At 52.3% G+C, this 114,078-nt stretch overlaps 2 protein-coding genes and 2 non-coding genes across 10 annotated transcripts; 2 read left to right on the top strand and 2 right to left on the bottom strand.

Moving 5' to 3' along the window:
* The first annotated feature begins 8,228 nt into the window (after nucleotides 1-8,228).
* On the top strand, nucleotides 8,229-87,552 carry NSD2 (nuclear receptor binding SET domain protein 2). 7 transcript variants are annotated; one of them, XM_068543577.1, is made up of 22 exons: nucleotides 8,229-8,318; nucleotides 31,606-32,231; nucleotides 34,690-34,849; nucleotides 41,991-42,157; nucleotides 42,657-43,139; nucleotides 51,340-51,484; nucleotides 53,826-53,944; nucleotides 56,203-56,284; nucleotides 57,448-57,572; nucleotides 67,569-67,700; nucleotides 67,855-67,978; nucleotides 68,259-68,459; nucleotides 69,280-69,459; nucleotides 69,841-69,997; nucleotides 70,129-70,334; nucleotides 71,247-71,350; nucleotides 72,721-72,990; nucleotides 73,882-73,998; nucleotides 81,741-81,882; nucleotides 82,171-82,277; nucleotides 83,108-83,312; nucleotides 84,016-87,552. In XM_068543577.1, exons 2-22 carry the CDS (start codon nucleotides 31,635-31,637, stop codon nucleotides 84,267-84,269), a joined length of 4,077 nt encoding a protein of 1,358 aa, XP_068399678.1. In that variant the 5' UTR covers nucleotides 8,229-8,318; nucleotides 31,606-31,634; the 3' UTR covers nucleotides 84,270-87,552. The 7 variants fall into 7 exon arrangements, with proteins under 7 accessions (XP_068399678.1, XP_068399684.1, XP_068399683.1 ...); XM_068543582.1 differs by having other exon boundaries at nucleotides 8,238-8,318; nucleotides 31,677-32,231; XM_068543580.1 differs by lacking the exon at nucleotides 8,229-8,318 and adding an exon at nucleotides 8,580-8,914.
* On the top strand, nucleotides 81,508-81,634 carry LOC137764486 (small Cajal body-specific RNA 23). The gene has a single exon (XR_011073991.1). It is a non-coding gene; the product is annotated as a small Cajal body-specific RNA 23 (non-coding RNA).
* A 543-nt stretch (nucleotides 87,553-88,095) lies between the features above and the next one.
* Nucleotides 88,096-112,129, bottom strand: NELFA (negative elongation factor complex member A). The gene is made up of 11 exons (XM_068543575.1): nucleotides 111,821-112,129; nucleotides 96,054-96,225; nucleotides 94,637-94,798; nucleotides 93,138-93,227; nucleotides 91,519-91,649; nucleotides 91,360-91,429; nucleotides 91,099-91,187; nucleotides 90,160-90,271; nucleotides 89,117-89,400; nucleotides 88,920-89,019; nucleotides 88,096-88,809 (listed from the first exon to the last, which is right to left on the bottom strand). Exons 1-11 carry the CDS (start codon nucleotides 112,028-112,030, stop codon nucleotides 88,625-88,627), a joined length of 1,605 nt encoding a protein of 534 aa, XP_068399676.1. The 5' UTR covers nucleotides 112,031-112,129; the 3' UTR covers nucleotides 88,096-88,624.
* LOC137764507 (U6 spliceosomal RNA) lies at nucleotides 110,058-110,164 on the bottom strand. Its single transcript, XR_011074009.1, has one exon. It is a non-coding gene; the product is annotated as a U6 spliceosomal RNA (small nuclear RNA).
* Nucleotides 112,130-114,078: the final 1,949 nt, after the last annotated feature.

Here is a 114,078-nt window from a genome sequence, read left to right as displayed (position 1 = left end):
ATGTTAAACCCTTTAATATTGTTTGCCAAGTGCCTGAGACTGTTTATTTTCTTCAACGTTTTCGTCTCTGATCGGCTAATTTCTTCTTCAGATGGGATAATTACTGGGACTTCCCTGGTGGCACAGCGGTTAAGAATCCACCTGCCAATGCAGGGGACACAGGTTCGTTCCCCGGTCCGGGAAGATCCCACATGCCGCGGGGCAACTAAGCCTGTGCGCCACAACTATTGAGCCAGTGTGCCATGACTACTGAAGCCCACGTGCCACGTGCCAAAAAAAGATTGGATAATTACTATTGGTCTGTCTTTTTTTAAATATTTATTCACTTGTTTATTTTTGGCTGCGTTGGGTCTTTGTTGCTGAGTGCAGGCTTTTCTCTAGTAGCGGCGAGCAGGGGCTACTCTTCATTGCGGTGCACGGGCTTCTCATCGCGGTGGCTTCTCTTGTTGCAGAGCACAGGCTCTAGGCACGCGGGCTTCAGTAGTCGTGGCACATGGGCTCAGTAGTTGTGGCTCACGGGCTCTAGAGCGCAGGCTCAGTAGTTGTAGCACACGGGCCTAGTTGCTCCGCGGCATGTGGGATCTTCCCGGATCAGGGCTCGAACTCATGTCCCCTGCATTAGCAGGCAGACAGATTCTTAACTACTGCGCCACCAGGGAAGTCCTATTGGTGTGTCTTTAAATTCACTGACTCTTTCTTCTGTCACCTTCAATCTTCTGTCAAGCCCATCCAGTGATTTTGTCATTTCATTTATGTACTTTTCATTTCTAGAACTTTCATTTGTTTTTTTTTAACAGCTTCCATTTTTTCTATTGAGATAGATTCCTTTTCACTCACTAGACCTTTTCACTCACTCACTAATTTTCTTTAAATTATTGAATATCTCAAAACAATGACTTTGAAGTCTCTATCTGTCAAATCTAATAACACTGGGCTCAGGGGTGGTTTCTATTGACTGCTTTTTTCCTTTGATTTTGGCCACATTCTCTCTTTTCTTTGCATGCCTAGAGACTTTTTATTGTATTTTGGTTGTTGTGGATGATATGTTACAGTCTCTAGATTCTGTTATCTTTCTCTGAAAATGAAAACATGTGCTTTCCAAGGCCAGATCACCAGAGACTGAAGCTTCTGCCTTCCTCCCCTTTGGATTCCTGCTCTGGGGGAGGCCAGCCCCCATGTTAGGAGGACACTCGAGCAGTCCCTGGAGAGGTCCAAGTGGGAAAGAACTGAGGCCTCCTGCCAATGACCAGCACCACCTGAGTAAAGCATCTCAGCAGCCCATCCACAGCCCCAGTGAAACCGTTATTTTTTTTTTATTTTTTTGGCCTCACCGCGCGGCATGCGGGATCCTAGTTCCCCAACCAGGAATCGAACCCGCAGCCCCTGCAGTGGAAGCGTGGAGTCCTAACCACTGGACTGCCAGGGAAGTCCCCCCAGTCAAGCCTTTAGATGATGGAAGCCCTGGGTGACATCTTGTCTGCAACCTCATGGGAGACCTTGAGCCTTGAGCCAGAACCTTCCAGCTCCCCCACTCCCGAATTCCTGACAAAGCAATTGCATGCGATAATCAGTGTTCACTGGCGTTTTGAACCACTGGGTTTTGGGGTCATGTGATATGCAGCAGTAGGTAGTGAGACAGGGTGAGACTGGAGGATGTCTTGCTCCCAGGTGCAACCCCGGTTCCCAGGGCATGGATCCTGGTATCTCAGCTGCTCAGCCAGGGACGTTCACAGGGCTTGATGAGGCCCCCACTCGGGCCAGGCCAGAGCTCCCACAGCCGTTGTTTTCTGGTCCGTCCGGGGTCCTCACCCCAGCCAAGGGCAGCGGAACATCTTAGACCCCCCTCTACACACTGGCCTCTCCTCCAGTGTCCTCCCCACAGATTCCAGCCGCGTCACTGGCCCTCGGCTCAGTGGTACGGGCTGCCCCACTTGAACGCTGTCCCTCTGTGCCAGGACGGGTAGAGAGCTGGGTGGGCGGGCAGGGGGCGGTCAAGGCGTGCCTCATAAAGTTCTCTTCCCTGGGGAGCGCAGTCCTGCTCTTCCCTTCCCCCACCACCTGAAAATGTTTGCCTCATCTCTTTTGTCCATGTTATGGTTGTTTACAGTGGGAGGTGCAGTCAGGTCGCAGCTTCTCTGTTATAACCCACAGCAGAAGTCTCAATCAGATTTGCTTTTTAAGAGAGTCTTCTACATTTGTGGGAAAACTGGTGAGCTCTGACTCAAGTCTGGGATTTAGTTAACGGTAATGACCAATTTTGGTGTCTTAGTTTTGACAAAGCCGTGGAAATGTAAGGTGTTGACACTAGGGGAAGCAGGTGGGGGGGACTCTATACTACATCTGCCTCTTTTCTGTAAATGTAAAATTGTTCCAATAAAATAAATAAAAAGGACCTGTCTGGCTGGGCGGCAGGGGAAGGAGAGTGGCTCCTAGTGGCCATTCCTGCTGTTCCTGGTCAGTCCCCAACTCAGGCTGGTGAAGCCCCTCATCTGTCCACAACAGAAGCGGTCCAAAGCGCTCCGCAAGCTGTTACCAGCGCTTATATCTCTCGCCGCAGGCCCAGGACTTAGGAAGAACTTTTATTTTCTCCTTTCTGCTGTTCTGGGTTTTAATTTCATGCAATTTTCACAATTAGAAAAAGAAGCGCTGCTTTAGCACAAAACAATGTTTCTTTAGCCAAAGCCTGAGCGAGTGGTGAGCGCTGGCGGAGGGCCCTGCCCTGGCTGGTCCTGGATCTGGGCAGCCCCGTGGAGAATGGGGGTGCAGGGGCCACAGGCGGGGTGTGGGGCAAGGTGGAGGTCACCCGTCTTCTCACCATCGCTCTCCGTTCTCAGGTGTCCTTTCCTTCCCTCCGAGAGACCCGGAACTGCAAAAACCGAGCAGTTCGCCTGGCCGCCGGGTGGAGTGCAGTCGGGGTCGGTCGGGGGCGGCGGGCGTGGCTTCGCGGCGTGTGGCCAATGCGGGAGCGGGACTGCGGGGGGCGGGGCCAGGGCGGAGGGAGCCCTGCGGCCGGCCCGCGACCCCGCAGGTTCCTAACTCTATAGCGCCAGCCGCTGCCCCGCCCGGCTCCCACTGTCCCCACCCTGCGGGTTCCGGAGGAGGGCAGCCTGGCAGGTGCGAGCTCGCGCCCTCCGGGGAGGCGGGCTCTGACCCGGCGCAGCCATTCCTGCCTAGCAGCCTCTCCCAAAGGGGACACTGCCCTATTAGTGTCACCATTTCACACACACACACACACACCCAGGCCTTACAACCTGCCCAAGGTCATGCAACTAGGAAGAGAAGGGCTGTGGGTTGAACTGTGTCCCCCCAAAAGGTGTGTTCATAAACTTCCGCCCTGCGAATGTGACCTTATTTGGAAACAGGGTCTTTGCAGATGTCATCAAGTTAAGACGGGGTCATCAGGTGGGCCCTAATCCAATCACTGGTGACCTTACAAGAAGAGAAAACAGAGACCAGTGGACACAGGGAGAAGGCCCTGTGAAGATAGAGCCTGGGAGTGGAGTGATGCTGACTCAAACCAAAGAACACCAAGGACTGTGGCATCACGAGCAGCTAGGGACAGGCAAGGAGAGATTCTTCCAGAGAGCCTTTGGAGGGAGTGTGACCGTGCATTCACCTTGGTTTCAGGCTTCTGGCGTCCAGAACTGTGAGAGAACAACTTTGTGTTGTTTTGTGGTACTTTGCCAGCAGTCCTCAGGTACCAGCACGGGGAACCAGGACCGGAGGCAGGGCAGTCCATCCCAGGCAGCACTGGCGCCTGGAGATAAACATGGGCTGTGTGTACCCCCAGGGGACTCAGCCAGCCTGAGAGGGGACCAGGGAAGGCTTCTGGAGAAAGTAGCATCCCCGCTGAGACCTGGCATGGGGATGAGAAGGGGAGAAGTTCAGTTTGGTAACTGTCCAGGGGTGGGTACATGTGGCTGTCCAAGGGGACACATCCAGTGAGGAGTCAACTTCATTGGCCGGGAGCTCTGGGGAGAGGGCTGGGCTGGAGAGGCAGAGCTGGATGGCCTCCGCATTCCTGAAAGCGGGATGCGAGTCTCACTGAGGAGTGGGCTTGGTGTGAGGGGCGCTGGGGAGCCATAGCAGAATATTAAGCAGGTGGGTGACATGGTCAATTTTGGTTTAGAAAAATTCCCCTGGCTGGATGTGGAGAATGAACTAAAGGGGGAGAAAGCAGGCGGGGAATCAGTGAGTCGAAAACTTCCTCTTTTTTAAAAAAAATTAATTAATTAATTAATTAATTTATTTATTTATTGTTGGCTGCATTGGGTCTTCGTCGCTGCACGTGGGCTTTCTCTAGTTGTGGCGAGTGGGGGCTACTCTTCGTTGTGGTGCGCGGGCTTCTCATTGTGGTGGCTTCTCTTGTTGCGGAGCACAGGCTCTAGGCACGCGGGCTTCAGTAGTCGTGGCACGCGGGCTCAGTAGTTGCGGCACACGGACTCTGGAGCGCAGGCTCGGTAGTTGTGGCGCACGGGCTTAGTTGCTCCGCGGCATGTGGGATCTTCCCGGACCAGGGCTCGAACCCGTGTCCCCTGCATTGGCAGGCGGATTCTTAACGCCTGCTCCACCAGGGAAGCCCCTGAAAACTGCCTCTTATTTCCAAATAAGAAGCTGAACTAAGGCCCTGGTCGGGGACGGTGGGGGGGGACAGGCAGAGTGACAGGGGAGGAGAGGCTGGCTTAGAGGAGGGTTTAGAAAGTGGAATCCTGAGGAGGGGTGAGCCCTAGGCTGGCTTGGGTGGAATCTCCAGGAAGCAGCCTTTGGTGGGGGCGGGGGAGGTGGGGAAGATGGTCCTGAGGTTGCCCTCAGGACCCGACCATGGTCCTGGGCTGTGGTTTGTTCCTGGAGGTGACCACCGGGACTGATGACAGACACCTCAGGCCTCTCAGGGGCTCCTGTAGGTCAGCCCCAAGGCGGATGGAGAGAGGGGTGGGCAGAGAAGGCGGGGAGGCCTCCTGCTCAGGCCTCCCAGCCAGGACTTGGATGGGGGGCTTCTCAGCAGGGCTTCAGTCTCCAGGTCTCTCTCCCAGCCTGACAGGGAGCCCTGCTCAGTGGAGGGTTGGCCCATGTGACCCGAGGGGCCTTACAGCCTGCTGGCTCCTGTGGGCTGGCCCGGTGAACTGCAGTGGTCCTTGGGCTCGGCAGGAGCTGAGGCAGAGCTGGGCCTTTAGAAAGGCAAGTTTCCAGCCTGGGGAACAGAGCGGTCTGGGCTGGGAAGGGGCTGCCGAGAAGGTCTGGGGGTGGGAGGCCCCTGCCACTGCTAGGCCTGGCTCTGGGCCTGTCCTGGGCTGAGAAGGGGGGCCTCTCTCCTCCCCCCCTTGGAGAGAGGGGCCACCTGGGGCACGGGAGGAGGGGCAGCTTGAGACTGCTGGTTTCCACTTGGAAGCCCTCTTTATTTGGTCAGGGATGGAGAAAGGCTGGGGTCAGAGTGCATACATCCCCATGGAAACAGCAATGAGCCTGGCCCCTGGGGGACCCCGGCCCTGGCGGGGGATGCGGAGGCCAAGCTGGCGCTCGGGGGCTCCTTTGGCTAAGGGGCCTGGGTTTTGCCTTGGCAGCAGCTCTTACAGGGAGGTCTGGGCGAGGAGCTGCAGGACCTGTGTCAATGGGGAGCAGGGCGGCAGAGTGGGCTCCAGCCTGGGCCACACAGACATCATGGAGTGGGCAGTGCCTCCTAGAGCCGTATGCCCCGTGGGTGGTAACAGACGGCAGGCAGCCAGAGGTGGCATGGCTGCAGACCTTGCGGCCAGGGGACTCCCAGCTCCGCTTGACCCCTTGATCTGCGGCTGCCGGGCTGGTCCTCAAGCTAGCAGGCAGGCCTGGGATACCCTGGTCCTAAATGCCTTGCCCAGTCCAGCCTCGGCCTGAGAGGCTGGGTGGGGGGCAGCAGGGGGGAGCTGAGATGGAGGGCAGCTGAACCCCAGCAGGCTGCCCTTGCCCCCTGAAACGCCTCTCCTCTGCGCTCGCTACTTTATACCGCGAGTAGACGCCCAGTCCCTTGGTCTTCTGCAGTCTCTCCTCTCTGAGTGCAGAGTTTCATTTAGAGAAGTGATGAGACCCTCAAAGAGACGGAAACAAGATTCAGCCCCAGCTGCTGACGTCTTTGAGTGCCCCACGGCCCTCTGGGCCCACCGGACTTGGGGCTTCCACTCCCATTGCCCTCCCCAACCTGCAAGGGGCGCAAACGTGCAGATGAGGGCCTCCCCACCCAGGAATCTACATGCCCAGGACTTCCTTCAGTCCTGTGAGGGCCTCTTTTTCCTATGCACTGAGGGAGACCCAATCATCGGAAATCCACTCTCCGTGGGAGAGGCCCCCCGTGTGTGCAGGACTGGGGCTGTCCAGCCGGCCGACTCGATGAAAAGGGCTTAGGACCCCACAAGACAGCAGGGCTGGGCCCAGGGAGGCCTGCACTGGGCGGGAAAAGATCAGCCTGCCCCAAATAACTTTCTTCAAGAAACTCCAAACATACACTTTCATGTTTTGAATAAATTTACATGTTGATTGCACTATTCTAAATGCAGATTTTTTTGTTTTTGAAGAGGAGCCCTAATTCCAAATCTGTGAAATCAAATGAGATATGGTGGTATTTGTCTTGCACTGCAGGGATTTAAAGGTACTGGGGAGGTAGGCAATTTTCAGGCTTGTGCCCCAGAGGGATCCCGGGCCCAGAGAGGGCACCTGTTCTCCTCCCCACAGCCAAGAGATATGGCAAAATGCAAATGTGAATGGGCCAGCACCCAGCTAGACACCTTCCAGGGGCTCCTGGTGGCCAGAGGTGAGTCCTGGCAGTGAACGATGGGGAAAGGGTGTCTCTTCTGGTTGCTCAGGCTCCCCAGAATGCTGCAAGGGTGCAGCACACAGTAGGACTTCACCGTATAGCTTTTGGATGGAAGGGTGAAAAATTCTGTAATCCCTTTCAGCTGGACATGGGGGAGGGCCTCCCTCTGGCTCTAGTGTCCTCTAGGCCACCCCCTGCTCTGGTGGGAAGCAGCTGAACCTTGCAGCTGCTGGCACTCTTGGGCCTGCCCTGTCCCTCTTCCCCACCCCAGTCTCACTAGAATGGCACAAGCCCCAGCAGTTTCAGGGCCTGGGAGTCCTGTCTCTGACCACGGTTTCCCCACTGCTCCCAGATCCAGGCCAGACCCGAGCCTGGGAGGTGGGGGGAACGGCTGAATCCTCGCCCTGCAGATGTTCTGCAGAAGACGCCCCCCACTCCCCGCCCGCACCGCGCCGGCCAGTCTCTCTCCAGCCTGCAATCCCCGCTCCCTGTCGTCGTTTGTGACCATCTATGCCAAGTTTGTAATGTGCGTTCCAGGAGCACAGATACGGCGGGGACCTCTGCACCCTGCTCGGCAGTCCCTGGAGCTCCCTCCACAGTGCTCCCCTGCGAGTTCCAGCTGGGCCTCGCGTGCAGGGCCAGTTCAACCTGACCTCCGCCTTCCCGGATCCCAGCGGCTCGACCAGGCCCCGCGCAGAACGCCTCCTGACCCGGGAGCCTTCTCTCCGCCCCGAGGCAGGGGCGTGGGTGTCCACTTGGGTGAGGGCCCTGCGGCCAGCGCGGGCTGACCCTGCGCGTGGTGCTACGGACGCAGGGCCCGCGGGGTGGCCGGGAGGGAGCCGCCTCCCACGTCCCGGCTCCAGGGCCGCGCGGCCCGCGCTGGGGCCGCGATCGCGCGGGGCGGCCTCGCCGGCGGCGATTGGGCGCGCGGCCGTGACGTCACCACGCGCGCGCGCTCCGGCCTCTGGCTCCAGGCTCCGGGCTTTCGGTTGAGCCGCCGCCTGACGCGCGCCCGGCCGAGTAGCGGGAGCGGGGCGCGCGCCCGGCGCCGGTCTGAGGCGGCTCGCAGGGTCCCGCGCCCCCGGCCCCGGCCCGTGCCCTCGATCACCGGCCGCGGCCCGCGCCCCCGACTCCCAGCCTCCGTCCCACGCCCGCGCCCCGGACCCGCCACCACCGCCCCGCCCCGCCCCGCGCGGATTTGAAAAGGCCGGCCGCAGCCCCGCGAGCGCGGCAGCCAATCAGCGGCGCGCACTTTCCCGCGGCTTCTGCGAGGCGGCGGCGGCCCGGCGGCGGCGGCGGCGGGCGGGAGGCGCGGGGGCGGGGTCGGCGCCGCGCGCGGAGAGCCTCGGCCTGGCCGCGCTGCGCCCGCCGCCGCCGCCGCCGCCGCCGCCGCCGCCGCCGCCGCCCCCTCCCCTCCCTCGGCCCTCCCTCCCTCCCTCCCCCGCGGCCCCGGCCCCGGCCCCCTCCCCGGCCGCCGCCGCCGGAGCCGCCGCACCGGAGAGCCGCCGCCGCCGGAGGATGCGCCGCACAACAGGTCACTGGCGCCGCCGGCCCAACCGCCGCGGGCCTGAGGGGCGGAGGGCTGAGGGGCTGAGGGGCCGGGCGGGCGGGCGGGCTAACGGGGCCGGGCGGGCGGGCGGGCGCGGCCATGTTGGGCCCGGCGGCCGGCGGCTGCACCTGTGCCGGCCCGCGGGCCGGCGGCCTTTGTTCGCTGCGGCGCCCAGCGGGCCGGGCCGGCCTTTGTGAGGCGCTGGCCGGGGCCGGGGCCGGGCGGCGGTGGGAGGGGCGGCCGGGGCCGGGGAGGCGCTTTTTGTCTGAGGAGGGTCCGGGTGACACTCGGACGCCGGCCGTTGGTCAGCGCGGGCGCCCGGAGCCCCGGGCCTTGGCAGGTGGAGGCGCGGGGACCCCGCCCGGGGCTGCCGGCCCTCGGCCCCCGGCGCTCGGCCAGACGGCGGCCCCGAGGCCCCGGACGCGCAGCGAAGCGGCCCGGCCGCACGGCCGCCTCTGCTCCACACGCCAGAAGGGCGGTTTAAAATCTCGGCGTTTAAGAGATGCTGGTCTCGAGTCCGGGCAGAAGGCGCAGGACCCGGTGCAGCCTTAGTTTTTTCTCCCTCTCGCCGGTGCCGGGACGTGAGTGGTCACAGGTTTGACATGCGGGGGGAAACTTGGTCTCACTGGGACGTTAATCATTCTTAGGCAGGTAATTAGGGCTCCGGGGTGTGTGCGCGTGTGCGCGTGTAGCAGAACGGGGGACCCATTCGGTTAGGGTGACTTCAGAGCGAGGTTAGGGAAGTTCTTCAGGACTGACAGCCCGCGCTCAGACTTTCAAGGCCTTGACTTTTAAATGACTTAAACGCCAAGATGTGTGTTCCTTAATCACTAAACAACTTAAAAACCTCACGTTGCTACCACGCGTCGATTATACCGACTCTTACTTTATGTATTTTAAAATGAGATTATCAAGATGGAAAATAAGTTAGCCATCTCATGTATGAAGCTGGGAATTTAACTCTTTTATTTTCCCAAATGTTTTAAATATCCTCGTTACATATTTAAATGTGACGAGAGCACCATTAAAAAAGCACAACTCTAATCAGTACCACGAAGGAAACAAGTCCTGGGAGCACAGCCCTTTGCTGGTGTGCTTGGTGTGTGCTCCTGTGCCTCGCCACCGACCGTAGTTCAAATCTAAACTGCCGACTGGAAGTGAAGAGGACTCATGCCTTAAGCACGATTACTTTGAGTCATTTCCTTTTCTTTTCTTCCATTTTCTCAGACGCCCAGCAGCCTTCATTTTTGGGCCGGTGGTTGGTAAAGTGAGGACTTTGTGCAGGGTTGTGAGTTTGCGTAAGCTTTTGTGAAGAACTGTGATCTATGTAGTACAAAAATCCTCCCCTCCTTATGGCATGACTACAGATCAGGCTGGCCTGGGATTCCAGTAGTAAACATTCCAATTTAAGAATATTAGAAAAATAACTTTCTGAGTTTCAAAAAGTGATGCGCATGGGACTTCCCTGGCGGTCTAGTGGTTAAGACTCTGTGCTTCCAGTGCAGGGGGCACGGGTTCGATCCCTGGTCGGGGAACTAAGATCCCGCACGCGGTGTGGCACGGCCAAAAAAGTAAATAAATAAAAAATAAACAGTGATGGGCAGTTTATTATTCTGTGTGCACTTTTATGATATATTCATATGTAACGTCTAAACTAACATAATTTGAAATTTGTGGAGACACAGAACAGTAAGGTAAACAGGCTACCATGTGTGGCTACTAGGCTTATGGTTTTTATTCAGCCGATTTAAACAGGGCCGTTAAAATAGTACCTGCTCAAATGTGAGGAATCAAATGGAAGAATAAGTCAGAATTGTGAGAATTAGAAGTTAGGAATTAGAGACCCTGTGGCCTAGTTATGGAAGAGTGGGTCAAGCCTTCCATTTATTCGGATGACTTCTCCTCCTACAAGTAGTACAATTTTAAAAAGTTTACTCATATGGCAGAATGTAAACTAATTAGTTACTTTTTTACGGTTTGACGCTTCAGTGTAAAACATGTAAAAATAGATGGAATTATACTTACTAAGAAGTGCTGGTGAGAGGATAGAAAACACTAATAAAATGTGTGCTATATGAGATATAGGATTGCCACTGAGCACACACAAACGGATGTGCTAAGATGATGCTGAAGTTCCAAATTTATTTTACCCTTTTTAATCTACACAAATAACCTTTCTAAGTAAACGCTTTAATTAATCAGCGGGAACTGAGAATATAAGGCTTTTTACATGCATATTCTAGTATCCGGTTTTTGGTTGGTTGGACTGCTTGGCTGTGGAAGGTACGCAGATTTGGATGAGCGTCTTAGTCTTCTGCGCTTCACTCTTCTCTCTGCTGGACTGCGCTAAGTGTGTCCTTGCTCTCCAAATATGTGGTGCCCTCTCCTGACCCAGGCCTCTGCATGGACTGTTGTTGGGTGTGGACCACTGCTTGTCCTCCCTTTTGAGCACAGAGGACCCAGCCCTTCAATGGCCATATGTGACTTTTCTCCCCTGTTGGAGAGCTCTTGAGGTAGGACTCTTATAGCCTTGGGCAGCCTGGCCTCTGCCGGTGCCTTCTCATGGCAGGCACTCAGTGAACGCTGAATAAATGGGCATTTGACTTGGGATAAACAACCCATTTTAATGCCAGCATGTGGCCTGTTTGCCTCTCTTCTTTGTAAGTCATGTTGGAGCAGAAAGGGACCCTCTGGAAGAAGCTGAGTATGGAAAGTAAGGGGCTGGCCTAAGGTCACCCTACTTTAATTGGGGAGCTAAGACACTGTTTGCTAGGCAGGGCTGTTTCTTTTCCTTTTCTCATCATAAGTAACTCAGATGTTAAATAAAAATTAACTATGAAATATTGCAAACAAATAATAGAGTAGACCTGTATCCACCACCAGGATGAATCAAGCAGTGATGTTTCTACTGTACTTCTCTGTATCCCTGGGCAAAGTAAAAAGAATATAAAGTACACAAAAGCAAGAGATGACATGGAAATTCCCCAGGATTATGCTTATACTTTACAAACTGCCTTTATGTGATTTGTTAATTTCATTTTTTAGGAAATGTTATTTACATAAAACATATTTCTTTTGGGGAGAAAAAGACTTAGATTAGTTACCCCAGGGACTTGTCAGCATTTTGCATTTGTCTGTTGGTTGCAATATAGCTTTTGAAGGAACTGATTGATGAGATTTGGTTTGCTACTTAAAAAATTCAAGCTGTCTTGAAGTAGTTTTGTTCTTGAGTCTGTCTTCCAGAAAACAAACGGCCAAAGATGAGTTTTCAAAGCATCTTAATGTCTGTAATACCTAATAGTTTCAACAAGACATACAAGGATGGAAACTGCCAAGTAGTGGTTGAGCTGAGTGCTGGCCTGCAGCTCAGAAGCCCCAGTAGTGAGACTTCCCTAGTGGGTGTGTAGAGAAACAGTGTTTTATCTTACTGGAGGAGTTGGGAGCTCAATTTTTTTTTAAAGATTTATTTATTATTTATTTATTTTTGGCTGCCTCAGGTCTTAGTTGTGGCACATGGGATCCTCGCTAGGCATGCGGGATCTTTCGTTGTGGCACGCGGGTTTTCTCTTCTCTAGTTTTGGTGTGCAGGATCCAGGGCGTGCGGGCTCCAGAGCGCGTGGGTTCTGTAGTTTGTGGCTCGCGAGCTCTGTAGTTGAGGCGCGCGAGCTCAGTAGTTGTGGCACGTGGGCTCAGTTGCCCTGCGGCACGTGGGGTCTTAGTTCCCTGACCAGGGATCGAACCCACGTCCCTGCATTGTAAGGTGGATTCTTTACCACTGGACCACAGGGAAGTCCTGGGAGCTCAATTTTTAAGTTGACTGGGTTGTCATAGAAAGAATTGATGATCTGGATGAAGTGTGTCATGCTGTTAAGGGTATATTTATGTCAGCCGTTTTCACATCTTGGTGAGTTTTTCCCTTGGGCTGTGCTGCTGGTTATGTAGGCGGACAGATCAGAAAGCGTGTCTCTGACTCCAGTTGTGCCACCCTCGCTCAGCTCTCCACACCCTGCCTAGTCTGTCTAAAACGCACGTGTGATCATGTGAGGCCCCTCCTCCAGGAGCTCCAGTGCCCTTTGGGGTTCAAGACCAATCTCTCACTGGGTTTTCTGCCTCTCACTGCACTTCTTTTTTTTTTTCTGGCCATGCATGCTGCGCATCTTGCGGCATCTCAGTTTTCCGACCAGGGGTTGAACCTGGGTCCTCGGCAGTGAAAGCGCGGAATCTTAACCACTGGACGACGGTGGGAATTCCCTCACTGCACTTCTTTTCTTTTTTTTTTTAAGATTAGGGTTTTTAAAAAAATTTTATTTTTTATTTTTGGCTGTGTTGGGTCTTCGTTGTTGCGCGCGGGCTTTCTCTAGTTGCGGTGAGCAGGGGCTGCTCTTCATTGCAGTGTGTGGGCTTCTCATTGCGGTGGCTTCTCTTGTTGCAGAGCACAGGCTCTAGGGTGCACAGGCTTCAGTAGTTGTGGCTCGCAGACTCTAGAGCACAGGCTCAGTAGTTGTGGTGCCCGGGCTTAGTTGCTCTGCAGCATGTGAGATCGAACCCCTGTCCCCCGCGTTGGCAGGCAGATTCTTAACCACTGCACCACGAGGGAAGTCCCCTGCACTTCTTATTTTGATCTCACCTGACCTCTTCAGTCCATCTGTTGCTGCCATGCTTTTTCCTTGGGCCTTTGCATGGTCAGTTTTTGCCCCTGCTCTCCCCTGTGACCCCCATACACACACTTACACACACTTCAGTGCATGTGTGGGCACAGCTGGCTTTTCGTATTAATTCCTTCTCATTCAGCTCTCAGCTTGCACCTCACTCCTAGAAAGCGACCCCAGACTCCCTGCCAGTCTTGGGAGCCCTTGTGGCTATGTCTTGAACACTTTGTGCTTTGCTCCCCTTCACGCACTGCATTCTCACTCTGCTCCAGCCATTCTGGCCGCTGGCCTGCCTCAAGTACCGCAGCCATGCTGCTGTACCTGCTATTCCTTCTACTTGGACACCTGCCTGGCTTCCTCTTTACCTGCCTTTAAGTCTTCGCTCAAACTTCCCCTTCTCAGGCACCATCCCTGACCACTGATTTAAGATACCCTTTTGCTGTCTGGCTCTGCCCGTCTGCCTTAGCTTCTTTTCCATAACTCTTATCCTCTGACATTCTGGGTGTTTTCCTTATTTGTCTGCCTGCCTGACTGCATCAAGATGTCTGTAAGGGTGGATATTTTTCTCCTTTTGGCTTTAATTACTGTGATACCCGCAGTGCCTAGGACAGTACCCGAATGACTGTCAGACATTCAGTGACTGCTTGCATGAACAGACTCTCAGCCCCTTGTGTGTTGGCTCACGTATAAGAAGTGGTGTGGATAAAGGGGAGCAGCGTAGGCGTGCTTGCCCTAGTGTGAGGTTGGCAAGGTGGAGGGCCATGGGCAGGTGAGAGAGGTCAGAGAGGAGGCTCGTAGGCCAGTGCTAGAGAACAGTGGCCTTACCCAGGCACAGGAGTGGGGTAGGAAGAGTGGACAGATGCAAGAGAGAGGGCTGTAGCAGCACTGATGGGCTGGGGTACAGCACGGGGGCTCAGAATAAGAGGGGAGGGTTGGGGACTTCCTGTTGGCGCAGTGGTTAGGAATCCTCCTGCCAATGCAGGACACATGGGTTCGAGCCCTGGTCCAGGAAGATCCCACATGCCAAGGAGCAACTAAGCCTGTGCGCCACAACTGCTGAGCCTGTGCTCTAGAGCTCGAGAGCCACAACTACTGAGCCCACGTGCCCCAACTACTTAAGCCTGCGCGCCTAGAGCCCGTGCTCCGCAACAGGAGAAGCCACCACAATGAGAAGCCCGTGCGCAGCAAGGAAGACCCAACACCTCCAAAAAATAAATAAATAAAATAAAATAAAAAAAGAGGGGAGGGTTGGCCCAGGTGATCCTAGTATTCACAATTTGAAAGATTGGGTGGAGAGGGCACCATTTTTATCTCCCTGTGAACTAGTGAAACCGAAGGTGGGCCTCGTTTCTGATCTACCTTGGTTCCTTCCAAAAAGAAACTGATGTCACCTACCAGCTGAAAATGTGTCTCTGGTGCCTTCCTGTTCACCCAGAAGAGGAAGCCTTAGGTCTTGAGCGTGGCGTGTGGCCCCTTTGTGTTTTCTAGCATCTGTGCTGCCTGACCCCTTGTAGCTGCTCTGAGATCTCATCACCATGCTGCTGCCCCCCTGGGATGAGCTGCGTTCCACCTCACGGTCCTTGCATGGCTGTGGCTCCTTCCTAAGGCGTCCCAGTTGGCCTTGCTGAGCTGCTCTTACAACTCCACCATCATTTGTCTCCTCCAGTGTAGCCGATGCTGCGCCCATGGCACTAGGTGTGTTTGGTTTTCTGTTCCCAGGTTGGTTGTTCCTCTGAGCACCGGGCCCTGTCATGGCAGCATGTTGCACATAAGACTGTCTGTGCTGTCTCTATACAAATAGGAGGGTGGGCCAGTGTATTTTGTTAGTTAGTATGGCAGTGTACTTCTGGCGACATTTCTTCATTCACTGAGAATTAAGAAATTAGCTGTGTTCCAGTGATGAGCCAAAACACCCATGTCCTTGGTCTCATGGACTTGACAGACCTGTGAGAGGGATGAAACAGGAGAGACGGTGGACAAAAGATTACATCTTTGAAAAACCTGTAACAGGGGACATAGGTTCGATCCCTGGTCTGGGAAGATCCCACATGCTGCAGAGCAGCTAAGCCCGTGCTCCACCAAAATGAGAAGCCTGCTCACCAAAACGAAGACTAGCCCCGCTCGCCGCAAGTGGAAAAAGCCCGTGCGCAGCAACGAAGACCCAACACAGCCAAAAATAAATAAATAAATAAATTTATTAAAAAAAATAATAAAAAGAAAAAAAGAAAAACCTGTGAAATAGTCTTGCTAAATAACTGAACCTGAAACTGATCAGGCCTTTACCTCCCACAAGCAATTAACAGGAAATACAGGGTAGGGAAAGGAACACATTAAACTACACTGTGGGATTGCCACTGGCGGAACTCAGAACGTGGGAACCTGCAGGACCAGTGACCAGGTCTCTTTCACAAGGAAAAAGAAGGGGGATGTGGATAAGAGGCTGATTGCACTACAGAGGGCTTATGTGCATCCAAGATGGGCCAGTTAGTTAGAGATGGGACTAAACACTGTTTATGATATTTGGGACAATTAGAAATTGGAACACTGACTCAATTTGTCATTAAGGAATTCTTATTTTTTTTTAGCTGCCATAGTGGTTTGATTTTGTTTAAGAAAAGAATTTGTACCTTGTAGACATGCATACAGAATTTATCAAAGAAATGATCCACCGTCTGCGATTTGCTTCACAGTTCTGTGGAAAGGGAGCTGTGAGGGTGTGGCTGGATCAGGGCTGGTGTGGGGTGATGGTGGTGCGGTACATGGGCCCTGCTTGTTCTCTCTACCTTTAGGTGTATTCAGAATTCTCCATAATGAAGGAAGAAAAGTCACGAAGGAGAGGTTGGGTACATTTAGTACATCTATAAGGAGATTATGCCTAACTGTGGGTTGGGTGTCAGGAAGGACTTCCTGACAGGACTGAGGCTGGAGCAGAGAGCAGAAGAGGCCTTGGTAGAGAGGGTGGGCTTGGTAAGGGTGGTGTGACTGTTCTAGATGAGGGAGCAGGCAGTGCAGAGAGGCTGTGACGGGAGTGGACAGAAGGCTGACGAGGCTGGAGCAGAGGGTGAGGGAGCGATGTGTAGACCCACGCTGCCAGGGTGGGGCAGGGCGGGCTCCCTGAGGCTGCAGTGAGGCTTTTCATCCAGAGAGCAGTGTGAGGCCCTGGAGGGTTTTAAGCCGTGTGTGTGTGTGTGTGTGTGTGTGTGTGTGTGTGTGTGTGTGTGTGTGTGTGAGAGAGAGAGAGAGAGAGAGAGAGAGAGAGACAGACTGACACGAATCTATTTGCTTTGGAAAGTGCGTTTCTCAGAGTCCTCTGTAAGTTGGTGGTGGGAGGATTCGGGAGAGGGAAGAGGGTGCAGGAGACTGGCCTGTGCTCATTGTGTGTTCGGGTTAGAATCTTTCCAGCTGCCCCTGCTTTGGGTGCCTTGTAGGACTGAACAGCTCTGCCCCCTTGAAATTTGGTGTGGCCATGTGATTTGCTTTGGACAATGAAAAGTGACGCGTCATCTCTGACTGGGCGCTCTAGGAGTCGTGTGCTTTCTTGATGTTCCCTTTTTCCTTCTCATTGTGGAAGCGCATAGATACGCACTATGAGCAAGAGGGAAACCTCTGGGTTGAGCCAGGTTACGGCCCCATAACCTAGTCCGGTGGTTCTCAATGGTCCCCAGACTGACAGCGTCTGTCACCTGGGAACTTCTTAGAAACGCGTATTCGGGCCACCCTAGACCTACTGAGTCCTAAGCTCTGGGGTGGGGCCGGTGGCCTCCGATGCCGCGGCGTGGAGCACTGCTGCCTCGGGTCTGCTGGTTGGTCAGCCAGCTCGGGGCCTGTGGTGCTGGTGAAAGGTGGAGGTGGCCCGCCAGCGATGGGCTTCTGGCTGTGACGAGGAGGAGCCAGCCTCGTCAGCCGGCGGGGAAGTGCTCTGCAGGAAAAGGACTGAAGCCTGTGGGTTGGGGTGGGAGGGACTGCGTAGGGAGGGTGTCGGTGACGGCCCTGAGTTTTGTCTGACGAAAGCAGACAGGTAGAAGCGCTACTCACTGTCTAGACAATATTTTTGTAAGCGTTACATTTACTTGGGTTTCGAGGTTCGGGAGCAAGGAAAAGCCTATTGAGGAATTTAAAAAATTTTCATTGAGTCCTTGATGCACATATCAGTTTCTCACGTTGATCGCCCCACTTGTCACTGTGCCCTTTCTGCTCTCCTGACCCCCTGTCTTGCTGTCCCCCACCTGCCCCCCACTCGAGTGGAAGCTCTTGCTCCTGGCGGTGGCCCCAGGACTGCGCGACGCCTGCCCGCGCTCCGCCACCTGGACTGGCCCGCGTGTTGGCACCGCGGCCGCCCCTGTGCCGTGTCGGGGAGCAGGCAGCTTGCTCCAGGCCTGCGGGTGGCGCGGAGGGGTGTGCGGTCCGTCCTTGTGACCCGGGGACTGGGCCCTGCCCCAGGCCCCTGGCTTCTCAGCTGCTGGATTCCTTCTGGGGCAGGGGGAGGCGGGAGCTGGCCTGAGCGTGGGGGGGAGCTGGCAGGCTTCAGGCTGCTTCCTCTTCCTCAGGTGTGGAGGGAAGGCTTGTTTTGGGGGAGCGGCACCGCCCAGAAGGAGAGCTGCAGGGGAGGCATGGAGGACGGTGCGTGTTCGGGTTTTCTCCCTTTTGTGCTGCATCTGAAATTGTGTACCTTATTGAGCATCACGTTAACGGCTTATTGGATTCTTTTCTGTTGAGTTCTGAAATCTGTATAAAAAAGTATTTATTTCTTAAAATTCAACTTCTTATAACTTCTTTGAAAAAAATATTGGTGGTTCTTGTTTGTCCAATGTGGAGGCTAAGCTTGTGTGCATTTCTCAGATACCAGTGTGCTCTTGGCTGCTTTAGGGATTTCTGTGAATTAGCAGTTATATCAGCAAAGGGTCAGAACACATCATAGGTAATTACCCTCTCTACTTCCTTTGGATAGGGGCCCTGTTCATTTTTGTAGGTTGATAGACCTCTGAGATAGAGGAAATCTGTGTCTTGATGGCCCACTAGGAATGAAACGTGTTTTCATAGGACCTTGCCCTGGCTTTACAGCTCTTCCTCTCGAGGACTCCAAGGTAACTCCTTGGGGCCGGGCACAGCACCCTGGGTGTTTGGGTGGAGCCTGGTCCCTGTTCTTGGGTTTGCCCTCTTTGTGGGCTGTCCTTGTCTCCTAGAAGCCATTGCTGCTTCCCTGGGTCTGTACCAACTGCTTCTCTTGTTCTCTGCTATTGGCTGGAGGTCTCAGAGCTGGTTCTTCAGCTGGTGCCCAGATCCTGGCACCTTCTCACCTCTCTCCTCCCTTTGTGAGTTCCCAGCACGGGAATGATGTAGTAGAAACTGAGTTGTGAATTCCAGCCTAGAGTTTATAGAAATCTTATTTTCAAGGATGTGCAGTTTCTTGATACATCATCAAGGCAAAATAGAAAGCTTAATTATTATTAATTTTATAATCAGAAAGTACATTTTATGGAAAATCTGTAATAACTACAGTCTTACCAACCAAATGTTTAGGTGTATTTCCAGTTTACCTTTTCATTCATCAGACTGATCCAGGTGCCCTAAAGACAGTTTCCTCTGTGAGGGTCATAACAAAAGGTAACAGTTTAGGTAACTATTCCAAGGAGACAACTGCCCTATTCTTTCAGCTGTTTCTTGTGGTATCTATCTGTACTTAAAAAAAATAACTTTCTAATTTTGCTGAGTTGAGAACTTTGAGGTTTATATGTTATGTGTTAAGTTCTATCTACAGGAGATAAGGATTTAGCTTTCTTTCCCCCTGGCCTCCCACTTCCCCTTCCCCAGTTCTTCCCAATATTGTGGTGTCTGGGTTATCTATTCCTCCGTGATAAGCTATTCCAGAACTTAGTGGTTGAAAGCACAACAACATTTATTTGTTTACAGTTTTGCAGTTTGGACATCGTATGCCAGGGTTAGCTTGTTTCTGCTCTTGTGGTGTCAGTTTGTTTCATTCCTGTGGCTGTGTGTTGGAATTGGCTGTTGGCCATGGTCCACCGTTCTCCCCAACATAGGCCTCCCGTGAGGCTGCTTGGGCCCCCTCATAGCATGGTGGCTGCTTCCTGAAGGAGGAAGTGAAGCTACCAGTCGTTTTATTTTTTTCTTATTTTTATTTTTTTACTTTTAGGCCGCACCGCGCAGCTTGTGGGATCTCAGCTCCCCGACCAGGGATTGAACCTGGGCCATGGCAGTGAAAGCCCGGAATCCTAACCACTAGGCCATCAGGGAACTCCCTGTCTGCCAGTCCTTTTAAAGGCGAGGCTGGCTCTGGTCTGGCATCACTTTCGCCATATTCAGTTGGTGGGAGCAGTCACAGGCCCAGGCCAGAATCAAGAATGTGGAGAAATAGATTTTATCTCTTGGTGGGGGAATTACAAAGAATTTTTGGCCACTTTTATTTTATTTTTTTATTTTTTAGAATTTCCAGTTGCTTTTCTTCTTGCAACATCTTTTTTTTTTTTTTAATATTTATTTATTTTGCTGCGTCCGGTCTTCGTTGCGGCATGCGAGATCTTTTTGTTGCGGCATGTGGGCTCAGTAGTTGTGGCTTTCAGGCTCTAGAGCACAGGCTCAATAGTTGTGGTGCATGGGCTTAGTTGCCCTGCGACATGTGGGATCTTAGTTCCCCAACCAGGGATTGAACCCACGTCCCCTGCATTGGAAGGTGGGTTGTTAACCACTAGACACCAGGGAAGTCCCTGCTTTTAAATTCTTATCTCTCATGGTAAGTTTTCCTCACACGTCTGATGGCCTTCGACTGCAGGCCCACTGTTGAGACGGAGGTCTGGGAGCTGACGGCAGGTCCTGGGTGGAGGTTTCACTGAGGGCCGATTGGTCAGGACCCACCGTCAGTATCAGCAGGTGTTTTCCCTGCATCTTGGCAAGTGTCCTCTTGCTGGCTGTGTCTTGTAGTTCACTGCCTTGAGCACCCCCTCCGGTGTGCCCTGTCCTTAGACTACACTCCAGTTCTTCTCCCGCTGGGGTGGGGCTGGTTGCCAGGCCGTGGGGGGGGGGGTGGGTCGGGGACTGCGCATTATGTGGACTTTGATCCAGTTCTTTTGACTTAGGGTTCCCAGTGTTTGCAGCACATGCCCCTGCTATGTGCAGTGACTTATCGTTATGCGTTAGGCATGTGTTAGAGTTAAAATAGGAAAATACCTTACAGACATGTGAATGATACAACTTAATATGTTTAATACCTTTCCTATTCAACAGAAGATTTGATAGGTTACAAACGGAGATAAGATTAACATAAAATTCATCAGTTAAACTATTTTAAAGTATATAATTCATTGGTTTTGTAGTACATTCTCAGTGTTACTGCAACCATCACCACTATCCAATTCCCGAATATTTTCGTCATTTCAGTAAGAAGCCTGGTACCTATTGGGCAGTCACTCCCCATTTCCCCTTGTCCCCCAGCCCCTGGCAACCACCATTCTACTTTGTCTCTGGATTTGCCTATTCTAGACATTTTATATGAATAGAATCATGTAGTATGTGGCCTTTTGTGACTGGCTTTTTTCTCTCAGCACAGTGTTCTCAAGGTTCATCCGTGTCGTATCATGTCTCCATACTTCATTCATTTTTAAAATTTTTTTTTATTTTTTGCTACATTGGGTCTTCGTTGGTATGCACAGGCTTTCTCTAGTTGCAGCAAGCGGGGGCTACTCTTTGTTGTGGTGCGTGGGCTTCTCATTGCAGTGTCTTCTCTTGTTGCGGAGCACGGGCTCTAGGCACGCGGGCTCAGTAGTTGTGGCACACGGGCTCTAGAGCACAGGCTCAGTAGTTGCGGTGCACGGGCTTAGTTGCTCCGAGGCATGTGGGATCTTCCCGGACGAGGGCTCGAACCCGTGTCCCCTGCATTGGCAGGCGGATTCTTAACCACTGCGCCACCAGGGGAGCCCATTTCATTCATTTTTATGACTTAATATCCCATTGTATGGATAGATCACACTTCTTTTTTTTCTTTTTTTCCCTGCCGCGTGGCACGCGGCATCTTAGTTCCCCAACCAGGGATTGAACCTGGGCCCCCTGGCGGTAGAAGTGAGGAGTCCTAACCACTGGACCACCAGGGAAGTCCAGATCACTTCTTCTTCTTTTATCTGTTTATCAGTTGTTGGACATTGGGTTGTTTTTTGCTTTTTTGAATAATTTTGTGAAAATTCTTGTACAAGTTTTTGTGTGAACATGTTTTCAATTCTGTCTTGGGTAGATCCTAGGAGTGGAATTGCTGGGTCACATGGCAGCTAAGGAACTTCTTGATTGTTTCCCGCTGCAGCTGCACCACTTTCCATACCCACTGCAGTGTGTGAGGGGTCCAAAGATTTGCCATATTACACTGAGAAGATAGAGAGAACAGACAGGCATGGAGCCAGGGAAGATACCAACTCACGCATCGTCATAAGGTTAAGGTTGGGGCCACGGGGAGAGAGCCACACAGGTCGTGGGCCCGAGGCTGACCTTGAGCTTGTCTGTGGTTCCAGGCTTCTTTGCAGTGAAAACAAAACAAAACAAGGAACAGGTCAGTTATAGTCTTTACTGTCATAGGTGCATTTCTGCAGAAGAAGCAAGACTTCTGCTGTGAGTCAATTCTAAATTCCATAAAATAAAGCTTCTCAGTAGAGAGTTCTTATGGAGTAATGGAGCCGTCGCTGCCCTCAGCCCCTGTTCTGTTGCAGACTCTGTACTGATCTCATTGTTCTTCACAGAGAGCTCTTTGCTGTAAGACTGGAGGTCCTGTCATCATTCAGTGAAGGTGGGACCAAGATCTATTCCAGGTAGATTAGTGTGAAATGTTGGAAACAAAGGGAATGTTAGGGAATGTATGTGTGTGTTTTTGTGTGTGTGTGTGTGTGTGTGTTTTAACCATACTTGCAAACTTGACTTTTCCATCTAAGTCTCTCTTCTGCCTCCGGAAGAAGGACTGGAGCTTGGTCCCTGTCCTGGCTGGGCTCTGGGGGACATCCTGAAGCCCTTCCTGCTGTCCCAGCATTGAGACTTCTCCCTGGTGACTCTGCTCAGATTCACAGAATGGACTCGGTGGGCTGCAGCTGGATTTCTGAGCAGCCGAGAGAGTGGGGCCTCGTGTGCCCGAGGTTGGAGCCCTGGGGAAAGGAGTTTGGGGGTTGCTCCAGTGACTCTTCCTGCCACTTTTCCATCCTCCACCCCATCTTTCTCCTTCCTCTTTCCCTAATGTTATATCTGTATTTTAAAATCTCTGTCTCTCCCCTCTGGGATATTAGCTCTACAAGAATAAGGTACATGCTTTGTTTACTGCTCTGTCTCCAAATGTTGGGACAGGACCTGTGCTCATTGACTAGTTTTCAGTGTTGAGTGTTGTCATTCAGGTCACCTTTCCCTTCTTTTGAGAGTGGTGCCTTTCCCTTTATTGGAGACCCCTCCTCTGTTCCATGCGGCCCTGCAGGGGCTGCCTAGCCTCCCCAGCCACTTACTGTGTCAGCTCATGTTGTAGGAGGGCTGTGAAATGTAAGGGATTAATTATATAGTTCTTAAAGCTTATTACAGGAAGCAGCAAGATGATGCTCGGCTCTCCCCACCCTGTCCCTGCTCCCCTTGGAAAACCACTGATAACTCTGAGCTGTTACTTTCTGTTTTAACTTCCACATTTTCATTTTTCACTTTAAGTGTGTCAGTGTTTTCTTTCCTTTTCAACAATGATTGTATGTTACATTTTGTTATATTTATTTATTTTTAAAAAATCAATTAATTAATATATTCATTTTTGGCTGCTTTGGGTCTTTGTTGCTGCGCACAGGCTTTCTCTAGTTGTGGCGAGCGGGGGCTACTCTTCGTTGCGGTGTGCGGCGGGTTTCCCATTGCGGTGGCTTCTCTTGTTGCGGAGCACGGGCTCTAGGCGCATGGGCTTCAGTAGTTGTGGCACACGGGCTCCGTAGTTGTGGCTCGCGGGCTCTAGAGCGCAGGCTCAGTAGTTGTGGCGCACGGGCTTAGTTGCTCCGCGGCATGTGGGATCTTCCGGACCAGGGCTCGAACCTGCGTCCCCTGCACTGGCAGGCGGACTCTTAACCTCTGCGCCACCAGGGAAGCCCCACCTTTAGTTTTTAGAAAAAATTTATTTATTTATTTATTTATCTTTGGCTGCATTGGGTCTTTTTAAAAAAATTTATCTATTTTTGGCTGTGTTGGGTCTTCGTTGCTGTGCGTGGGTTTTCTCTGGTTGCGTCAAGCGGGGGCTACTCTTTGTTGCTGTGCGCGGGCTTCTCATTACGGTGGCTTCTCTTGTTGCAGAGCACGGGCTCTAGGCGCATGGGCTTCAGTAGTTGTGGCACGCGGGCTCAGTAGTTGCGGCTCGCGGGCTCTAGCGCGCAGGCTCAGTATTTGTGGCACACGGGCTTAGTTGCTCCACGGCATGTGGGATCTTCCTGGACCAGAGCTCGAACCCGTGTTCCCTGCATTGGCAGGTGGATTCTTAACCCCTGAGCCACCAGGGAAGCCCCCACCTTTTGTTATTTTAGACATTTTAAAAGGGAAAGGCTTTGTGGACAAGAGGAGCCCTGAGCCGCGGGCCTTACTCCTGCAGCAGCGTGCCTCTCGCTGAGGGACTCTTCCCAGTCAGCTTCCCCACGGTTGGCGTTTGGCGTCTCTAACTCATTCCTCTGTTGTCTTTGTCCTTGCGGGTTTACCCTTCCTTTGAAATTCCTTACTGTCATTTTAATTGGGGTTTCTGCACGGAGTGTAGGTAAATGTGAGAGAGGAGGCCTCACATTCTTTTTAAATATAAAAATTCTTTTAGAATTACCACTCTCCCCTTATTTTTTGCATCATGTTCTCCTTCTGGGTTTATATTTTTGCTCTAGTACCTCTTTTAGCACTTCATTTGTGAAAGGGATATGTATATTAAACTCCCTTAGTTTTTGCATGTCTGAAAATACATTTTGCCTCATGTTCAGTGATAATTTAGATGAGAAATTATTTTTTCCCTTAACACTTTAGAGAGGCTCTGTCATCTACTCCTATCTGTTGAGGCTGCACAAAGGTCTGTGTTTCTGTTTCCTTTCTCATGCTGAAGTCTGTGAATTAACTTATTTTTTATGGGTACTTAGGTTTTAAGATTTTCTTTTTATCCTTCATGTTATGTGGTTTCAGAAATGGTGTGTCTAGGTATTGATTTGCTTTTATTTATCTTGCTCAGAACCCTGGGTACCCTTTTAAATCTGAATACTTGAGTTTCCTTTCATCTCTGGAAAATGTCCATTATTACCCCTTTGAAAATTGCCTTTTCCCCATCCTCCCTAGTTTCTCCTGGAACTCCTTTGGAATGTAAACTCCCTGAGGGCAGGGTATTCTTTGTGTGTGTGTGTATGTGTGATAACATATACATAAAAATGGTCACGATGGTGATTTTTCGTTAAGTGTATAGTTCAGTGGCATTAAGTACGTTCACATTATTGTGCAGCCGTCACCACCATCCACTCCAGAATTTTTTCATCTTGTGAAACTGAAACTCCCCATTAAACACTAACTCTTCATCCTCTCCTCCCCATTCCCTTGCAGCTACCTTTCTACTTTCTGTCTCTATGAATTTGATTACTCTTGGGATCTCATATAAGTGGAATCAGGGAGTTCCCTGGCGGTCCAGTGGTTAGGACTCCACACTTTCACTACCGAGGGCGTGGGTTCAACCCCGGGTCAGGGAACCAGGGTCCCGCATGCCATGTGGCAAGGCCAAAAAGAAAAAAATTGGAATGATACACATTTGTTCTTTTGTGACCAGATTCTTTTACTTAGCATAATGTATTCAGAGTTCATCCATGTTGTAGTATGTTTCAATACTTCATTCCTTTTTAAGGCTGAAAAATATTCCATTATCTGGAGGTACCACAGTTTATCAGTTCATTCATCTGCTCAAGGACAGCTTGGTTGCTTCCAAGTTTTGGCAATTATGAATGAAACTGCTATAAACCTCTGTGTGCAGGTTTTTGTGTGGACATAAGTTTTCAGCTTCCTTGGGTAAGTACCAAGGAGTGGGATTGCTGAATCGTATGGTGAGAGTTTGTTTAGTTTTGTGAGAAGCCACCAACCTGTCTTCCAGCGTGGCTGCAGCATTCTGCGTTCCCAGCGGCAGTGATGCGAGTTCCTGCTGCTCCGCATCCTCGCCAGCACGTGGCGCTGTCAGCGTTGTGGATTCTGGCTGTTCTGACAGGTGTGGAGTGACTGCCTTAATGACCGTACCTTCACAGTAGGTCTTGCAGGAGGGCTCTGGGTTGTAGAACCACCCCCTGAGCAGTTTCCCAGTTGCCTTTGCAGGGCTCTACCGGCGTCACTCATTCTAGACCCATTTTTACGTATGTTTCTTGGCTCAGGATTTGGGGCACCACAGCCTCCGAGGCAGAGTTCTAGAGGGTGATTCTGTCTCCCCAGTGGTCTCTGGTGAGTGTTTGCTGAGGGCCCAGCCCTGGGCTGGCTGGAGGTGCGGCTCAGGTGACAGCACTGTCACAGCTGACACTCTGGTCTGCTTTGGGTGATGCCTGTGAGCTGGGGTGTGGGTGAGAGGGTGTGGTCATTTGCCACAGTTGGTAAGTGGTAGGGCCAGATTCCAGCCCTAGCAGTGGCCTCCACACTCTGTGCTCGGGACCCTTCAGCTCTCCACGCCCTCCGACCCGCTGCAGCTGCGCGGGAGCCCAGGCAGGCCAGGCCCTGGCTTTGCCTCAGCTCTGCATTCTGGCTGCCAGGCCCAGCTCTTGAGGCTTGTCGTCCTGTCCCGTGCAGCCCATGCCCTGTAAGGCTGATTGCTCTTCCCTCTTCATCTCTGGACCTGGAGATTGCCCTCTCCTGTTTTGAATTAAGTGATGTAGCTAAATTTTTTTGTTAAAAAAATAATAATTTGGCTACCTTCACCAGAAATCTTCTGAAATGTGTTAAAATGGTGACGGAATGTTAATAGAGTCCCTAATGTTGAATCATCATTTTTGGATACACCCTCTTTAGCTGTGATATCTTATTTTAATATGGTAATGACTGGGTTTGATTTATTTCTATTTTGTAATTTTTTTTTTGCAATCATACTCTACTGATCTTGGTCTGTAGTTCTTTTCTGTACTCATTTTTCTGGATTTGGTGTGAGAGTTATGCCAGCCTTATATAATGTTTGGGAAACTCTCCATCATTTTCCATGTTCTGGAATAATTTAAACAATAGGAATGCTGTATTTATGTGATGAATAATACATAGCAGTTGGAAAGACTGAGCTACACTTGTTTATATCAACATGGGGGAATCAAGCTGTGTTGATTGATGAAATCGCAGAGCACAAGTGCAGTATGGTAGCATTGCTGCTTGGCATGCAGACCCCATACAGCAGTTCTCTGTTCCTGGGTACATCCCATAGACTGGAAGGATGTGTAGTCAACTGGCGATGGGGAGAGTAAGTGGAACTTAGGGTTCCTGAAAGGCAGACGTCATCTTTGTTTTACTCATTCACCCTGAGCAAGGCTTGCGGGAGGTGGGAGCTGCAGCAGGAGCTTGTGTTTGGCTTCTCGCTGTTGGACTTGGGGCTCCCGGTGGGTGCTGTGGGCGTGGAGAACCAGAATCCCGGGATGCTGCTGTGGGCGTGTGGTGGGCGGTGGGCGGCCTGTGGGGGTGAGCCTGGCTTCTCCCGTCTGGGGGCCCTCGGGTGCCGTGCACCCGCCCTGCCTGCCCGTCCTCGGCTCGTGCATCTGCAGTTGCCATTGTCCAGAGGTCTTCTTTTTTTCATGTCAAAAAGGCATGAAGCAAATGTGGCAACATGCTGAAAACTGTCATTTTGGAGTGGTGAGTATACAAGTGTGTCCTGTTGTTCTTTGCACTTTTCTGCTTTTGAAACTTGCCTCCCCGCTACCCAGTATAAGAACGATTGGCCGTTGAGGGATCATCACATGAGCCTACTGAAGCTCTCTGGGCCTTTCTTTTATGGTTATTGTGGGCTCTGTAGGTTTTCGACCTCTTGGTTAGGTTTTATATTTTTCTTGAACTGCTAGACAAAGTGAAAGATTTTCTAATTTATTGGTATAACCTTGATTAAAAAAACCAAAAACTCCTAGAAAGATCAAATTAATGGTCAGTGACGTGCAGTGCTGTGTTGGAAGTCAAGGTGGACCCTCTCTGCGGGGCCCCTGCCTTCAAGGGTTGTCCCAGGTGGAATCCTGGAAAGTAAGCAGCCCACAGTCAGATTAAGAGGGGAAAAAAGACCAAACGCCCAAAGAAACAGGTACCATGAATGAAAATAAAAGCAACAGCAGTAGACACAGGCCTGCGAAGACCAGATATTTTTTATTTTTTAAGAATTTTTTTTTAAATTTTTATTTATTTATTTATTTATTTATGGCTGTGTTGGGTCTTCGTTTCTGTGCGAGGGCTTTCTCTAGTTGCGGCAAGCGGGGGCCACTCTTCATCGCGGTGCGCGGCCTCTCACCACCGCAGCCTCTCTTGTTGCGGAGCACAGGCTCCAGACGCGCAGGCTCAGCAGCTGTGGCTCACGGGCCCAGTTGCTCCGCGGCATGTGGGATCCTCCCAGACCAGGGCTCGAACCCGTGTCCCCTGCATTGGCAGGCAGATTCTCAACCACTGCACCACCAGGGAAGCCCAGAGACCAGATATTTAAAACAGTTATGTTTAATATATTCAAAGATTTGAAAGAAACCTGAAAATTCCAACAGGAACAAGCAGTCTTGAAAATGTGGTTCACGTACAGGTCATGATTACCACGGACCTAGGCCTAGAGTTAGATCCTAACCCCATGACCCTGGATATGTTTTAAGAGAAGCCAGAAATCTGAATTTTTGTGTAAAATGTCCCAAACTTTAATTGTTGGCAACTAAAACGTCTTGTTTATCTGTCTACTGGCTCTACTTCTTAATATTATTTTCTTAGCTGTTGCTCTAACTAGGGCTGCGGTTTGCATCCTTAACTCATCACAGGCTACTTAGAGTTAATATACCACTGGGTATAAAATACAAGAATCTTGCAACTGTCTGGATTGATTTACTCCCTTCCCCATGCTACAGTTGTCATATGTATCATATCTATTAAGTTATAACTCCAGTGTTATATATTTTGCTTTAATTATTTGAATTTTAAAGAAACTAAGAGGAACAAATAGTCTTTTATATTTACTCATATATTCACCATTTCTGGTGCCCTTCATTTCTTCCTAAAGATCCCAGTTTCAGTCTGGTGTCATTTCTCTTCAACCTGAAGAACTTCCTTTAGCATTTCTCATAGTGAAGATCTGATGGCAACAATTTCTTAGTTTGTATTTCTCTTAAAATGTATTTTGTCATCACTTCTGAAGGATATTTTTTCTGGATATCAAATTCCGGTTGGACAGTTGGTTTTTTTTCCCCATTACTCAAATCATATCTGGCTTCTGTTTCCCATGAGAAGTAAATGATCATCCACATCATTGTTTTGTATGTAATGGGTCTTTTTTCCCTCTGACTGCTTTCCAGGGTTTCTCTTTATCTTGGTTTTTAGGCATTTCAACTGATGTGCACCTGGGTGTAGATTCTTTTATATATATCCTGCTTGAGATTTGCTGAGCTTCTTGAATCTGTAAATTGATGTCTCACTGAATTTGGGAAGTTTTTCTGGTTATTTTTTCCCAAATATTTTTTCTTTTTTTCTTTTAAATGACTAACTTTAAAAATAATATTTATTTTATTTATTTTTTATATTATTTTTGGCTGCATTGGGTCTTAGTTGTGGCATGTGGGATCTTTTGTTGCAGCACGCAGGCTTCTCTCTGGTTGCGGCGCGTGGGCTCCAGAGTACGTGGGCTCTGTAGTAGCGGCGGGCGGGCTTAGTTGCTCCGTGGCATGTGGGATCTTAGTTTCCCGACCAGGGCTTGAACCTGCGCCCCCTGCATTGGCAGGTGGATTCTTAAGCACTGCACCACCAAGGAAGCCCCCCAGATATTTTTTCTGTGTCATTGTTTCTCTCCTTCTGGGTGGGAGTGGGAACCCAGACCTTTTGATGCTGGTCTGTAGATCATTGAGGCTCAGTTTCTTTTCTTTCCTTTTATTTTTAATAATTTTTACTCTCTTTTTTAGATAATTTTTACTGATCTGTTTTCAAGTTTCCTGACTCATATCTAATACGCTTTTAAGGCCATCCAATGATTTTTTTTTTTAATTTCAGATACAGAATTTCCATTTGACTCTTTTTCATAGTTTTTGTTTCTCTGTTGCCATTTCCGATTTATTATTTTATGAGTATATTTTCCTTTATGTCCTTGAGCATGGTTATAATAGATGCTTTGAAATCCTGCTGAATTTCAATATTTGGGCCATCTCGGGGTTGGTTTCTGTTGTTTCCCTGTTTCATCATATATTTAGTAATTTCTTTCCTGGATAATGTGAATGATGTGCTGTAGACACTCTTTATTCCGTTGTGTTCTTAAGAGTGGTCTTTTATTTTCAATTGTGTTAAAATACACATAACATTTACCATCTTAACCGTGTTTAGGTGTGAAGTTCAGTAGTTTTAAGTGCATGCACGCTGTTGCAGCCATCACCAGAACTCTTTTCGTCTTGCGAATCCGGAACGTTGCCCCCATTAAAACAGCACCTCCCTGTTCTCCCCTCCCCCAGATCCTGGTGCCCACCATGCTACTTTCTGTCTTTATGGATTTGACTACTCATAAAAGTGCAGTCTTACCGTATCTTGTGACTGGCTTATTGCACTCGCTGTAACGTCCTCAGGGTTCATCCATGTCATAGCAGGTGTCAGAATCTCCTTCCTTTTTAAGGCTGAATCGTATTCCACTGTGTGGATTCCACCTTTTGCCTGTTGTGAACGTGCTGCTGTGAACATTGGGTACAGATACCTCTGTGAGTCCCTGCTTTCAGTTCTTTGGGGTGTGTATCCAGAGTGGAATTGCTGGGTCCTTTTGATTCTTTGGGGAACCCCCCCCCCCCCCGCTATTTTCCAGCAGCCACACCATTTTACATTCCCACCCACGTGCACGAAGTTTCCAATTTCTCCACATCCTCGCCAACCCGTTTTCTGTTTTTTTGTAGTAGGTAGCCATCCTCAGGGGTGTGTGTGAGGTGGCATTTCGTTGTGGTTTTGACACTTTTTTTTTTTTTTTTTGGCCTTGCCGTGGGGCTTGCGGGATCTTAGTTCCCGGACCAGGGGTTGAACCCAGGCCCGGCAGTAAGAGCGCGGAGTCCTAACCGCTGGCCGGCCCCGGAAGTCCGCTTCTCATCCTCAGAGTGGTGTTGCGGTTTGTTTCTGTCTCGCTTCAGCTGTCTTGTAAGCTGGGCTGCGTGGACTCCAGGATTTGGCAGGGAGTCTGCGGGGCGCGGGGGCCCGCCTCGAAGGCTCTGCTTTCCCTGTTCACCCGGTGCCCGGCCTGCTCGGTGCTTTCCCGAGCCGCCCCCGCGCCCCCCTCTCTGGGCTCTCTCCAGTGCCTTTAGGTCATTGTCTTCTCTTTTTGTCCATTTGGTCTGATGCGAGCGGGACTGGGAACCCACTGTGATTTACCTGAAAAAAACACCGTGTGGGGCACACTGAATGCTCTGGTGTGTGCCCGGTGCTCCAGGTGTCCGGGGCCACCCCTCCACCACTGCCTGGCGCCCACCCTGGCCTGGCGTCGTCGGAGACTGGGCCCTTTCCACCGAGGCTCTCGTGGGAGGGCTGTCCCAGGCTGCATCCTTGGCCCCTCCCCAGGGGGTGTAGCCAGCGGCCCCCAGGCGGTGACAGTGGCTGAGCACCTATGTCCTCGGGCTCCTGGTCCTGGCGCCCCACTTCTCCCCGGTCTCTCACCATTGGCCCCCTCGGGGCCGTGGTGCACTCTTGGGACGTCTTCCCAGCGGAGTGGGTACCTGCCCGTTCCCTGTTCCGAGCCGCCTTCACGGGGCGTCCCCAACGAGGCGCTGCGGCTGTGCGGGGAGGAGACCCCTCTGCACGCGGACCTCGGGCGGCCGTCCCGTGGAGGGCGCTGTGGGTGGTGCGCTATGGCCCGGCCCTGCTGCCCGACTAGCGCGGTCCCGGAGAGCTGACTCCACTTGATGATGCCGCCCTGCTGCTTGTCGCCGGCAGTTAACTTGGGCCTGGGTGGGGAGGGGCGGGGGGGCGGTAGGGGTCCAGCTCTCACCTTCCCCGGCCGTCTGGGCTGAAGCTTTGCCTACAGGTAATCGCGGGTGTGTCCCGAGCCCCTGCCCGGAGTCCTCTTCAGCTGTGTCTCAAGTGCTTCCCTTTTGTCCTTTGCCCGGGCCTAGCTTTGTGCTGGCCACCTCGGGCGCTGCCCTGGCGGCCGGGGGCAGGGGGCGACCTCCGCTTCCGAGGGCTGAGGTTGAGGGGGGCACGGCCACACAGCTTATTAGTGGCGGTCCCTGCTTGACTCTTGTGTTCTCTCGTTAGAAACTAGTCCTGTTCCTTTCACTTTATCACTTTGTGATTCCTGTCATTTTTGTGATATTAGAACTGCCTCCTGTGACCTAAATCATTATAGGAAACATCATAAATTGCCTCAAAATCCCCCCCAAACTCTACAAACTGATAGAGAGCTTCATTGGCATACTCATCTTAGGTTTGAAATGTAATACCTTTCTTTTCTTTCTCTTTTTCTAATGCTGCAGCGTTCTAAGAACAGAGGCATCTAGGCTGAATGGAATTCAGCATCAAAAAAAGTCCTCTTTCTGTTCCGAAGGTTGTAAAGTGCGTGAAGATGAAGCAGGCACCGGAAATCCTTGGCAACACGAATGGAAAGACTCCGAACTGTGAAGTGAGTCGTGAGTGCTCCGTGTTCCTGAGCAAAGCCCAGCTCTCCGCCGGTCTGCAGGAGGGAGTTGTGCAGAAGTTCAATGGCCATGACGCGCTTCCTTTTATCCCAGCCGAGAGGCTGAAAGACCTCACCTCCCGCGTCTTTAATGGAGACCCCGGTGCTCATGATGCCAAATTGCGTTTGGAGTCCCAGGAAATGAAGGGACTTGGGACACCACCTGACACTACCCCTGTCAAAAATGGCTCTCCAGAGATCAAGCTGAAAATCACCAAAACATACATGAACGGGAAACCTCTCTTTGAATCTTCCATATGTGGCGATGGTGCTGCTGCTGTGTCCCAGTCGGAAGAAAATGGACAAAAACCAGAAAATAAAGTGAGGAGGAGCAGGAAGAGAAGCATAAAGTATGACTCCTTACTGGAGCAGGGCCTTGTTGAGGCAGCCCTGGTGTCCAGGATCTCGAGTCCCTCGGATAAAAAGGTATTTGTGAGTGAGGAGTCCTGGCTGGGCGGGGTAGAGTGCAGCCCCAGCTCCCAGGCACAGGAGGGCCACGAAGGACACGTGGTGTGCGAGGGGGCGGGAGGAGGTGGGCTCAGCTCCCCGAGGCCTGCTCTCCAGCTCGGGCCCCTGGCTGTGACAACGGTAGACACTCACAGCAGCCTGCTGAGCAGTGCTGAGGCCTAGAGATTAAACATAAAGATTAAACACGGGGACTTCCCTGGTGGTCCAGTGGTCAAGACTTTGCCTTCCAATGCCGGGGGTTCGGGGTCGATCCCTGGTTGGGGAGCTAAGATCCCATATGCCTCAGGGCTGAAAAACCAAAACATAAAAAAAAGTCAGAAGCAGTAGTGTAACAAATTCAATAAAGACTTCAGAAAATGGTCCACATCCAAAAACAAAAACTTTAATTAAAAAAAAGATTAAATGAGTGTCTGACCCCAGGCCTGGCCCGTTCCAGAGCCCTTGACCTTCAGGCTGTCCTGTTTTCACGGATCTCCTGTCCAGAGATGCCCTTTAGCCTGAATCTGGTCAGTGGAGGAGCGTGGGGATCTAGTGGGGGCCTCCTCAGTCTGTGCTGCCCGAGGAGGGGAGCAAGGCTGCGCTGTGCAGGTGTGCTCCTACCTTCCTGCCCCACGGTTCACCGTCCACTCCCAGGTCTCCTCCCCCGGTGGTCCTGCAGATGGGCCGCTGCCTTGAGGGTTGGGGCTGTGCCTCGGGCCTTCACGTTCTTGGTTCCAGGGCAGAGCCCATCACTTGGGTGCGCGTGAATGAGTGTTCACTCACCAAAGGCTGGGGTGGAGACCCCCTAACGTAGGACGACAAACGTGGTGGTTTATGACACCAAGTCTTAAATGACACTCGGGAACCTAGACCTTGGCAGAAGGAACTGGGGAGGGCTCTGTAGCTGCCCTTGTTCACCGAGGGGGCTGATGGTCTAGATTAACAGGGTCTGGGACACGTCCTGTGCTCACTGGTCAGCCAAAGCTCCTGGCCCACTTGCAGGAGTGGGGAGAGGGAACTCGAGACCAGTTTGGGTTGTATCATCACTAAGGTTGGAATAATTAGTGTAACATTATAGTTGAGGAATCTTGGTTACAATCCCACAGGTAGGAAGGGAAAGGACCAAAATTTCCCTGAAATAGTTAAAATAACGAAGAACTTTGAGGGTTCAAAAAAATGTCTTTTGACTGCTCAAGGGCTCTAATGTAATCATAATGGTGAATTGTTTAAAAGCCTAGTTGAGTGACCTGGGCTGATACAGTGGTTTTTCTGAAGCACCCATGGTGTGGGGAACCTCACTCTTTTATGGGGGAAGAGGCTGGTGCAAGTTATCCCTAGCTCTCTGCCACTTGGTTTTGGTAAAACTTGGGTAAATCACCTGATTTGGACTCTCAGAGTCTCATTTGACTCTTCAGAGTGGGGACGATAATATTATACTTGTCCTGATAGGGTTGTCACGTGGCTTTGATGACACCGTCAGTGTAAACCTGGGATGTTGTGGAATAACATGAGAGCCAGCATTTTTTCAAAAGCATGTAATGAGTGCTCGCTTTGGCAGCACATATACAAAAGCGTGTAATGTGACAGCTCTGTGTCAGCCCTCACCACCTGATGTGTGTAACAACCGGGGTTCTCCTCGGTTTACAGATGCGGAAACTGAGGCCCAAAGAAGTTCAGCGACTTGCCCAAGTAGGTGGCGCTCTTAGGGGGAGGCCTGGGGCCGTGCTGACTGGGCTCGTCCTCCCGGAGAGGGGGTTGTTCTTGCCGGCCTTCAGCCTCCTAATTGGCCTGGGCTCTAAGATGGAGCGACCGAGATGCCAGGAGCCCCAGGCCTTGGATGGTGGGTGCTGGGGCTGAGACTTGCTGCCAGGCCCCCGTGTCCTCGCCACCCCGGGTCCTCTCTCCAGCAGGTTAACTGTCAGACGAGGGCTCAGAAGGGGCGGGAGGGTCAGGGTATGAATTCCATGCCAGTTCTTCTCCGACCTGCGAATAAGCTCCACTAAAGATCACCCACCAGGCCAAGGAAATAGATTTATGTGGAGATCTTTGTAATGTTGTGCACCTACAGTGTGCTAGGTACTTGCTAGGACTTTTTAGTTGAGGGCAAGAGACAAACGATTTTGATGAAGTGATATCAGGGCTGTTACCTGAAAAACAGTGAGGGAAAGCATGTTTCTTTTTAGGAGGGGGGTGGGTGTGTGTGTGTGTGTGTGTGTGTGTGTGTGTGTGTGTGTGTGTGTGTGTGTGTGTGTGTGTGTGTGTGTGTCTTTTTAGGGGTGTGTGTGTGTGTGTGTCTTTTTAGGGGTGTGTGTGTGTGTGTGTGTGTGTGTGTGTGTGTGTGGAATCTCTTGTCTGACTAATCCTTGGTCTTCTATGGACAGGAGGCTGGATTTAGGGGTAGGTACTAGATGTATCTTTTGTTGTTATTCATTTTCAGATTCCAGCTAAGAAAGAATCCTGTCCAAATAGCAGAGACAAAGACCAGCTGTTGAAGTACAATGTCGGGGATTTGGTGTGGTCCAAGGTGTCCGGTTACCCCTGGTGGCCATGCATGGTCTCCGACGATCCACTCCTGCACAGCTGCACCAAACTGAAAGGTATTGTGTTTTGGGGGCTGTGTTTCCATCTTTATCTTCTGCACTTAATTGTTTTCATCTCCAAACTTCTTTATTCCTCTTCCTTAAGCAGCCCTGCTGTGGTTCTTTTTTGCTTTTTTTTTATTGTGTTAAAATCCACAAACACAAAACGTACCATCTTAACCATTTCTAAGTGCACAGTTCAGTGGTATGAAATACATTCCCATTGTTGTGCAGCCGTCACCACCATACATCCCCAGAATTCTTTTCATCCTGTGAATCTGAAACTCTGTCCCTGTTAAGTAACAGGTCCTCAGTGCCCCCTCTCCAGCTCCTGGCAGCCACCGCTCTACTTTCTGTCTGCTGCCTGTGGCTTTGACTTGCATTTCCCTAGTGATCAGTGATGTTGAGCATCTTTTCATGTGCTTAGTGGCCATTCATACAACAAGGTTTGAATCGGCTTGGAGGTGGGGGTGGGGTGGGTTGTTGTTAATTTTTTTGTGGTTCATTTTGCAGCTTTGCCTAAAGTTAGTGATTCACACGTGACACATTGCCTTTTCTTTTTATATCCAAATTAGATACGTACTTTATCTGATTGAATTAGTTTTAAAAGAGAAGCAGTCTTTGCCTTGTATTGCTTTTCAGGTTTTATGATAAATAATTTATTACTTAGATATACAGTGACTGCTTCAGCATGATTTTCAGAATTAGTATTTTATACTAAGTTTTAGTTTAAAAAAAAGTCCCAGTTTATTTTATTAGGTCTGTGGGAAGAAGGAAAAAAACTAGAAATGATCATCTTTGGTGTAATGAAACTTGGGAATATAAATCAGTACACAGAACAGTTAAGAACATATTAAGAATGTAGTATGTTATTGATACACATTAGAGCGGATGCTAATTTAAGTAATAATTGGACAGTTCATGAAGCACATAAAAACTCATGTGTTTTTGGAGGGAAAAAACCCCCGAAATCAGGTGGTTTGAGATTTTCCTGAAGAGTTGCTCTGAAGTTTGAATTTGGTCTGAGGGAGGTGAGAGGTGGTGACACAGAGCTGGAGGTGACCAAGTTGGTCCCCAAGTGACCTGTGACCCCCAGAAGCGCGGGCGGCTGGAGCTGTGGGCTGGCCTTGCATGGCCTCAGCGTGAGTGCGTGGCCTCTCTTGGCCTCTGGATGGAGGCCTGAGCTCTCGCTGGGGCAGCGCTGCTGGGAGTGGGGTACACTGGTGGCTCCCTGGCAAACAGGCTTGAGGGGGTGCAGGTTTGAGATGAAAAGGACCTCTCCTCAGCCCCAGGTGCAGGCCTCCCGCCCCCTGGGTGGTTGGACCCTGCCCCGAGGCCCAGGCCTGCGCATGCACTCTGCACGACGGTGGTGGCTGGAGAGGAGCCTGTGGGCTGGCTTTGGCTCTGACTCGGTGGAGGACATTTAGCATCCTCAGCTTGCCAGCATCAGGGAGTCCCTGCCAGAGGGCTTCAGGGGTCCCAGGGTGCACCCCTGCTCTTGTGTTCCCCCTGAGGCTGAATCAGGGTGCCCCTCCCAGCCTCTGCGGTCTCGAGCAGCACCCGCCGCCCAGCCCCACTCTCTTAGGCTGCTCTGGCCTCGTGATCAGACTCAGGGCGCAGGGCCAGGCAGGAGTTGTTGTGGGAAGGTGCCCAGACTTAGAAGGAGGGGTGCAGCCCAATGGTGTGCTTCTCTAGGAATGGTTTTGGGTTGCCTGGAGGCACAGCCTCTGTAATCACAGATCAACTTCTGAAGACTGATGATGTGCATTTGAAAAGCAGCTCAGTAGGGAGAGAGCCAGGATGCAAGCCTTGCAGCTGGAAGGGGATTCAGATGACCTTTGAAAAGCAAAGGGTCAGAGGAACCCGTGGGAACCTGGGGGTGGCGGAAGGACACGTGCAGCCGGCGCCCGCCCGGGAGGTGGTGGCCAAGAGCTTTCCAGTGGGAAGGCACGGCCCTGCTTGTCATTGGTGAATGATCAGTGGCCATGCTTGGGACCGGGCTCCCTGACAGCCTTGCTTGCTCTGTGGTTTTAATCCTCCCTGAGGATCCATCGGCTTATTGAATGGTAGCTCTTCATTTTTACCATGCGTTTCATGGTTAAGGAGCTGGCGTTTTTCTGTGAAGGTGAGCTCCCTCCTAAAAAATTACTTATGTATTACAGTCTTCACTGTTTTTAATGCGCAAATCGTCCCAGATTTGGCCGGTGGGAGCCCATGAAGTCCCTTTCAGCCGTGTCCTTCTGACACGTCTCCATCCGTCTTGGAGCACTTCCTACGTGTCGCCCAACTAAATACACTCCGGGCTCATTTTGAACTTTCTTTGCCCCAGTCCTGGAACCAGCTGTTTCTGAGAAGAAACCTGGGTCCTTTTAGTAGAGAGTGGTGTATGGAAGCTCGGGTCTGGGCTCTGGGTGTGTCCAAGGCCACGGGAGACAGAGGGGCACCGGGGTGTGAGGCAGGTCTCCTGGCAGTGCTGAGCCCAGCTCCCTGTGCAGCACCCTGTGCTGGGCGTGCCTGAGGGGTTAGGCGTCCTTGCTGGGGAAGTACGGAGCTATGGCGGAGGGACGGCTTCTGGCATGGGGCTGGCTGAGCAGGGGGTCTTGGGAAGCAGGAACTTTTTTTTCCCTGTAAGATGGAACTCCCTCCCCCTCCCCCTGATTCCCACCCCCGATTTTCTTTTTTTCTTTTTGCGTATGTGTACTTCTTTTTATTTATCATACTTGGGATTACAGGTGTGCTTGAATCTGGATCGGTAGTAATGCACTTAAGCTTTAAAAACTGAAGTATAATGTACATGCAGAAGAGAGCACAGCTCTTTGGAGAGTTCAGGTTTCCTTTGAAAATCTAATAGCATTTTCGTGATTTGTAGCAGCAGAACTTGTCTTGGTGACCGTCTCCCAGGGCATCTAGATGGATTAACCAGCAGCTTTGAGGCCTAACCCCTTAAGCTGGAAACAAGATAAATGTGTGTTTTGGGTGTTATACTGTGAAGAAGACTGGATTCTTTTGCAGCTGGGAACGTCGCCTGGTGCGTCTGGATCCTACTCGTCTTCTCTTTAGGTACCAGGGTATCGAGTCAAATTATCTTCTGTTGTGGAGATTTTTGTTTTCACCTTTTCTGTGTTATGGAAAGGAACCCTCATTGCTTTTTTTCTAAATTCCAGCATTTTCTAAAAATATTATAGGTACTCTGACTTCCTCATGTTCTGGGTTATTAGACACTGTAATATGATTTTTTCCTTTTTGCTTGTTCTGTCGGCTACGAAGAAGAGAGGTGTGTTAAGATCTCCCACTGTGATAATGGATGTGCCTTTTTCAACTTGAAATTTTGTCAGTTTCTGCTTTACCTATTTTGGGGGCTCTGGACCCCCAGGGACTGAACCAGGGAACTCAGGCGGTGATCCTTGTTCTTTGTTTCCTGTGGGATTCTGTGGCCTTTTGTCCTTGTGATTCTGTCCCTTGCTTCTGTAGACACCTGGCCTTGTCTGCATTGCTGTGGCTTTTCTTCCTCTCTGTACCTGCAGCGCTGAGGCAGCCGTATCTCCTTGTGGGGTCCATTCTGCATGCATGAATGGCTGTTGTCAACTCAAAGGCCCCACAGAATCTGGACAGAGACTCTGGCTCAGTCTAGCCCAGGGGGTCAGGGGTCACCTTGCGTCTAATGTGCCGTGATGGGGAGGGAACGAACATAGTACAAAATTAGGTTCCTGGGCTATTGGTGGAGGCCACGTTCTCTTAGAAGGGAGTGTGGGTGGGGCATCAATGATAAATGTTTTCATACCGACCGTGATTGATGAACATCAGAAGTCACAGGAAGGAAGGGTTACTAATAAATGGTGCTGGGACAATTGGTTAATTACGGTGGTAAAAATGAGTAATTCACCTGTCAATTTTGGACCAAAAGAAAATTCATATGGATTAGAAAAAAAAACTTAAAAACACAAGAAAGTTGGGTTACATTTGTTACCAAATTTCCAGGCAGGAAAGAACTTCAGAAACGTTTAATTAATTTTATAAACTTAGGATCAGCCTATCATGTTCTCCTCTGCTTTTTTTTCCAGCTGACATGTAAGGAGCATTTTTTCTGTGTCATTAACTATTTATTTTAAAAAATGATGTGCATTCATATTATTTCATCATATGTACTGTAATAGATTTTTCTTCATTATGCAAATGCTATGACATATATTTATATTCATTTTTATGACCAAGGGAAGTTCTTTCAAAGTATTAAAATAATTGAAGCAGACACAAATCTCTTGACATGTTTTTGAATCTTAGCTGTTTTAAAATCAAAGAAGTATACACACTTACAAACAAGTCAAATTGTACTGAGAGGTTAATAGTGAAAAATAGTCCCCTTCCCTCCCAAGAAGTAATTATTTTTAACTCTAAACATTTTCTTCCAGTTTGAACTATTTTTTGATTTATCATTTAGATGTTTTCTGTTGACTTTCTGTTATGGAAAATGAAGATTGATCTCTTCAATCATTTCCTGTTTCTTTCCCTTTCATCCTCCCCATATAATTAACTCACTGTTTTTATTACATCAAACGTAGTTGTTCTCATAATTTTGACTATGTAAGTATCATTCAGTGAAAAACTGAGCTGTGTTCTTTAATTGCATTTTCTTTCTTACAACCTTTTGTTTTTCCTGGAGTTAATTATTGCCTTTCTTTTGAAATTGTATACTTTGCTGTCCATACAGCTTTAATTTTTTTCAAGTATTTATTTCTCTGTCCTTAAAACTCATCCTATTATGTAGTTAGTTTTTCTGATTGGGGGAGAAAATGAAAACCTATGTTTGATTCCCATTTTCCTTTTCTGCTTCTTGGATCTCATTTTTTAACCTTTTTCCTTGCTGCCAAGATTTTCTTTCAGTGTGGAAGAATTCTTTCCTCTCATCTTTTCTTCCCTTGGAGCTCTCTCCTAGAATCTCCCTTTCTCTTACCTAACTCTGTATTACTGGCACTCTGTCTTTTGCATAGTAGTAATCTTAGACTTTCTTTAAGATGCTTTACTGAGTTACATGCATTGTTTTCCATGGTGCCACATTGTACTCTTCTTTGGTCAGTTTTCCTTTTTTGTTGGAGTACATTTTTGGCATCCTAAGAAAGTGTAAATGGCGGGTATTGATAAATTTGAGTTCCTGTGGTTTGGGGGATGCTACTTTGCTATCCTCACACTCAATTAATGATTTGGCTAGGTGTAGAATTTTATGTTGAAAATAATTCTTCTCGGAATTTTGAAGGTATTACTCCATTTCCTTCTAGCATCCAGAGTTGCTCTTGAAGTACCTTGCCATTCTATTTCTCATTTCATGAACATGGAAGCTGTTCTCTTCCCCTCCCCCAATAGCTTGAATGTCCCAAAGATGTGCCCTGATGTGGGTCACCTATTGGATGAGGCACTTGGGGGGGGGTTTAGTTCTGAGACGTGCTCTTGTGTTGTTAATTCTCTGATGAGTTTCTCTGTTTCTCTCTCCAGAAGGCCAGTTATTTGGGTATCATACCTCCTGGATTGATCCTGTGGGTTTCTTATGAGAGTAGATTTTTTCATTTTAATCTCTTTCTTCTTTCTGGGAGATTTCTTAACTTTTTTTTTTTTTTTTTTTGAATTTTATTTTATTCTTAACTTTCCATCCAAGCTTTCTTCTTTTTTCCCCTTAATTAATTAATTAATTAATTAATTAATTAATTAATTTTTGGCTGTGTTGGGTCTTTGTTGCTGTGCATGGCTTTCTCTAGTTGGGGCAAGCAGGGGCTACTCTTCGTTGCAGTGCATGGGCTCTAGAGCTCAGGCTCAGTAGTTGTGGTGCACGGGCTCAGTAGTTGTGGCTTGTGGGCTCTAGAGCGCAGGCTCAGTAGCTGTGGCGCATGGGCTTAGTTGCTCCGCGGCAGGTGGGATCTTCCCGGCCCAGGGCTTGAACCCGTGTCCCCTGCGTTGGCAGGCAGATTCTTAACCACTGCGCCACCAGGGAAGCCCCAAGCTTTCTTCTTGAGTTTTATTTTCATGACTGTAATTTAAAATTTCTCATAGCGCTTTCTTTTTCTTTGTTCTCTTCTCGTAGCAAACTAGAGTTCTTCTTTGTCAGGTGTCATCTCTTCCTGGCATAGTGTCTGTGGTCCTGCAGAGACTGTTTATTTCTGTATGTTTTGGAATCATTCATGTTAGAGGCTTCTCTGGGTCCTGCGGGGGCAGACCTTGGTGCTGCGCTTGTGTCTGAGAGGGCTGCACTCAGCTGCCTGCAGCCCCTGTGTAGGGAGACTGTTAGCTTACCTTACAGGGTCTGCCTGGCTGGTGGTCGCTTAGTTGGGGGAATCTCCAACTTTCGGAGAAAAGACACAGTGGAGAGGTTTTTCCTCTGGTGCGCTGGTTCTCTAGGGAGTGTCCTGTGATATTTTGTGGCCTGTGCTCTGTGTGAGGGAACAGGGACTGGCATTTCCCCGATGGAGATCTGCCTTTCTTCCCCAACTTGGCACAGAGATCTGACCTTTGAACCAGCTGTTTTCAATCTCACTCCACCCCAGCCGAATCTGGCACTCCTCCTTTTGAGTTTGGGGACCAGGTAGACACTTTCCTTGCTCAGGTTCCTTCTGTCTGCACTGAGGATGTGGCTTCTTCCTGCTAAGAGTAACAGCGGTGCACATATGAGGGGTTACTCCGTGGCCTCATGGCTGCCCTGGGAGGTCATCGGTACCCTTATTCCCCCTCTGAACGCTGTGAGTGAGTGGCAGGCCCAGGGCCACCCGGCTGGTATGTGGGAGGGCTGGGATTTGAAGCCAGGCTGTGAACAGTAGCCTGTGTCCCCTCACTGCTGCCTGGTCCCCTTTTGCTGTTGTCCTCTCTCGTCTTACCTGTTTGGGGTCTTCTTCAGTGGCTCTTGGAAGGGAGGGGATGAGGAGTGAATCTGGTCAGCATTCTTCCCCAGTCGGTTTTGAACCTCATCTAAGTCTCGTAAATGTGTTTCCCCTTTTGGGGTGGAGTGTGGTGGGGAGAAAAAGAGCAGGATTTATTTTGAGGTTAACGGATTCCAACAGCACCCAATAAAACAACTTCAAAGCAGCTCCTAACTTTATATCAGTAATTATTAATAGATTTGCCTAATTTCATCCCAAATTCCAACTTTCAAGTTCTAACATTTTATTTTAAAAACTAGGTCAGAAAAAGAGTGCACGCCAGTATCACGTACAGTTCTTTGGTGATGCCCCAGAAAGAGCTTGGATATTTGAGAAGAGCCTTGTAGCTTTTGAAGGAGAAGGACAGTTTGAAAAATTATGCCAGGAAAGTGCCAAGCAGGCACCCACGAAAGCTGAGAAAATTAAGGTGATAGATGTTCCTTAAGTATAATTTTAGACCAAAACTTTTATTTTTATTCTTAATTATTTATCTTGTTTTGAACTTGTGGTTGGTTGAAATGTTGTAACGGCTTCTTATGTCTGTCACTGTTTACTTTTGCCAAGCGTGCTGTGTCATACAATATGGCAGGTTTCTTTGGAGACACAGGTTATCCTTTTTACTCCTTTGATGACTCCCAGAGATAATTTGTTTTATAATTTTTGTTTTCCTTTATATATATCTATATATAAACATGTATATAATATTATATGTGAGTGTTAGTTAAATGTAATTGGAATTGATTTCTAGTTTAAAGAAACAGTAGAGTTTTACTGGTCTGAACTCTGTCAAAAACCTTCGAGTTAATGGGTTTTTGTAGTTTTTGATTTCTATATTTATCTGAAATTCTAAAAGTATTCTTCTTTAAAGTGGGTTAACTTTTATGTTTATATAATGAAACTTACAATGTCTTATGTTCTCTTTTCAGCTGTTGAAACCTATTTCAGGGAAATTGAGGGCCCAGTGGGCAATGGGCATCGTTCAGGCAGAAGCAGCTGCAAGCATGTCAGTAGAGGAGAGGAAAGCCAAGTTCACCTTCCTTTACGTGGGGGACCAGCTCCATCTCAACCCCCACGTGGCCAAGGAGTCAGGCGTTGCTGTGGAGTCTCTGGGAGAAATGGTAGGGTCCTCAGGAGTCAGGGAAGAAGCTGCTGACAGCCCCAAGTCCACAAGGGAAGAGGGCGTTCCCGTCAAGAGGAGACGGAGAGCCCAGCTGTCCTGCTCTGCTGAGAACCAAGACAGTGACCCGGGGACAGGAAAGACCACTCCTCAAAAGACGGCAGAGGCCGAGCCCAAGCGAGGAGTGGGGTCTCCTCCAGGGAGGAAGAAGGCCGTGGCCTCCACTCCGAGAAGCAGGAAGGGCGATGCGGCGTCCCAGTTTCTGGTCTTCTGTCAAAAGCACAGGGACGAGGTTGGTGTTGTGATGGCTTCTAAGTTGTTGTGTTTTCATTCTGGGGAGTTTCTGCATTTGAGGGACATCCCTTGCAGTGCAGAATCACCTGTTTCTCAGCATTATCAGCACAGTCTGTAGCGAGCCTTCTGTAGATTTTAGATCTAATAAGTAAGTGTTGTTAGGGAACGGCCATTTCAACTCTTGGGAGCAAAGATATTTGCCTTTGTACTCCGGGTTACTAAAATATTCCCACAGGGACGATGGGAGGTGGGCTGCTCTTTGCTACAAGCTCGGCCTTATCCTGAACATCTGGTCCTGGGTTAGCGTCTTCTCCAGGAGGTGGTTACAGAACCTAACGCAGCCAGTGGCGCCATGGTGTTCGAAGGGCAGTACTATGTCAATGACTAAAACATTTGACTAGTGTTCTTAATCATTTTTATAGAATAAACCGTCTCTTCGGACATGGTCCGGGCTTGATTCCATTGTAAAGAACTAAAGGGATTAGGCCGCCATCTTTGGTTCTTCACTATTACTTGAAGTGAATGGGTTGGTGGGACTTTTCTCAGGAATGTAAGGCAGGTGTAATGTTAGAAAATCTGTTATTGTGATTTGCTGTCGCACATTAAATGATCATTTCAGTAGGTGGAGAAAAGGCATTTGGTAAAAGTCATTGCTTTTTTTGCCGTGACACGCAACTTGTGGGATCTTAGTTCCGCAACCAGGGATTGAACCTGGGCCGTTGGCAGTGAGAGTGCAGAGTCCTAACCACTGGACCACCAGGGAATTCCCCAGAAGTCATTGTTTGTTTGTTTGTTTTTATTTATTTATTTTTGGCTGCATTGGGTCTTTGTTGCTGCGCGCAGGCTTTCTCTAGTTGCGGCGAGCGGGGGCTACCCTTCGTTGCGGTGCATGTGCTTCTCATTGTGGTGGCTTCTGTTGCGGAGCACAGGCTCTAGAGCGCGGGCTCAGTAGTTGTGGCGCACAGGCTTAGTTGCTCCGTGGCATGTGGGATCTTCCCGGACCAGGGCTCGAACCCGTGTCCCCTGCATTGGCAGGCGGATTCTTAACCAGTGCGCCACCAGGGAAGTCCCAAGTCATTGCTTTTTGATACAAAGCAAGCCAGGATTAGAAGGGAACTTCCTTTAATCTGCTGAAGGGTGATTATCAGAAACTTTAAGCATCACACGTATCGAAGGAACTGTAGAAGCATTCTCTCTCTAATCATGAACAAGGCAGGATGCCCTTCTGTCACCACTGACATTAAATGTTGTAGTGAAAGTACTGGCAGTACAGTAAGAGGAGAAAAAAATAGAGAGGCCTGACTGTAAAGAGGGTGGTCCATGTGGAGACTCAAGGGAGTGTACAGGAAACCTTGAGACTCAGGAAGAGTTCCCAGCACCGGGAGAGATGAGAGCAACACACAGAAGAAGTGGAACGCCAAAAATGTAGTGTCTGTGATAGTAACAAAGTGAGGTACCAAGGGATAAAGATGACAAAATATGTATAACTTTGGAGAAAAATGGCTGATATTTTAGCAGACCTAACCAGAGATAAATAGGAGGCAGCACAGTGTTCAGAACAGTATTCTGAAGTTGAAGTTGTCATCTCTCCTCTGTTAAGCTGTAAATCCAGTATCATCCTGGGAGAACTCCCAACAGGAATTTCTTTGCCTTTTTAAGTAGATGCTAGCGTAGCCACGTTTGAAGAGAAGCTCAGCCGGAGGACTTGCCCTACACAGAGGAAGTTCTGTTACTGAAAACTGCACAGAGCAGAACCCAGAAGCAGACTCGCAAGCGTGTGGAGGCAGATGGGAGAGGACTGCTGGCCAGCTGAGTGGGCTGGCTGCTCAGGACGGGCACTGGGACCCCACTGGTGAGGTCAGAACTCGGCCGCCACGGGAGAAGAGCTTTGTCTCTTTGCGGGGGAGGGTTTCTTAAGGCAGACTGATGATAAAGGAGCTGCGTTAAAATGAGATGAAAGCTACATGTGCAGAGCTCAAGCGACCCTGAAGGACAGAGTGGAAAGGCTTTGAGAAGGACAGTTTACAGAAGAGCCTGGATGGCCAGTGAGTTCACAAAGAGAGGCTGCTGAGCCCGGGAACAGCCGGGAACCACGTGTCACGGTCACAGTGAGGCGAGTGGACACAAGCCCAGCGCCTCTGTGGTCAAGGAGATGAAGCCGCGGTGGGAATCCCCATGCAGGGCTGGCAGAGGATCATTCCTTACACCTAGTTTCAAGAGAAATTTGGCAATATCTAGTGCAATTGAAGATGCACATTCTCTGTCTTGTGATTTCACCGCAAGGTATTTACCCTTGAGGAGTTTTGCCCTCGTGCCCAAGGAGGCAGCACAATGTTCAGAACCGTAAGATGCTGTGGAAGGAATGACAGATGGTGGCATGTTCTGCCGCGTAACTCTAGACTTACTGCACGTCCAGGAGGAGAGTAAGTTGCTGAAGGATGTGCAGATCCCGTCACCGAAAGTGTGAAAAGTGCAACATGCCCACTGTTTTGTTTTGCCTACCTGCCTACCTGCATCCATGCAGAGTCCGGGTGTAACTCCAGGTCTGTGTCTCTGTCCAGGTGCTGACACCTGGTGGGGAACTGTGGGTGTGGACCAGCCGGAGCACAGAGCAGTGTGCACTTACCACGCCGGGCCTGCTGTGGGTGAGGTGCGAGCTGTAAGCTCAGGCTGTGCGACGCCCGTGTTTGAAGCTGGACCCCCATCACACCTTGGGAGGAGCCCCTGCTCTCAGACGCCGGGAGCAGGGCATGGCTGTGACAGCTCAGCACTGCCAGCCAGCCGCACTCCGGCCTCTTCCTAGTCCATACGTATCTCCGTGGAAGCTCCACTCGTTTGAAAGTGTGAAAGAGAATTCAGACCACTTTCCAAAGACCACCCTTCTTACTTTTGCGGAACCAACTTGCTCTCCATCCACCCTTGCAGCACTGCGACACGTACCAAGAACAGACAGCAGTTTATCGCTGCGGAGATTGCTGATGAGCTGTAGGCCAGAGGCGGCAGCGTGGGGCTGTGCTGTGCACCCTGACCCCCTGCAGCTCACAGCACAGCCTCTGTGCCTCCGAGCACCCCTCCAGAGCCCGTTCTGCCCAGCTCTGCTGTGGGCGGCGTGCTCGGTGCAGACGCCAAACTCAAGGTGCACAGTTACGGCGCCGGTCTGCTGCCTGTCCCTGGTCTTTGTGGGGGGTCAGCCCCACGAGCCCTTCCCCTCCTGTCCGGGTTTGGGTGCTGGTGGGCTTTGATAATTCCACGTTGTCAGAAAAGTGATGGCTACTAGGAGATTCTTTACCTGTTACTAACAAGTGTGTTTGTGCTGGTTCTGTGATGAGTAATTCTGGACTTGAATCGAGGAAGCTGCGCCCTGATTCCATCCTGTAGAATAGTCTGGGTCTTTCTAGGGGCTTCTTTCTTTTTGGAGAGTGGCGGTGCACCCAAGGATGGTTTTCGTTTGGTTGTTGATCGCTTCATCAGTGGCCAGCCCTTGAGGGACAAGAGTGGATGGAGCCTCCTTTTCTGGGCTCACTAGACAGAAGACTGTGACTGTCAAGGACATTTGGTTGCCACCTGCTGACTTTCTTTTGCTGCGCATTTCCAGCTTGCTTCTTGCAAATGAAGAAAAGCATCATGCTTCTTGAAACGGGTTGAGCTCTTTGTTGACATGTCTTGATCGTCCGTCTTCGTCCAGCAGGCTCAGCGTGGGCGTGCAGCTCCCTCTGCTCCTGAACCCCGCTCCAGGGGCTGGAGGTGGGGGAGAGGCGTGTGCTGGGAGACGGGTCCGTGGCCCGTGAGGAGCTGGCGGGGCTGGTGGACAGCTGCCAGCAGCTGTGCCGTGCCCGTGTGTGGTTTGCACACGAGGCGAGAGCGGCTGGGTGAAGCCTCCCGCGAGGGGAGAGAGTTTACTAAGGCACCGGTGTTGGTAGCAGTTTTATCAGCAGATGCCTTTTCGCCTCAGTTTCCGATTTCTGAAGCCTCTTCCCACTTTCTCTGACCCTGATTTTTACAGCTTCATTAGAGTTGCACCACTGTTTTAGGTCTCAGCTCTGCATGAACATTTGTATTAGGTGTCTATTGCCGCGTAACAAGTCACCGCAAAGCTTAGTGCCTTAAGACAACACGCATTGCTTGTCTTGGTGTCTCTGGGTCGGGAGTTCGGGAGCAGCTCAGCTGGGTGGTGCTGCCTCAGGGTCTCTCATGAGGTCGCAGTTAGGGTGTCAGCTGGGGCTGCAGCCTCATCTGAAGGCCGGAGTGGGCTAGAGGACCTTCCTGCAAGGTGCCGCACTCCACTCGGAGGCCAGTTGTGCCCCCAGCAGGTGGTCACAGGGGGCAGGGTGGAGGCCTTCTACGCCCTAGACTTGGAAGTCCTGTGTGGCCATGACTGCACCGTCCAGTGCCTCTGCCGGACAGCAGGAGAGAGGCCTGAGGACTAGGAGGCAAGGCTCACGGGGCGCTCTCGGAAGCCGTGTGAGGAGGCCGGGGGGGTAGGGAGAGCAACCTCTGAGGAGCCCGTGGAGTCTCAGGTTGTGCTGGTGACATTTCAGCTGTGTGGGTTTGTGGGTATTTGGTTTTCCATATTTTTTTTTCCAAGGAGTGGAAAGGCTTTTAATGAACATTACAAAGGGACCGGGTGATGGGGACACAAACCCTAAATCCAGCCTTTGTTGCCCATTTCAGTGGCTGAGGAGGAGGGGGGGGCTCCACTCTGCTTAGCTGTTCCCAGACCCAGAGGCGGCTGGAGGGCGGTCCCTGCGAGTCTCCCCTCCCCGCGGAGGGGCTGAGTGCTGCCGGAGCGGGGAGGCCTGAGGCAGCCAGCCGACCTCTGAGGTCAGGGGAGGCCCAGGATCAGGCAGGGGCGTCAGAGGTTGGAAGGGTAGATGGACTGAACAGGAGGGGCAGCTCTTGGGTCCCCAAAGAGCATTGTCACAGAGGGGCCAGGGCCTGCTGGCTCCAGGGACCGAGACCCTCGCAAAGGAACAGCCCCCCTCCCCCTGTTCAGCAATGGGTCAGGAGAAGGTCTGAGGGACAAGAGAGGACAGGGGCCTGGGTGGGCAGAGGAGGCTGAGAGGGAGCCAAGGAAGAGCAGCGGGCGCGGGCACGGTGGGACGGGGCCTCCGGCTGCTGCCCTGCGGCTCCTGCTGGCGATGAGGTGGCGGTGGGGCTGGTGGTGCCCCCTGTCAGGGTCCAGGACTCGTCGGAGCGGGTGCACCCGTCGCAGTCGGTGTTCAGGTTCCGGGCGAGCTTGTGAGCAGCCTTCGGTCCCCGAGTCTGTCGGCCTGTGGTTGAGCTCTTCCTGAGGCGTCTTCCGGGAGCTGCTCTTGCTCTCGGCCAGGCTGTGCTCGGACACCTGCCTGCAGAAGTGTTCCAGCAGCACAGCCGCCGCCTTCCCAGCCGCGCGCGGGCGTCTCACCGCCTCGCTCCACGCAGGGCCTGCTTCCTCCGACCCGCTCCTCCCCGCGGGGCGGCGGGGCGCCGGGCCTGGGCTGGGGGCTGCCAGGCGGCTCCTCCCCACGCCAGCCGTACTGACGGCTGCCTGTCCATTCTGTCGTGTGTCAGAAACACAGCGGTGGCCGCGGTGGAGCGCTCCACGTGTCGGAGACCTTGCCAGTACGCTGTCGCGAGGAACCGTTCGGTTCTCGCGACAGCACAGCGAGCCTTGTCTCCTGGCTGAGCGCGAGGAGGTGAAGCCACCCCTCCGCAGTGAAGTGACACAGGTGGGAAGCAGACCGGGACCCGGCCCCGACTGTGCCCGCGTGCAGAGCCTGTAGCGGTTGTCCTCATGAGACCTGTGCGTTGGGCTGAGCGGTCGTGGCCCTCGTGGGCCCAGCAGAGGTGAGGGTGAAAACGCCCAGGCACTCCCAGGAGGCGGGCACCACGGGCTGGCGGCGGCTGTGGCCGGCGCATCTCCTGTCCTGGCGGAGCGCTGCTTGCATGGGTGCGAGCGGGCAGCGCCGGGCTGAGAGCTGACAGGACGCCTGCAGCTGGCCTGCGGAGGGGGAGGTCTCCGGGAGCGTGGCCCCGTGCAGTCAGGGGGTCCAGCCTGCGGGGGGCCGTCCGGCGTGTGGCTCAGGCGCACGGGTGCGGACTGGCGGGAGTGGGCGCACCTCTGCCTGGCTGACGCGCAGTGGCAGGAGCCCCACCCGCGGCGGCCCGGGCCGGGGGCCCTCTGGGTGCAGGAAGGAGGCCCTCTGGGATGGAGTGTCAGCAGTGAGCAGACAGGATGGAGAGCCAGGAAGGGTGGGCGGGCACAGGACGTGCCGGAGGGGAGCTGGCCAGCCTGGCACGGGCTTAGGTGCGAGGGGAAGGGTGACCTCCGGGGCTTCGGGAGTCCTGTTTGGGGAAGCAGCTGCGAGCACTTACGTTACCCTTCATTCTGATCGGGGATGCTGTGGCCTGGGCTGGGCGACAGCCCCGCAGACGCATGTGCTGTGCTCCAGGAGTCTTGGATCTGCAGCTCTGCACGGAAGCCTTTGCCGCGAGGGTCTCAGATCCTTGACGCTTGAAGTGTTGGGGGCCGCGGGTGGAGTGGCAGGCAGGCTGGGTGGGAGGGGAGGGTGCCCCAAGTTGAGAGGAGGGAGCAGGCGTGTGTGGGGCTGGAGACACCCAGGCAGGCGCAGATGGGAACAGGGACGCCGAGGAGCCCCCGGGGGAGCGCGGGAGCCGGAGCCGGGCTTCGACGTGCAGAGTTGGTGGGGTGCTGGTGTCCGGCAGGGCCAAGGTGGACGTGGTGAGGCGCGGGGACCCTGGAGGCCATACGAAGCCATCTGTGGGGCGGAGTTGTGGATTGGGGCTTGCTTTTGGGGGCAGAGGTTGCCGTGTTGGCTGGGCAAGTAGTAGGTCCAGGTGGTGACAGGAACCCACTGATGAAGTGTCACGGTAAGTCCATCACAGAGGGCAGTGGAGACACACCTTCCCTTACCCAAGTTACTTCTCAAAGCTGTGGCGGACGAGCCACATTGAACCTGGGGTCTGGCCCGCAAGCCAGCAGCCAGTGCTCTGACTCAGTCGGCAGAGCTTTCTTGGAGGGGCCTGGGCGCAGAGGTCTGTGTCGCGCTTCCTCAGCTCTGCCGTCGTAGCTTGAAAACGGCCACGGAGGACTTGGGAGTTCATGCCGGCAGCCGAGTTCAGAGAAAATTGTACTGTGGACACTGATGTCGAATTTCCTCTAATTATTATGTGCTATGAAATGTTTTTCCTCTGATTTTTTTTTTTTTTTTTTTTGGCCACGCCGTGTGGCTTGCGGGATCTTAGTTCCCTGACCAGGGATTGAACCCGCGCCCTCAGCAGTGAAAGCGCTGAGTCCTAACCACTGGACCATCAGGGGATTCCCCGAGTTTTTTCAACATTTAAAAATGTAAACTCAACTCTTAGTTCATAGGCCGTGCGAAAACAGGAAGGTGGGTCAGATCTGCTCTGTGGCTGTGGTTTATGGACCTCGCACCCTGCTATTGGTGGTCCTCAAAGTCGGGGCACATTAGAAACGCATGGGAAACCTTTAAAATAGCAGAACTGGGCCCGCTGGGTTGGAGCCACCTTGGCAGGGACCGGAGCACCATAGTTTTACGCCCTTCCCCACCCTCCCCCCGGATTATCACAGTGCACAGCCCGGACCCACTCCTCACAGCCCAGTGACGGGGCTCTTCTGGAGACCTTGTGAAGATGCGCGTCCCCGGGGTGGGGCCTGAGGATCTGCATTTCCCGTGTGCTGCAGGGCCGGGGAGCTCTGTGTCCCGGCTGTGAGGAGTGGCTGTCTCGGGGCGCAGCGGGGCGGGGCTCCTCGGCCACGTCTACGCCCTCCCGAGCGCAGACCCGAAAGGAGGAGGGTTGGTGCTACAGCCGGCGAGAAAGCCAGCCAAGGGCTTGCCCCTGTACCCAGAGGTTGTGTTTCCTCCTGCTGGCTTCTCAAGGGTGCCTAGGAAATTGCAAGTTACCAACAGTTTAGTGATTTTGGAAAAGTGTACTTTTTCTCTTACCACTTATCGTTTCCTGCATTTACACAAATACAGCTGGAATCGTTTCCACCAGCGCTGTTTTCAATGAGTTACAACATCAGTTAAACACTATTTTTTCTTTGAAGCCTTTATGGGACGTAGTTCCATGACATGGGAGTGAGAGCGCCACGTGCTGAGTCGCCAGGGGCCGCGTGCCGCGTTGTGTGAGTTCGGGCGTCCAGCCTTCCTATCGCACCTTTCCTGTGTCCGCAGGTTGTCGCTGAGCACCCGGACGCCTCCGCTGAGGAGATTGAAGAGCTGCTTGGATCCCAGTGGAATATGCTCAACGAGAAACAGAAAGCACGCTATCACACCAAGTTTGCCCTCGTGGCCCCGTCCCCGTCCGAAGAAGACTCTGGTAACCATAGCTCTGTGCTCGTGTCCTCTGCGTAGCCGTGGTGTGTGTCGTGTGGCAGCCTGTGCTCCGGCTCTGACCCGAGTGCAGCGGTCACAGTAAAGCAACCTCTGCTGCCTGGTCTCCTTGCTCGTTGTCGCCAGAGCTGTTCCGTGGGATCCTCTGTGGCCCTGCAGGCCCCTCGCTCTCTTGCCCGTGCAGCCAGTGGCGGGGGAGGTGCGGTGAGGGAGCAGAAGGGAGGCACGGAGTCCAGGCGGCCTCCAGGGCCGGAGGCTCGCGTGACGGGCCGGGGTCAGACCTCAGGCCTTGGTCCTGCCGTGAGGCTGCCGTCCTGGCTGGGGCTGCGCCTGCACCTCATGGGGGGCGTCCCACCGAGGGCAGGGGCTCTGGCCCTGGGGCCGGCCGTTCATGGCCTGTTGGCCTGAGAGCTCGCAGGGTGAGGAGGGTGACCGTGGACTGATGTTGAGTGTGGGTAGCCTCTGGTTCTTCTTAGGCCTTCAGGGCGAAAAAACAAAAAGTGCCGCTTTGCCCTGGGCTGTGGTAAGAGAAGGGAGGCTTAATGCTGTGAGCTCTGGGGAAGACAGGTCACCACGGTTGGGTGTGTCCTCTGTGCCTGTGGGAGACTGACACCTGTAATGGGAAGATAAGTGTGACGTGTTTGGGTATCAGTTTGAAATACAAAAGAATTCTGCATCTCTCAAGGCTCGTCATTGAAGAGTTATGGAGAGGCCTCCAGACTCGCCTGACAGGGTGCTTCGTGGGCACGAGCTTCGTGGGCATGAGCTCGGTCAGCACCGAGGTGGCCTACATCCGTGTTGCCTTCCTGTTCTGTTCACACGTGTTCCCATCTTGATTTTAGGGCTTTCTAGAACGCCACAGCAACCATCTAATGATATCAATAGTGAATTTCATTCAAGTTGTTCAGGGTTTGTTGCGAATACTACAATTTAGAATAGGGAGGATGTTTAGGATTTGTGTATTTTCTTTAAAAGGCAAAAGTTTATCAGACTCTTCATCAGTACGCTAAATCTAGAAAAGTGTCCCTTTTCAGTGGCTGCTGATTTAAGAATAGTCAGGTTTTATTGAAGCCAGATTCAGCTTACCCTTGAAGAGTGAGTGTGACTTTGATTGTGCGTCCTGCTTTGTCACTGTCCTGAGTACTTGGCAGACGGGAGCATGGGTGGTCCCTGCCCCCAGTGTGTGTCAGGTGTGTGTTTGCTCTGCAGGCCTCGAGCCCTCCCTCTCAGGGACCCCAAGATGACGGGAAAGGCCATGGTGTCAGCTGTCCCATCCTTTCAGTGTTAGGAATTCAGACAGATGCCCATCTTGCTCATCTCTGTAACAAACGACCACTGCCTCCTCCTGGCACAGGGGAGGTCCTTACGTTGAGGGCGAAGGGCTGCACCCTCCCCTCCCCTGGGAGCTGTACCTAGTGCACACGTGCCGAGGAGGGGCTGGCAGGTCCGTGGACCCACAGCCGCCGCTCCACAGGCCTCTCCTGGTGTTCCCTTGAGGCCGGCCCAGAGCTTAGTGAAGGGCACTCTCAGGCCGGCTTATGCCAGTCTGGTACTGGCAGCTGGTGAGGCCAGCGCTCCGGTTCTGCTCTTCTCTTGCAATGTTGGGCCTGGACCTGAGGCGGAGCCCCAGGCCCGTGTCAGCCCAGGGCTGCTGCACGCAGGGACCTGAGCCTCCTGGCCGGTGTTCTCCGCCCCCCTCCGTAGGGTTTGAGGACAACACTGCCCTCCCAGGAGATGTTTGGTGAACAGTCCAGGAGCAAACCCTGAACCTCTGTAAAGCAGTCCTGCAAATGGAGACACTGGATTTGTATTAAATAAACCTTGGCGTGTTCAAATTAGTTCTCTCTCTAGAATCTGCATTCTTACTTTACGTCTTGTTTTTCTGTCAGTACTGTTCGGACACCTTAAGTCTCAGATTAGGTGGTCTCCCTGCGGACACCTAGCAGGTGGCACAGTTAAGCAAACATGTAGAAGGTGCTTAGTTTGCAAATGCACGTGGATTGTTTCACTTAAGATGCTTCTTTAAGGAAACGTGTTAAAGGACTTTGTAAAAATACTGGGTTATATTTAGATTTAATGCTATAGTACATTAAAATGTAACAGGTACCAATATAATAATCCCTAGATGAGATAAGGATTTTCTACTTGCCATTTGGAAAGTGCAGAGAGATTTGACCTGTGGTACTTAGGCCCTGGAAATGAACAGGGTTTCAGGAGGCCCATCACTGCTGGATCTACACGCTGAAGGCGCTGGGCAGCTGCTCAGTGCTCTAGAGGACAGCTTGTGCAGGGTTTTTCATGTAAGTTTCCCCCATCCCCATTCCAAGGTAACTTAAACGGGAAAAAAAGAAACCACACGAAGAGGACACAGGACCCTATAGAAGATGCTGAAGTTGAGGACGCTCCCAGGAAGAGACTCAGGACCGACAGGCACAGTCTTCGGAAGGTAATTACGTCCTGGGTGGGCCTGGCTGCAGGAACCAGTTCCCCTGGGCCGCAGGCGGGATGCGGGGAGGCGTCCTCTGCAGGCGTCAGCTGGAGGCCGGGGCTGGCTTTCCCCTTGGAGCTTCTTTGAGAAGGCCGCTGAGGAGAGCGAGTTTTTATCTGCCAGGGAATTTAACACATCCCAACACTGAATAATTCTTGATGTTTAGATTCAACAAAATTGTATACTTAAAATGACTCTTGAATGTAGGGCATATTATTCAGTGTGTAAATAATGAGTTGACAGGAGAACATCAAAATCCACTATATGTTATTCTTCATAAGAAGTTTAAAAATCCATTAAAGGCATTGAAATAGGTTTTATGAACTCATTCCATTTATTAGTAATTCATATTATTATTTACTTAATGTGAATACTAAGCAGGCTATGTAGGCCTGTTTGATACAACAAAAAAGTATTGATGTAAAGGCCCAGCTTTTGTAAAGGCAACCACAGGACCTCACAGCTCTAGCCGGTGCCAGCCAGTGTCAAGGGGCAGAGCTTGCCTGGTACCTGGAGGAGCATGAAACTGACCAAGGGTCAGACATTCAGAGGACCTGTATTGTTGTGTCTGGCATGCGTGCTCGTGCGTGTAGAGAACGTGGGCTCTGCCAGTGCGCTCTGCGATTTAGATGCCCGGTTAACGTCTTCATGAACTGAGAGGTTAGACTTTGTACCTTACATTTGAGTTTGTGTTTATTTAATAGTAGTTCTGGCAGAGTAGCTGTACTCTGATTTATGATTTTGATTATAACTTCAAACTCTTCCCTTTTTTTTTTTTTTTTTTTTTTTTTTGGCTGCTTGTGGGATCCTAGTTTCCCCAACCAGGGATCGAACCCGGGCCCTTGGCAGTGAAAGTGTGGAGTCCTAACTACTCGACAGCCAGGGAATTCCCCGAACTATCTTTTACTGATCTAAATTGAGAAGTTGTTCTTTTTATTGTTTTATTTCAAAGAATGGAAAATAAATCTCACATATTGCTCAAGCATAAATATGTGGCCATCATGTCATCTGTCTTATTTCTTTAAAGGTGTATTTGCAGTTCAGGAGAGCAGGCAGGCCCTGCCCCATTTTCCTGGACAGGAGAGCATTCTCCCGGGGCACCTGTCAGGTGTCCAGCAATGAGCTAGGTAATGAGCTAGGTAACACTGACGTGTGCAGTTACCTGGGAACACATATTCAGTTTCTCCTCTGGCCTCCTGCTGTTGAAGTGGTCCTTTACTGACAGTCATGCTGACACTGGTTGCTTTGAAATATTTGTATAAGGGATTTACCTAAAAAAAAAAAAAAAAAAAAAAAAAAGTGTGTGACCCTGGACATTTGAAATATCAAAATTCACATTAAGTAGCTAGACAGAAATTTTACTAACTAGTAGCTCAGGAAATAACAGATGATTTTTAAAGAGAGTAGTGTTAGGTTTGGTTTTTATAAACCTAAGTTTATAAGCCATATCGGGTATAATTCCTAATATGCTTTGAGCACTTGGATGGGCCAGGTAGCATTCCCAGTGCTGGGCACCTGTTACTTTGTCCCCGGTCCTGTGACCATCCCTGCTGGAGTCCGGGGCAAACTTGGCCTCCTGGGCGGCAGGGTGGCTGTGAGGCAGTGGTGCCCCAGTGCTGTCCAGACTACGTTATTTGAATTCTGAGCGCTAGACCAGTGTGGATGATATTTTTGTGTGTGTGCTATTTTTCTGTTGTGAAATGTGCTTTCGGATGATCTTTGTTTGTGAGCTTTGTCTGGGCCTTATCTCAGGACTGGAAATGGTCCGCCTGGTGGGCTGGAGTGAGCCAGGCGCACCTTGCATGGACTGGGCTCGCCTAGGGTAGAAGTGGCGCTCCCTCCCGCTCACTGCGCGCTGAACCCAGAGGACGGTTGGTAGCTGACTGAGGAGTCTCATTTGAGGTTCTCAGAGTGACCGGTTAGGCCAGGTTTGGCCCGGCACCTGCCCCTCCCTCCCAGCAGTCGTCAGAGTGGGGTGGGGTGGGGTGGGCAGGGGAGAGTCGGCCCGGTTACGGAGAGGGTGTCAGTTGGGCAGCCACAGCCGCTGACCGTCTGTGCAGAGCACGCTTCCGCAGGAAGACGTTTCTGTCACACGGCTTTTCAGCAGCCTGTGTTAGTTCACATTGGAGACTTTTCTCCTTTCTTTCCTTTTTCGTTTTCTTTGTTCTCCCTTCCTTCTTTCCTCCCTCCGCACCCCCCCCCCCTTTTTATAACAGAGAGAGACGTTCACAGACAAAACATCCCGCACAGGCTCTTGCAAGGCCATCGAGGCAGCCTCCTCGCTCAAGAGCCAGGCAGGTAATGTGGTCAGCGCTCCTTCCAGGTCCCCTGGGCTGGCGGTGGGCGGCCGGCCTGGTCCTGTCCTCGGGGAGCCCCCGCTGGGGGCGGGGGGGTGGAGCCAGGGGTGAGCGTGTGAGCAGGAAGCTGGAGCCTAGAGGGCGAGGTGGGGAGGAGGTTCCCATGCAGTTAAAGGTGAGCCGCTTTATGTGCGGTTGACGGTCAGCTGAGTGTCACTGAAGTCACTCTTCTGCTGACTTGTACTTGGCTTTACTGTTTTCAGTTTAAATTAGGTTAGAGAAGGGATTCGAATCAGAAATGTCCAGGTTTCTGACTTGATGGTACCAGTTGTTGCTGTAAATTCCACTATTTTTAGTACCCAGTTCTCCGTGTATATTAGCTAAAAAGTAAAAGTAATGACTGGTTATTTCTGTTTTACATGTTGAAGAAACTAGCTTAAAATGTTTGTGAAAAATAACTGTCAAAACAATGAAGGGGGAATCAGGTCACTTTTTACCTTTTCATTATCTTTTTGATGTATCTGTCTGGTAGTTCATTAAAGAAAGCTTACCATCTCCAAATTGTAATAAGAAAGGAAAATAAAATACAGAGTAAGTGAAGATTGGAAATGGCTCTGTTTCCCTTATTTTGCATAAAGAGCTGTACTGGTTTTTAAAAATTAATTGAACAGACTGTTTCAAAAAAACAGACGTTTGTGAACAGTTTGAACACTGAGTGGACATTTGATGATAGAAAGGGTTGTTACTTTTAAGTGTGATAGTGCTGTTGTGGCCACATTCAAACCTTACGTGCAGAGGTGCTCTAGCTTCCCATGGGTAAAATGACATGTCTGGGATTTGCTGCAGAAGAACCGGCAGGGGGACATGGCACCAGGCGTGGGTGGACTGGTGTGGCCCAGGTGGCGGGTTGGGGGCCAGGCAGGGGGACCTGACATCAGGCTTGGGTGGGACTGGTGTGGCCCAGGCGGGGCTTTTGGGGCTGGGCAGGGGGACGTGGGAGTTCACGGCCTAGCTCGTCAGCCCTGATTTTTCCACAACAAAAAGTTAAGCCCAGAAAATGCATCTTTAGAAACTTCGTGTATTAGCGGGGTACTTTTAAAGCAGGAAAGAGATTGAGGGTTTAAGGTTTCAAACTTTACTTTATAAACCAAACCTATCTTACAGCCACAAAACATCTGTCTGACGCCTGCAAGCCCCTGAAGAAGCGGCACCGGGCCCCCGCAGCGGCGTCTGCGTCGCTCGCCTTTAGCAAAAGCTCTTCTCCTTCTGCATCCTTGACTGAGAATGAGGTAAAATCATAATAATAGTGATCATCACGCACTCACACAAAGGCCGTTTAGTTACCCACATTGAAGTGTGATAAAGGTCAGACTTAATCAGCGTGACCCGGGTGTTCTCCACAGTCGCAGGGAGGTTAGGTGCTCTGAGCCGTGTCTGTTTCAGAGAGAAATACACACGCACACGGTGTGTGCGTAAATGTACGTGGCTGTACTTCAGTATTGATGCTTTTAATTGTGCTTGAAATCTGTCTTCAAGATGTTGGTCCTGTGATTTTTCACCCGGTCCTAACCTGACACAGCGTCAGCGGGGCTGCCTGCGGGGCTGGTGTGCTCACGCAGCGGGATGGCGGGGCCCACATGCTGTGCACATGCCTTGTGCATTCCGTGACTTTGGGTCCACAGCTTTGGTCCTTTAAATTCTGGCATGTTTTTAGGTCCCTGAGTGTCGAGGTGAGTCAGGACTGCCGTGGTAATGTGACTCCTCTTTTCTGGACTCGGGAAGTATCCGCTAGTGAAATTGTAGCTGTTTGAGGCTCTCACACTGTATCATGACATCTAGAGCATCGTCAAATCTGAAGTCTTTGCCGTTAATAAAAACAAAATGAAAAACAGCCTCAGCATGTAGGTATGACCCTTTTTTGTCCAGAGGGAGTCTGGGATTCCCAGCTTCAGAGACTACCCAAGGAGCTTATTGTCGAGTCTTAATTTCTTGTTATTTTGTTCCCTGTGATTCTTTTTCTCATTGTAGACGTGAGTCCTGTTTTTAGACTATCTGTGAAGAGATGCTCACCTTGGGCTTTTTCGGAACAGGGTAGTGAGGCAGGGAGTGGGTCAGAAGGTGGCACTTCTGACGTGGTCTCCACTGTGGTCCGTGGTGGGGACGGGGTGTCCCCTGCTCTCTCAGCATCAGGTGCTTATGCCCATTAGAGGGGGCCGGGCCTTCGGGGGTAGGCATCTGCTCTCGCAGGCGTGCAGGGGCCTCGGGGCGGTGTGGGGTGGAGCCCTCGGCCAGTCTTAGTGGGTGTAGGTAACTGAACATTTCTTACATTTGGGCACGGTCAAGACAACGCAGGAAGAATTCTTCGCTGAGCTCCTGGGAGCTTACTGAAACATGAAAAGGCAAATTCTATACAAAACATTTTTCCTATTTTTCTTGTCCAAGTTCAGATTAGTATCCTAAAAAGTTAAATAAAAGGTGGTCTGCAATTCTAAAGAAGAGGAATACTAAAAGTTTCAGTTCTATAGACCCTTTCACTTAAGGCAGTTTGTTTAAAACACTTTTTAATGAGATTTTCTGGCATCATATTTTGGCCCACTTATTTGGTGGAGTTTTTACTTCCACTGTTGTCAGATACCATCAAAAGAGAAACACGGAGGCCGCTGAGATCTTGTCTGTTGTTCCTGGTCACGAGTCGTGTGGGTTAGAGGCGTGGGTCTAGAGCAGCTCACCACGGGGCCAGGATGGCGGGTAGAGGGTAAAACGTGTTTGTCAGACACACCTGATGGTCTGACATTGGTTTTGACCAGGATGAGTTTCATCCTTCTGGCTTAGACATTTGTTCTGAACTTCGGAAGACTTAGATGAAGCATTTTACAATCATTAGGCTTAATTGATTTTTAATTCTTTAGAACTTCAGAAATAGATTATTAAATACATTTATATTATATATTAAATACATTAAAATCATACACCTTTTTGCATTTTGAAGGTGATACATAGATTCCATAGTGTGCATTCTGTTCCTTACATGAAAAACATTTAAATTACTAGGCTTTTTCTATCAGGCCACTTTTGTGCGACTTATATAAATCTCACATTAGAGTTCATTTTTATTAAAACCGCTTCAGGTGAACAAGAAGGCTTGTCTGTTTGTGTTAACACTACTGAACTACAGTGCACATTTACGACGTCTGCCAGGCTAAGTGCCTTTTAGCATGAGAGACAAAGCGCAGTGTTATAAAGAAACATTCTAGAAGCCGCTAGGTCCGGTTCTGGTGGGCACTGGGCGACCATGGGGCTGCTGTTTGCAGGGCTCAGACTGGCCCCTTATTCGGGGTGAGTCACATGCCCTTTGCATGTTTATATTCTCTCCTTTCAATACCATTGATTAAAATAAGGAATTTTCATAGGGTTGGTGTTTCAAGACATTTTAGGTCATGTTGTGGTCTAAATTCCTCTCAAACAAGGTATATGTGATCAATGAAACCTTACGTTAGAACAGTTATTCCATAGTAGTACTGCATCCCCTAATGAGGAGGACGGATTACAATCACACACTTGCATGACAAAGGCCTGGGAAGTAATTAATGTGATTTAAGTGTTTTGTAATTTCATTTCTTATTCCCTTAGTAGAGCAAATTCTTATTTTTTTCGCCTTCACTGGTAACAGCTTTTATGGGAGCCCACATCAGCCAAGTTGGATTTGAACTCAGCTGCTCTGTACTGCACTTAAAATGGTGTAATTTTCCAAGATGTCTGCTGCAGGCGGCGTGTCATCGTGCACACTCAGTGGCATTCCTTTCACAATCAGTTATGGAAGATGTGTGATAATCTGTTTTTACTGGTATTAATAACACATACAATGAAGAAAACAGATAACAAATTTTAAGACCAAGGTAAGATACCTAATCAAGGCCATTTAACCAATCACATTCATCTCATAACAGAAACACATTCATATTCCAGTGGTCAATGTAGATTTCAAGTTGAAAGGATGCCCTCGATCAGGGGCTGTCCTGGGCGGTGACAAGGACAGCACACTGTAGAGGTTCATCCTGTTAGAGGTCGTTTTTCTCCTCTAGTTCATAACTTACTGAATTTTTATTGAAAAAAATGTCAGCACCTGTACCTTCAAAAACAAAGAACAAACAGCACACATTAAAAAGAGTCCTCGTCGACTGTTCTCATTGCTAATGGAATGTATTCAATCCTGTAGATAGTAAACTAATTTCCGACATAAAAGGCAGGAAGACTTTTGATTCTGTCTTTTTTTACTAAACAGTTTTACTATGATACTAGCTATAGTAAATTTGTAGGAAAAGAAATGTCATTTACAGTATCATTGTGAACCATTTAACTCTTTTGATTCAATAACCCTTATCTAGGGGGGGGTCCTATAATCAGGTTATTTACACCAACCTCTTCATTGGTTGCTTTTATAGAACATGAGCCATTATATTAAATGTCTCAATCTTGGGTGACCACCTGGTGTGCCCCAGGGTGTCCGCATGTTTGCATGGTGAGGAAAGGCCTCCGTGCCCTTCAGGTCATAGAGGCGGGAGGGCTCTTCACGTTACCAGGCCGGTAGCACTCGGTTCATTCCGAGCGGACTCTTCAGGTGTGTTTTTCCTTTAATGAGAGTTTCTCACTAAATACTTGTGTTCTAAACCATTAAGTAGTGTAACGCATGTAAAACACTTGGGGTGCCTGGCGCCTTGCAAGGACTTAGTGGTTCGCTATTGTGACAATAATGGTTATAACAATAAAAATAATAAAATCACCATCATTCCATTTTTATCCAAAAGTATAAATTTTGCTTTGGCACGAAAAGCAATCCTCTTGAGTGCACTGTGCGCGTGGGGGTAAAGTAACCCTAGAAGCGGCCCACGCTGGGCTTGACTGACGCTTCCGGGTACTGGACTGTGGCTGGGGGCGCGACTCTGCTCAAACTCAGTGGACACGGGGCCCCCAGGACGGCCTCAGTCACGCTGTCCCTAAGGGACGTGGAGGAGCTCAGGACTGATGTAGGATTCTCAAAACACCAGTCACTAAATTTTAAAATGTGAAAAAACGGTGGTGTAAAAATGACCCTAGTTCAAGAAGCCATTACCCAAAGTAAAGACTCGAGCCTGGAAGGCCTTTGACAAGGATTAAGAGACTTGTTTGAAATTATGGCATGATGGATTTTGAGTTGGTAGCCAGCCAGCGACCGACACGTGATGGGTGCGTTAGGAGCCAGCAGAGAAAGGGGCGCCTTCCTTTTTGACGGGGATGACTCGATGCTGTGTCCACAGGAGCAGCGTAGACTTAGCCTCAGCTGAGTAAACAGGGGTGCGTGCAGGAGAGGGGGAGGGGCGACGCAGTGTTTCTCAGCGCGAGGTGGGGGGACCTCGTCCCACGGGAGGCGGGAAGGTGCCGGCAGGCAGAGGCAGATGCAGTCAGCGCGGGGTGGGGGGACCTCGTCCCACGGGAGGCGGGAAGGTGCCGGCAGGCAGAGGCAGATGCAGTCAGCGCGGGGTGGGGGGACCTCGTCCCACGGGAGGCGGGAAGGTGCCGGCAGGCAGAGGCAGATGCAGTCAGCATTGTTGTGGCCTCGCTGAGGGACGCTGGTGGGGGGCAGAGTTCCCGAGAGGGCCTGCCCACAGCTTCCTGAAGGAGGGCAGTGGAAGGGGCTCCAGTTCTGAAAGAGCTGAGGGTCGGGCAGTAGTTTGTCTGCAGGAGCACAGACCCACTATGCTGCTACTTATAGCGGAATGGCTTCCTTTCCTAAGGTCAAAGTAATGCCGATTCACCCTGGTCTTTAGTCATTTGAGCTGACAGTTGTTGAGGTGACTTTGGCTATGCCATGCACAGAGTCACTGCCGTGACCGCTCCTTCCACGTGCCACACTTGGGCCTGGTGGGGAGGTGGCTGCGAGGAGGGCCTCTGGAACAAAACGGGAGGCCACAGGTGGACACTTGTCTGAGTGTACAGAAGCTGAGATGGTAGCTGTTCCAGAGATGAAGGTAGCCCGCGGTAACGGAGCGGCCCCCCCCGGGCCCATGCCGTGTCGGGTGGAGCTGCTCCCACTGCCGCCCACAGACTCCTGTCTCCTTGTGCACCTTTCCCAGAGTCTTCAGCCGTGGGGGACTTAGGTGAGGTTGCCTCTCAGTCCTCTCTTTAGTATCTCGCACATTTATACCTCCCAACTGAAAGTAACCTCACTGTTTTAAAGAGGACATTCCTAAAAACCGACAAGAAACCTAAGTGAAGTTTCACAAGGAAGCAAAGTTTCAGAAACATAAGGCAAAGGGTGGCTCTTTGCCGTGTGTGAGTGTGGGAGGGTTAGCCTGCTCCCAGGGTGGTCTCTGTGAGGCCCCCGTCCCAGCGTTAGCTGTGCCTGATGCCGTGGTTTTCGTGGGAAGTCCACGCAGAACCACAGGAACGTTTCAAGTGGAGCACTCAGGGCCGGGGCGTGGGACGGCGGGGGCGGGGGTGGGGGTTGGCCATTTCAAGAGGTTGCCGTGGTAGGGGACGGGAGCAGCTGAACACACCGGAGGAGAGGACAGCGGAAAGGCGAGGTTTGCTGCCCCTCTCGGTCTCCTGGGCCCTGGTCTGCTCGCCCAGGGTTAGGTCCGGGGTGTGTGAGCGTGGCCAGGCTGGGGGCGACTCTCATAGCTATCGAGTCTGTCTTAGAAATGTTCTAATGAAAAGTCAGACTGTAAATTAGCATCTACTTCCGAAAAGCATAAAAGGTGCCCACGTGTGGGCTTAAAATTAGGGTTCTCCACCAAAAGCCTGGACTTTGGGCCCGCTGTGGCAGATGAAGAGCTGAGGTTTTGTTCACCATTTCAGTAGCAGTGTAAGTGTTTTAAATAAAGGAGCGTCCTCCGTCCATTTGATGAGTCCAGTAGAAGGAGCGGTGCTTGCTTGGCGGGTGGCTCTTGGCTGGCTTGGGCGAGGCCTCGTGCGGGCCCAGGTGGGCGAGAAGGCACCCTCCCCCAGGCCCCCAGCAGGGACTCCTGTCTGAAAGGGGAGCTGGAGAGTACGGTCACTGCGACTTTGGCAAGTGTGTCTGATCCCTTTGCCGTTTGGTTGTTTCTAACTCAACTCGTTTCTGAAGCGCGTCTGGCTCCTTTCAGTTATTAATTCACGTTTCAGGTTGTTCTGGTCAGATAGTCGTTTGTATGTGGACCGAGTGAGAGCTGCCTTGACTTAGTGTGAAACTAGCATTTGTGCTTTTAAAATCAATAGCTTCATCACCTCAGCTTTTAGAAATCTATGAACAGAAGTAGTAATTGTTGAGGACTCAGTTTTATCTTTTAGATTATGAATCTAAATTATAGTCTTTTGCTGAAAGAACCGAAATATCGCTATCTTATTAGAAAAGGTTTCTCAGAATGCTCTCAAATCTATGATTGGCTTTCAATTTTTTTTTTTTTTTTTAAGAAATATGCTGACTCCTGTATATTTTAGGATTTTTGGTCAGTGAAATTGATTTTCATCCTTTTAAGTACTGTTTTTGCTGTTTTACCTAGAATATTAGAAATTAGTACTGATTTACTTGCCAGTGATGGAAAGTTGGGTGTCCTTTGCAGGTAACAAACACATGCCTTGCGTCCCTCCATCTTGTTGCTTGTACTGCCGGGGTCAGGGGCCACTCGCTTTGGGCATTTCCACCGGCGAGGACACCCTGAGGGGACCCTCCCGCCTGCTCAGTGTCTGTTTAGGAACCAGACAGGCCTCATCTTGTGAGATGCCTTTGTAGCTACATGGTTACCTGGTAGATCCACATTTACAGTTTTTTCTGGCCTGAATGTAGGTGTTGGGTTTTTGCATATAATTCTTTGGCATGTGTTTTGAAGCATGTGCTAACCGTTCGGGGCATATTGCACCTTCCAGAAGCGGCTGAGGTGGGGGAGGGCAGCCCGGCCCATCAGTGGGGGTGGGGTGGGTCACTCAGCGCTGCGCCTGCAGCCACTGGCCAGGCCCCTCCCCAGCTCCCCGCTCTAGCCCACTCTCTGTGGGACAGCCCCCGCTGGGGACACAGTTGGGACAACGTTGGGTTGATAGGACGTTTTAGAGACTCATTTTATCTGTGATGAGGGCTGGCCTTGCGTCTGGAACAGCAGCCCCACGGCCTGCCTGGCCACCATGTGGTTCTCCCTGGCACCTTCTGGGGCTGTTGGTTCTCACAGGAGCTGCCTGGTTAGAAGGTGGGTGTGAGGATAGTGCCAGGGTGTGTTCCCACGACTCAGACCTGGACTTCAGGGGCAGCTAGGAAGGGTCGAGCTGTGTCATCTAGAGGGGTTGCTTTAATACAAATTCAATAACTTTTGTTTGAATTGTAGTATTTCAGGTGATGAATGACTAATTTACAAATTACTTTAATTCCACCCTAATATTTCACTGTGATATTAACTTGGAAGACCTGTTTGAGATTAGTCTTTTGACTTTAAACTCATTAAATCTCCTGGGCACAGGATTCGTATCATTTGTCAATCCAAAATCCTATGTGAACACACTTCTAGTTACCTATTTCTTCCTTTACAAAAGCGTAACTTAAACATAAAAGTAATGTTGGTTTATAGAAATATCTGTTGTTCAAGGTCTGTAATTGTATTTTAAAAATGATGTAGTGTTCAACTTGTGAAGGGATGTGTTTTGTTAAAAGATTTGAACCTCACTGTAACTCTGTCCGAGGCGTAGGGGACTGCTCTCCAGCCCCGGCAGGGAGGGACCTGCCTGGGATTCACATAAGTCGCTTCTCGAAGTTGGTTTAAATGTGTTCACTAGGTCACATTATGTTCGTTAATATCATCCGGAAAAATCCCTGTAATGATCACGGAGACCACATTCTCTGCCCGTAGAGGAGTGTATTTCTGAGGCCAACGGGCAGTTCCGTGCTGTCGCATACTGAGTAGAGTAGAGTGTTTTCAGACTGGAGGAAACTGGAAAGTCAGGAGCGAAGTTGCTGGCCGAGCAGCCGCAGGCGTGGCTCTGGTGGACTCGGGCGCGGCGGGGAGTGCCCAGCAGTCCGCGCCCGTCCACTCGGTCACTGCGGTTCTCTCTTTCCGAATGCACCCTACCTATTGGATATGGAATAGACCGTAGAGGTCGTAGCCTGAGATTTGGGACTGTGTTGGGACCGTGCAGGTGAATGTGTCGCTTTCACAAACGCATCTCCGAGTAAGTGCCGGCCCCTGGTGCCCGTGGAGGTGGAGCCTGCAGCCGGAGCCAGGTGCCCGCCCGCTCTGCCCTCAGACCCCCGGCCGGCCGTGTGCTAGGGGTCCGCTGAGTCGCGGGGAAGGGGTGCGGTGGGATGGAAGCTGGACCCTCCCGCCCCCGTCACGGACTGTGCTGTTGTAAGGTCTGATGCTGTGTGTGTATCTTAGACCCATCAGGACATGCGCCTCGTGTGTGTCGTGAACATTTATACTTCCATTCAAAGTATGTATTCAGTGTTTATTTCCTCAAACCAGACTTTGTTAATTTAGGAAATATCTCCAAGTGGAAACGTGCTCACTTTTTCTGTAAATCTTAAATAAAAGGTGCTGTTCCTTCCTTTGACCCAGGACTGGTCTGTGTTTTCTGTCTTTCTCTCCGTGCATTTTTTCTTTTTCTTTTTTCTTTTTTTTTCTTTTTTCTTTTTCTTTTTTTTTTTTTAGCTTTTAGATTTGTTGCAGCCATGTTGAGGGAAGAACCTGGGTTGGTGGGTTGGGCACCGGGCTCTTCCCTGGAGCCCATGTGAAGGCCCTTTCTTTGGGCCTCGGTTCTCAGGCGGCCTAGTGGGACCGGGGCCAGCGGGGCTGCTTCCCTTCCTGGTGCCCCGGCTGCCCCAGCACCTGCTGCAGACTCGCCTCAGGTGCTCGCCCCCATCTGTGACCCTGCATCTGACGGACACGTTGAACTGGGGTTTGAACTCGGAGCATTCTTCCAGTTGACTGCCTTCTTTTGGGTGTCAGTGTGGAGGGTTAGGAGGTGAGCCGTAGGGGAGGGCTTCACTGGGCAGCCTCGCAGCAGCGGGCTGACACCTGTGCTTTAGTGCTGTTCACGCTGTCAAGCCTAGGCGGGCGTCCAGGCTGGCACGGTGGCCCACACACCCGTCACCCTGCCACCGGTGCCAGTCAGCCAACACATCCCTCGAAAAAGTCAGCCCACTTCAACACCAGGTTTTAAGTCAGCAAAACCCCTCTGTTTACCAGGGGCTCTTCCTTCCGCCCCCTGTAATTTCAGGGAGGTGAATCTGGGAGAATTTCACTGGTGAGGCTGCAGAATCAGGTGAATGGCCTGCTGGGGTTTCTTTTGTTTTTTGGTGTTTTTTTTTAAAAAACAGTGTGGCCCGATTCAATTTCTAGCTTTGTGTTCACTGGCAAGCAGCAAGCCTAGATCATAATTACTGGTTGCTGTGATTATTGAGGTGTACAGGAAATGTAGCTTACACGTTTGCTCTGTTGAAAAATTCAGTTTTCAACATTTATTTGGTAAACATCAGATAAATACCAAATGTGTTTTTAGGCTTTAAAACAAACCTGAATTTGATATATGAGAAAGTTTTCTGACTAAAGATTTATTGATTTCTATTTAAAGATTTGCTATTGCTGGTCAAGTGAGGGAAAAAGCTGTGTACAGTGATGAGGGGAGGCTGTAGCCCGGCCTCACTCATCGCTGGTAAATGAAGGCGAGACGGATGGAACACGGCCCGTGAGTCACTGCATTTGCTCCGAGTCCCCGTCTCTCCGCCTGTCGCGCGGACTGCCGTGGGCACAGGCGGCAGCTTGTGCCCCCTCCCCACCTGGCCCCGTGGGGGGAGGCGAACGGGCGGGGCGGTCAGTTACGGGTGCGATGAGTCTGGAAGACCGGCTCCTGACCTCGGTGAGCACGCGCTTCCCGACCGTCCGACCACGGCCGGAGTGACACGATCGCGCCACCAAGGCCTGCACTTGACACAAAAGCGTGTTGGGGGTTAACTTGTTTCCCTTCCCTTAAGGTAGTTGAACCTTTAGCAGATCGGGTAAGAAAAGCCAAGATTCTGGGTCCCCAAGCCCATCTTAGGTCACCTACTAGACCAAATTGGGTTTTCATAAAAGTTACTTCACTTTTAAGGAATGGGGAGAGGCTGTTAAGCCTTGTGCCCCTTGTGCACATTGTGTACCAAAAATCAAGCGGGTTGGAGCCCGTTTCCGAATTTGTACACAGCTTATCGGCAAGTGTGTCGTCACGGACACCGGTGGTGCCGCGTGTGAGGGGAGCTGGCGGGGCTGCTGGCGGCCACTATGAACTGTCGTCCGCCTCCTTCCTCCCAGGTCTCGGATGGCCCCGGAGACGAGCCCCCGGAGTCCCCAGACGAGAGTGCGGACGAAACCCAGACCGAAGTGTCCGTCTCGTCTAAAAGGTCTGAGCGAGGAGCGACCGCCAAGAAGGAGCACGTGTGTCAGGTGAGGGGCGGGCGGCCTCCGATGCAGCCGTTCGGGAGCCTGGCCTCGTCGGCCCTCCTCCCTCCCCTCGGCCGGGGCCCCAGAGCCCCGGGGGTCGGGGGATCGTGTGGAGTTTGGTTTCTCACACCTGGTCTCACACCCCTGTCGCCCGCAGCTGTGCGAGAAGCCGGGCAGCCTGGTGCTGTGCGAGGGCCCCTGCTGCGGCGCCTTCCACCTGGCCTGCCTGGGCCTCTCCCGGAGGCCGGAGGGGAGGTTCACGTGCAGCGAGTGCACCTCAGGTACGCCCCGCCCCGCCCCGCCCCGCCCCGCCCCACCGTGCGCTCCGGCTCTCGGCCGAGGCCGCCGCCCACCTCCAGTCCCCTGGCCGGACTCTTCAGAACTGGTGCCTTGTCGGGAGGACACCCGGAGCCTCCCCGGGAGCCCCCAGGGCTGGCCGTGGGGCACCTCCGCAGTTGGTTTGCCCGGCGGGGTTGGAGGAGGAGCCGGTGCTCCAGCCACGAGGAGCTGCAGCTCAAGTCCTGTTCTGTGCCCCTCTCTCCGCCCCTCTGACCCCGTCAGGGATTCACTCGTGTTTCGTGTGTAAGGAGAGCAAGACCGACGTCAAGCGCTGCGTCGTGTCGCAGTGCGGGAAGTTCTACCATGAGGCCTGCGTGCGCAAGTTCCCGCTGACGGTGTTCGAGAGCCGGGGCTTCCGCTGCCCTCTGCACAGCTGCTTGAGCTGCCATGCTTCCAACCCCTCGAACCCAAGGCCGTCGAAAGGTACAGACATGAGCGAGAGCCTCCGTGCCGGTTTGACACGGTCCCGGGCGCGTAGAGGGCAGGCAGGGGCTGTCAGGCTTGTCACCACAGAGCTTCACCCCTGATGTGGATTTGGAGGAACGGTTGGTGGTTCTTCTGTCACTGACTCCACACGGGGTGGGGATGGGGGGGTTAGGGTCTTTCTTGATGTTCTCCTTCCTTCCTGCCCTAAATGTCGTCTTAAAGATCCCTGACTTTAGGGGTGGGAGGCCTTTGAGCCATTTTGATAGATTCTATTTGTTCTGGCTTTAATGGTCCTTCACGTGCGAGAAAAATATTTTAAAATCCCGCCAGGTCTACGTTATGTCACGTTAGGTGTGTGGGATTGGGGGTGGCGGGTTACCTCTGCTTCCTGACGCCAGCGGTTCTCAGCCAGCCCTCCAGGGGACACATGGCCGTGTCTGGAGATGCTGCGGGGGGATGTGCTGGCGCCCAGCGGGTGGAGGCCGGGGTGCTGCTAAACACTGTCCCGTGCACAGGACACCCCGCGGGTCCCCGCTGGGCCAGCAGTGCCCAGGCCGAGAAACCCTGGTTGACCTCATTTTAGAAAACAGCGTTTTAAATGCCTGACGGTTTTCTGACATCGTTTTGAAGCACCGTCGCCTTAAGGAAATGTGTTTTCATGACGTCTAATAAATATCCTTACCCTCCCACTCTAGTTATTTTTTTCATCAACTGCTTCAGGTGTATTTCCGCAGCAGCCCTGCAAACCTGTGGAGGCTTGGTTCCTTGGAGTGCCCTGCTCAGTGCCTTGGGCTCTGGGGTGTCTCTCCTTCTCCAGGTAAAATGATGCGGTGTGTCCGATGCCCGGTCGCCTACCATGGCGGGGACGCGTGTCTGGCGGCGGGCTGCTCAGTGATCGCGTCCAACAGCGTCATCTGCACGAATCACTTCACCGCCCGGAAGGGCAAGAGGCATCACGCCCATGTCAACGTGAGCTGGTGCTTCGTGTGCTCCAAAGGTGAGGAGCGCCCCCGCGTCCAGCCCTGCGATTCCATCGGGGCCGTCCGGACGGTCAGAGTGCTGCTCCTCCGGGCGCTCCCAGGGCCGAGGGTGGGGGGCCGGCTGCAGCGCCTTTCAGGCTCTGGCTCTCTACCCTCCTGCCGCCCCCCACCCCCGTGCTTGCACGTGTAGTCGCATACGTGGTATCTCTGAGTTAACCGTGACCGTTTCACAGGCTTATGGGACACCGTTAGTGGTGAAAACAAAACGTGCTTTGTGTTTACATGCAGGTGACTCTTTTTTTAAGCTACTGTCTGAGGGTCAGAGGGTAAGAGCTGTAGACTGGGAAGGCCGTCGGGCTGAGCCGGGCGGGTGGGGCTGAACGGCGCCCTCTGTGCAGGGGGAAGCCTGCTGTGCTGCGAGTCCTGCCCGGCGGCCTTCCACCCCGACTGCCTGAACATCGAGATGCCCGACGGCAGCTGGTTCTGCAACGACTGCAGGGCCGGGAAGAAGCTGCACTTCCAGGACATCATCTGGGTGAAGCTGGGGAACTACAGGTGTGGGAGGAGGCGCCTGCCCCTCTTTCCTTGTTCAAATGTCTTCTTTTACTTTACAGAACTTAACGCATTGAAATTACTGTCACTCTCTCTGAAGAGTCTGTGAATCCTGTTTTTAATATTTATAATAGATGGTGGCCGGCAGAAGTTTGCCATCCCAAAAATGTTCCCCCAAATATTCAGAAAATGAAGCACGAGATTGGAGAATTCCCTGTGTTTTTCTTTGGGTCTAAAGATTATTACTGGACGCATCAGGCGCGAGTGTTCCCGTACATGGAGGGGGACCGGGGCAGCCGCTACCAGGGGGTCAGAGGGATCGGAAGAGTCTTCAAAAACGGTACGGAGGTTGGTTCCCAGGTGGTTGGAAACAGCGTGCTCGGGTGCCTTTGCTCATCCTGATTTCTGCTTCCAAGTGTTTGACCTCTGTAGAAAATGCTGGACTCAGCATTCTAGCTGTACCTTACATTTGAAAAAAGTAGGTCTGTAGACTGGTTTGTTGAAGCAGAGGGTAAGAGGTAATGTTTAACGACTTTTCTAACATTGGTCTGTGGTGACTTTCACTAACACGCATTAAAACTACTTTTAAGAAATTATCTGCGTACTAATTTCCAGGAATTCCTTACCGCTTGCCTTTACGTGAGATGGCGGCGTGCAGGAAACTGGCCTGCGGTCCGGGCCTTGCGCACCGGCTTGCGGGCTCCCTTTGCCCATGAGCAGACACTCAGGTGCCCCGAGGGGCAGGTGTGGGCAGGTCGACAGGACGCCCTGCACCCGACTCCACAGCCTGGGTGGGGACAGAGAAGACGGCGCGCAGGTCTCGTTCAGGCGACCAGAGGGAACGGGACGGGCGGCAAGTGAGGACGGCGGGGAAGTGGGGCCTGTGCCCTCGCCCCCTCCGGGGAGGTGGCCGCAGGCCCTCTGCTCACCTGGGGCCTCCGCACAGCTGACCCATCAGCTTTCTCAAGGATTGTTACAAAAGAGAGGTCACCGGACGTGGACGCGTGGGGGCTTAGGGTCGGCTGGCAGGTGCGGAGGCGGGATGCGCTGCGCTCCCCTCGCTGAGAGGCCGCACCGAGCTGCCCCCGGGTTCTCTAGCCGGCGGGCGTCCCCGAGCACCTGTCTTAAGGAAACCGCAGACAACACTTAGCAGTGAGATGGAAGTTTAGACTAAACCGTTAAAATACAGAGCGTAAAGGGTGGACGTGTTTATTTGCTAAAATCTTTCACTCACACTTTGTTGACTTTTTAGCACTGCAAGAAGCCGAAGCTCGTTTCCGTGAAATCAAACTTCAAAGGGAAGCCCGAGAAACGCAGGAGAGCGCGCGCAGGCCCCCGCCCTACAAGCACATCAAGGTGACCATCCTGGCGGGGCTGGGGCAGGGGGTGGGGGTGAGTCGCTCTCAGGCCCGCGGACTCTTCCTCCCCAGGCCGGGCTCAGCGGCCAGGAGGCTGGCCACAAGCGAGGGTCTGTGCCCGGGGCAGCTGCACGAGGTGTCCTAGGCGGGGAGGAGATGCCGTCGCCACCCGGCGTGTCCTTTGCCACGCGGGGGGACGGAGTGTGGGCAGGGGTTTCTGCCCAGGGGGTCTCTGCTTTGCCTTGGGGTGAGGCTCAGCCTGCTGGTCAGCGGGGGCTAGAACTACGGTCCTGGCCAGGCTGCCTGGAGTGGGAGGGGCAGAGGGACAGGCCGACCCCCCGGACCACGCACGCCATCACCAAGTGCCGCAGATGGGCTCAGATGAGAGGTGGCCCCCCCAGGCCAGTGCGCGGCTGGAGCCCCTGACAGAGTGCTCTTCCGCCTCGGGGAGTGTGGGGAGCGCAGGAGGGCGGGCAGGGGCCGTGTTCCCCAGTGCGTGGGCCTGGAGCCCCGCAGGAAGCGCCAGCACCTGGCGCCCCGCAGCCGACCGCGCTCGGCAAGCCGGTGCACCCGCACCCTGTCGCCCAGGGCCCCGTGGCCTCTCGACACGTGCTGGCCACCTTCAGGCAGCTCAAGGGCTCAGTCTTTGCTCCTAAAATCTGGACTGCGGTCAACGTCTGTGTGAAGGAAGCATTCCCTGTACTAATGTGTGTTTAGTCTTTTCTTTGGGATGAGTTCCCAGCAGTGCAATTACTGGGTCAGAGAGTATGAAACTGGGATTCCTGAGGCCTATTCCAGATTTTCCCCCAACGCGCTGGCATCACTGCAGTTTCTCCCTCAGCAGGGGAAGAGGGCGCCTCTCACCACGGTTTCCCTAGAGCTACTCATTTCTGCTTTAGTGTCTTTTCAATTCTCTTCTGCTTTATCCTTTGCTCTGGTTTCTTAACAAGGAGCTGTGAGTTGACGAGGGCGGGGCTGCCGTGTGCCCTCCTCCTTGGGCGCCTTTGTGTGCTGGGTGAGGGGGTCTGCGAGGGGATCAGGTCTCGTGGCGTTGGCTGGGTGCCCCGTGTCACTGAGCGGCCCCACGCGGTTCTCTCTCCTGTGACCATGGCCTGGCTCTTGGATGAACGAAGAACACAGCGCTAAGATGAGCCAGCGCGGGGGGTTGGGGGGACTGCCCTGCAGCCCACCTTGCGAAGCTCCCAGGGCAGGGCTGGGCCCGCCTCCGCCTGCCTCCCCGCCGTGTCCCCACTTGGCCTGAGTCTGAAAGGCCACCAGGAGGCTTGGGTGGGTGGGGCAGGCACGGCAGCCGGGACTCTGGAAGCTCTCATGGGTGAGTAGGCTGAGGTGGCCGGCTCTCGCCTGCAGGTGAACAAGCCTTATGGGAAAGTGCAGATCCACACGGCGGACATCTCCGAGATCCCCAAGTGCAACTGCAAGCCCACCGACGAGAACCCCTGTGGCTCCGACTCGGAGTGTCTGAACCGCATGCTGATGTTTGAGTGCCACCCGCAGGTGTGCCCCGCGGGCGAGTTCTGCCAGAACCAGTGCTTCACCAAACGCCAGTACCCCGAGACCAAGATCATCAAGACAGATGGCAAAGGCTGGGGCCTGGTGGCCAAGAGGGACATCAGGAAGGTGTGTGTGTGTGTGTGTGTGTGTGTGTGTGTGTCCCCAGGGCTCGCTCGCCACTTCCTCGGACTTGGCTTTGCTCGTGGTGCTTTTGCACTCATGTGAGAACAGTATTTCAAAAATGGTTTTTGAGTTGTTACAATTGAAGATTGTAAAACATTACATGAAAGATATCTATCAGAGTAAAACCCTTAAATTCCTTGAAACGTGCCTTCAGTCAGAATTCTGACGGCTGCTGTTGGGAAGGGAAAGGTTTGCTTAGAAGGGCAGCCGGGAGGGTCGCCAAGCAGAGCGTCGTGGACGCAGCTCCCGTGGGGCCGTCCTGGGATGGTGCGGGACCAGGTTGTTGGGAGGTGACAGGGACCACGCACAGCCTGTCTCCGCTTGCAGGCTGAATGGCGGAACTGCGTGCTTGCTGCAGCGAGCGCGGGCAGCCTCAGACCCAGGGCTGTTCTCGGCTGATCCCCAGCAGCGTCGAGAAGCCTGCTTTGAAAGAGCAAAGCCCCAGCAGCCCTGTGCCTGCACCTGCCTTGCCTGCTGGTTCATCCAGGCTCTTGCAGGAGAGCTTGTGGGAGTGTTTCTACCCCTGCTCTGTCTCCGCTGGGGAGGTCGAGCGGTGAGGGTGGGTTCTGTGGGAGCTGGGGGCTGACGGTTACAGCGCCCCCGAGACACAGGAGTGCTGGGAAGCAAGGGTTAGCGCCGCTGCTTCCAGAAGAAGGCTCAGGTACAGGCTTCACTGACAGCCTTCACGAAACACGCAATCGCCCGACTTGGCCGTAATGTCCAGGGACTTGGCGAGCCCCTGCCCGACGCCTGCTCCTGGCGTGGGCTCTGGGCCCCGGTGCTGAGGCTCGGCCGGGCCGTTGGCCGTCAGCAGCGCACCCTTCTGGTTTCCAGGGAGAGTTTGTGAATGAGTACGTGGGGGAGCTGATCGACGAGGAGGAATGCATGGCGAGAATCAGGCGCGCTCACGAGAACGACATCACCCACTTCTACATGCTCACCATAGACAAGGTAACGCGTGCGCCTTCTCCCACTTCTACACGCTCACCATAGACAAGGTAACGCGTGCGCCTTATCCCACTTCTACACGCTCACCATAGACAAGGTAACGCGTGCGCCTTCACCCACTTCTACACGCTCACCATAGACAAGGTAACGCGTGCGCCTTCTCCCACTTCTACACGCTCACCGTAGACAAGGTAACGCGTGCGCCTTCACGCACTTCTACACGCTCACCGTAGACAAGGTAACACGTGCGCCTTCACCCGCTTCTACACGCTCACCATGTAGACAAGGTAACGCGAGCGCCTTCACCCGCTTCTACACGCTCACCGTAGACAAGGTAACGCGTGCGCCTTCACCCGCTTCTACGTGCTCACCGTAGACAAGGTAACGCGTGCGCCTTCACCCGCTTCTACGTGCTCACCGTAGACAAGGTAACGCAGTGCGCCTTCAGGGTCCGTGTCTGTCCGCACGGGGCTTTCTGGGGCGTCGGACTGCGCGCCGGGCGATGCTGTCATGTCACCTGCGTAGGTGTGTTTCAGGCACCTGTGCTCGTCTCCTCAAGCGCAGTGTCTTCTGGCCACCGCCTGAGGGCCAGGGTGACCGGCCCTCGGCGTGGGGCTTCCTGGAGCGTCACGTGTCCCTCTGATGCGTGACGGGCACACAGAACAGTCTTTCCCAGGGTCAGAGAAGAGCAAGATCAGGGGAATTGCACATCCTTCCAGGTACATAGTGGAGTCTTCTGGGGTGCCTGTTAGGTGTCTGAAGCCCAGGTTTGTGAACATTTGTCTGCTGCAGGGGTCAGCATTCTCAGCAGGTGGGTAAGACGATTTGTCACGAGTGCGGGTGGAGAAGAGTGGGCACATCCGGGACACCGGGTGCCCAGCTGACAGGCCCCTTCTGGTCGCTCCAAGGAGACACAACCCCAGGAGGTGGCAAGTTTACGTACCCTCTGCCATCCCCCCTCCTTTCTGGGGGGGGGGTGGTGGTGAGGGGGTGGTGGGGGGATTAGAAATGGGAACCCTAGGCCTGTGCCTTCCTGTGTTTAGGCGTCTAAATTTGAACTACTTACATGTTGTGAAAAATGCCAGGTTGATCACTTAACATACAAGTTAGTCCCTGAAATGATAATTCACCGAGGGCACCTGGCTGAAGCCAAGATAAAGTCCATGACGCATGAGACGTTGAAACAATTCATACCTCATCCATTTCCTGCAAGACTAAAAGATAAGCCATACCTCCCTAAACGTGTACAAACGCAACAGAACAAGATCTCCGTAAGCAGACCCTCACATAGAAGGCTTAGCTTTTGGTGAGAATCTGAGGGAATAAGATTAAATCTGAAAGAAAGGATTAAATAAACATGTTACAGATGGTTAAAGCCATAAAAGGAGATTTAGAGACACAGGAACAAGACATTGAGGGATAAATCAGGCAGATTTGAACCAACAGTTAAAACTGGAAGTTAACACATAGTCATTGAAATAACCCAGTGGATGGGTTAAGAAAAGTTAGACCGCAGCAGGGAAGTGACTGCAGTAGAAGGAGCGTCCGAGAATCCGTCTGGACGCACGGCACAGGAAGATAGAGCGATGAGGCCGAGAGATGGAAGACAGACGTTCAGTAGATGTTCCAGAAGGAAGACGGGAGACCTGGGGGAGAGGCAAAGTGGAAAAAGAATTTTATGGAATCTCTGTGACATGGATCATTTCATGGATGAAGCTGAACAAGTTTTGAGCAGGATAGATAAAAATAAATCTATACCTAGGTATGTTGTTTAAAAAAAAAAAGCCTGGGAGGATTAACCAAGATGGAGGAGTAGAAGGGCGTGCTCTCACTCCCTCTTGCGAGAGCACCAGAATCACAACTGGCTGCTGGACAATCACCGACAGGAAGACACTGGACTTCACCAAGGAGGATACCCCACGTCTAAGGACAGAGGAGAAGCCACAGTGAGACGTTTGCATTATCTCAATCAAGTCTTACTTTTAAGAAATTAAGAGATATCTCTTCCATGTTAAAAAAAAAAAAAAGAAAAAACAGCTATCATTGTACATCTACTATAATTATAAACAAGATTCAATTACCAAAAAAAAAAAAAAATCTTGGGCTTCCCTGGTGGCGCAGTGGTTGAGAATCCGCCTGCCAATGCAGGGGACACGGGTTCGATCCCTGGTCTGGGAAGATCCCACGTGCCGCGGAGCAACTAGGCCCGTGAGCCACTATTACTTAGCCGGCGCGTCTGGAGCCCGTGCTCCACAACAAGAGAGGCCGCGATGGTGAGAGGCCCGCACACGGCGATGAAGAGTGGCCCCCGCTTGCCACAACTAGAGAAAGCCCTCGCACAGAAATGAAGACCCAACACAGCCATAAATGAATAAATAAATAAATTTAAAAAAGAAAAAATCTAAAAAACTGAGCTACAGAAAATACGGCAATTCCACTCGTGGGCATATATCTTGGGAAAAGTATAAATCGACAAGGCACATGCACCCCAACATGTAGTGCAGCCCTGTTTAAAAGATGCTAGACTCGGGACTTCCCTGGTGGCACAGTGGTTAAGAATCCTCCTGCCAATGCAGGGGACACGGGTTCGAGCCCTGGTCTGGGAAGATCCCACATGCCGTGGAGCAACTAGGCCCGTGAGCCACTATTACTGAGCCTGCGCGTCTGGAGCCCGTGCTCCGCAACAAGAGAAGCCACCGCAATGAGAAGCTCGGGCACCGCAACAAAGAGTAGCCCCCGCTTGCCGCAACTAGAGGAAGCCCGCGTGCAGCAACGAATATCCAATGCAGCCAAAAATAAATTTAAAAAAAAAAACAGATGCTAGGCTTGGAAGCAACCTAACTGTCCTTGGAAGGAAGAATGGATAAAGAAGATGTGGTACTTATGTACAATGGAATATTACTCAGCCATAAGATGAAGGAAATAAGGCCAGTTGCCGCAGCTCGGATGGATCTAGATACAATCATACTAAGTGACATAAGTCAGACAAAGAGAAATATCATATGATATCACCTAGGTGGAATCTCAAAATTGATACAAATGAACAAACTTACAAAACAGAAACAGAGTCACAGATTTAGAAAACAAACTTATGGCTACCAGAGGGGAAAGGAATGGGGGGGGGGAGTATAAACCAGGAAGTTTAAATTAGCATACATGCCCTTACATAGAGAAAATAGGTAATCAATAAGGACCTACTGTACAGCACATAGAATTCGACTCAACACACTGTAATAACCAAAAAAGAATATATGACTGGTAAGAATCTGAAAAAGAATATATATTTGTCTCTCTGTAAGTGATTCAAGTGGATGTACACCAGAAAGAAACACAGCATTGTAAATCATCTACATTCCATTATAAAAATAAAGTTAAGGTACATAAACAAACAAACAAACAACAACAACAAAAAAGCCTGTAAGATGCCATACACTACAAAGATGAAAAGCAACAGAGAGGGACTTCCTTGGGGGTCCAGTGGTTAGGACTCGGTGCTTTCACAGCCGAGGGCCCAGGTTCAATCCCTGGTCGGGGAACTGAGATCCTACAAGTCGTGCAGTGCAGCCAGAAGAAAAGGCAACAGAGAAAAAAAAGAGCATGTTCCCGGGAACGACAGTTGGATGGTCAGCCTCCTTCAAGTATGATGGAAACCAGGGACACTTCTACTCCTCAGGGAAAAAACCCTTGACCCCGCACCTCACATCCTCCAGACAGGGACCAAGCGAGCTGACCATCGGCGTCACGTGGCGGAGGAGATAGTAAAGGAGGTTCTTCAGGGGCTTCCGAAGTTACGTGTGAGGCGCGAGAAGGATGGTGGATAAGAGGCGGTGCGCGTGCGGGTGTGGCGGTCACAGGTGCTGAGCGCTGGTGAATGCGGGGCAGCGGGGCCGGGGTGGCGGTCACAGAGGGCGTCAGAAGAAAGACGAGGCCAGTGTGAGCTGCATGTTTAGTGTGGATGGAGGGGAGACGTCACTAACTCGTGCTTTGTCGGGAATACACAGGAAATGACTGAATGAGTAGAAATGGAAAGTGTAACTTCCACCTTGTGAGAGAGTGGAAAAGGGCATAAAGAAAAGTCTCATTCACTAGAAAGTGAGGGAGGAGGGAGGAAAAAAGGAGAAAAGATGGTCATCAGGAAACACAAGGTAGGGAGTTCGCTGGCAGTCCCGTGGTTAGGACTCAGCTCTCACTGCCCAGGGCCCTGGTTCGATCCCTGGTCGAGGAACTAAGATCCCACAAGGTGCTGCCCAAAAACCCCTTAATCTATAAAAATTAAATTAAAAAATCTATACACAGGATTTTGGTAGAAGATGGTGGTGCTCAATTCCAAAGCAGCAACAAAAAGATACACAAAGTACATCTTCAGTGAAACTGAGGAACTTGTCACCCACGAGCAGACGGAAGGCCCTGTCTGAGAGCAGGAGACTGGAGGCTGAGGGGCTGCAGAGTTGGCGCCTCTTGGCCGCCCCCCTCCCCCCGCCCCCGAGCTGCCTGCTCCCAGCAGAACCGAGCCGTCCCGACTCACCTCCTTGCTGCCGACAGTCGCACAAGAGGATGAACTAGTAGATGTGTATCCAACGGTCTCAGAGAAAGAAGGGTGGGTGGGGTCCTGGGGACCTGTGGCGACAGGCCTCGGAAGGACCGTATTCCAAAATAAGGCAGCTCTCTGTGAGGCAAAGAGAGGGGGCCCGAGGCTCTGGAGGCTGGGGAGCTGTGCGCCGTCAGGTGAGCGCAGAGCGGGAGCCCAGAGGCAGGACACCCAGAATCCAGCCGACAGCTGCTCCAGGAACCCCAGCACGCTTCGAGAAAATCTGATGATAAAGAGCAGCAGAACCTCCCTGTGGATGGGGAAACGCGGCCACAGAGCTGGGAACGTCACGCCCCAGCAGTCAGCGTGCATTTCTAGAGCATGCGGGGTGAGAGACGGCCAGCTAGCAAGCGGAGCTGAACCTCGAACTCGGAGACCTGAGGGCTGAAACGAGCAGCAGCCAGAGCGTTTCTGAAGCAGAGCTTAAGCCACCTGGAGCAGCTCCTGAGCAGGCGCAGGACGGACAGGACACGGCGGGAAAGGAGGGTTAGGAAGAAAGCGCAGCCAGCGGGCAGGCCAAGGGGGGGGTCTCTCTGCATGACCGGAGTCTAGGTATTGAAAGAATACCCTGTATTTCAGGGGCAAGCCATCCAAAATGGTCAACATAATAAATATCTTATTAAAATTACTGGACATAACAAGGAACCCTTTGGCTAGCTTGGCCAAAAAATTGAGTTACTTATAAGGGGAAGAAAGTGAGGCCGTCTCGAGGCTTCTCATGGCGGACTCCAGCGCCTGAGCACAGAGGAGCAGCACTGATAAAGTTTTCAAGGGAAGAGTGAACTGGAGACTTCCTCTCCCGCCGACTGGTTCTTTAGACGTAGATGTCAGAGTGACAGGTGTGGACACGGGAGCTAAGGGCACCGGTCCTTTGGGGGAAGCTGCTGAAGGACGGGTTCCAGGCGACCCCCGCAAAGCGACTGGCGGTAGTACAGGTATCGGGAATTTGTGCCAAACTGTGACTCCCGACAGCGACAGAGAGGGGAGGCCGGAGAGGGGGGTAAACTCACCTGTGATGCTGACGCCCAAGAGTCAGAGCTGGCCAGCCACGCTGGGGTAGTTGTCAGCATTTGTAAGTATTACGGTAAGAATGCTACTGAAAACCGGGTTGCAAGGATGGAGGTGGGTCAGGGGAGACCGCTGCAACAGGAGCTTACGGGCGTCGTATGCAGGCAGAGATGCCCTCGATAAAGGGCAGCCAGCAGGGAAAATAAAACAAGGTTCCCAACATAACAGGAAAATCAATATTTAAAAAACCCCATTACTTCATAGTGAAAGGCTTAAAACCCAAATAAACAAGCAAACTAGATTGATAGAATTGTGCCCAACATATGAGTCATATTTGTAAAAGGGAGTTGGATTAACTCATCTATTAAAAGGTTTCCAGATTGGTTCATAAAGCGAAGCCTATTTCTCCGCTGTATCTAAGAAACAGAGAAATCCTGAAAGTTGAAAATAAAATTGTACACAAAGGTGTGTCAGGTGAAGTCAAATTAAAAAAGAATTTTTCTCAGACAAGGCAGAACTTGGGCCCCAGCGCGTTCAGTGAGATGGAGGAAGGCCTTTTAACGTCAAAAGCGCCGCCAGGGGGCTTCCCTGGTGGTGCAGTGGTTGAGGGTCTGCCTGCCGATGCAGGGGACACGGGTTCGAGCCCTGGTCTGGGAGGATCCCACATGCCGCGGAGCAGCTGGGCCCGTGAGCCACAACTACTGAGCCTGCGCGTCTGGAGCTTGTGCTCCGCAACAGGAAAGCCCGCGATAGTGAGAGGCCCGCGCACCGCGATGAGGAGTGGCCCCTGCTCGCCGCAACTAGAGAAAGCCCTCGCACAGAAACGAAGACCCCACACAGCCAAAAATAAATAAATAAATAATTAAAAAAAAAAAAAGCGCCGCCAGGGACCAGGATACATCCTGCAGGGTGTGCGCCAAATAACAGCAGCAACCCCCCCAGAGCCACAATTCGCGGAGGCACAGGAGACAGCCAAGTGAGGGGAAGTCTACTGTGGATTCACCTCTTGGAGCGAGAGGTCCTAGGCGGAGAATCAGCGTGGACTAAGCGCCGACTGAAAAGAGCAGCAGCCGTGCAGAGAGCCTGTGGCCGCAGCGGTGTGACAGCGGACTCGGGCAGCAGCGCCAGCTTCATCAGCAGAGGGACAGCCGGGCGCCAGCATCTCGGCCCTGAGGAGCCGACGCAGCGCTCAGAGCGAGTTCGGCGGTTCCTTTCAGTGAGGCGGGAGCACGCTGCAGAGCAGGCACTTCTGAAGCGCGTCCACCTTCAGAGGAGCAGCTAGCGTCTGGGTGCGAGTGTGTGGCTGAGGCCCCCCCCCCCAGGGCCGCCCGTCCAAGGCAGGGGAGCCTGGCAGGCGTCTCGATGCTGCGCTCCTGGGGTGCCCGTGTTTACACACGTCCTGTCCCCACTCACAGACCCCGTGTGGCGTTACCGCGTGGCTGTGATGCTTTTTGTGGCCTAGTTTTAAGTGCCCTCCCGCCTCCGGTACATCTTTCTGCTGTCCCTTCCGGTCGCGCGGTCGATGAGAGACCCTTAGGGTGAGGAAGCCGAGGTCACTGCTCCCCGATGCCGGGCGATTGCATCGTCTGGGTTTTGCCACAATAGGTGTAAATCTCCGTGTACACACGGGCGCTTGCCTTTCAGGGGGTCGAGTCCCGGGAGCACGAGGGCGGGACCCTCATCGCTTTTGCCCGGGTGCATCTCAAGACTGCTTCTGCCGCGGGGGTTGGCCCCCCTCCCATCAGCCAGCGTGGCCTCATGGCCTCAGGACGTTCTCCTTGCTTCCTCCACCGCTGGCCTGTCTCGACTTGCTGGCTGGTTTGTGTCGTAAGTGGTCAGTCTTGTCCTCTGTCAGGCTGTTGGTGTCCGGCTCCCTCGTTTGCCATCTGACGCCGGGGAGCTCGGCTCACTGCCCCCTGCTCACCAGCGCTTGGTCCCTCCATGTGGTGCTGACCTGCCTGCCCTCCGTGAGCAAGAGAAACAGGACTGGTTTGGGGGTGTCCCGTCCGAGTGGACTTGGGAGACCACGGTCTCAGTACAACACCAGTTGTCCAGCACAATGGTGACAGTTCCCTTTGAATGAGAACGTGATGGCTGAGAGTTGACCACGTATGTAGATGCTGCTTGAAACCTGAGTTGTACCTTACAGGACCGTATAATCGACGCCGGCCCCAAAGGAAACTACTCCCGGTTCATGAATCACAGCTGCCAGCCCAACTGCGAGACCCTCAAGTGGACGGTGAACGGCGACACTCGCGTGGGCCTGTTTGCCGTGTGTGACATTCCTGCAGGTACAGTGCCCCCGGGGCTCCCCACGGGGCTCCCAGCCGAGCGGGCCGGTGGAGGGGCCCTTGTCCGATGCTGCCTGTGGCCGGACCGCCAGGCTCGGGGAGGGCGGGCGGCTGGCGATTTGGAAGTTGTGTTTTGTTTGGAACGTGCACCTTGCAGCGTGGAATCGAAAGCCGTGCGGGGACAGTACCGGTGCGCTGAGAGGCGCAGGGCTCGTAGACCTGATGCAGGCTTCTTGGCAGTGTCGGGAGAAGGGCAGTGTCTCAGTGTGGCTTGTCTCCCTCACCCAGGGACAGAGCTGACCTTCAACTACAACCTCGACTGTCTGGGCAACGAGAAAACAGTCTGTCGGTGCGGGGCCTCCAACTGCAGCGGGTTCCTCGGGGACAGGCCCAAGGTGAGCAGTGGCGGGAGCGGAGTGTGCCGGGCGGGGCACGGACGGCAGGGGAGGCCAGGCGTGAGACTCCGTGCTCCTTGCTGGGCTCGCGGGCCGTGGCTGCCCCCGCAGAGGCCACAGGGTGCTGGGGCTCACGGCCTGGAGCCGGGAATCCAAAGTCACAGCCTCCGTACTCCCCTGGGGCGGGTCTGCCCCCGGCGCCTGGCGGCACGTGGCGTTCTGCCTGCGTGTCTGTTTCCGCGTCTCTTTCCCTCTTTCACAAGGACGCCGGTTGGTCATACAGGGTTAGGGCCCACCTGCTCCACTGCGACCTCACCCCCACTGCTTTACATCTGCAGCAACCCTACTTCCAAGCAAAGTCACATTTGCGATTCCGGGAAGGACATGGCTTTGCAGGGGGACACAGCTCCAACCAGCACACTTAGCCCCTTCCCTGTGCTGGGTAAAACCCGGGCCTGAAGCCTCTGGACGGCCACAGGCATCCAGGCCCAGAGGTGGGATGTCCGCAGCAGGCCTGCTGCTTCACCTGGTTTTTTTCATTTGTTCTCACAAGATGCGCCGCGTGGGGAAAGAGCCTGCCCTGGGCCGCATGTCCGCTGAGCGGCGCTGCGGCCGGCGGCCTGTGTTGTTTCCTACAGGCAGTAAACGGGAACACGTCGGTCCCCTGCCTTTTCCCTGTCAGCTGCAGACCCCCACTCTTCTCCTGTGAGACCATCGTCAGGGGTCCCTGGCGCTCCCGACCTTGACCTTGGCCCTGGTGACCCCTCGGGACAGCTGGCCTCAGTGCACGCAGTTCCCTTGAGTGAACTGCGTTTATTTCTTCATTCTAGACCTCGGCATCCCTTTCCTCGGAGGAAAAGGGCAAAAAGACCAAGAAAAAAACCAGGAGGCGTCGAACGAAAGGCGAAGGGAAGAAGCCGTCTGAGGACGAGTGCTTCCGCTGTGGTGACGGCGGGCAGCTGGTGCTGTGCGACCGCAAGTCCTGCACCAAGGCCTACCACCTGCCCTGCCTGGGCCTGGGCAAGCGGCCCTTCGGTGGGTCCCCAGCCCGGGCAGCCGAGGCCAGACCACTGGGCGCAGCCCTTGGGGGCCGGCACACCTGGGTCTCGGCTGGGAAGACGGGGAGGGGCTGGGGCTGGGGCTGGACTCTGCCCTTCAGAGAGATGACGGGCTCCGGCGTGCACAGAGCGGCCGTGTCACCTCGGGAGGGAAGCCGAGAGGCCCTCACCCGGAGACAGAAGCAGAAAAGCTAGAAAAGAAGTCAAATGTGTTTGACTGTAAAACAGAAACAGAAACACTGTGTGTGGCACAAGACGATGCAGCAGGGCCAGCAGGCAGGCGGCAGAGGGGCTCACGGCGGGCGTGCTGGTTCTCCCAGACCGCACTAAGAGCCTTTGCAGGGGGACGCCAGGAAGATCCCAGAAAGATCGGGGTCCCTGCAACACTCGGCCCGGCTGCACCCCCGTCACCGGAGAGCAGCCGGGGCGGCAGGGCCCCCGGTGCCGCTGGGCCATCTGGGCTCAGGGGTGGGGCCTGCTCGCCGCCCTCCGCCCCCCAGGCCTCTGACAACCAGCTTTAGCTTCTCTTTACCTTTTGACACTTGCGTGGAAAGCAGTGTCTTGTTTTAGTTTGTGTTCATCTGACGAGACTTGAGTTTTAGTGTTCAACCATGAAAATGTTACAGTGTTACAAGTTGCCATTCCTCTCTTCTGTCTGGTGATACTTTGTTTCGTTGCAGGGAAGTGGGAATGTCCTTGGCATCACTGTGACGTGTGTGGGAAACCTTCCACTTCATTTTGCCACTTTTGCCCCAATTCGTTTTGCAAGGAACACCAGGACGGGGCAGCCTTCAGCTCCACCCAGGACGGGCGGCCGTACTGCGGCGAGCACGACTTGCGGGCAGAGCCGGCCGAGCAGCCCTGCCCGGAGCCCAAGTCCAAGGGGAGGAGGAAGAAGAGGAGGTGCTGGCGGAGGGTCACAGAGGGCAAATAGCGCCAGGCCGGGGCGGGGTGAGATCGGGCGGCCCCGGGTGGCCGGCCCGCCCTGTGGGCAGAGGGCCGGAGGACGCCGCCCGCGGCCCCCGGGACGCACGCACAGGCCTCCTCGGGAGGGGGCGCCTCCCGTCACTGAGCCATCCCAGCAGCGCCCGCTGCGCCGCACTGACCGTCCGAGCCGCGTGGTTCCAGCCGCGAGGTGCGGACGCCCCAGGACAGACAAGCCTGACTACGCAGCATTACAGCTACACTTGAATCTCAGAACGTCAAGGTGCCCTCCCGCTCTACTTTCTTAGGTTAACGTTACGATGGAAAAGTAATTGGCGTATGAAATGTTTTTATCTCCCCTGAGGTATATAGAGTAGTATTTTTTCGGAGGATCACTCTTACCTCTTTTAATCTTGACAACGTCACCCAGCCTGCTTCCCCGTTGCCGTCACTCAGGAGAGGAGACCAGGGTGGGGCCTGGGCAAGGACTCAGACCCCCGAGTGCCCTGGGAACCATGGTTTTGATGATTTTGCTCTTAGGAAACAGCTGTATGATTTCTTTTTTGTACTAATGTGAAGTTTTTCCTCAAAATGCTTCTTTTCCATCCTAGTGAGGAGCCGGCCCCAGGACGGTGCCTAGCGTAGTGTTGTTGGGGGGTGTCCCCTGTAGTTTCTCTCTCCGCGGATGCGAACCAAGCGCTGCTGCCACGTCGGCCTTTCGAGCACAGGCGCACGCCGGGCAGCCTCGCCGGAGGGGCTCATCACTCGGGGGAAGAGTTTGTACACTTTTTAGGTTGGCCTTTCTTTACCGGTTTCTGGCTTTTACTCTCAATATATTTTTGCTAAACTTGTTTCACAAATTACCACCGACTGAAATGCGTGTTTACTGATGCGTGTGTGACTCGCTGAGCCGTGTGACGCGGCAACTTAGGGAGACGGTTTGTCCGGTGCTCTGCCCGGCGGCATCTCGGGTGACCGTCGCGCAGCAGGGCACTGCTAGGTGCCCCCCCCCGCCTCCACCCCACCGCCGGGACGTGGAGCTCGCGGGAGACGTGTGCGTCCAGGCGCCCCCCTCGGGCTGAGGAAAGAGCGAGTTCCGGAGCGTTGTCCCCCCACGTGACTCCGCGCTGCTGTGGGTCCGTCCCCGGGAAGCCGGAGCCGCGCCGGGCAGACGCCCTCGGCCGGGGCCCCTTGGCGGAGCGCTTGTCCCGGGACTCGGGCGGCCTGCCGGGCGTGGGCACCCGGCCTTGGGACAGCCCGGCCGACACTGTCCCCGGGGAGACTTCCACGGACCGTTAGCCCCACGCGGGGAGAGTCTGCTGCGGAGCACGGCGTTCCCCGTGGACCCCGCGACGCTGGGAGCGCCCTGCCAGGAGCCCGCGTGCCTGCCTGTCTCCACTCGCGATGGGAGGGAAGGGGACACTCGGCAGCAGGTGCTTTTTTCTGACCTTTTCTTCTTAAAATAACCTGAGGAGAACATCTCCTCTGCAGAAGAGTTTACACAGCTGTTCTTGAAAACTGCCACTGAGGTCTCCTGTTTGTCTCTCTCACCGTTTTCGCCTCGGAGAACTGCAGGATATACCAACACTTGGACCCAAGCTCACTACTGCCCCGTGGTTCTGCGACGTGAGCTGTGGGGGGAGGGGGGGCGGTCTCGGCCAGGCCGGGACCCCCGGGGAAGCACCTGCTCCAGGTGCGAGGTGCCCGGGCCTCCCCGAGCGTGGACTAGGAGAGTCGGCTGACCGAGGCCGTCCCGCTGGCCCTTCTCCGGTGACCCTGGGGCAAGTGACCGTACGTAGGACCAAAGGAAAAACAAGCCGTGTCCTCAGCTGGTGCTTCTGCAGGCGGCTCGGTTCTCTCCGGAAACGCGCCTGCTCGGTGAGACGCAGGGGCCGTGGGGTATTTCAGTTCAGAACTCTCGTCTCTCTCAAATGGTCTTTTAAGAAAATACTGGATTGACGTAGGCTTATGCTCCTCAGGCCCTGAACCTGGCGCCTGCGCGCTCTGGGGCTGGGCACGAGGGGCGCCGAGGCCTGGTGCCAGCATAGCGGCCGAGGTCGCAGCCCCGCCCTTCAGAGCCAGGGGCCTGGGTGGGGGCTGCTGTCACTTGCCCTTTCCTGCCAGTAAGGGACTTGTGCCTAAGTCAACATCAGAATTGGTTTTGCAGTGCACTTTGGGGGGCAGGTTAACTTATTTTTGTATTTGACGGTAGTAAAAATGCTGTGTGATTTTTGAGTCACTTTGCTATTACTTCCAAATTCTTTTATAACCTTTCTGAAGGAAATACTGGAAAACTTATTTTAGATATGGTTGCCCTCTTTCCGAAAACTGTTAAACTAATGAGCAAATAACACTAACTCTGAGAATCTCTAGAAAACCAGTTGATGGATCTGAGCGCAAGGCATTGGAGGAGCAGTGGGGCTGGAAGGGCCCTCCCGACGGGGCCGAGGCCTTTGCTCCGCGTCGGAGGGGAGCTTGCTTTGGGGGAGTCGGTCTTTCCCGGAACATCGGCTTCAGTCCTTTGTCGTTAATGTGAAGCAGAAACACAATGAAAACCGCCCACACGCCTCAGGATTCCTCAGCGTCAGGAGCTGACCGGGACCCCTCGTGTGTTGTGTCGACGCCAGCGCGGGCCTCTGGACGCGGGGACGCCTCTCTCCGTGGGGGTCGCAGGCCCATGTCCAAAGCGGGTGATAAGCTGCAAGCACCACGGGGAGGCCGCCTGGCGCCCCCGCCCGGGTCCCGTCCTCCGAGGATGCTCGGGACCCCCTGCCTCACCCTCAGGTCTGCGCCCCGGCGCCTTCCCAGTGTTTCCCTTGACACATAAACTGCAGTGTGTGCGGCGCCATCTTCTAGAACTGCCGTATGTCCAGGAATAAGAAAAGATAAGCCTGTTTTTATGAAAGGTAACACAGACGACTGTCAGTTGCCGAACTCTTGATCCTGTGAGACGTGTAGCGTTTGATGAATGAGTAAAGTGCTGTGTCCGCGGGCGTCGTGTCCACCGCACCCTGTTGAGATGTGAAATTAAACAGAAACCTCAACGTGCCTACTGGTGTCTCAGCGTCGCACGGAACGAGGCCAGGCTCCGCCTTTGGGGGTGGGGGGTGTACCAGGTGCTACCGCCAATTTTGACAGACTTAAAAAACTTGAAATTCACTTCTGGGGGAAGATACTGAAATGTAGATTTGAGAATTGCTGATTGCGGGGAAATAGGATTTAAGGTTGGAAGTTGTGTTTGGAAGATTGTGTATGAGTATTTTTGTATTAAAAAATTTAAAGGCTTTTTTCTTTATGTGGGATTGCATTTTGAAGTTTGGGGCTCTCTTCCATTTCCCCAGTCCCTTTTCTTTTTTTTTTTTTGGTCACGCTGCGCCTCACGCGGGATCTTAGTTCCCTGACCAGGGATGGAACCTACGCCCCCTGCAGCGGAAGCACCAGGGAAGTCCCGTTCCCAGTCACTCTGAGTTGTCTGTCAGTCACTCTGAAGCATCTGGCACAGTCCCCTGACATCTGGGGAGAGGCCAGCGTGGCCTTGGAAGTATAACAAGTATCGTAGATAGTGAGTGTCGTTCTGATTTGGGGAAAAGGCTTTTTTTCTTGTTAATTATGATTTGGTTCCCAAACCCCCCTTAAACGTGACAGAGTAGGGAGAGGAAGCTGCAGACTCTTCTCAGCCCCGCAGGTGGTTGAGCCCCAGGCCCCTTTGATGTGCTCCCCACGCCCGCATCGTCCAGGAGTGACCCCTGGGCTGACCCCAACGTCACCCACCCCAGAGCAGAGAGGTCGAGCTGGCTAGAAACACAGCTCTGGTGCTTTTTCTTTAGAAAAGCTAAACTTTAATTAGGTAGTTTTTACAATGAAAACAGGTACCCAAGAACTGGTCTTAAATGCTCACAACGGTACAAAAGACAAATACAAAACCTGTGGGTGGTGAGCGTGTCCTGGCATCCCCCATCCCTGGGCACTGGCGGCCGTCCCCGCCCTGTTTTCAGCCACACCAGGCGCCACCTTTGGTCCCTCAGCCGCGTGGGCGGGGAGAGGGCTGCACGAGCAAGAAAAGCCCTCTCTCGCGGTCAGTGGGACTGAAGAAAAAATGAGAAAAGACAGAAGTCTAACAGGCAGAGCTGTTGCCAAGATTAGGAAGTTACACCTTTCGGGGCTAAGTTTAACATTCAGAACTGTAACATTGAATGCAAAAAAGTGTCTTAAATCACACAAAAGGGACCCATATTAAAATTTAGAAAATAAGTCCAAAACACCCCAGAGAAACTGAATCTAAAGCTCAAGTGGGCTGGGACTCGGTGGCGCGTCGGGGCCCGGTGGTCCCCTGGAGCCCGAGTCAGGCCGGCGGGGGCGGTGGCCCTAGGACACGTTGGCCATGGGCTTGTACTTCTTGAAGCGCGTCCACTGGCCCGTGGCGTAGTTCATCTCGAAGACCGTGTCCACCAGCATGGTGGTGCTGCCCTGGCCGTCCGACTTGGGCAGGTCCTCCGTGTGCTCGCTCAGCTTGATCTGGATCACGTCGCCCTGCTCCTGGCACGGGTTCTCTGAGGGGGGCAGGGGCCGCTGGGCGGGGGGCCTGGGGGCGCGGGGCCGTCCCCCAACCCCCGCAGGACCCAGGTCCCCCCCCACCCCCCAGGGCCGGCCGCGGACCCACCTCGTGAGCCGGCCATGAAGCCCAGGATGAGGGCCTTCTCGGGCCGCGTGACCTTGTTGGCCGTCTTGAACATCTCCTGCGCGGCAAACATCTGCTCTCTCTGCGGTGGAGGAGCAGGGCTGGGTGTTGGGCCCCGCCGGCACCCCTGCTGTGGGCGGGGCCACACACACACACACACCCCCGCCCCGCACACCTACCGTGAGCGACAGGTTCTTCTTGGGCTGCTGCTGGGCGGGGGGCTGGGCCTGGGCCTGGGGGGCCACCATGGCCACCGGAGGCGTCTGGGTGGCGGGGGCAACGGCCGGGGGCGTGGTGGGCGTCAGGGGCGAGGTGGGCGCCGCGGGCGTGGGCGCCGCGGGGCTGAGGCCGCTGTTGTACAGGGGCGCCCTCTGCTTGAACTGTGCCGGCAGCGCGGGGCTGGGGGCGCTGGGCTCCTCGGGGGGCCGGCTGGCCTGCAGGCTGGCTTCCCGGGCAGGAGGGGCTGCAAGCAGAGCGAGGCCTGGGGGGCGGCCGGCAGGGCCAGGGACCCCGCCTCCGAGAGAAGTGCCCGGGCCCCGCCCCGGAGCCCACAGGCCGCCCGCGGGGGACGGGCGTGGGGGGGGGGGCCCCTCCTGCCCGCAGCTGGGGTGCAAGCCCCGGGTGGCACCTCTGGGCGCGGGGCCCCAGCCGGGAGCCAGAGGGCTCAGGCCTTCTGAGACCAGCAGGTAAGACGTCCAGGCGCTAGTGGGCTCCTGGGCACTGGCGAGGGGACGGAGGGCTGCTTCCTGGAGCCCAGCAAGCCTGCCTGACCCCCAGGCCCTCTCTGGCCACCCCCTCCCCGAGGCCAAGCTCCCCCCTCACCCCCCGGCAGGCGACGCTGAGCCCGGAGAGCAAACGCCTCGGAGCAGAACCCACAGATCCCTCTCTACCTTTCCTTCAGCACCTTCTTTCTCAAATTGTAGGGCTACGTGAAGACCCCTGGACCCTGAGGCGCCGTAACCTCAGCAGCCCCCCTCCCGCTCACAAACTGGGCCTCACACCTGGCACCGCACAAGGGGTGCTGCCTGTCTGGCCCCGGGAAGGGCAAAGCAGCTGAAACCCCTGGGTTTACTTCTCGCAGCTCGTGCTGGGCAGGAGGGTCTTCCGGCCCCGGCGGCACCCGCAGAGGTCCTGACACCCAAGGAAGCACCACATGGGCGAGTCCTGGGAAGATGCAGCTCCCTGCCCGGTGGGTGCTGCCCCTGGCGCGCTGCCCGCTCACCTGGCGGGGCCTCGGAGCTGGGGATGTAGGATGAGGCAGGGACCACGCTGGGCGTCGCCGGCAGGTAGCTCGTGGATGGCAGCGCAGGCTCGTTGTTCAGAGACCCGAGTTTCTGGAAGACAGAGACCACGGTTCCTCCCAAAAGCAGCCCGGGGGCTCAGCATGAGCCTCTCCCAGTCCTGGATGGGGCCGGCTCCTCTGTGGGCCTCAGCGCGGACCCGAACCTCCAGCCCCACAGGAGGGCCCCCACCCCCGGAGCAGGACCGGGGGCGCTGCTGTCCCCAGGGATGGAGACTGCTTCAGGCCAGGGGCCCCGTGTTCGGCAGTGCTGGACCCCAAGCGTCCGGCCCTGCCGCCGCCCCCATCCTGGAGCTGCCTTGTTGGGAGGGCGCGGGGTGGGGCGGGGCGGGGCTGGGCTGTCCCTGTTTGGTTAGGGACCCTTCTGAACCAGCCATCTTTGAGGTAAGAAAAAATTCAACAACTTTTTTTTTTTTTTTTAAACCACAAAAGCATATGAGAAAAGGAAGACTCTCCTTTCAATAAAGTGAGAAAACACAGCTCTGCAGTAAGAAGTTTCCCACCACCCAGAAATGACCGATGGGGACAAGGCGGCACACGGTGCCTGGCTGCCCAGCCCCTCCAGGCGGCAGCACCGGCAGAGAGGGGCCTTCCGAGCAGCGCGCCCTCCCGCCAGGCCGCCCCACCACCCCTGCGGGACAGGGGACGCCGAGGAGCCCCCAGCGCGCGGCGCCGTCCACACCTGGGCCCACGGGCACGCCAGCGCCCCGCCGGCGCCCCCTCTCCTGCGCGTGTCCACGTACATACGTGTGCGTCCACGCGTGTGCTCCCACAGGACGCGCCTCCGCGGCTAACGATGGGAACGGGGGCACGCGCTCCGGCCGCCCGCGGCCCTGCAGCCCTGCAGCCCTGCAGCCCTACCTGCGTGGACACCAGGCCGGCCGCGTAGTCGGGGGTGGCGTTCTCCACGACTGTCTCTTCCTTGGCTGGCTTCTCCACCGCCTCCGCGTCTGCGGGCAGAGCACGGGCCTCAGCGCCCCGGGCGGCGGCCCTCCCGGCCCGAGGCGGTGACTCGGAGGACAGGGCTGCCCCGCGGGCTCGCCTCTCTCCAGCCGGGGGCGGTCTCGGTCTCGGCAGACGAGAGACCAGGGCCTCCGCGGGCGGACGGCCCCCAATACGCACCCAGGGTCTTCCTCCTCCTCTTGGCCTCCCGGCCGGCCCCGACCATGTCCAGCTCGGAGATGTCGAGGAGCTGCCGACACAGACACAAGCCCACCCTCAGCCCCACGGAAGCAGCGCGGCTGGTCCCGCGCGGGCGGGGCTGCCAGGGGACACGCCCACCTTCACGCCCCTCTCCTTCCGCAGGGGCGTCCTCGACGGCGGGATGGCAGTGCGGTTCCCCGCGGGGCTGAAGACGCTGGGGGCGGTGGGGCTTCGGAAGGGCGCCTGCTTCGGGATGCCTTTGAGCGGGGCTGCGGAGAGGACGGGCCGTCAGGGGGCCTCGCGGAGCGGCTACTCCGCCACCGACGCGTATTCCGCTTGCCCGTCTCCGCCAGAGACGCCCCTGCCGGCCTGCCAAGTGCTCCCACGGATGTGCTGCGCCTCCGCGAGGGCAGGTGCCGGGGATGCCCCCAGGCCAGGGGCCTGCCCTCTCCCTGTGCCCAAGCACCGGGGCATCAGGTCGGCCTGCCCAGAAAAGCACGCCGTGGCAACCAGCGACACCACAGCCAAACTCCGACGTCTCTGCCCAAGACGCCAAACCAACAAAGACACCACACCTGCATCCATCGACCCTAACACACCGAGTCCTTTATCGCCACAGACAGGACTCTCAGCTTCCACTTCTTTCTTGCACCTCGGGGTGAACAGATGTGTTACAGGCTAGAGGCCCACATGCTGCAGCCAGAATCACCCTCCCTCTTCCCCTGGGCCTGGTCCCTCATCTCTCAAAGGGAAGGCACCTGACACATGCGGAATGGCTCCTTCTGAAGGGGGCCTGGCCCCTTCCCCAGGCATCCAGTGCTTCTCCATTCCTGCCACTGGGACCCGTCCCAGTGCGCAGCGTGCAGACACCAGGCTTACTCACACCAAGATCATGTACGGCGTCCCAGGCCCAGTGCACAGGTGGCCCCTTGGCACGGCCAATGGGACAGGGCAGGGAAGCAGGAAGCACCCCTGAACCGCACCGTGGGCACGCTGGGTCGGGGTGCCCGGCCGGGGTGTGGAAAGGAAGGTGAGGGGAGCTTTGTCAAGGGGGACTGGCACACGGGGGGCAGGCAGGGACATTACAGTGAAGGCCCCACGTCAACCTGATGCACTTCCAGGGCCACGCAGGGCAACAGCCGGCCCTGAGGTGACGGGGCTGGGGGACCCCCCCTCCACAGTGCCGAGTCGGCCGACACCAAGACGGCAGCTCCCACACGAGTGCTGTGGGCCCCGCAGGGAGGACCCCCATGAGCCCCCTCAGGCTCCAGTGGCAGCCCGGCCGCTGCTCTCACCGACCCACCTGCCCTGTCTGGTCGGCCCTGGGCCTGGGCAGCATGGGGTGGGCAGGGAGCAAGAAGTGAGCTCCGGCCCCGAGGGAGGGATGAGGGAGCAGACCCGACGACACGACGGTGGCCCGGTCAGCCTCGAGCTTGTAGAGCCCTTGCCCCACGGAAAACCTGGGGCCGGCACGGGGCCGGCAGGTGGCAGGACCTGGGGCGGAGGCGGCGGCCCATGCCCTCCACGGCCGTAAGGACGAGCGAGAACCGAGACTGAGCGTCTCCCTCCAATCCCGGTCTTTCCTCATCTCAGGCGGAGCCTTCCGGACCCTCCGTAAGCAGAAGAGCCCCCCTCATTCCACACAACAGAGCCGGCAGCACCGCAGGGCCCGTGGCCCAGTCGGGTCAAAGTTCAACGACTGTGCTCCCGAGGAAGGGCGAGCCCTCCCCTCCGACCCCGCAGCGGCCCGGCCTTACTCGTGGTGTCCATCTTCCGGAGCAGCCCCCGGCCCTTGGCGTGGAAGGGCACCCCCGCGCTCCTCTTCAGCTGCTGGGCGGTCTCGGTGGCTGTAAGACAAGGTGGCCTGCGTCAGCGCCCTCCCGATGACAGCGCCTCCACCCATGGGATTTACAAAGACGGTCGAGTTGTAAGGATTCGAGCACAAACACTCGCTCGTCTGCTTTCAAACGCTGCAACTCCGCTTTCCGTGTAGGGCAGCCGTCCCCAACCTTTTTGGCACCAGGGACCGGTTTCGTGGAAGACAATTTTTCCTCGGACTGGGGTTGGCGGGGATGGTTCAGGAGGTAACGCAAGCGGCGGGGAGCTGCAGATGAAGCTTCGCTCGCTCGTTTGCCCGCCGCTCACCTCCTGCTGTGCGGCCCGGTTCCTAACGGCCCGCGGTACGGTCCGTGGCCCTGGGGTTGGGGACGCCTGGTGTAGAGAACTACACTTGCAGTAAGTAGGGCCCTGGCAGCTGCACCTCCCGGGGTGGGAGGGGCCCCAATGAAGCGTCCTCACTGGTGGGTGGTCATCTGGCACAACCTCACCCTTCCCTTCACAGAAGCATCAACGCAAGGCAGGAAACAAGCTCGGGGAGGGACAGAGCCCCACGCCCACCCGGCATCAGGTTCTGCCGTGGGGGGCGGGGGGCAGGTGCCACTGCTGACTGCACGGAGGGGCCTGGGAGCTGCCCAGGGGGCAGGGGGCCCGGGCCGTGCACTGCCAGCTCTGTGAAGCTACAGCACAGTGCCGACCCCAGAACGATGTCTGTCTGGAACCGAGAGTCACGATGGCTGCTGTGTTTTATTTGGATTCTTTGAAAACAGGGCATTTATATAGATTATTAATACCAATACCATAACCACTTAAAATAAAAGTTTTGCTATCAGTCAAAGGAATCAATTTCCTGGCCTTTTTCCGAGCAGGTATCGTCCATGTACATTTTAGAAGCCACTACTTAAGAAAACATTAATAAAATGACCAGACATCTTTAAAGTCAAATTGAGATCATCTGCAAGAATGAGGCAGGGCTATAGGAGTTAGGACCCAGCCTCTCCAATCTCTTCCAGGCTGCCTGTCTCATCACCTGTGTGACTCAGTTGGTACAGATTTCATTTTGGGAACAAAGATTACAAATACTTTAACCTGAAAATTCGGAAGTTTCTAAAGTAGATTTTTAGAACACACAGTTTAGCGTAGCAATCAATAAATTTCTAATAAAAAAAGAAAAAAACTACGTAGAACTCTGTCTTTAAAAGACAGTTAGGTACCATAAAACCTAAAAGAAGTCTAAAAATAAAAACTACAGACATAGGACAAAAGCATGATTTGCTCGGCAGTCAGTTCTCCCAAATCTGCTGGACCTTCCAGGCCGGGCAAGGCAGCCCCCGTTGAGGAGGGTCCCGACAAGTCCCAGTGCACCCCCTGGGCCAGGCGCACCCACCCCCAGACCCGCATGCGGACGGCGGGCACTCACATTTCTGCAGGAGCTCTGCCCTCAGTGTGGCACTCTTCGGTTTCCTTTTCAACTGAAAATGTTTCACTGGGGGAGTGAGGGGCCCAGCGAGGGTCGTCAGGGCGTTTTTATTCAAGTACTGGCACTCCAGCGGGAGCATGGCCGACGCCTCACACTCGTTCACTGCTCGTTCGAGAACCAACATGTTAGGAGGTGCATTTCCCTTACCCAGGCCCAATTTTCACCGCTAACATGAAAACGCGCAGTTTCCCGTTTATAGCAGTGGAGCTTCTGCTTTGATCTCGAAACAGAAAACAAGTACCCACTGCCTGCCTGCCACAGGCCAGCAATCAAGGCCACCAACCTGGGCCCAAGGTCAAGGACAGGACTGGAGGGCTCGGCGGAACCCCTGCGGAGCTTTTGACAGGCAGAAGCACCTGGGCCCCGCCACACACGTCCCTCAGCACAGCTACGTCTGGAAGGTGCTCTGTGCATCCCCGGAGCAAGCCGTAGGACGGGGGAGCCTGTGGCCGTCCCGGGGTTCCCCCCTAGTCCCCACGGCCCCCAGGGGTGGTTTCTCCCGGACCCTCTGAATCCCGGCCCTCACAAGAAGCACGCAGGCGCGTTCCCCAGGTCTGTGGGTTTACCGGGCAGTTAGAGCTCGGCAGAAGGCCCTGGGCGGAAGACAGAGCAGGCCCTTCCCACCAGAGAGAGGACACCCAGGAGGGCGTGGACCTGTCTGGACCCTCATCAAGCTAATCACCAGGACAGAAACATCTCGAGTTTGCGTTCCAATGCTCTGGAAGCATCCATGTAGCTTGTGGGCAGCTACAAGTCAAGCAAAAGCCTACACAGTAAGAGCGGTCATCTCGCAGCTGCCCCCGGGGACGGCCAGGCCACCGGCCCTGTGGGACCGCAGGGGCACAGGTTCCATCTTTAAAGGGCTGCAGTTCCAATGCTCCAAACTAGGAGAGAAACTCAAGGAGGAACAGACCTTCCCATCTTTGTATGTTCTTTGACTCCATTTGTAAGTATTTTCTACGTGGTTTTCGGTTCGTGTTCTAGACAAGTAAACTGCTGATATTTTCAACACACAGTTACGAGCATCTACTCTGTGCCAGGGAATGTTCTAGGCTCTGAATGGGCAGAGCCCATGCCCTCATGGAGCTGAGTGGGGAGAGGGATGCGTGAATGTGAAAGCGAGTAAATAACGCACTTGAGATAAAGCACGTACAGTGAGGAGGGAGCCTCTGGGCTGCTCTTTTCAAAGACTGGTCAAAAGCCAGCCGGCAGCGCGTGGGGCAGGGGCGTACGGATACAGCCAGCACGACACAGTACGGCGTGCGACACTCTCAAAGTCAAACTCATGTTACAAAAGAGGGTTTCAAGGAAGACCCATCTCCCTCCTCCCAGCGTAAACCAAACACACTCAACCTACCCTTTTCTCTAAGTTCTCCTAAAATATCTTGAACGTTGGGATTCTGCTCTTCAAGATCAAGGTTAAGAGATCCGGTATCAGGAAAGGACTTCAGAATGTCGGCCACCATGAGAACCCAGGGGTCCGAGTCCAGGGTGGCGAGCTGGATGATCTCTGTGAGGGCACCCTTCATCTGCCGGGAGAGGAGAGATGGCAGTCCTTGTCGCCGACGCCCCCTGCCACCCCTGGCTCAGGCCCGCAGGACTGGAGCCGAGCAGGAGCGTGTGCGCACCTCTGCTTGTTCAGACACAGAAAGGAAACCCCTTTGAACCCTGCCGGAGCTTCTGGGCGCACGGGGCGGGGCCCCGCCCTCAGGAGAGCCCTCCCCTGGCACCCCCCCCCCCCCCCCCGCCCAGTGCCCACACCTCGGCCGGCGGCCCGCGCATCTCCGCACCGCCTCCCGGTGCACCCGCGCCCGGCGGCAAACAGCAGGGCCGCCCAGGACGGGGGGCCGTTCCCGCCCCCTGCTGGGGAACCTGCCACTGGGGCATCTGGGGTAGCCGCGGCTCGGCACCTGCGGCGGCTGGGAAGGGACTGGGTACGGAAGGCCGCCAGGAGAACAGGGGCGAGTCCCCGCACGCCCCACGGCCACGTGACGGGCTCACGTGACAGAGAAGAGCCCACAGGAGGCCGGTCCCCCCGAGGACCAGGGGGACCTGGCTCCCGGGGACAGGCCGTGGCCGGCGTGTCTGCTGCGCTCGAGGTGCCGCTTCCTCCCGTAGGTGCGAGTGGCCACAGCGGCCCGCGGTCACCGCTGCTTAAGGCCCAGACGCGGGCCCAAGCCTGAACACGGTCCCCCTTACACCTGCCCTCTCCCACCCGAGCTCCTGGTCCACCTGTCCCCCCTCAGCTGGCAGCGCCACCTCGCCTGCGCCGACCCATCCATCCCCTCACGCTCCGGCTTAACCCTCATCCCCAGCTTCCCACCACCCTCAGGAATCAGGATCCCCTCACCTGCCCCGGACGCCCCAGACCTGGCGGTGGTCCAGATAGAATGCCTGGCTGAGCCCCGCATCCCCCCAGGCGCACGCGCAGCCGAGGTCGAAGCGTCAAGGCTCTGGCATTCCCGCCTGAGGCTGGGCGCCTCCCCTTGGCCAAGCACAGGGCCGGGTGCCAGCTGACCCAACTCTAAAAGGCTGTCTCTTGAAATACATGGAAATAAGTTCTTCTGACGTGTGGCAAAAATGGTAAACACTTATTTATTTTTTAACACTTGTGCTGGGGGCTTTTTTGATGTTTTAGAAGAATGAGCCCGTCTACCACCTTCCCCCTTGTATTTAGCTGAGCTATCAACTCTTTCCTACATTAAAAACAAAAGGCACGAAATGAAAAACAATTTTATCTGTCACTTACTATGAGTTAAAGAGTGAAAACGTGTCCCTGGCAAACTAAAGTTATGTAAGAAACATAACAAAGAAGACCCCCTCATACCTAAGTCTCAAATTAAGTAGCTCCACACAGATGGCAGGCTGCGCCCTCGGCAGTCACCCCAAAGCGTTAGGAACGAGAGACACACACACACTGTGTGTGAGGGGACTCCCAGGTGATGGGGAGGAGAGCCTGCAAATGGAACTGAGGTGGCCCAGCAGGAGGTGCCACCTCCCACGCCCGAGCCCAGAACTGAAGAGACGGCCAAGGGGCAGGGGACCTGGAGCCCTCTGACGCTGCCCGGGGCAGGGCGCAGGCTGTAAAATGGTGCGGCCGTTAGAGAAACCATCTGGCGCGTCCCCAAAAAGACAAACAGGCAGCTCCCTGGTGGTCTAGTGGTTAGGACTCTGTGCTTGCACAGCTGAGGCACGGGTTCAATCCCTGGTCGGGGAACTGAGATCCCACAAGGCCACGCGGCCAAAATTAAAAAAAAAAAAGACAAACACAGATTACCACGTGAGCTAACAACTCCACTCCCAGGTACAGACCCAAAACAACTGAAAACATCTGTCCACCCAAAAACTCATACGTGAATGGCTGGCTGTATTTGTAACAACCCAAAAGTGGAAGCAACTCTAAGGCCATCATCTGACGAATGGATGGCCAAAATGTGGTTTATCTATACAACGAAACATTATTTGGCAATAAAAAGACACACGACGTGACAAAGTGGTGAACCATGAAAACATGAAGCTCTGTGAAAGAAGCCAGACCTGAGAGAGCACATGCCGTGTGGCTCTGTGCCTGTGAAACGTCCAGGACAGGTCACCCACAGGCCCGGGAGGTAGGACAGTGGTCCTGGGGCTGGAGTGGGGAGAGGGAGTGACTGCCAGGGAGCTAGGGGTTTCCTTCTCAGTGCGAAGAAAACGTTCTGGTATCAGATGCTGGCGATGACTGCACAACACTGTGATGTACCACAACCACTGACTCGTACACTTTAAAAGAATGAGTCCTATGTGAATATCTCAGTTTGAAAAACTGTATGAGGAAAAAAACAGGGGGCCATAAGGCAAGCTTAGCCAAAGCCTGCAGACGTCTCCAAAGTTGGCGTCACACCTGGGCTCCTGCCTGGAGGCGGGAGTGTCCCTGGCCCTGGTTGGGCACCGTGTTCCCAGATGTCAGAAGTCCGGGTGCCCAGGAAGCACAGCTGAGCTGTCTCTGGAGGGGGCAGCCTGGCAGTGGGCCGGCAAGGACAGGCCTGTGTCCAAGGGATGGTCCTTGTCACCTGCAACACGGCTCTGGCCCTCCCTGACGCGGAGCTCCTGTAAAAGCTGGGCCAGGAAGCATGTGCTTCAGTCCAGAGGAGTCACAATAGTGGAGGAACCAGCAGACAAGGAACCAAGTGTCAAACGGAAAGAGGACAGGACAGAAAACACCAGTATCCGCTAGACATGCTTCTACTGAGCACATGACGTTTCGGACCAGGTACAGCACCATGAATTTTTTAAACTCTCTAAAATGAGGACATAAAGCAGAGAAATGAGTTCAAGACACAGCAAGACAACAAGAGGTAACAAAATCAATAAAAAGACCATACCTCAAAACAGACTTAAGTTGTCATTAAATCTCTAAGAATGCATTACAATGACAAGGAGCCCCCCAAAATGCTTGAATGGATGACAAGGTGTATGCTGCTTTCAATACCATAAAGACAGACACTCTCCCTCAGTAATCTGTAAGTCTAGGGTGACCCCACTCAAGTTGCAGAAATATTTTCTTCACAGAACTGGACAATCTGATTCTAAACTTCCTATGAGAAAAGCAATAAACAAAAATAAGAAAAAAAATTTTTTTAAGATAACAAGAGAAAGATCAATTTTACCAGATATTAAAATTACAAATGCCACATGATTAAATACGCTCCTTACCTCTCACTTTATTCCCAGATAAACTTCAAATGGATCAGATTTCAATTTGAGAAATGAGACTGTAAAAGCACAAGAAGAAACCATAGAAGTCTTTCTTTTGTATAACTGCTAAGGAAGAAGTCCTCTGTAGTTATGATTCTAAACCAAGGAGCCATAAAAGACATGAATTTGAATTTTACTACTTAAGTATTTTTCCCATGGAAAACCACCAAAAAGCTCCAAATCCCATATATTAAATCAAGAGAAATGGCAAACTGGGTGAAAAAAATACTTTGCAACTCTTATCACAGGCAATTAAAAAAATATGCACACATATACATGAGTGTGTATATTTTATAGATGTCTATATATATAAAGAACAAACACACATATACGAGATTGATCTTACATGTCAATTTTTTAAAAGTTTACCATTAGAAAAATGATTTAAAACTTAAAAAAATGCAAAGGATGCTCAGCCTCATTCAACATAAGAGAAATGCAAAATAAACGTAGGAGGAGATACAATTCCCACTTCAGGGATGGGCAGGGCGGAGCGGGGTGGCCCCTGCTGGCCCGCCTGGGAGGACGGGCATGATGGCGAAGGGCTTTGTGGCACACGCTCCTGAGTCCAGCCATCTCAGGCCAAACCCCGAATCTGTCACCACTCCCAGGACAGCCTGGGAATGCGTTAGCAGCAGCGGCCCGCAGTCATCCTGGGGATTCAGCACTCGCAACAGTGTCTGGCAGGAGCGAGAACACCTCCCAGGGAGCAGGCGACCACACACTGACAAGAACTTAAATGGGCATAACTTCTACTAAGTTTATTTTATTTATTCTTTTAAATTTTTGGCCGCACCGCGCAGCTTGCAGGATCTTAGTTCCCCGACCAAGGATCGAACCCATGCCCTCGGCAGTGAAAGCATGGAGTCCTAACCACTGGACAGCCAGGGAATTCCCTCTACTAACTTTATTTTAGTGATACTCATCACAATTTATGACGTATGTGCTTTTTGCCTGAGCAATTAGCACTTCCAAGAATTTATCCTCTGGATTAGAGACCTAAATGTAAGACCCGATACTATAAAACTCTTAGAGGAAAACATAGGCAGAACACTTTTTGACATATATCACAGCAATATATTTTTGGATCCATCTCCTAGAGTAACGGAAACAAAAACAAAAATAAAGGAACCATGAACAAAAAGACAACCTACAAAATGGAGAAAATACTTGTAAATGATGCAACCAACAAGGGATTAATCTCCAAAATATAAAAACAGCTCATAAAACTCAATATAAAAAAAAACCCAATCAAAAAATAGGCAGAAGATCTAAATAGACATTTCTTCAAAGAAGACATACAAATGGCCCAAAGGCACATGAAAAGATGCTCAACATCGGTAATTGTTAGAGAAATGCAAATCAAAAGTACAATGAGGTATTACCTCACACTGGTCAGAATGGCCATCATCAAAAAGTCTACAAGTAATAAATGCTGGAGAGGGTGTGGAGAAAAGGGAACCCTCCTGCACTGTTGGTGGGAATGTAAACTGGTGCAGCCACTATGGACAACAGTATGGAGGTTCCACAAAAAACTAAAAATAGAGCTACCATATGATCCAGCAATCCCACTGCTGGGCATATATAAGGAGAAAACTCTAATTCTAAAAGGTACACACACCCCAACGTTCACCGCAGCACTACTTACAATAGCCAGGACATGGAAGCAACCTAAATGTCCCTCAACAGAGGAATGTATAAAGAAGATGTGGTACATATATACAATGGAATACTACTCAGACATAAAAACAATGAAATAATGCCATGGATGGACCCAGAGATTATCATACTAAGTGAAGTCAAATAAAGACAAATATTATATGATATTATTTATTTGTGAAATCTAAGGAAAATGATACAAATGAACTTACACACAAAACAGAAATAGACCCACAGACATAGAAAACAAACTTATGGTTACCAAAGCAGGGGAGGGAGAAATAAATTAGGAGTTTGGGATTAAAATATACACACTACTACTATATATAAAAGAGATAACCAACAAGGACCTACTGTATAGCACAGGAAACTATACTCAATATTTTGTAATAACCTATAAGGGAAAAGAATCTGAAAAAGAATATGTATGTATGTGTGTATGTGTAACTGAATCACTTTGCTGTACACCTGAAACACAACACTGTTAAGTCAATTATTAATATATTTCAATAAAAATAAATAAAAACTACAAAAAAAAAAAGAAGAAGAATTTATCCTCTAGTTACCTTGCACACCTGAGAGAATTCACTGCAGCAAAAGACAGGAAACAGCTGCACGTCCACCAACGGGACGGGAGACCAAGTAGGTAAAGTAGGTCCTGTGAGGCAGGAAAAAGAATGCAGCTACAGCGTGGGCACTGGTATGGAAGCATCACCAAGATGGATTTGCAATTAGTGTGAATCTCTATGACTCATCCATCCTACAGACACGGGGGCCCCCTCCACTAAGGGCCAGGCAAAGTGGGGTATTAGGGATACAGAGACACACAAGACACAGGACCTGGTCTCAAAAAAGCTCACAGGTGAGCACTAAAGAAACTGAGAACTCACTTGTGTTCACAAAAACCTACCGCTATAGGTTGAACTGTGCCCCTTCAAGAAGATTTGTTGGAGTCCTAACCCCAGGACCTCAGAATCTGACCTTATTTGGAGACAGGGCCTTTATGGAGGTCATCGAGTTAAAATGAGGTCGTTCAAATGGGTCGTAATCCAACACAACTAGCATCCTTATAAAAAGGGGCTGTCCGGACAGAGATGCACACACACAGAGGAAGACGGCGTGACGGCGCCTGTGGAGAAGCCCGTCACAGGGCTAGAGCAATGGCCCTACCAGCCAGAGGACACCTGAGGCCACCAGAAGCTCGGAGAGAGGCATGGATTTGACTTCTGGCCACTCAGAGCTGTGAGACAACACACTTTTGTTGTTCTAAGACATCTACTCTGTGGTACTTTACTGCAAACAAATACAACTACTATGAGGCAACTGGACAATACTTTACAAAAACATTTGAAGAGAAAAAAAGAGGGGGTTAAAGACAAAAAACGACCACTGTTATGAGCTGAATGTTTGTGTCCCCCCTCAAGTTCATATGCTGAAACCCTAATCCTTGGGAGGTTGACTAGGTGTGAGGGCTGGGCCTCGATGAATGGGATTAGTGTCCTTATAACAGAGCCCCCAGGGCAGGGCTCGCTCTCTCCTGCCACAGCTGAGCACACAGCCAGAAGGCTGCCATCTGCAAGCCAGAAAGAGGGCCCTCACAAGAAACTGAATCAGCCAGCTCAGACGAACAGTTCATCGTGGGCTTTCTTTCCATCATCCAGAATTGTAAGAAAATAAATGTCTATTATGTAAATCACCAAGTTTATGGTATTTTTGTTATGGCAGCCTGAGCCTTTAGATTAAATAAAATCATCAGTGAGAATCCTGCCTTCAGCACTCTCACGGTAATAAGCTTTTATGGGTCTCTGGGGGAAGACAGATGCGGAGTAAGTGAGGGGCTTCCAGTTCTTGCCAAGAGGGCAGACTGGCGTGGGCTGCTGGAACATCACACACACAGACACACGTGGCACCACAAATCCACAAGAAAATGAGAGTTGGCTTGCATTTCAACGCATGGCTGGGAACCCTGGGCTCAGAACAGAGAAAAATAACACCTTCTCCCCATCCAACCACACAAATGAGGTGTAGTACTGAGGCATTAGAGATGGATCTCTGAACAGGAGAACTACAAAGTGAAGAGAAACAAAAGAAGCACATTTAATGACTTCTTACACAAAACTTCAAAACACAAACCATGAGCCAAAAAACGTATTACTGTGCATTAAAATGAAAGGTGATGAGCAAATGGAAAATTTAGCAGACAGATGCAATCTGTAACGTTCAAAACCAGCAGCGTTTAACATTAAAATATACAAAGAGCCCCCGCAAATCAACAAGAGGACAGCAACCCCAATAAAACACAGGCAGGTGTTATTAACGGGCCACGTACAAAGAGGAAATCTGAGACGGCAACAAATCCAGCCACAGATACCCCAAATGAACTGGAAAAAACCCAAATGAACACACGGCAGCACTTTCCAACCACCTGATTTGCAAAAGCAGAAAAGTGGACAAGGCCAAGTGCTGGGGGGTGAGGGAGATGGTACAGGTGCCCAGAGGCACTGCACGTGGGAGTGTGGGCACCTCAATGCCACCACTTACACAAATACATTCTATGACCCAACAATCCCACCCCGGGGCATAGATTCCAAGTAAATGTTCACCGCAATCCACGGGTAAGGAGCTTCGCGTCACAGCATGACTGCTGTGGCTGAGCTGGGGGCAGCCTGCTATCAGTGCTGGAGGGTGGCGTGCATGGGGGGGGCGACAGTCGGGGTGCAGCTGTGCAGGTCAGGAGCTGGCACACTTTTCTGTAAAGGGCCAGAGACTGACTATTTCAGGCCCTGGGGGCTACGCAGCTCTGTCTCATCTTTTTTCACTAACCCTTTAATAATACTCAGAACATTCTTAGTTTACAGGCTGTACAGAAAACAAGTCACAGGCCTCAGTGTGTCAGCCCTAGGGTTAGACGAACAGCAACACAAGTGAATATTAAAAACACATTTTGTTTACAAAAACTGAGATATGTAAGACAATAGAATTTATATCAATTAAAAATACATGCACCCCCCACCCCAATTTATTTGCAATTTTTAAATTTTATTTTAATTAATTTATTTTTTATTTTTGGCTGTGTTGAGTCTTCGTTTCTGTGCGAGGGCTTTCTCTAGTTGCGGCAAGTGGGGGCCACTCTTCATCGCGGTGCGCAGGCCTCTCACTGTTGCGGCCTCTCTTGTTGCGGAGCACAGGCTCCAGACGCGCAGGCTCAGCAGCTGTGGCTCACGGGCCCAGTTGCTCCGCGGCATGTGGGATCTTCCCAGACCAGGGCTCGAACCCGTGTCCCCTGCATTGGCAGGCAGATTCTCAACCACTGCGCCACCAGGGAAGCCCCCCCACCCCAATTTGAACAAACACTTTACCAGAGAGGCTCAACACCGTTAGTCACCATGGAAACGTAAACTGAAACCTACTAGAATGTTTGCATTTAAAAAAACCCACCATGACCTTCACACTCCTCTCGGGATACTGAAATGATACAAGCACCCTGGAAAGCAGTTTGGCAGTTTCCTATCACGGGACCTGGCCATCCTCTTCCAGGTGTTTCCTCTAGAGAAATGGCGACAGGCCACACAAGAACCTGTCCATACATGTAAACATGTCCATTCAGAGGGCCACAACTCAGCAGGAAAAGTTACGAGCTACTAATATACATAACACAAGCGTGAACTTCAAGATAAGGATGCTGAGTGAAAGCCAGACAAAAAAAGCACTATTAATATAACATTCCAGGAAATGCCAACTAAGCTATGGAGACAGAAAGTAGATCAGTGATTACTTAGCAGAGTGAGAGGGGCAGGAGGAGAATGATACCTTCATTGCAATGGTTTTACAGGTGTGCACATGTCACACTGTACACTTTCAATATGTTTATGTCAATGATACTTCAAATGAAAAAAAGTCCCTAAAAACAATACACATTTTTAAAGAACACTCACAAAAAAACACATAATAGAACAGAACAGGGAATGTTGCTACCTATGGGGAAAGTGGAGTAGGACGTGGGAATAAAACAGAGAAGTTAAACAGAAGAGACTCTGAAGGGAAATCAGTAAATAAGTTTAACAACAGAATAAGAAAGAGACGGAATAAGTCCGATGCTACCCAGATCATAACAGGCAGAAAAAAAAATGGTTTGAAAATACCAAAGAGGCTGCACAGAAAACAGAAGAAAGTCTCCCACACGCCTGACCGGAGATTCAGAGAGAAAGGGAACAGAAACTGGGACCAACGCAAGGTCTATAGAGGAAATTGTTAAGAATTAACAGATGAAAGATAATCACAATTTCAAGAAGCCCAACAAACTTTGTAGGATGAATTTTTTAAAATTTCTTCACCAAAACACATCCTAGGAAACTGCAGAACTACAGAGTGAAGCCACTGTCCTGGGCCAATGGGCCCAAGGCCCTCAGGGGCAATCCTATGGCCTGCCGTCAAGTTACTGACTCGCTGGGACCACGGAGTCTCACGCCAGAGGCACTATGGGCACCTGACCACAGAAAGGAAATGACTGAGGTACTTGACTCTGGGGGACGGTGGAGTTTAGGTAAAATTCCAATGAAGTGGTGAGTCTGTGAGTAAAAGGTCAGTGTCAGAACTGTCAGGTGGACCTGGGTCCAGTTTCCTTAGAAACAACAATAGCGAGAGACGTGGGTGTCGTGCTCACACACCCCTTATCCGAGCCTCTGCACCTGGGCTGGAAACTGAGGCTGCTTCTTTGTGTCAAAGTGTCTTAGATCCTCCAAGCAAAAGTGGGATGTTTCATTCTTACTGATATGACTTTAAACAGCAGTTTCCGAGAGTCTGTGATTTTCATTTTTTAAAAAATTTATCTATTTTATTTATTTATTTTTGGCTGCGTTGGGTCTTTGTTGCTGTGCGCGGGCTTTCTCTAGTTGTGGTGAGGGGTGGCTTCTCTTGTTGCGGAGCACAGGCTCTAGGCGCATGGACTTCAGTAGTTGTGGCACGTGGGCTCAGTAGTTGTGGCTCACGGGCTCTAGAGCGCAGGCTCAGCAACTGTGGCTCACGGGCCCAATTGCTCCGCGGCACGTGGGATCTTCCCTGACCAGGGCTCGAACCCGTGTCCCCTGCATTGGCAGGCGGATTCTTAACCATTGCGCCACCAGGTAAGTCCAAGTCTGTGACTTTTAGACAACAGAGTTTCTCAGTGAATAAGGCAGCCATAGTGATTAAAGGGCATGCTGTGACAACTCACAACTGTGACGTGTCCTTGGGGAAACACTGTTTCTTATTCACTTGGCAGCCAGCCTGATCTGTTCCCCGGGGTGATAAATACGTAGCTATCGCAGTCACTGATCACTGGAATCCCTAGGCTTCCCACAGCAGGCTCATGAGTTGGATAATTTTACATATTAAAGAGTTATCTCACGCAGCCCTAAAACTCTCCCTAAAACTTCCTTTGGTGGCAATGTTAAGGACTTGGACAAGAGGGGTCACTGGTTTTATCAGTAGCAGCATTTACAGTTTCCTCAAAGCCCTTTCAAATATAGCTAAAACATTATGAAGTCAGTATTTACATTTTACGACACTCTGTAGTTAGCAAAACACCTCATGTACATTGCCTCCTGACATCATTCTTACTTCCTGGACCAAATTCTAAATTCTTTGAGAGCAAGGGCCCTAAATCACTTCTGTACCCCTCACTGAATAAACTAAAATACTGGACCATTAAAATCTCTTTTCCTCTCCCCTCCTATTAGTTAAGAACTGTTGCTGACTTAGCTTTTAAGAGAAATAGATACATCACAAAACAAGTGAACTAGTTTCCAGATTTCATTAAGAAACACATGTTGTAGCAGACGCTGCATACAATGTTTACTTTTACATGTCCCGGCCAAGCGGTCAAAAGTTATTCTTGGTGTGTCTGTGAGGATGTTTCCGGATGAGATTAACATCTGAATTGCACAGACTGCCCTACCTAATGTGGATGTCCCTCATTAAATCAACTGAAGACCTGAACAGAACAAAAAGGCTGAGTAAGATGGAACTCCTTCTGCCTGACTGTTGAGCTGAGACTTTGGTCTTTTCCAATCTTGGGACTTGGATGAAATACTGGCTCTTCTTGGGTCTCCGACCTGCTGGCTTTTTAGACTGGAACCACACTTTAGCTCTCCTGGGTCTCAAACTTTCTGGCTGCAGCTCCTGGGACTTTTCAGGAGGCTTTTGTGAGCCAATTCCTTTCAATAAAAACCAGTATCTCTCCCTGCCCCCCCCCCATATGTGATATACAGGTATACATAAGGTGCACACGCATCCTATTTGTTCTGTTTCTCTGGAGAACCCTGGCTAATACAGTGCAGAACACACACAGGCCGGCCATCTAGTCCCCCGGTATCTATGGTCCTATGTAAAAAAGCTTAATCTTCAGAATGTTATCCCCTAAGGTATCAGATCCTTAAATAACTAAAGAAAGATAATTAAAATAGCTAAGTGAATTGGAATGTTTTGGAAAGTTTTCTTGTTTTGTTTTGTTTCATTTTTTAACACCGAATATATAAATAAAAATGCCTTTCAGAAAACTAAATTATCCAGAATGGCCTAGTTCATTTTCAACCTAGCTAAGCAAGTTCTTCATTATAATTTCTTGTAATACAGACAAAATCCAAGAACAAACTATATATTTAAAAAAATCAATGAAAGAAAGCTGGTATACCTATATCAATGCTAGACAAAAATAGACAAAACATTACCAGCTATAGAGACCACTATATAAAGATCCATGGTTCAGTTCACAAGGCAACAATAACAATTCTAAACTTGTACGCACCTAATAACATAACTTCAAAATGTTGAAAGCAAAAGTTGATAAAACTATAAGGACTAGACAAATCCATAATCATAATAGAGATAAACATACCCCTCTCATTAACTGATACATTTTTTAAAATCAGTAAGAATACAGTAGACCTGTATAACACGATTAAACAAATTTGACCGAATGAACATATACTGGGCAATGGATCACAAAACTAGATCATAAAATGCTTCTGAAACTCACTTGCAATGTTTACAAAAACTGACCATATATTTCGCCATTAAGCAAATCTTAAATTTCAAATGACTGAAATAATATAGACTATATTCACTGACAAGCACTCAATCCAGCTAGAAATCACTAGTAAAAACATAACTAAAACCTCCCTCCCTCCAATGTATGGAAATTAAGAAACATTTCTAAATTACAAAGGGGTCAGTTAGGAAATCATCATAGAAATTACAAAATATTGTGACTTGGTAATGAAAACACTATCAAAACTCGTAGGATGCAGTGATTAGAAAATAACCAGGACTTCACCAGTGGCGCAGTGGATGAGACTCTGCGCTCCCAATGCAGGGGGCCTGGTTTCGATCCCTGGTCAGGTTTCGAACCCTGGGTTCGATCCCTGGTCAGGGAACTAGATCCCACATGCATGCCGTAACTAAGAGTTCGCATGCCACAACTAAGGAGCCCGAATGCTGCAACTTAACTCCCAGTGCAACCAAATAAATAAATAAAATAACCTGTGGGACCTCCATGGTGGTCCAGTGGGTAAGACTCTGCACTCCCAATGCAGGGGGCCTGGGTTCAATCCCTGGTCAAGGAACTAGATCCCACATGCATGCCGCAACTAAGAGTCCGCATGCCGCAACTAAGACCCAGCACAGCCAAAATAAATAAATAAATAAACATTTTTTAAAAAAAGATAAGAGAATGTTATTATCTACTTTATGCTAATACATTTGAAGTTTTAATAGAAACTGCCAAATCACTAGAAAATATATAATATCCAGAAAATTTTACTTACGAAGAACATAAAACCAAGCATCAATACTCAAATATCTTCCCACAAAGAAAATCCAGGTCCCCTAGATGGCTTTATTACTAAGTTCTACCAAACATTTAGAAAGGAATAATTCCATTGTTAAACAAACTTTCCAAAGAAGAGGAAAATAGAAGATACATTACCACTCCTTTTATAAGGGTAGCATAACTTCAACACCAATATCTGACAAAGACAGTCTGGGAAAGTAAAATTAGAGGTTAATCTCACCCATGAACACAGATACAAAATTCCTACACAAAATATCAGGACAACATAATCCTCCATATAAAATGACCAAGTTAGGAATGCCAGGTTGGTTAACAGCAGCTAATGCTATTCTGGGACCTCCCTGGTGGCACAGTGGTTAAGAATCTGCCTGCCAATGCAGGGGACACGGGCTCCATCCCTGGTCCGGGAAGATCCCATGTGCCGCAGAGCAACTAAGCCCATGCGCCACAACTACTGTGCCTGTGCTCTAGAGCCTGCGAGCCACAACTACTGAAGCCGCGTGCCTAGAGCCCGTGTGCTCTGCAACAAGAGAAGCCACTGCAATGAGAAGCCCGTGCACCGCAACAAAGAGTAGCCCCTGCTCGCCGCAACTAGAGAGAGCCTGCCCATCAATGAAGACCCAAGGCAGCCAAAAAAACAAGAACAAAAACAAAAAACACAATGCTATTCTGTAAATGTGGCAAACTATATGTCAATAGACATTATAAACATTTGATAAAATTCAAAATATTCATTCATGTTCACATCTACTACAATTGTTACCCAAAAACTGGGTTCACCTCTTGATGAGTGTTGAGCCAAAAGACACAACCAAGCCAAAAAGAAGGAAGGATGTATTCCTTGCAACCAGTAAGGGGAACAGCAGGATCTTTCCCAAAGCTGTGTCTCCCCAACGCCAAAAGTGGGGAAGTTTTAAGCTAAGGGTACATGCATATTCATGAGGGGGCTTTGGTGGTTGACAGAGTCCAAGCTTTAGTCGATTGAAGTCACATGGGTCAATATCATCATTCTATCCTCCGCCTGGGTGGGGGTCTTAGTTCTTGCGGAACTCAAGATGTGTATCAGATTGTTACGTACATCCCTGGAGGAAGAACTAGGACTCTGCTTTATCGCCGAACTACCATTTCTTTTTTTTTTTTTTTTATATGGAACGCTTCACGAATTTGCGTGTCATCCTTGCGCAGGGGCCATGCTAATCTTCTCTGTATCGTTCCAATTTTAGTATATGTGCTGCCGAAGCGAGCACCGAACTACCATTTCTTGACTGCTTTTCCTTCGTTTCTGCATTCTCTCACTTCCCCTAAGATCCTTAATTACTGAGACCTGTTCAAGGGCAAGCATCGTGGCCAGGCTTCGATCCCAACATGGCTTCGGCCAAAAATGGCTTTTTCTTATTTAAAGTTTTGGCCATGAACTCGGGACAAGTATGGTTAATAAACAGGTTATGGGGGAGACACACTTCCACCCACCCCAGGCCAGGTTCTTGGAGGGCTCTGCACAGGAGAAAGACGCTGTACAGGCGCAAGGCAGAACTGGACATCTCTGACAAGACAACAGGGAGTTCCCTCCCCCGGCCCCCTAGCAGGGAAGCATATCCTAAGAGGAGTACACCTGCTTAGATACAGCTAAGAGCTTCTGTGACTCTGAAGACTCCACGGAGAAAGCTAAATCAAGACACAACTGGAAGAAATCTGCAACATACACAACTGAAAAAAGACTGCTATTCAAATTTTATTTTTTAAAAAACTCCTACAAAGCGGGAATTCCCTGGCGGTCCAGTGGTTAGGACTCCACGCATCCACTGCTAGGGTTCAATCCCTGGTCGGGGAACTAAGATCCTGCAAGCCGCGCAGTGCAGCAATAAATAAATAAATAAATATTTAAAAAATAATAATAAATAAAACTCCTACAAAGCAATGAAAAAACTACATGGGGGAAAATTTTTTCTTGAACAATTAACAAAAAAGAACATCAAATAATGAATAAGCACATGAAAAGATGCCCAAGCATACGCATACTCAGAGAATGGAACACTATTCAGCAGTGAAAATTAAACCACAGCGGGGCCGCAGGCTGGATGAATGTGTCAAGGTGTCAACCCGAAGAAGACAGACACACCCACATCACTCACGCGAAACACACGATATGATACCGTAACATTAAGTTCAAGCCAGGCAAAACCAAACTGTACTGCTGAAAAATGCCTATACAACTGATAAATCACAAGGAATGGCAGAGAAATGATCACCTCCCAAAGTGAGCGAGGGGAGAGGGCAAGGGTTGTGATCTGGAACAGGTGGGGGAGGCCTCTGGACACAGCTTTATTCTGTTTCTTTTGTACACGTTATATATAAAACACAACTATCAACTATAATAACGGGGCAGTCACCGCGACAGTAGTTGGGGAACGTTTAAACAACTATGGCGCTTCAACATTTTGAAAAACTACTTATTTTGCGCAAAAAGCGACACAATTTACCCTTAAGGAAAACAAGCAGAGAACAAGTCGGACAGACCCACTGATGAGAACGATGCAAGAACACGAGCGTGTGGCAAGAACCCAGAGCGCAGGATGACCGAACCGGGTGGGTACCCCGACAGGTGAAAGCAACAAAACCGAGGTGGGCGCTGAGCCCGAGGCGGGCCCCCGACATCCCGACCCCCCTCCCCCCGTCCGGGCACCTCGCCCGCGGCTCTGACAGGTGCAGGCGGGCAGCTCGGGCTCGCGTTCACCGCGGGGGGGCGGTGAGGAGGGGAAACGGGTCCGCGAACTGCGAGGGTCCGAGAGGGGGGAGGGGAGGGGAGCGGGGGGGTGGTCCGCGAGGGCCGGGGTCTCGGGTCCCGGGGAGGCGCGGCCCCGAGGGGGAGGCCGGCCCCGCGTCCGCACCGCCGCCCGCCTCACCTCGTCCACCGTGCGGCGCGGGAGGTGCAGCGTCCCGAGCAGCAGCTTGAGCTTCACGGCCGACGAGAGGCCGTGGAAACAGAGGCGGATGTTGTCGATAACCGCGGGCGTGAGCAGGGACGCGATGCTGGGCGGCGCCCACAGCTCGTCCGTGGCCCCCAGCTTGTTGTGCAGCCACAGGCCCGTGTCGCTCTCCCGCATGGACGCCATCTTGAGGGGGAAAAAGCCGGGCGCCACCGAGCCGGCATCTTATGAGGACACCTACGCGCCCGCGGCGAGGACCCTCAACATGGCGGCGCCCGCAGGGCGAGCGGCGGTGACGTCACCATAGGGGGCGCGGCCTCGGAGAGACGCTTCGCGGCGGCGCGAGGACCGGTCGCCGGCCGCCGTAACGTAACATGGCGGCGCCCGTGGCCGGCTCTCGAGGGCCGCGGAAGATGACGTCAGCAGAGGAGTGGGCTGGCTCGGCCGACCTACGGCCCCTTCGGCCCTGAAGCGGACAGAACCCCGACGCGCCGGCTGGCTAGGGCTACCCCCTAACGGACGGGCGCCGGGGGGCGGCCAGGACGTCGGGGTCCCGCCCCGCTGGGAGCGAGGTTGTCGAGGTCAGAAAGACATTTAGGGAAATATTTGCCAAATAGAGTCGGGTGGGGTCCAGCTCTCGTCCGTTCCCTAGACAGCCCGCGTGCGCTGACCACCTGCCACGTGCCTGGCACTGTTCCAGTTGCTGGGGACACAGTGGTGAGCGAGTCGGGCCCAAACCTTCGCTCTTGCGGGGTCGGCGATCCAGAGGAGGCGGGCGGGGGGACCGAGTGACGGGAGTGCCGCATACGCTGCCTATCAGGCCTGCAGGCTCTTGGGCGAGCTTTCTCAAGCCTGGCAACCTCTCTGGTCCCCAGTGCTTTATCCCAAGAAAGGACTGAGTGATGATGCCCGCGGCTGCTCCACGTCCTCGGGCTCAGCTGCAGGCGGCCTTCTCCAGGTACTGTGGCCCCGCACCTACCGGGTCTGGGCCTGCCCTTTCCAGATGCCAGAAAGGGGGAGACCAGCGGTCCGGACCCCAGGGAGTCAGCCCTGCCTTGGGGGGCGGTTCTTACCAGCCACAGACCCCAGCCAGGCTTGAGCATAATCAAGGACAGCACAGAGCTGGGGCTTCAACCCACAGCGGGTGCCCTCTCCCTGGAGGGAGGGAGCTCCTGCCTGGCCGACCCCTTTGTTCACCCCTTTGTTCCCCCCAGGCCGGCTTCCTTGCCTGCGCCCAGTGATCTGTGTCATAGCGCTCAGAATCGGGCCAGCGCCTAGAGTCAGGCTAGTACCTATCGTGGATGAGGACAGCAAACTTGGAGGTGCTCCCAAGCTTGGTGGCAGACCGAGAGGGGTGGGGACTGGTGTACCAGGCGTGGCCAGGGCCCTTTTCCGAGGAGGGCACGCTGCCCCTCAAGTTAAAAGAAGTCCATGCAGTGAGCAGGAGGAAGGGTGCCCCAGACAGGGAGCAGCGCAGTGGTGCAGGAGGGGTCACCCAGTCCCGGCCTCCTGCCTCCTCACGTCCCAGCCGGTATGTCTCTTCCTCTGCCCCTCTCCCGCTCACAGCTTGGACCCGGACCTCATCATCTCCGGAAAGAGTGCCTGTGCATGAACCCCCCTTCAGATCCCCCTCTGCTAAAGGACACCAGGCAGTGTTAAAGAGGGCTGCTAAAAGTTCTCTAGGCGGACTGTGCTGGTTCACCTCCCACAGTTGACACAGGCTTGCGAGTGTCAATTGCTAAATTTTCAGGAATTTTATAAGCTTGTCATTAAACACTGCCATTGTTAAAAATGTAACTTCAGGGCTTCCCTGGTGGCGCAGTGGTTGAGAATCCGCCTGCCAGTGCAGGGGACACGGGTTCAAGCCCTGGTCCGGGAAGATCCCACATGCCACAGAGAAACTAAGCCCGTGTGCCACAATTACTGAGCCTGTGCTCTAGAGCCCGTGAGCCACAACTACTGGGACCGTGCGCCACAACTACTGAAGCCTGCATGCTTAGAGCCCGTGCTCCACAACAAGAGAAGCCACCGCAATGAGAAGCCCGCACACCGCAACGAAGAGTAGCCCCCGCTCGCCACAACTAGAGAAAGCCCGCGTGCGGCAACAAAGACCCAATGCAGCCAAAAATAAATAGATAAAATAAAATTTAAAAAAAATGTAACGTCATTTTATTGTATTCATTCACTATTACCCATTTCTGTCTGTCTGTTGTAACTGACTGGGATGGTGGAGG

Source organism: Eschrichtius robustus, chromosome 4, assembly GCF_028021215.1.
Source record: "Eschrichtius robustus isolate mEscRob2 chromosome 4, mEscRob2.pri, whole genome shotgun sequence".
Classification (NCBI taxonomy): Eukaryota; Metazoa; Chordata; class Mammalia; order Artiodactyla; family Eschrichtiidae; genus Eschrichtius; species Eschrichtius robustus.
Note: the sequence above shows the minus strand (reverse complement) of the source record. Positions and strands in the feature narration are given on the sequence as shown.

Coding starts and splice junctions, on each gene's coding strand:
- NSD2 (XM_068543576.1), top strand. CDS start 8,836: ATGCTGGTCTCGAGTCCGGGCAGAAGGCGCAGGACCCGGTGCAGCCTT. Junction 68,460..69,279: donor GAACCCAAGGCCGTCGAAAG/GTACAGACATGA, acceptor CTCCTTCTCCAG/GTAAAATGATGCGGTGTGTC. Junction 81,883..82,170: donor CGTGTGTGACATTCCTGCAG/GTACAGTGCCCC, acceptor TCCCTCACCCAG/GGACAGAGCTGACCTTCAAC.
- NELFA (XM_068543575.1), bottom strand. CDS start 112,030: ATGGCGTCCATGCGGGAGAGCGACACGGGCCTGTGGCTGCACAACAAG. Junction 94,799..96,053: donor AGGAGAACTTAGAGAAAAGG/GTAGGTTGAGTG, acceptor TCGAACGAGCAG/TGAACGAGTGTGAGGCGTCG. Junction 90,272..91,098: donor CCGGCCTGGTGTCCACGCAG/GTAGGGCTGCAG, acceptor TCTGTCTTCCAG/AAACTCGGGTCTCTGAACAA.